At 33.9% G+C, this 120,806-nt stretch overlaps 11 protein-coding genes, 1 non-coding gene and 1 pseudogene across 17 annotated transcripts; 5 read left to right on the top strand and 8 right to left on the bottom strand.

Moving 5' to 3' along the window:
- Positions 1 to 6,492: 6,492 nt before the first annotated feature.
- On the bottom strand, positions 6,493 to 9,914 carry LOC130733372 (ETHYLENE INSENSITIVE 3-like 1 protein). The gene is made up of 2 exons (XM_057585526.1): positions 9,756 to 9,914; positions 6,493 to 8,743 (listed from the first exon to the last, which is right to left on the bottom strand). The coding sequence occupies exon 2, from the start codon at positions 8,594 to 8,596 to the stop codon at positions 6,764 to 6,766; it is 1,833 nt and encodes a 610-aa protein (XP_057441509.1). The 5' UTR covers positions 8,597 to 8,743; positions 9,756 to 9,914; the 3' UTR covers positions 6,493 to 6,763.
- A 6,714-nt stretch (positions 9,915 to 16,628) lies between these two features.
- Positions 16,629 to 20,428, top strand: LOC130733370 (AP-1 complex subunit sigma-1-like). 2 transcript variants are annotated; one of them, XM_057585525.1, is made up of 7 exons: positions 16,629 to 16,891; positions 17,550 to 17,636; positions 18,567 to 18,658; positions 18,963 to 19,071; positions 19,154 to 19,189; positions 20,072 to 20,158; positions 20,258 to 20,428. In XM_057585525.1, exons 1-7 carry the CDS (start codon positions 16,889 to 16,891, stop codon positions 20,327 to 20,329), a joined length of 486 nt encoding a protein of 161 aa, XP_057441508.1. In that variant the 5' UTR covers positions 16,629 to 16,888; the 3' UTR covers positions 20,330 to 20,428. The 2 variants fall into 2 exon arrangements, with proteins under 2 accessions (XP_057441508.1, XP_057441507.1); XM_057585524.1 differs by lacking the exon at positions 16,629 to 16,891 and adding an exon at positions 16,957 to 17,360.
- Positions 20,429 to 24,567: 4,139 nt separating this feature from the next.
- TRNAL-CAA (transfer RNA leucine (anticodon CAA)) lies at positions 24,568 to 24,651 on the bottom strand. The gene has a single exon. It is a non-coding gene; the product is annotated as a tRNA-Leu (tRNA).
- Positions 24,652 to 25,873: 1,222 nt separating this feature from the next.
- LOC130733369 (leucine-rich repeat protein 1-like) lies at positions 25,874 to 29,299 on the bottom strand. The gene is made up of 6 exons (XM_057585523.1): positions 28,907 to 29,299; positions 28,497 to 28,568; positions 27,868 to 28,011; positions 26,825 to 26,896; positions 26,654 to 26,725; positions 25,874 to 26,181 (listed from the first exon to the last, which is right to left on the bottom strand). Exons 1-6 carry the CDS (start codon positions 29,122 to 29,124, stop codon positions 26,109 to 26,111), a joined length of 651 nt encoding a protein of 216 aa, XP_057441506.1. The 5' UTR covers positions 29,125 to 29,299; the 3' UTR covers positions 25,874 to 26,108.
- A 2,704-nt stretch (positions 29,300 to 32,003) lies between these two features.
- LOC130714426 (leucine-rich repeat protein 1-like) lies at positions 32,004 to 34,730 on the bottom strand. Its single transcript, XM_057564352.1, has 6 exons — positions 34,516 to 34,730; positions 33,912 to 33,983; positions 33,213 to 33,356; positions 32,377 to 32,448; positions 32,222 to 32,287; positions 32,004 to 32,097 (listed from the first exon to the last, which is right to left on the bottom strand). Exons 1-6 carry the CDS (start codon positions 34,728 to 34,730, stop codon positions 32,004 to 32,006), a joined length of 663 nt encoding a protein of 220 aa, XP_057420335.1.
- A 4,192-nt stretch (positions 34,731 to 38,922) lies between these two features.
- Positions 38,923 to 46,418, bottom strand: LOC130714326 (leucine-rich repeat protein 2-like; annotated as a pseudogene).
- Positions 46,419 to 55,320: 8,902 nt separating this feature from the next.
- LOC130733359 (protein argonaute 4-like) lies at positions 55,321 to 63,492 on the top strand. Its single transcript, XM_057585508.1, has 23 exons — positions 55,321 to 55,478; positions 56,647 to 56,925; positions 57,014 to 57,219; positions 57,312 to 57,533; positions 57,637 to 57,773; positions 57,858 to 57,955; positions 58,037 to 58,134; positions 58,282 to 58,453; positions 58,560 to 58,676; positions 58,763 to 58,870; positions 59,572 to 59,634; positions 59,728 to 59,841; positions 59,922 to 60,090; positions 60,178 to 60,290; positions 60,418 to 60,555; positions 60,677 to 60,807; positions 61,073 to 61,138; positions 61,723 to 61,786; positions 61,869 to 61,980; positions 62,060 to 62,133; positions 62,755 to 62,849; positions 62,951 to 62,982; positions 63,092 to 63,492. The coding sequence occupies exons 2-23, from the start codon at positions 56,650 to 56,652 to the stop codon at positions 63,268 to 63,270; spliced, it is 2,784 nt and encodes a 927-aa protein (XP_057441491.1). The 5' UTR covers positions 55,321 to 55,478; positions 56,647 to 56,649; the 3' UTR covers positions 63,271 to 63,492.
- Positions 63,493 to 65,131: 1,639 nt separating this feature from the next.
- LOC130733364 (adenylate kinase isoenzyme 6 homolog) lies at positions 65,132 to 66,889 on the top strand. 2 transcript variants are annotated; one of them, XM_057585516.1, is made up of 4 exons: positions 65,132 to 65,289; positions 65,597 to 65,812; positions 66,273 to 66,418; positions 66,509 to 66,889. In XM_057585516.1, exons 2-4 carry the CDS (start codon positions 65,612 to 65,614, stop codon positions 66,699 to 66,701), a joined length of 540 nt encoding a protein of 179 aa, XP_057441499.1. In that variant the 5' UTR covers positions 65,132 to 65,289; positions 65,597 to 65,611; the 3' UTR covers positions 66,702 to 66,889. The 2 variants fall into 2 exon arrangements, with proteins under 2 accessions (XP_057441499.1, XP_057441500.1); XM_057585517.1 differs by having other exon boundaries at positions 65,134 to 65,289; positions 65,610 to 65,812.
- A 2,796-nt stretch (positions 66,890 to 69,685) lies between these two features.
- Positions 69,686 to 71,712, top strand: LOC130733366 (3-hydroxyacyl-[acyl-carrier-protein] dehydratase, mitochondrial). 2 transcript variants are annotated; one of them, XM_057585520.1, is made up of 4 exons: positions 69,686 to 69,955; positions 70,327 to 70,655; positions 71,087 to 71,202; positions 71,295 to 71,712. In XM_057585520.1, the coding sequence occupies exons 2-4, from the start codon at positions 70,380 to 70,382 to the stop codon at positions 71,407 to 71,409; spliced, it is 507 nt and encodes a 168-aa protein (XP_057441503.1). In that variant the 5' UTR covers positions 69,686 to 69,955; positions 70,327 to 70,379; the 3' UTR covers positions 71,410 to 71,712. The 2 variants fall into 2 exon arrangements, with proteins under 2 accessions (XP_057441503.1, XP_057441502.1); XM_057585519.1 differs by having other exon boundaries at positions 69,687 to 69,865.
- Positions 71,713 to 72,914: 1,202 nt separating this feature from the next.
- On the bottom strand, positions 72,915 to 74,872 carry LOC130733365 (early nodulin-like protein 20). The gene is made up of 2 exons (XM_057585518.1): positions 74,695 to 74,872; positions 72,915 to 73,348 (listed from the first exon to the last, which is right to left on the bottom strand). Exons 1-2 carry the CDS (start codon positions 74,870 to 74,872, stop codon positions 73,014 to 73,016), a joined length of 513 nt encoding a protein of 170 aa, XP_057441501.1. The 3' UTR covers positions 72,915 to 73,013.
- Positions 74,873 to 79,789: 4,917 nt separating this feature from the next.
- LOC130733360 (la-related protein 1A) lies at positions 79,790 to 87,936 on the bottom strand. Of its 2 annotated transcripts, none has more exons than XM_057585509.1 (14): positions 87,282 to 87,936; positions 86,270 to 86,801; positions 85,937 to 86,102; positions 85,325 to 85,415; positions 85,113 to 85,184; positions 84,080 to 84,612; positions 83,504 to 83,573; positions 83,078 to 83,182; positions 82,642 to 82,973; positions 82,307 to 82,450; positions 82,134 to 82,197; positions 81,557 to 81,702; positions 81,243 to 81,347; positions 79,790 to 80,462 (listed from the first exon to the last, which is right to left on the bottom strand). In XM_057585509.1, the coding sequence occupies exons 1-14, from the start codon at positions 87,543 to 87,545 to the stop codon at positions 80,306 to 80,308; spliced, it is 2,781 nt and encodes a 926-aa protein (XP_057441492.1). In that variant the 5' UTR covers positions 87,546 to 87,936; the 3' UTR covers positions 79,790 to 80,305. The 2 variants fall into 2 exon arrangements, with proteins under 2 accessions (XP_057441492.1, XP_057441493.1); XM_057585510.1 differs by having other exon boundaries at positions 86,270 to 86,798.
- A 3,584-nt stretch (positions 87,937 to 91,520) lies between these two features.
- On the bottom strand, positions 91,521 to 95,855 carry LOC130733361 (UBP1-associated protein 2B-like). Of its 2 annotated transcripts, none has more exons than XM_057585512.1 (2): positions 94,232 to 95,855; positions 91,521 to 92,508 (listed from the first exon to the last, which is right to left on the bottom strand). In XM_057585512.1, exon 1 carries the CDS (start codon positions 95,780 to 95,782, stop codon positions 94,232 to 94,234), a length of 1,551 nt encoding a protein of 516 aa, XP_057441495.1. In that variant the 5' UTR covers positions 95,783 to 95,855; the 3' UTR covers positions 91,521 to 92,508. The 2 variants fall into 2 exon arrangements, with proteins under 2 accessions (XP_057441495.1, XP_057441494.1); XM_057585511.1 differs by lacking the exon at positions 91,521 to 92,508 and adding an exon at positions 93,119 to 93,403.
- Positions 95,856 to 105,378: 9,523 nt separating this feature from the next.
- Positions 105,379 to 110,112, top strand: LOC130733363 (ABSCISIC ACID-INSENSITIVE 5-like protein 3). The gene is made up of 4 exons (XM_057585515.1): positions 105,379 to 105,723; positions 106,063 to 106,742; positions 106,873 to 106,944; positions 109,467 to 110,112. Exons 2-4 carry the CDS (start codon positions 106,086 to 106,088, stop codon positions 109,545 to 109,547), a joined length of 810 nt encoding a protein of 269 aa, XP_057441498.1. The 5' UTR covers positions 105,379 to 105,723; positions 106,063 to 106,085; the 3' UTR covers positions 109,548 to 110,112.
- The last annotated feature ends 10,694 nt before the right edge of the window (positions 110,113 to 120,806 follow it).

Below are 120,806 nucleotides of genomic sequence, written 5' to 3'. Positions count from 1 at the left end.
TTCCTTGCAGACATAGCCGGAAACTCTCCCTGAACCTTGTCGTCGTCCTCTGTTGCCCAGCCCCTGAGCTCCACCGCGGTCACAATCACTACAAACGCTGCAACAATCGTCGTCCTCCCCGATCTCCCCATCGAAGGTCTATGTCAAGTCCGACTGTTGTGAAGCTTCCTTCGTTGATGCCGCTGCGCCAGGGAAACCGCCGCTCCATCTCCACTGCGCCGCCGCTCCTTGCCGCCTCAATCGCTGTCGCGGAAACCGCCGCGAGCACCAGGAGGAGCCGCCTTGCCAATCCTCTTCGTCATCATCTCCAATCTTCCCTTCCCTTCCATGATATTCGGTTCTCTCTCTCTTGAGTTCTATTTTTCTTTTCCTCATCAGAAATAGTTAATGTGGATTTTGTGGATGTGGGTTTTGTTATGGAGAGGAGCAGGTTCAGATATGAGGGAGAAGAAGACAGTGGGTTGACAAGAAAGTGGTGGTGGTTTGGCGTTGACTGTGTATGGTAGAGCTTGGTGGTTGTGGCTATGGCTATGGTGAAGGGATGCAGAATGCAGAACGTTGGGGAAGAAGTTTTTTTTTTTTTTTTAAACCAAGGAAGAAGATGAATTGATTTGGACTTTTTTTAAGTTATATTTTGTTCTATTCTGATTTTAATTTGGTTTTTTAATTAAGTTGTTTTATTTGTTTTCATTTTTATTTACTAATGTGTTATTTTTTTTTTGAAAGAATTTACTGATGTGTTATTAAAGTGGTGTAATTAGCAAAGATAGGTTAAGATGGTGTAAATAGTAATGAGTCAGCAATTTCCGTTTAATTTTGGATGTCAACTTGACGGAGGGGCCCAATTTTCACAAAATGGGAGATGGGGGATTAAAATCGCTCGTTTAGAACATAAGGGACCCAAATCGCACAATGACAATACATCAGGGATCAAAACTGCAATTAAGCCAAAATCATATTCCTTGTTTTTCTCTCTGCTTTGCAGTTTCCAGGAACCTAACTTCATCAAAGGTTACTACCAATTAAATATGCCAGGTTAGAAAACTATGTGACCAAGATGCATCTATTTTTTTGGTTTTTCTTCAACATTATTTTTACTCACTTCTTTTCCATTCTTAGCATGATATGGACATATTACCTTGTTAAATACTAATAAAAAAAAAGCATGTTCTCAAAATTTGATTTTTTTTTGAAATGCTCAAAATTTGAATGTAAAACAAACAATTTGAATTGTCATTTTTAGTATTTTATTATTGAAAATGATGGGCCAATATATGGATTTGTCAAACACTCTTTCAACATACACATTGACATACAATGGTTTTTAACTGCCACAAATATTTATAAATATTAAAAATCATTATTAATGTGTATGTTGAAAGCGGTTTTGAAGAATTCTGTTTTATTAAAGTATTAGTACCCAAATAACTAGGGCATTGTTGGTAATATGCCATCTGTAAATGAAGTGATGATAGAGACGTGACTAAATGTGCTGGTATTGACTTTTTTGTTTCTAGAATTATATGTTTATATTGCACGAGATCAAGAATTAAATAAAATTGCGTATGATTCTACATATACTATACAACAAGTTATATACTACATATGTTTATATTTGACCAGCTTTGTTGGCAGCATGATTTAATTTTGCAGCATCACAAAAATTCTTGGTTTTCGGTTTCTGGTAATAATGTAATATTCTGCTGCACTTTCCCCCTCTTTAATTATCTTATTCTCTTTTGATACTCTTATAAATTATAATTCAACAATATACCTAACAATCTTTTCAATTTTTTAATAAAAAATTCTCCTTGAACTTCTTTATTACTCTATGCTAGATACCTTTCAGTTGTGAGAGAATAATTGAAAAAACTAGGCAACCTTAGAAGGTGTTGGTGGGTTACATCTTGTGGTGATATTTTATTTTTTTCTCAAGAAAAATTTAAAGTAAGAGGATGGTATCACAGTTTAAAATAGAGAAGTAGCTGAGCTAAAAAGACAAACTTATAAAAGGCTAAATATGTTTGTAAAAGTTCTCTGAATTTATCTTATAATAATGAATTTATTTTATAATATAACTGTTTTATATATACATATATTTGAGATTGAGTAAATAGTTTATGACTTATAAGTTGTTTTGAGTATAAATTAATAAGTTATTAAAATTAACTTATGAACGCTATACTCATTCAAAACCTATTTTGAGTTTATTTCAATAAACTTCTCAAATTAACTTATTAATATAAGCGCTTAATTAAGTTATTTATCTATACACACTCTTACAAAATATTTAGCAACAAGTTATTGGTTGATGTAGCGGTAGGCAAGTTAGACTCAAAACAGTAATTTATTAGAAGGAATTATCACAGTTTCTAAACACAGTTAAAAAAAACTTCTTGTGGAGTTATGAAGTAAATATGACATTATTATCTTTATTTTCCTAACCTTTTCTAGAAGGGTTTTAGGAAAGTGTTTCTTTTTATTATTATTATTAGTGTTATTCTAATTCTCCCATTATTTTGAAATTGCCCCCCCCCCCCAATAATGCAATTTGGATTGTAAGTATATGCATCCCACTCCTATATATGCTAACAAGACACATATCAAACTAATTAGTTGGCACTAATTTTCTTATCCAGCAAAGAGAAAATACTGTACAGTTGGTGGCATGAGCTTACAAGTTCTTATTATATAAAGCAAGAAAATAATGGATAACTGAAAAAGATTCTTAACTATTGAAAGATGTTCAAAACAGGACCTTACTAAAAGAAAAACATGAAAATTACATGGAACCTATCAAACTAGGCAACTTTTTATCTCCTTTCACTTTTGCTAGCCAATCGTGGGAATTAATCTAGAAGCAACCCCTGTTGATAATGTGATCCCTCAAGATAACTGACATATTTGACACTTTTGGAATCTCTAATATAATATTTTGATGCCTGGCTGAAATTATTTTTAGGAGATAGTTTAAGTGAACTAAAAACATGAGGTTCGCCCATTGAGTAACTCAAAAGGTTAAGAGGAAAAAAGAATTGTATTGGTGAATCTGAATTTGATTTGATAGATTTGCTATCCACACCTAGGATAAAATTTAATGAAATTGGTAGATATATGCATAGTGCAAACATTCAATAAATATAATACATGAAAAATGTGATTAAAAGAGAGAAATGAAAAGAAAAAAAGTGTTCATATAGTGTCTATTTTGTTTAGATGTCTAAGTATTATGTAGAATTTAACATGAGATGCTGGCATGCTGCCAAGCTAGGGAGCCATTATTTTGGGAAAGTTGGGCTGCATGAGGGCTTGTTTGCAATGTGATATGTTAAAGTTGCTATTGTTTGTCACAATGTGCAGAATAGTAGATATGGTAATAGGATAAATGACCCCACTTCAACTTGTCTATGTTAAATTTAGATGGAGTCATGTGTGTACAATTCTGCTAAGTGGCTTCAATAATTGTGTAAAAAGCTTTGTCATTGAAAGTTTGCTTTCTTTTATCTTTTCTCTTATCCTCTTCTTTTCTTATTCAATCAATTTTTGTTCACCGGCAACTAGTATGACTGTATGAGAGTTACAATTGTGTATGTTTGGAAAATAATGGCACACAATCCTATGTATGATAGGCCAGAAGATAAGTTAAGAGAGGGAGCTTTAAATTGGAATTACTTCTGAAGTGAAAAAACAGAGGTCCAAACATACATCATGTGCATGTTTATTGTAACTTTGTTAAACATGCATCATTATTGTAACTTTGTTGTATATTCAAGCATGCACTATAAGAATATTTGGATATCCATTTGTAAACATTAAAATTGATTCTTCATTCTCAATCAATTTTTCATTGTTGAGATGTCTTCTTTCACAATTGATTTTAGCTGTCAAAACAGTCATGAGACCAAGGTACAAAATCTAGTGAATATAATTAACTATATGATTTCATAACTGAATTACACAACATTATCATATAAAAAACACTGAAATTGATTCTCACAAAGCTGATATACAAACATGTACCATAGCCATGAGGTTCCAAATTTAAAGAGAAAAGGAATTAAAAGATAGACATTATCGGTTTGTTAGGTGGTAAATAACTTAATTAAGCATTTATTTATAAGATTTGAGAAACATATTGAAACAAGTTGAAAATAGTTTATGGATAAGCATAAGCCTTTATTCACATGCTAATCTAAACAACTTATGAAAATAAGCTTAAAATAATTTTTAAGTAGCCCAAAGGATAAGCCAATTTCATAAGTTCTTCACTTGCATACGTGTATATGCTATAAAATAAGCTCAAATAACTGTTGTTAAAGTTGGAAGAAACTGTGGCGCTTTCTACTCTTTTCGAAAAGATAAGGTATCACAATTCACACACATACAATTCTGCTGCAATTCTGTTTTCTGGTTTTGTAGGCTAATGCAGCTACACCACCATAATGGCCAGCTATGCTGCTGTATTTCTTTATATTCAAGACAAAGCAAAAGCTGCGAGATCCTATAGGGTACACTTTTCTTGCTTAGTGTGATAACTAACTGCCACAACATGTATCAGATTCAGATCGTTAAGTACCAGCCAGAATTTAGTTTATGTGTTTAGTCAGCGACCCCCTTCATTGTTTCATCACATGTGTATAAAAATATATACCATGAAGTCAACCACTCCTCTAAACTATTGTGAGCCAAGTCTTAAGACTTCAATGAATTGTTACCACTTTTTTAATCTTTTAGCTACGTGGAGCTATAATAAGCTAGCTAGCAAACCCTCACAAGAAGAAAGGGATGCATGTTTCTTCACTTGTTTGTTACTTTATTGTTTTCAATTTTGATTTTCCACTTTGGACTATAGATTTATTTATATGTCAGCTTTGGTGAGGTGTCTAAACATGTTAAAATAAGTGTATGTTTGAAAACCGTTAAGTTTCCATATCTTAAAAAAATGATTCTGAAATAAGCTACTCATAATAACTTTAGTGAGAGGTAAAGTGATTTTGGAAGAATTAATGACATGTTTGAATCCCCTTTCAATCCTTATTTTCAGTGTGTTTGGATTAGCATTGTCATAATTGAGTCCAGATAAAATTGAATTTTTTAAAATTGATTACGGTAAAAGTGAGTTAGAATAAGCTGAGAATGAAGTGATTTACATTTGAATACATTCATAGAGAAATCGTTTTATAAAAACCCGCAATTGATTATGTTCAAATGCATAAGTTACTCTCTCTAGCTCCGAGATGACTGCAAAACATCTATATTGTCATCCATAAGTGAGTTTAGTAAGTGAGAAGTGAGAACTGATTCTGAAGTTCCCAACAACAAACCAAACATATAATTAGGAGCTTTTTTCCAGAATCAATTCTCCGGGACACACTCAAATTGGATACAATCATCTGTCATTTTGTTGAACTTATCCATATGCATGTTAGTGGGTTTTTTGTGTCTGTTAGTAGTGAAAATGGATGAATATGTTGCATATTGTCTAGTTGCTTGGAGTTACACATGCTCAAAACCCGCTTAATGAAGCCAAGCATGTTCTCTTGTCAGATATGCTGCTTTCAAGTGTAGGGGTGCTCATTCCTCCGGGTTACACGCTGCAAAGAAGGCTGTCCCCGCAACACTATGTAAAAGAAGGACCAAAAGTGATGGCACTATGATAAAAAGAATGTTGTAGTACTTGATTTACCATCATCAAAGTTAAGATGGTTTTGATCACAGATTCATGCAAGTTTTCCAATGCAGGGAAAAAATGAACTTCCAGCTTTAATTTGAATAGTACTTAAAATTTCAATCAACTTGTACAAAATTGAATTCAGATTCACTTAGCTTCTGGAACCTCTATAGTCACCAAATCACCATAAATGCTATTACTGTGTAGGAGGGAGTCGTAGAGAACCTCTGGTGCAAATGATCCAAATTCATAAATGTAAGCATTTGAGCAAGGAGTAAACAAAATACTAGGCAACTTAAACCATATTTGGTTTCATGATTTACACTTTAAGACGTAAGATTTGTAGCGTTTAATAAGAAGCGATTCTAGAGTATTTTACCGTGAAACTAAATATGTTAATGCTTATAAGTGCAAGTTCAGCCGCCTAATACTTTCAAGAGATAATGACCATTTCCTTGTCTTATGAACAGGCACTTTCACTTTCAATAAAGACTGAAGAGGAACAATTACAAAGCAAGCTTGAATTTGACTTCAAAAAGATCAGAGACTTAGACATCGTGACCCTTGAAAAGACCCCACCACACACTAGCATCCACACAAGTTGGTCACGCAATTGAATGGCATGTAATTTGGCATCTGCCAAACTGTGATGGGGTCCATTATCACATGAACAAGATAAGCATAGTAGAGACTAGAGAGAGAAAAAGATGCAGAAAAAGACAAACCACAAACTCTAATCTAATACCAAACCAATTTTCCCATAACAGGGTTACATATTCAGTTTCCTTAATCATGAATGTGGTTAAAGAAAGGAACCACAATTTATGAGAGAACTACCATCTTATTTATTTCACAGTAGTACATATAATATAGTGACAACAATAGGGCTAATTAACAATGATAAAAGCACAAAAGGGTTACATTATAGGAACATGATCACCATATAACTTATTAACCCATAATAACAGAACAGACCAAGCACAACAAAATATCTAAACCTACACCATTACATGTGAAGAAAAATGCAGTCACCACCTTTGACTCAAGGGAGTTTCACATGATCAGAGTGGCAACCCTTCTAAAAAGTCATTTTCACTGGTACCATATTGAAACATCTGGTTGTTTGTGAAGTGTGTCCATCCCTACTCCGTGTAGATCCTCCTTGAAATCAAAAGATGCCAAATCACATGCAGAGCCAAATATCATGTGGATATTATTGTTGTTGTTGTTGTGGTTGGTTTCAAAGGGAGAGTTCATAGCCTTGAACCGGTCAAATTGACCGTCCTCTCGCGCAAAGAAGTTGCCATCCATCACCATTCCTTGACCAGAAAAGAAATTGTCCTGTTGTCGCTGAATGCTGGGCTGAGAAAGGTTTTGGTTTTCTGCAGCTACAGAGTTGTTATTGGAACTTAAGTTCCTGTTTCCTAAAACATTTGTATCGTAGATCGACATAAGGTCGCTGATCATTTTCTGGCCATCCTCTGGAACTCCAAGCCCAGTTAGATCGAATGAAGGTGGAACCAAATTAGCAGACTGAACTGAAGTGTTGGGTTGAACCAATGACTGGGGGAATATAACTGGCTTAATCTCAGTAGCATGAAAATTAGGACCACCATAGTCGGCAGCACCACTTCTATACGGACAACTCAATTGATGATTGTCTCTAGCAGACCTGTCTTGAAAGGCGAGGCGAACTTCATTATAAGGGCACTGAGGATGTTCACATGTGTAAATTTTCTGATCCATGATCATGTTAAAGTCACTAGAGACCTTCCTCTTGCGAATGAAGTCCAAGTTTGTGACAACCTCTCCCTTGATTGGATGAGAAGGTTGCTGAACTGGCAGCATTCCCCTCATTCTCTCCATCCCGTGATTGGATGGATGGATATTCTCAGGTTTTCGTTCCACCACATCAAAGTTCGGCTCATCATCAGCACCATCAACGTCATACTCGCTGCAATCATTGATGACCAAAGACCCACTACCTCCAGCAGAGGATAATGGAGGGCAATAATTAGGATAAAGCTCTCGAGCCAAAGACTCCTCTTGATTGATGATGGAGAGCCAGGTTGCACTTTCCTTGGCTGTCATTTTATCTTGAAGGCATTTGGACTGCCTCACAAGCTTGCGAATCTTGGCGATATCAGGAGACATGTGCTTGATAACTGCAGTTAGAACACCAACCTTCCACGCCTTCTTCAGGTCGTGAGGTTTCTTGTAAGGTGGAGGGCCTTGATCTTTAGGCAAACCAATTTGGGGCCACCATTCTTCATTCCCTGTGGGCCACCATGGTGGAGGAACACCCTTCTCCAAGGGGAACCGCCTCTGAGGGGGATCACAGTGCTGCATCAGTGCTGACAAGAGGGAACCCAAGGTGGTGTCCTGTAACTCTTGCAAGGTATGCGGAGTTGGACCAACAGAATTGCATCCATCGTTCCTTCCTGGGATCGCGTGGTCCGCTTGATACTTGGCTATGGCAGCTGGACCGTTCCGATCAAAACGAACCTTATCCTTCCACCATTCACGAAGATTGTCAGATGCGCCAGTCACCGGTTTCCCCTTCTCAGGAATTATCCCATACACAAATCCTTGCGCCTTACAAACTTCCATCATTTTCAGCATGTACTTCAGTATTCCATCTTGTGCTCTTGACATCTTTTTCCTCCTTGCCTGTTCTTGAGACTGCCTTTGCTTTGCTGCATCGATTCCTTCCTTAGCCTTAGTTTGCTCTTTCAGTCTCTTGAGACGCAGTTTATCCCTCCACATCCTCCTCTCAAGCTCATCCACATCCATTTCTTCATCACTATAATCATCATCAACTACAGCTTCTGACTCAGTTTGCTTGACAGCAATATCCCCTTCTCCAAGGGAACCACAAAACAGATCCAAATCGCCACAAAACCCCATTTCATCAAACATCATCATCTTTTCTCAGGCAAAACAAACCCAAAGGTGGTGTAAATATTCAGAAAACTTGGGTTAACAGCTTCAGATGGAGTGAGTAGCAAGATTTCAAATTTCACACTGCAAACCAAGTCACCAAATTCTCAAGCTTTTAAAGGCCCTTTACACCTGTCAAAAGCAAAAAACAGAGAAAAATTTAGAGGAGCAAAGATCAAATGATACTTTCAAGATGAAGTGAATATCAAAAGCATCAAATCTATGCCAATATCTTATATGAGATTCACTAGCCACCCGATTTCACTAGTAAAAACGTGAACTACAAAAAAGAAAAGAAACAACTTAATTTGATCAACAAATAAATGAAATCAGACAATTTTTGCTCGTATCTGAAAACCTTAATCCATCAATAAGCAAGGATATCCAATTGGAACAGATCTAAATCACCCACAGACCAAACATGAAAATACAAGAACCATAGTTTTAAATCAAGGTTTTAGAGGTTTCTGAAACCGCAACGCGACCGTGAATTCAGCCTCAACAACCATGTTTATTCACAATTTTCCGCAATACGAAGGACTTTAACGCAACCGGGAAACCGGCCACGTTAAAACCTTGGCAAGAACAGTAAGGATATAGCATACTTCAATGATTCATAAATCTAGAAAAGATTCGCTCATAAACCTATCATCAAACAGGTGGCGGCTGAGAAAAAGAAAACATGTTTAAGAACAAATTTCACAAGAATATCAACAAAACCTTCAATAAAACAAATCAAACCAATAATGAACAGAGGATCTGAAACCAAACCAATCACTCAGAGACCCCAAAAAGCCATCAATATCATCACAAAGCTAAGAACATATTGAAAATAATTCAACTGAAGACAAAACACCAATCTAAAAAACATCAAAGCTTCACAAATTAACAGGGTAGAAAGCTAAGAACATATTAAAAAAACAAACTTCAACTGAAAATCAGCAAGCTAAGAAAATATCAAAGCTTCATAGATTAACAAGGTAATGAAACCAACACCAACATCAACACAGACAACAACACAACTTGCAGAGACACAAACAGAGAAAAAAAAACAGATGCCCACAAATTGTATTGAGCAAACAGATAGCAAGGAGGAAGTGAATAGACAAAAAGAATATATTTTTATCATCAGGGGGAGGCTTACCAGAAGATCCAGAAATGGGTCTAAACAGGTCAATAAGGGGAGAAGAAGTGGGTTGTTTTAGAGAGTTTGAGCAGAGAAAGAGATGGAGGAAAGAAACAGAGGAAGGTGTGAAGAAAGAGAGAAGAGAGGGTTAGAAAAAGGACAGGGTGTTGAGCATTATCCTGGTTTTATTATATTGCTTTTGATTGAATATAGAAAGTGGTGGTGCTCTTGGTGAATGTGAGTGAACATTATTGGTGGTGTGAAAAATATAAATTCATATAAAATCCTGAATTTCAGGAGAGTAATTGAAGTGACATAATACATATTTATAATTTTTAATACATTACCTTATTTTTCGGCGCAGAATATATTTTATGCCACGAGCAGTGACTAATCTTCTCGCAGCAGATATTGGCCCTGAGTGGGTAAAACAGAAGGTAGGTCACGAAATGTGCTTCATTTCCGTGGGGGTGTCTAATACATTTATTTATAATACTTTACTTGTAACGTTGGCTAGGTGAATCCCTTCTTAACCTCGGTTTAATCAGTTTTTGATATTAATTAGTATATTTATGATCATATGATGTATACATTGGTTAAAATTAAATAAAGTTTGCTGTTTTTTTTTTTTCTCTTTCATGTGTGTTTGTTTGTGTGTGGGGTCCGTGTGTGTCTCGTAGTGTGCTGATATTGATAAGGTCACCTGACTGACCAATTACAAAGTCCACTCACACAAACGCAGAGTATTTTAGTCTCTACCCAAAATGCCTTAATAACATGTGACAAAGGTTAGGTTTTTTTTTACTATTGTAGTCATTGTCCTGTGATCCTTCTACTTTTGTAAATGACTTTTTTTAGTACAAGTGGTTTAGCTTTAAAGGAGTTTTTTTTCATCTTGAACAAGTGTCGACGATACAACTGACTATTTTCACTTATGGTCAGCGCATTAAGTCGTACGTGTCTGATCAATGTGTTTTTTCAATCATAAGAGTTAGAATTCGAATTTTCAACTACTTGTTTAATGTATGAAATATTGAACAACTACGTCAACTCATTTAGTTAAAGGAAAAAAAAATATCTAAGTTTGTGTTTTGAACTGCGTTTGTCACAATCAATTTTGGTCAAACTTACAACAGTAATAGTGATCAGTTTAAATAGAAATGAATTATGTTTGGATGCAATTATAAAAAATAATTTTTGTTGGTAATATTATGAAATCTAGTTATAAAATCTCACAAATACTCAACACGAAAATTACTCTCTCTCTCTAGCTCAATCATAATTGAAAGTTTCTCGTTTAGTCGTGATGATAAAGATAGTGTAATCATATCATATTGTAATTTATTGTTTGTTACGTCATTAAGATATGATAATGTAATCATGTCTCTTATCTTATCATGGTGATCATATGTGTAAATTTTATCCTAAGGAAGAATATAATTATAAACCAACTTGATAGGATATCAATTAATATGTATTTATGTACTTACATAATTATTTATAATTTAGATATAGACAAATTTTTAAAAAGTAAATATATTAATAATATTTTTAAATTTAAACATTTTTATTATTTATCACTTTCTACTATTAAATTAAAATCAATTGGTTACTTATATATTTTTAATTTAGGTAGACTAATTAATAAAAATAATTAAATTCTAATTTTAAAACATATATAGACTCATTCACAAAAAAACATATAGTGATTATTTCTTAAATAATTTATAAAAATTATTAATTTGGAAAAATTGTTAATTTAGAAAAATTATTAATTTAAAAAAATTAAATTTATAAAATATCATATACTTTCATTATTTATATCATATCCTATCATCTCAAACCCATATTTTATTCTTATCATATAAAAAAAAGATTAATTTTTCATTTTCTATTTAAATATTTTACCGGAGTAATCTTGTTTGAACTGGGAATTACATCTCTTATTAAAGGACTTTTTTATATACAAGACTCAAATTTGAAATATTATGGGAAATCAAGTATGTACAACATGAATCAATTAGTGTATTTTGTTAGAGCGAGTAAATAAGACATCATTACTCCAGTATATTACTACTCCCTCCGTTCCTAATCTTTTGTTGTTTAAGGTTATGCACATTGTTTAAGAGTGCAATCATCAATATATTTGTTGACATAAACACCCCTATTTAATGTTGAAAAAAAGTGAAGAGAGAGACTAATAGTTATTGGTTAAGAAATTTGCTATGATTTTGATTGGTGAAGATAAGAGGTGGTATGTGAGAGGTGTAATATTAAATGAGGGTATATATGGAATAAATTGAGAAAAAATGCATTGAGTGTGTAAAACAACAAAAGTTTTGGAATTTAGGCCAAAAGTTAAAACAACAAAAGATCCGGAACGGAGGGAGTATTTTTTTTTCTTTTCTGGAATACTAAAAATGTTAGTAAAACGTAGTGAGTTGATGAACGGGTTTAGTTTGTGGAAGGCACTGTGGGAAAACATTAATGGGGAAATTCATTCAATTCAATTTAACTTGCCACTTTTTGCCTTCTTCCAATGCGCCAGTAACCGCAAACTCAGCAACAGTAATATGAACATATACTAATTATACTCTTCTGTGAATAATTGAATTTAACTTGCCACTTTATTAGTGCAAGTCAATGACATTCCTTTTCACACGCACCCATTTTTTCTTTCTATTTTAGCTCTTCTGTGAATAATTTACCAGACCTAAACGAAAGTCATGCAGAGTTAAGATTACAAAAATCAAAAAATAAAAATGCATTATTCTTCTAATTATATGACAATTTCTGAATTTCCTTTATTTGAGAGTAGTTTCCAAAAAAGAGATAAATCTGAACAATACAATCATATTGTTCTGGCCGGTTCTTAAGCTCAAATGCTTATTAATATCGTTAGTCAGCCCCAAAATTAAAGAACTATTCTTAAGTATGTGTCATAATTAAGGGAGGATTAGATTACTTAGTGAAGGATCATTTCATCTCAATACGTATTTGAGTGGTCATGTAAAGGTTGAGATACAACAAGCAAAGCACGTCGGTCATAAATCAATTATGCGCTCAAAAGCTCTCTTATAAGGACTTTCCTTGAATTTGCAGAGGTAACAGTGACGTGTCTCGAGCCTATAAATACAGGTGTAGTCGATCATTTACTTAACACATATCCATTCTAGCACATACTTGAGAGCTTATGACCCATAGATTCTCTCATTGCTCTCACTTTGACTTGAATGTCATAGAATCCTTTACATGTACCCTCACGCCAAGGTACAAGGAGCTTCACCGTGCACCTCAAGCCAGTGCAGATCGTGCCCAGCCATAAAGATGAGGAGAACCTCATAGTGATTTCGGGAAGAACACATACATTGATGGTTATGATTAAAAGTTAGTACATCAGGTCCTTTTTTTATGGACCAAGTAAACTACTTCAGGTCAATTAAAGAATACAATTATTTTAGTTAACATAAAAAAAATTAAATTCATTATTTATTTACATCAATTTTAAAATTATTCTTAACTAGTTTATTCATTCATATCAACGATGACCTTTTTTTCTTTTACTTTTTTAGGGCTCCGTCCTGAACCCAGACAAGGAGATACCACTCCCACTATCTGCGAAAACTGTATTAAGGATCAAACTGCTCGTGATATTATCTTAAGAGAAACAATGAAAAAAAAGGAAAATGAAGAAGAGAGAATGAAAGAGAAGAGGAAGAAGTGCATTGGGTTTATATTGTGAATCAAATGTTCCAATAGAATAAATAGATAAATATAAGTAGGCAATAAGTAAAAGGCTAAAAAACTATATATTACCCTTAAGACAAATAATAAAATAAAGTTATACAATCTTTTTTTTACAAAGTTATACAATCTAACCATACATATAAATATAATTCAAAAAGCATTTAATTAAAATATAAATTGACCAAAATACCATCATTTGTATCCACCAACGAAGTAGTGAATTTAAGAATTTGGGCTTGAAAAGTGTGTAATGCAATCCTAAAGTAGGAGACTCATTTAGTTCCAAAAATACAAGGAGTAGTGGGTCTGACTCTTCTAAATTGTTATCCAGTAAAATTAGTTATCATAACTATTGATTGAGTTGACCAAAAAAATAACTATTGATTGAGTTACATTATTAACTTATTAATGTAGGTAGTCGTTATAAATAGTCGTAGTAACTTATTTTATTCTATAAAGTGAGTCTCATCACTTTATATGAACCAAATCTTATATCACGAATAGGTAGAAGAAATTTATGAGAATCCCATCCATTAAATGAAGCTATATGCAGACACATTGTTAAATGAAAGTTGGGGTAAGGCTTTCTTATGTATGTTTTTGTTTTTTATTTTCTAGAATTTTCCATATGTAGTAGAATGAAAGGACATGATATTATTTGGATTCATGCCATGGTCTTCCATCTTTATCTATTCTGGTTTCTTCCCTTTCCCCTTCATCATTTTAGATTGTTTGCTCTAAATTTAAAGACATGTGTGATGTGTGTATTAGAGTGACTTGGATATATATATATTTTTTCTTATCAAAAAAAGAGTGAATTTTGCAGCTTTACCACAAGTCAAGTTGGTTGTCTTTTTTTTAAAGTATACATTATCATGAAACTTTATTTGATTATTTATTAACATTTTAGTGAGGTGTAAATTTGTCTTTAACTTTCTCTTTTATCTCATATTTACCTTTTTTAAAATTAATATCGGTGTGGTTAAACTGCTGCCAAAAATTAATTTGTTTTCACTGGAACTTTGTGGCAGTTCAAACTACCGCGGAATGACATGTAATTTTACCTTGAACTTATAATTGGCGGCAATACTAACCGCCGTTAATGCTAATTACTTCGCGCAGCGGCAAAACCAGCGATTCACTAAACCGCCGCGAGAGGCACTGTGCAGCGGTTGAAACCGCCGCAGGACGTCCCAGAAACCGCCGCAAAACGTATTTTTTCCTTGTAGTGATTTTCTGCTCTCCTTAGTTTTCATTCTCAACCAAGTAAGGAAAAACAATAATTTTACCAACTTATTCCCTCGGTCCCTCCCTCATTTTCCTTTCTTCCATTTTCATGTCATCCAAACACATTGTGATGGAGTGGATGTTTAAAAAAAAATCTTTAGGGTCGCTAATAAATTTAGTCCTACAGATTTTTATACTTTTGTAGTTCTAACAATGTTTAAAAAATGAATATTACTGAAAAAATATTCATTTTTTCTGTTAGATTTTAAAATTAAAAAACATAAACATAAAAAATTTGGTGAATTGAAGAGGATCTAAGATATTTTTCCGTACAAAGTCGTTACCAATATTGTTGTCCAAACGTTTGGTAGCGAGTTTGGCCCAAGTGTCCTTTAGTCCTTCTATATTTAAATATGCAAAATTTTGGTCTTTCAATTTTTTTCGATGAAATTAACTCCCTCATTGGTGTTTCTAGTTTTATTTTTCTAGTTAAAACACTCAAATTTCATTTTCTATAAATATTTAGAGAGTTTTTTTTTGGTAAGTAGGAAAAATAAATATTTAGAGAGTTTGAGATGTAGTTTGTTTTAAAACTAGTTTGAGATGTAGTTGAAACATTAAACAATTTTAAATGTCTAGAAATTATAAAAGATATATAAAATTTTGAAGAAATTTCCAGGATGTGGGGTTATAATTAGAAAGAGCTGAAATATGGGATTTTTGACTACTTCAAATTAAATTTGTATTATTTAATTGATAAGTTTTGAAAAGAAGAAAATTTTAAATGATTTCATCAATTTAAATTATGAAGGTCTTGAGTACTATTCAGGATTCAGGCCCTAAACAATGAAAGGATATGTCGTCTCGACTCAACTACGATGGAGTTTGTTTGTCGTCCTCCATCATCAGAGAGTGGAACGTCTGTCATCAAGTTGGGAGCGTTGTAAAGGTGCTTGTAAAGAGACTTTGACGCTCAAGTCAGGTATAATTTTGGCCGAATAATGATGGGTATGCATACCTAATGAATAGGCTCATGCACCTTTTTATAGTGTGATGTTGCTAGTAAGTCATCGTCACGTAGCAGTAACATACTATGACGGCCTCGGCATTGGACGTAGGGGGTTGTTAGATCATACCAGAGGATGCCATTTCTCAAACCTCGATGGATGACTCAGATGGACTCTCGGGTTGATGTTTATATGTTTCTTCTATCATGTCCAATATTCTAGACCCTTCTCATAAGAATATCTCCAATGACCTGGATGATTGGTTCAAGATCCTTCCATAAAAATATCCATTGGGAGTACTCTTCATGTTTGCAATTCCATATTCAATTGTAACCTTTGGATTAACTTTCAAGAAGTCCGTGTATAATTCTAGCGGATCAAATAGATTTGCTCTCCGTATCTGACATGTCTTAGGTTCAAATCCCCGCTAATCCTTTTGGGTGAGGTAAATGCAAGTCTTTTGTAAGTGTTTTTTGAGTTCAAGTCTTTATCTGCCTTAGATTGATGAATCATCTCTCATCCTAAATTTGTTGTAATAAAAATAATAGATTTGCTCTTTTTTTTATACATCGAAAAATAATAGATTTGCTCTTTGTTATAGAACAGAAGCTATAAAATATAAATAATAAGGGGCTTGATTATTTTTTTTTATTAAAATCATGTGTTTTATTTTGTTTTGTTTTTTGAAATGAAAATTATGTGTATTAAAGTTCATACTAATTATAAATTTTCAAAAGTTATCAAACGCTTTTATTTAAATTAAAAATATATAAAAACATTGCATCATGAAGTATACCCTATAAAATATCTTAAGACAAAGAAACACTAGTTAGGACGATTAGGAATGTGTCCTTAACTTGTAACTAACAACTTCTCAATGAACCATATATATCATAAAAAAATCCTGCATATTTGGAAATTGGAAATTTTATTTTTCTTTTGAAAAGGTAGTAGTCATATGCACAATTTATGGCCTTATGCGAAAACTAATGAAACAAGAGCGTTCAATTTTGACCCTCAACTTTAGCTAGAATGTTAGGATCTGATAGATCATAACACAATTTTGATATGTAACGCATCACAAAGCAGAACACCATTGTCCCTTGCAGAGAAGTAGAAAACAACAGAGTTTTCTTGTATTCCTCTCAAACTCCATTATTATAATCAGCCATGGTAACTTTCTCCCTTCTCATTGTCGCCACTTTCTCGTGATTTCATTTCATTTCCTTTTTTTCTTTTTCTTTCAAAGATTGAAATTCAGGTTACATGTTAGGAAACAATCATGAGATTCTTTCCATTGAACCTAACCTCATTCAAGTAGTGTGTGAGGTCACAATTTGTGGTATTGGTTTAATACACTTCCATCCCATTTCTGAGAAGATGAGTTTGGTTTGAAAGGACATATAATATAGATTTTTTAGTCATAGATCATATGTATGGGTATGTATCTATTATACATGGATTTTTTATCCGGTATAGGCTTGATTTTCCCTAAAATCTTGTTATTGTCAAGTATTGTGGTTGAAAAAGATTCTTGATCTAACTTCACTTGGTGATGATTTCTACTTGAACAAAGTTTATCTCATGGATGATACCTGTATAAGGGCAAATTTGATGTTATAAAGCTCCTAATATGTGCAAGGTACATAAAAAAATAAATCTAAAGTACGAAGTCTTACCTTACATTTTTATAAGTGATTGATACCACATATGACTAACAACAACCTTAATGATGCAATGAGGCTGGCGCTCCATGAATGATAACTATATTAGACCAGAAAATGAAACTTGTGATTTTTTGTTTGATAAAATATAATTCTTTTTGTTGTAGATTCACTTTGTGCTTCTCTTCAGTAGACAAGGAAAAGTGAGGCTCACAAAATGGTATTCACCCTATTCTCAAAAGGAAAGATCCAAGGTACCTATCTCTAATTGAAATATCTTATATAAATTGTCACATTTCAATCCAATGTATATGATCATGGTAATTTGAATTGCACGAATTGTTGGGTGAGAGTTCCATCCAATCGGTACATATCACATGGAGAGTATAGTTTGGTCACAAAAAATGCAAGTTGAATCACCAAAATAGGCACTTATCTCGATTTTGGTGATATAATCAGAGGACCAAGCCAAACAATAGAAAAATTGTGGAGCTTGTTAAGGTTATTTACTAGCTTTTACCATATTTTAGTTTTTAGAGTAATTAATTCATAATTTTCTGTCAGAACCTTTCATAATTGAAGGTTATATTTGGATATTAGTTGACAAAAGTGCAAATGCATATTACATTCATTTTGAGATAAAAAGTAAATAAGACTTTTCTTATGAATTGAGTTAATTTGAACAATTTATGAAAATAAACTCTGCTTATAGGTAAGTTAAAAGTTATTTACATAAATCTTCCAAAAACTTACATAAGTGATTATGCTGTAAGATAGGTAATCTCTTTCAGGGGCATAAATAGATTAGAGATTTACAACAAAAAGGTTGAAGGATTAGGTTGTCCATCTTTTCTCCTGTGTGAGCATAACTGGATATGTTAGGTGTTTTTGGATGTTCTTGTGTGTAAACACTTTCACCAAATTATTTGATAGTTTGTAAACCTATCACAAGACTACAATGGTTATTCACATGCCACTTGTTTGATATATAAAATATATTTTCCCTGTTATCAAGAATGTAAATTATTTTATACTGAACAAATTATACTAGTATTTTATACTGATCCAAACATGTTTAGGCTTATATCATGTGCTTGCTGATATTTTTTATATTTAATGCTTATGTTTATGTACCAACAAATGTTGTTAAGCCGTTTCTTCTTCTGTTTTTTCCCCTTTTGGAGGTAATTAGAGAGTTAAGTGGCCTAATTACCTCTCGTGGCCCTAAGCTCTGTAACTTCGTGGAGTGGAGGGGATTCAAAGTTGTTTACAAAAGGTGGGTCAATAAGGTTCACTTTTTTATTGCTAGGATGTCAATTAATTCTGAAACTGAAAAAATTACTCACATATGTATGTTTGGGAATCCTACAATTGATACTATAGTCAAAATCAAATAGACTCTGGAGAGAAGCTACTCTTATGAGCTTCCGGATGCTCTAAGGAAAAAATAAACTGATCCAAACATACATCATGCTTCTTCTCGAAATTTATTCTAACTTAAAAATTAATTGTAGAAGGATACACGTAACAAAAAGACATTGAATTATGATTGATTCTCTTGGTGTTGTTTCTTGTTTCAGATATGCTAGCCTTTACTTTTGCATCTGCAATGATGAGGAAGATAATGAATTGGAGACCCTTGCCTTTATTCATCACTATGTTGAGACACTAGATCGCTACTTTGGCAGTGTTAGTATCACAAATTGTTAAAGTACTTCATAAATTGTCTACATATTCAAAAGCCTGATTTTGTTTGTGTTCTACTTATCAGGTTTGTGAGCTGGATTTGATCTTTAATTTCCATAAGGTAATACACCTCCCCTGAATCACCATCATCTCTAGTTATTTTGGAAAGCTATTTACAGCACACATTGTTCAACTATGTGTGGAAAGCTATTTTGGAGAAATGATTTTGATACCCAAATCAATTTTGCTGGAATCTTGGGATAGTAGCTTATATATTGAACATAATCAATTCAGAGATTTTACTACTAATTTCACAACATTATCTGACAAAATTCACTTTTCTCAAGAATGTATTATCATTTTAAGTCACATTTATCATAATTAATTTTACAAAAATTAATTCTATCAAAACCAAATTTAGACAAAGCTGGTCCAAAACACATACTATATTTTTGGGTATCCCCTAAAAGATATTAAATCTTATAATCTGTCATGTTAAAATAGTGAAGCTTCTGTGCAAATGAGATTAGATTTGAGAGTGAAGTCTACTTTATGATCAACTATATTGTCTTTGTTTATATATAAATGCTAATAGTGTAATGGAAGAAAAATTACGCTAAGCCCAAATCAATTAAGGTCTGAAGCTCATGTGCCAGAAACTATGAGGAAAAATAAGTTGATTCATCATACTAAATGTACTGGATTGTTTGGATTAACGGTGGACACACGATACAAAGCATGATAACTCAATTGTAGCTTCTCCCAAAATTTGATTATGACTTATGGGGCTTCCTATTACAAAACCAGATACACTATTAGACTTCTAGCATGTTTAAATTTACTTTTAGATCTTCCAGAATAAATTATGCTACCACAAAAGCTACTTTGAGTAGCTTCCCCTAGAATTAATTCTCCTTCCAACTTGAAAATCTACTGGGTATCCAAATATGTACTTCCATGTTTATCATGTATCAATGGTTAATGTTGAGCTTGATCTTATCAGGCATATTTTATATTGGATGAAGTTTTGCTTGCTGGAGCTATGCAGGAGACTAGCAAGAGAACAACTCTAAGACTGATAGCTGCTCAAGTATGATTGCAAAAAAGCCCTTATAGTCTTCAACAATTGGCATATATTGTCACATTTTGATCAATCAAAAAATTCTGATCTGTGTGTTATGGATTGCAGGAGGATTTAGTGGAAGCTGCCAAAGAGGAGGAAAGTTCATTGAGTAATATAATTGCACAGGCTACCAAATAAGAGTGTCATTGAGGACTGAATTTTGTTACATAGGTTGCAAATAAAGAAACTCATTATGCGATAATTTATTCTCTATAAACCATTAGAAGAGACTTCACAGTAAATGGTTTTAGTAGAAATTTTACTCTTACTAGAATAATAAGATTCAAGTCTCACTCGTCTTCTTGAAGTGAATTAAGCTTACTGTACCACCCTCTCGCCCTAATTTTCTTTTTAAAAAAGTAAGGTGCAGATTAATTCATTTTGCACTTGTTGACTTAAGATTTTATTATGATTGAGATCCACATCTTGAAAAAGTTATATGCATTGATGGTTTTTACTTTTTAATTTTAAGTGATATATTGGGCCATCTTGCAATATGGATTGTGGCCCATTTTATTTTATTTTATTTTCTTTTTCATACTAGTGTTCTTTACCCGTGCGTTGCACGGTGATTAAGTTTATTGTAAAGATGAATCAGTAGTAATGTGTTTTAACTTAGTTTAGGCTCTTTTCAATAAGTATAAAAGATATGGAACCGAACATATGTTACAAACATGTAGATGAATATAGCACAGTAAATAGATTAATTTGATGAGGTTGTAGATACCGGACTATGTCAACACTTGAATAGTAATAAAAAATAACTTTTTAAGTAATGCATTACATTGAAATTAAAATAAGATAAACATAACAATGACAGCAACATGAACCCTTATTCAAAATTGTAGTCCATGATTAATGATATAAACTTCATAATCGAGCTTGTTGTCAATAAGCATATTTGAGCTATAGAACCTAGAAAGGAAAAAAAATTATAAGTGTAATAATCAGTAACCAATACAAATATAAACAATGTATAGTTTCAAGTTGCTTGATATATTTTTATGCTGCCAACAATAAAGAGAATAACCATATCAGTTTTCCTATTTCTAAAATTTAAATTCAAATTAATTGTAAGATAAATCAGCACTTACATGTCAAATATTATCTAAGACTTCTTGATACACTACGTTGCGTGTAGTGTTAGATACAACTCATTCGTCATCAATGATGAGCATCTTCAACATTTTTCTAGATTTAACTCTATAAAGTGCAACATATGGCTGCCCGTGAGTAAAGACAGGCCTTGGCAAATACAGTCCAACATGAGATAAAGATTGTCCCTGACTTTTATTTATAGTCATCACAAAACATAAAGTAACAGAGAATTGTCTGCGCTGGAATTTGAATGGAATGTCAGAATTAGATGGAGTTAAGCTCATCCTTGGAATAAATGTTGTTTCACCCATCTTGTTTTCATTTAAAACAGTAACAACAATTATATATTTAGTCAATGCGTTGACTATCATTCGAGTGCCATTACACAACCCTGCAGCTTGGTCTATGTTTCGAATGAGCATGATAGGGACACCAGCTTTCAATTTAATTGCATGGTTTGGTATTTCAGAGCATTTGAAATCATTTAAGACTTCAGATGTAAATCATTCCGCATTGTCACCTGAATCTTCGTCTGACTTGCACGGAGTATCACAGCTCAAATATTCTGTTTCATCACCAGGAATCATTGCTAACATAAAGTTGTTGATTTCCTCTAAACTTTCAAGTGTTGGTGCAAGGATCGCTCTTTCTTGAAAGAATGAACTTTTTTGCAAATTATGTGCAAGTTTCGGATATGCAAAATTAACTAATTCAAGCAACGGTTCCTTACACTGTTCAATAAGAAGATCTGGAGGAATCTCAATAAGTGTTTCTTCCTCATCAATCGTTTTAACTGTACCATCTCCCACTTGAAGCAACCAATCTACAAACTCTTTTATTTCTGTTGCTGAAGAAGTTGATGTAGCATTTTGCAAGCTCATATTAACAGTCAACTTCATTACCTTGCAATGCTTCCACAAATATGAAGAATTGATAGCTGAACCGACAATTTCAGAACGGCTTCCTTTGGAAATAACTGGAAGTATTTGTCCAAAGTCGTCTCCCAGTACCACAACTTTACCTCCGAATGGAATGTCATAACCATGGGTAGACTGAGTCTTCATAATGTCATTTAGAGATCTGTCTAAAGCTTCAATGCAATGTTTGTTTAACATAGGTGCCTCATCCCAAATAATTAGGCTTGCTTTTTTCAATAATTCAGCTTTTGGGGAACCTTGACGAAGATTACAGGTTGATATCTCATTTATTGAAATAGGAATAGAAAACCTTGAATGAGCAGTTCTATCTCCAGGTAACAATAGCGATGCAATTCCGCTAGATGCGACATTTAAGACGATAAGGCCCCTTGAACGCAAAGCAGCATATAATATATTCCAAACAAATGTTTTTCCAGTTCCTCCAAAACCATATAGAAAAAAGAATCAACTGTTATCAGACAAAACATCGTCCAAAACATTCTTATAAAAAATCTCTTGCTCTGAAGTAAGAGAACTGACAAATTCATCATGAATCTTTACCATTTCAGCCCTATTATAATTCAACTCATCTGCAACAAATATAACTTCAAAATTATGAATTTCTGAAAACTTAGGGTATGGTAAACATGGAAATTCCTTGAGTGACCTTTCATTGCCTTGCAATATTTTTTCAATCTCAATCATACATAAGTTCTGTAATTCTTCATCCTCTATACGAAGATCTGAAGGAAATTAAATGAAATAAGGAAAATAAATTAAATAAGAAAATTAAATTAAATGAGAAATATTGAGTTTTAATTTTTCCATTTTGAGAAAGAAAATGCATTTACACAACTTAAATTTTTCCTTCTAATAAGACTCGCCATATTTACACTATTTTTTTGCAATTTGAGTTAAACCTTTTTAATGAATGGCCTGACTTTTTTTCCTTAATTAAACACCAATTTTCGTGGTTTTATATTTTATAAAAAAATCTGAATTAATACATTTTTTTTTTCAAATTCTGATCTTTGCTTGATTTATTTCAAATTAAAAAAAAAAACGGAAAAATTGTTAAAAATAGAGCTAATTGAATTAATTCCTCCATTTCTTTTAAAAATCCATAACCGCAAAATTGTTGGAGATTTTAAATAAGGAATGTTTTAAAAACCTATAATGGAATTTTTTGCTCCTAATAAATGGTTTATACAAAAAAAATATCGTTTTAAAAACATAATGAAAATTCAGTTTCAAAAACTTGAATGGCTTTGAATAATGGGCCTCCATACAAAAACTGAAATCAAAATGAGCTTATACTATATTGGTCCAAAACAATAAGACAGTGATACTTGTCAAGTAAAGAGTGGAGGTGGGTGAGAGTCATTCTTGAAGTGCCAAATCATGGAGGTGGGGCTGACAACCTTCCTCTTTTTTAAAGTATATAGATTTACACGATCCAAGTTGAAACCCAATATTTATTTATTTTTTTTAAATCAAATAAAAAATGAGGAAATAGTTAAAAAAAAAAAAGTGAAAATCCATCGATGTGGGACTAACTTGGTCGTGCAAGTAAATACTTTGCTCATGTTGGTACATGTGTGAGTGATCAAACTGTCCGTGGTCCCAAAAAGCTGAACCAGAGAAAAACAAACCACTCTCATCAGCATTTACCCCCTCATAAATTTCCTAAACCAAACAAAACAAAATGAAGAATGCACAGGAATGGAAACTTAACTAACTTTCCAAACCATCAATTAATTGGGAAAATGTTATTTACTATGCATAATGCACAGGATGGAAATCCTTCTACAATTTTAAAGTCAAAATCAATTTTGGGGAAAAATGTATAATTTCTAAGTGATAGAATTGATTCTGAAGACAGTTGAAACAAATATGCTACATGTAGAAAGGTTTATCTATCTTCTAGGAGCTTGGTGTACTTGGCTTGTTGTGCAGTTCATGAATCTCCCAGTTCTAGGAGCTTTATCTATCTTCTTCATTGTTTGATTAGAATCCATCAAGATGATTCTGAACTAATGATATTTCACAAAAGTAGTACATGATGACAGTAAAACACAAAACATAAAGACAAAACTATCTCCTATATGCTGCTTGCCATGCAGTGGTGATTGTTTAAATTTCTTGGGATATGTAAATTGAAAAAGTGTGGTATCTTAGGAATGTTTGAGAGAAAAATGTTGCAACAATCATTATAAGTGTGGTATCTTAGGAATGTTTAAATTAAAATCTAAATCTAAAAGTTTGAGTTAACAGTAGAATAAACAATGACAGTATCATGGCTAAACTGACAGAATATAATTGATTTTGGTGAAAAAAAGTGATTTAAATTAAAAAAAAAATTGTCAGAAGTGGGATTTGAACCCACGCCCTCTCACGAGGACCAGAACTTGAGTCTGGCGCCTTAGACCACTCGGCCATCCTGACAGATGTTAATATTGTTAATACGTTTTGTATTAATACTAATACTTCAGTAACAACAAACAACACATTAAATTCAAGCGACACGATCATTGACAATTCTGTTACATGACAAAGAAAGAAGTAAATTCTCATTGAATACATTCAAACTTGCCTAACTCTACTAGTCAATTATCTTCAGAAATTGCTAACAGTTATGACAGGGGAAATGATTATTGACATGACTCATTTGTCCACGACCACGCACGATTAAGTGTGCATCGTTGATTTACATATTAAATAATTATTTTCTCATCCGTACATCCAATGATGATTGCCGCCAATAACTACATACAATAGGTCGTGGTGATCGTGCTATAAAAGTGTCGTGTCATATGACATATAGCAATAGTTATGACAATAACACAAGAAGCGAAAGTTAACTTCATAAATCGCCATAGATTTGATTCCTTACAAATACTAACAATCTTAGTTTTTTGAAGCCACCATTTCCTACATTTTTTCCATTGGCAGTATATAGCATTGTTGGTTTTCTTTTAACTTCTTGACATAGATATGACCATGTGTAATTGTGGAAGAAGAATAATATGCGTTACTATGTCCGATAATTGTTTGATTCTGAACCAAATTCTGAATGTAATGTCCAATATGTGTTTAAAAAAACAGAAAACAAAACCAACCCTGATATTGTAAACTAGTTTACAACTGAAACTGAACAGTGGAGGGTATGCTTGTCTAGAGTTGAATGCCGCATACATTCAGAGCTCGTTTGGGTACCAGTTAAAAAGTACGAAAACGAAAAAAAATAATGCATCGCAAACACTTTCGATATTCAAACGAACTCGAATCAATGTTACATCCTTTGAGAAGCACATAATTAGTGGCAATACAAAACAACTTACTATGTTATCTAATATTTTACCAATCTATGACAAAATAATATCATGTACTGATGTACTTTTTCTTCATTTAAGAGGGTAACCTCCCTCAACATCAAGCAACAAAACACTTGACTCGAAGAACAAAAAGCAACAAAGAAGAGCAAATCCACTTTTCAAAAAGCCATACAAAACACAAGGTTTCAGTAACCATTTTCATGCATCCTTTGCTTCATAATTGCCACCACCTAAGGAGGGGTAACACACCTCATATCTTAAAATTATTTATACCCACCAATTCTAAGAGGGCGTGCAATAGGAACTAACAAACAGTGTTAGTAGATGAGATAGAGAGCAAAGCATCACAAATATTTTATCAGTGACCAAGTTTTTTTTTAGTATTATATCGATACATACTCATGTCTGCAACACCATTGGAAGATCACAATAGCCAATGCTCATCAGTATGTAAATTTACATATACCAGATATTACATATACCACCGCCCATTACATTATGAGGTAATACACTTCAATTTTATATATCATTCAACACAGATTGAGATCCTACGGCATCACATGTTATTCACGAGCAGTTCGTGTCATAATTTACAAGCCCCAGCAACTCTGGACCTTCCAATCGAGGGTTATTCTCAAAGCTACAGCATTGAAACAGAAGACACTTCACATAAGTAAAAGGAAGATACCATGCTAGCAGAAAATATATTCTAGCTAGATTCTAAAAGGCAAACTTGTAAAGATTTCAGAATCAAGGTACCAGAAAATTGCAGGAACACCAATTATGACTAACTTATAACACAACAAAATGCAATCTAACAACCATCATTGCAAGTGCATGCACCAGAGCATCCTATCAAACAGAATGTAGCATCACACACATGCAATAAGAGTACTAGCTACACCAGTGTATGGCAGACAAGGGTAAGCCGAAAAAGCAAACAGATAGGAAATACAAGATGCCAGAAGCCCAAAACCCAAATTAAAAATAGATGCAAGAAAGAAGGGAGTAGTAAGCATAAACCAACGCGAATAGCACCACATGGAGACTAAGAAAAAAGCCACATGCTAAGAGTTAAATAGATAGGAAATACGAGATATTCTGGGACCTACTTATCCAATGGAATATGCTCAAATGGCCCAGAGGTAGGAATTGGACCGCATAAGTTATTGTTGGAGACATCCCTGAAAATAAAGTGAATGTTTAGACTTACTAAAACGGCACATCTTTGTGATACCTTCGCATAATTTCATTAATCACATATAGACCACAATATGACTTACAAAACTTTAAGATTTGGAAGAGTACTGAGTGACTTGGGGATCTGACCGGTTAGATGATTGTTGTTAAGTCGTCTGCAAAGAAAATACTGATAAGAAACAAGCAAGTACTGAATAATTTATGTCAAAAAATAATAACCAAAGCCATAGCAGTTACCAATGTGGTAAGTAACACCATATAATATATGGTTTTTATTATGTCATTCACTAAATATTAGGTCACACTTTAAATGGAAGCCTTGGAACAACTGTTGTAATTGTTGCTATGTGGCTAGTGGGGAATCTGCCTAGAATAGACCCAAGATGAGACGAACCCTTCCGTAGACCCTGCCATAGTGGGAACTTCATAGCCCCATGTTGCCTTTTATTCAGTAACTAGAGGTTTAATTTAGGGGTTTTGCGTGTCGCTTAACCATGTTTATACCAACCATTTCCTTTTGTGTGAATCATCAAGTTGAATTCTCAAACTTAGCCTTGAGCATAAGAGTCGAGGGTTTTCAATAATGTTTTAGGTCTTCAGATCTAGTTGATGAAGCATGTATCCTAATATGGTTGAAACAATTTCTTCTTGAGTATTTGCCATGTCACTGTTCATGCAGTACCGCACCCAGAAATAAATAAATTGATCTTTAAACTCACATGGTATTGGTCTAATTAGTATTCACCTTACCCTTGAAACTCACTTTTCCTTCTTTGAGCAAGTTTGTATGTTGGGCGTGAGTGAGTGTGTGAATATTTGAAGCAATTCATTTAACATCTACTCCAGTGATTAAGCTGTCTTATATCACATATATGCCCTATAGCTCATAATGAAAGAGCCATATACTAAACCAACAAGGCCATAATTCACCATGCCTCAAATTTATATAAAATGTACAGCTCAAAAACATCATAGTACACAATAAGTATTAGTACGAATGCCCTTGAATTTTCCCCTGAATCATCCACAGACTTTTAAGTCATTCAAATAAAGGGGAAGAAAAAGGATATGCAAAGCACAATCTAATCATGAATAAAGAGTGTAACACCATATTAATCTTACTTACAAAAAGCGAAGATTCTTCAAGTTCCCCAACGAAGATGGGATGCTGCCTGATACATTGTTGTGGTACAAGTCCAAGCTAATTAGGCTCTGCAGGTTTCCAAGCTCTTCAGGAATAGTTCCTTGAATGTTGTTTTCATACAGCTCACTACATCCAACAAGAGAAACACAGTTAACATCAATAAATATGGAAGTATGGAACACTGCAATTCACAAGAAGATAGCCACAGCAAATACAAAATGGTGCATTTGAAAGAGCTAATTTGAGTTTATCTTAATCTTATAGCACCGCTAATGGTTTAATTGGGTAACCTTATAGCTAACGACCTAGCAGTAAACTATTTTGAGCTTATTTTCATAAGCTACTCAGCTTAGTGTTAACTTATGGATAAGCATGTATGCCTACCTATAAACTATTTTGAGCTTATCTCAACAAACTTCTCAAATTAGCTTATGAATAACCACTTATTAGTTACCATAAGTTTAATTAAGTTCTTTTACCCAAATGCACCCTAACACTAATATGTCAATTGTTTCTATAATAACATGACTACATGAGCACATTTAACATGCTTGGAATCACAACATCAGCACATACAGAATATTAAGTAAAGCCAAGGTTAGAGAGCATACAGATACTGTAGAGAGTGCAGATTCCCAAGGTCAGGTACCAAATGTCCAGACAGGTTCAAATTTCCAAGATCCCTGAAAAAAACACCATAATTAAACTCGCAGCAAGAAAATTCTCATACCCAGAAAATAACACATCAAAGAAACACTAGCTAAAGCATTGAAACAGGTAAGGGAACTATCAAAGTACACAAAATTCATGAAAACAAAGACAAGTTAAAGTTTTTATTACAAAAAAAAGTGAAAAATTAAACCAATTCCCAATTGAACTAGTTAACCTAAACCCCGAAAACAAAAGCTCGATCAATCGCTGTTAACGATCCAAGTAAACATCAAACACAACAAGAAGAAGGTGAATTGACAACTAATTTGGATAATTAAGCACAGAAGAAAAATCAGAATGAGAGAGATACACTCGTGTGACACTGTTGTCCTGGCAGGTGACATGGAACCAGGTACAGGGGCTGACAAGCGTGGCATCCCAGCTCTGAAGCACGTTATCGGGGTCGGAGAGGCTCTGCTTGAAGGCGTAGAGAGCGTCGCCTTCGGAATTCGCGACGGCGAAGGGAACGAGGGTTAGGTATATGGAAACGACGCAGCAGAAGAAGAAGGAGAAGAAGGTTGGTGCCATGGTGCTGAAACCGAGCACAGAGAGAAGAGTAATTTGGTTGCTAAATTGGGATTGTGATGGTTAGGGTTTGGAGCGAGAGGAGAGAGAAAGGGAAATGAGCAGGAAGAAGAAGAAGAAGAAGAACCCAAGAAGGAATCTTCACTCAACTCGAGTCTTGAAATGGACTCTTATTCATTGTTCATGGATGGATGGGCATTTTGTTTTTGGGTCCACCGATGAACCATTGATTAGAACCGTTGGATGTGAAATTGGAGGAATGTTTTTTAATTGAGCGGTTAGGATCGAAAGTGTGACAAAAGAGTAATAAGGTAAATATTCATGTAACATATTTCTCTCACTTGAGGCTCCATCGCGTTCTCTCTGTCGTTCGTGAACGCTCGTCGTTGCCCCTCTTAGTTGATGGCGGTTGAGAGGAGTGTTGAGCAAGGCAAAGAAAGACAGAGAGAATGATTATTTGGAGAAGTGAGTTTCGGCTCACGAGACCTGTTGTTGTAGTTGTTGTTGGTGTTGGTGGTTTAATTATTAGGAATTTGAAAATTTAAGGGGTGTTGATTGTTGGGGAGAGAAGAGTTGTTGTTGTTACTGTCGATGACAACATCGTGAAATGATTTCTATGTGAGTTGCAAGCTGAGTGAGTCAGTACCCAATCCGAAATTAAAATAAAATAAAAAAACATATTATCTTCTTCTTGCTCGGGTTCTTAGTGTTGGCAGCTGAGGGAATCAGAGTGGTGGCAATTGAGTCATAAACCATGGCTGAAAATCGAATTCCTGATAAAATGTAAAATATGGTGTAAGAGGTGAGAATGTGGAAGTTGGGTAGTTTTGAAATTTAAAAAAGAATGCGGGTGTGAATAAGATAAAAAAAAAATAAGCCAAACAAAAATATAACACATCTTAAACAAATGAAATAATAATTAACATCTAGTATCAATAATTATTTATTAAGTTGAATGAAAGATTAAATATCATATGTTTTGGGTTGTTTGTAATGAAAAGAAATACACCTTTTTAATTTATCCATATAGAAACCCGGAAGTTTATTGTTAGCTTACCATTTGCAGTGGCGATTTTGTGTGGGGGTGCGACAACCCCTTTTAATTAGACGTGGTTCTGTTCATGGGTGTGAATTGGATTGTTGGGATGATAATATCAACATCAACTCTCATTAAAGTAATTTATCTCAACACATTAGTTGAATTTCGTTCACTTTTTACTTCAAAGTGAATGTTAATTTAATTAGCACTAGGTTCAACTGGTATACAGACATACCAGAAATTATCAAATTTTGTTTTGCGTCTTCCAACTGAACCCTTAATTTAAATTATGAAACTTAGAGTTCATCTCGTAGTTGTTGCTTCAACAAAAGTGTCTTTGAAATATATCATTTTTCTCCTTTTTATATTACATCCTCTTAATTATTTATTGTAAAATACTTAAAAAAATTAAACCACACTATAAATTAATAAATGGAAAATTACAATTAAATTTTCAATATACCCACAAAAGTTCATGCAATGAGTCTATACTTCTATCATAATTTAAACATGAGATTAATTTTTATGCACTGACAGTGTAAATAAGTTTTACACGGTCATTTAATCACATCTCTCCATTTTGCTAGTCCATGATTAATGTCAAATTTAATAATATTTAAAATAAGAAATGGAAGGTTGTCATTGAATGACTGTATAAAACTTTTTACACTATCGGTGCATACAAATTTATCTCAACATATTAATTGGTTTGTTGTGCATCAAATTAATTGCTCGTTGTTTTTATCTTAATTCATACATTGGTTAGAAAACACATAATTGTTTTTACTTGACCAAGGTATCCCCCAACTGATAGTCATGAAATTAATTTCTTGCTTCACGGTAAGCATACTAAGTGGCAGGGGATGATCAATGTGTTTTTTTAATTCATTAGAATTGGAATTCAAACTCACACCAACGCTTAAAGGACAAAGTTTTAATTCATTAGTATAGTGTTGACAATTGGGTTATAAGTGAAAATTAATAATTGGCTATCTGAAACTCCAAATCTTGCATACATGTTTTATTTAACTATTCATAGTTTTTGGAAAGTAGGCAAACAAGTCTCCCATCGAAGAAAAATTAGAATAATTTAATACATAAAGGTAAATTAAAATACTAATCATATTGTTAGTTTTTTTCCTTGAGAACACCCTTCTAAAGAAAGCTACACTATGGTAACCCAATTGAGATTCTCCTTATGATAGTCTTTCTTGATCAAATAATTCTTAATTGAGTTTGATTCTATAAAAGTAGACACTACTTCAATTCAGGAAAATTAACTTCAGGCTTGATAAGATCTAACATATTTAAATCATTTAATAGCTTTCAAGGATGATTCTCCTTGAAGCAAGTCAATCCAACCACACAAATCACTCAATATGTAGTCTATATTCAGTTGCACACACAAAATAAGACCTAAGTAAAGGAAAATGATTTAGTTCAACCATTGAGATTCTGAGTTACATATACGTAAGATGATAATCACCATTGCCCATTACATTATGAGCTAATACATTTTAATTTATTATATTACTTGACGCAGATTGAGATTCTAAAGCATCACTTTATTCAAAAACACTCTGTCCTGACAAGCTCCACCTACTATGAACCTCCCAAGCCAGGGTTATTTGTAAAGCTACGACATTAAAACAAAATATTTCTTATTCAGTAAGTAACACAAAGACACCCAATAGCAAAAATATATCTTATATTCTAGATCCTATAAGGTAAAATTTTAAGAAAGAATGACATTAAAATTAGGGAACAAAATGCTTTGCAGTGTCTCATTCATAGTCCTACTAATTAAGTTATATCATGTCATTTAAAAATCATCATTGTAAGATTATAAATTTATAATTGACATATCGGTGCCTACACGATATAATTTTATTAGTGAGACAGAATAATCCACCAAATTGGGACATAAGACCTTGATCCTAAAAACATATGCAAAGAAAGAAGAAAATGACTATAAAGCAAAACCAACATAAATAGTACTAGACAATAAAAACGAAGCAACAAAGAAAGAGATAGGAAATACAACATGTTTATGAGACATACTTTGTTATTGGAATATTTTGGAATATGGCCGAAATTGGGCCAGATAAGTTATTGTTGGAGACATCCCTGAAGAAAGATAAAGAAAATAATTAGGCTTTGTGAAATAACACATCTTTGTAATACCACCACCATATAAAGACAATAATATGACTTACAGAATCCTAAGCTTTTGAAGAGTACCAAGTGACTCCGGGAGACCACCGGCTAGATGATTGTTATTGATTCTTCTGCAAATAAAATATTAACAAGAAGCATATATAAAATGTACAAATGAAAACATACAAATGTTTAATTGAATTTTTGGTCCCTCTAATTGGTTGATTATGATTTTGACTAAAAATATTTCTCAAAATAGAATAAACCCCTTATAATTAAGCCCACTTTCATTTTTATTTCACTCAAAATTCTAAATTTTCACTTTCTGTTTTTTTTTTCAAATTTGAATCTAGCTAATCATTGCAATTTTTTTCAAGTGTGAAAAAAAAAAACCAAAACTTGTAGTCATCCCTTACTAAACAAAACATTAATTTGAACATAAAAAAATTCATTGTGTTTATCTCGTTATACCTAAATATTATATCTTACAAAACTGTTATTTTTTTCAAACTTTTGAAATCATTTTATGAATTATCCATTATAAACCCTAAAATATTTGAAATAGATGAAGATTTAAGGATTTTATGCATATTAAAATTGACAGACTGACCGACTTAGTTTTTAAAATATAGGGACTTAATTAACTCAAGAGAAACTAGAGGGATTTAATTTATACATAGTGCAAACTAGATGACTAAATGTGCAATTAAACATGACATGAAAGTACACAACAGTAGCTAGTAGTTCAAATGCCCTTGAGTTTTCTCCTAAATCAATCAAAGCCTTGTATGTCATTCAAATGAAGGTAAGAAAAGAAAAAGCAAAGCACAACTTTCATGTTTAACGAGTGTAACACCTGTACCGAAAAAAAAAGAGTGCAACACCATATACTTACATGAATATAACATTGTTCAAGTACCCAAGTGAAGGTGGGATCTCGCCTGATAAGTTGTTTTTGTACAAGTCTAAGCTAACTAGACTCTTTAGGCTTCCAAGCTCTGGAGGAATGGTTCCTTGAATGTTGTTTCCGTACAACTCACTACATCCAACAATAATTAAACCATAATCAACACCAATAACTGTAGAACACTGAAATTCACAAGAAGAAAAGAGCCACAACAATTACTAAGGTATTGTTTGTTTGCAGTTTTTAAAAATTGTTTTTTATTTTTTAAATTTGAATAATTTAAAAACTTGTTTGTCATAACTTGTTTTAAAAAGTTGTTGTTCAAAACAATTTTTTTTTCAAAACTAAAATCTTAAAAAAGCTTAAAGATATTTTTTGTTTTTGTTTTTAGTTTTCAAATTACAATTTTTTAATGTTGTAAAACACCTCACTCACACAATTTTTTTCTTTTTTTTTTGAAAAATATGCTTTGAGAATTGTTTTGGAAAATGTATTTTAATTGCAAAAAAGCAAAATCAGGATTCAAACAAGTCTTAACTCTAAAAGACCAATTATTTCAACAATAACCTGAACACATTTAACTCTTGGAGTCACAAAATCAACATAAACAGAGTGTTTAATAACATGTTCAGATTGTATGCAAATCTTGAAATCAAACATGTTATAGAAAAATATTATATAACATACAGGTATTGTAGAGCATGCAGATTTGCAAGGTCAGGTACCAAATGTCCAGTTAGGTTCTGATTTGAAAGATCCCTGAAAAAGTACCAAAATTGAGCTGGTTGCAAGAATACTCGAATGTCCAAAAAGTAAACATAAAAGAGATAGTAGTGCGCTAAAGCATTGAAATGCTATATGAAAGTATAAAATGATTGATTATAATCTCATCTGAAAATCCTCTCTTGTTCCCTTATATATGTTGAAATTATGTGTGTATTTCTTTCTTCATAAATATTAAATAGACGCACTTATATCTATTTAATGCATACATGTGAAGAGAAAGATGGACACAAATATTCAGCATGAGAGAACATGAAAAAAAATTCATGTGAGAGGATTCTAATCAATAAAAGGATATCATTTCATGTATAGCGAAGCCGAGTTTTTGGTTTTATTTTGAAACATAAAAATTAAATCAATCCCATCATGGATGATTTAATCTCTAATCCACAAATACGAGCTTGATCAATTGTTAACGATCAAATTAATAAAACATAAAACACAACAAGAATCAGGATTAAATTGAGAGATAAAGAAGAACGTAAAAAGGGGAGAAATAGATACACACACTCGAATAACACTACCACTTTGGTCTCCATCACAAGTGATATGGAACCAAGTACAAGGATCAACAAGGGAATTATCCCAAGACTCAAGAGCGTTATTGGGGTCAGAAAGGCTTTGCTTAAAGGCATAGAGAGCATCACTTTCGACATTAGCAATGGAGAAGGGAATTAGGGTTAGGGAAATGCATAAGAAGAAGAAGGAAAATGTTGGTGCCATATTTTTCTATCTGAATTGAACACAAGGAAGAAGTTGTTATATGATGATGTTCAAGGTTTGCTATTAAATAAGATCGGAAGGAGAGAGAGAAAATGAAATAAAAAGAAGGAAGAAGAATATCAACTATAGTCATAAGAGAGAGAGGAATAAGAGAAATGCTAAATTGCACAATATGAATGAAGGTCTACCTACATAACCTCTTTTCATTGGATTGGATAAGAATGAAATGATGGATTACGATAAATCACAACATCCGCTGAATCTGTTCAAATATACCATTTCATCATTTTCGTGTATTGTTTTTGTCATGTCATTAAGCACTACTATAGAAAGAGATAGAAGGCTTGCACTGAAATTCAGTCATTATTAATTATTATTTATTTCATAGAAAGTATACATATAGGTTTAATAACTATCTTAGGAATAATTTTGGGTATTCAAATTTCTTGATACTTTAATATAGAATGTCCTCTTAATTATTTATTATGAAATACTAGAAATATTTATTATAATATATATTATACTTATGTTATTAATAACCAATTTAGGAATTTTTTAATCAAATTTCATAATACTTTAATACCATTTCCTCTTAATTATTATTTTTTGTTACATTCCTCTTAAATATTTATTAATAAATACTATAAATAGTTTTTGTAATTTATATTTCATATATAACATATAATATTAAAGCTTAAATATGTTTTTGGTCCCTCCAAAATTAGGGTATTTTGGTTTAGGCCCCTCTATATATTTTTTCTTTGTATACACCCTTATTTTAAAAATAATATGGAGGGATAAGCCTCTGTCGTTACCTTTACCTAACGGATACTGAAGAAGCGTGTTTTAGAGGGACCTAAATCAAGGCACTATGATTTTAGAGGACCTAAACCAAAGAACCATGATTTTAGAGGGACCTAAAACTCATTTTTTATCATGTCTTTGGTCCGTCCCTCTAAACAACGTAAGGTGAAGGCAGTGGCTGAAACATCAATATTATTTTGCACATAGGGGTGTATACCAACAAAAAATATTTAGAGGGGCATAAACCAAAAGACCCTAATTTTAGAGGGACTAAAAACATATTTAAGCCTAATATCAATGACTACTTACAAAATTATTTTTTGTCAAATTCCACTATACTTTAATCTTTTTTATTTATTTCAACAAGTATATCATTTATGTTGTTGATCCTTACATGATGAGATTTCTCTAAAACCACATGAATTTCATTTCAAAGTTTTGATTTTTAACTTCTAGAATTTTTTTTTGAAACAAACTTTAGAGGTTAAAAACATATATTTTAAATTTTTTGTGGTGCTTATAAGTCATAATTTAATGGAATAATTGAAACATATATATGATCAAAATATTAACTGTTTAAAAAAAGTAAAAAAGTAAATCAATTCTCAAATAGATGTGTTAACCTCAAACCCCAAAACAAGAGCTCGATCAATCGCTATTAACGATCCAAGTAAACACCAAATGCAACAAGAAGAGGGGTGAAGTGACTATTGAAATGGATTATTGAGCGCAGAAGATGAATCAGAATGAGAGAGAAACAAACGGGAAGAGAAAGAGATAGATTATTTTTTAAATTGGTTGTTAGGATTGAAAGAGTGATAAAAGAGTATTGAGGTAAATATCCATGTAACCTATCTCTGTCGAATTGTCACTCTCACATGAGGCTCCATCACCTTCTACCACTGTTTGTGAAGCCTCGTAGTCGGCCCTCTCTGCCGATGATGGTCTAGAGGAGTCTTGAACAAAGCAAAGAAAAAGGGAGAGAGGGGGGTATCCAGGGAAGTAGGTTTAAGCTCTCAAGAGCTGCTACATGTTATTGGTGGTTTCACTGTTCGGAAATTGAAAATCTAAGGGGTGTTGATTGGGGGAAAGAGAAGAGTTGTTCCTGTTGTTATCGATGACAACATTGTGAAATGATTTTTCTATGAGTTGCAAGCTAAGCGAGTCAATACCCAATCTGAAATTAAAATAAAATAAAGACATACCTTCTTGTTCTTGCCCGTGCTCTTAGTGTTGGCAGCTGAAGGAATCAGAGCAGTGACAATTGAGTCATAAGACATGGTTGGAAATTAAATTCAAATCGAATTCCTGATAAAGTGTAATATATGGCGTAACGGGTGAGAATGTGGAAGTTGGTCAGTTTTGAAATTTTAAAAAGAATGCAGGGTTTGAACAAGATCCAAGAAAAATAAATAATAAATAAGTCAAACCAAAATATAACACTTCTTAAACAAAAGAAATAATAACTAACTTCTATTGTTAAAAATTATTTATTCAGTAGAATGTAATATTAAATATTATATGTTTTGGGTTCCTGATAATGAAAAGAAACACATCTTTAGATATGCATATAGAAACCCGAGAGTTTATTATTAGCTTATCATTTACGGTAGTGATTTTGTGTGGGGGTGCAAAAACCCCTTCGTTCATGGGTGTGAATTGGATTGTTGGTATGATAATATCAACATCAACATCAACTCTCATGAAAGTAATTCATCTCAACACATTAGTTAAATTTCATTCGCTTTTTACTTCAAAGTGAATGTTAATTCAATTAGCACTATCTCCAACAGATATCTAGATTCTAGACATACCTGAAATCATCAAATTTTGTTTTGTATCTTCAAACTAAGCCTTTAATTTGAAAATAATCTAAATAAAAAATTAGAATTAACATATTAAGTAAAATATAAATTATAAAACTTAGAGTCTATTTGGTAGTTTTTGCTTCAACAAAAGTGTCTTTAAAATATATCATTTTTCTCCTTCAACAAAAGTGTCTTTAAAATATATCATTTGTCTCCTTTTTATATAAATGTAAAGCCATGTAATGAAACTATATTTCTATCATTTGTGCATCCAATTAATTTCTCATTATTTGTATCTTAACTTACACATTGATGAGAAGAAGCATAGTTTTTTACTTGACCAAGATATCCCACAACTGGTAGTCGTGGGACTAGTATCTTGACCCACGGTTAACATACTAAGCGGTAGGGGGTGATCAATGAGTTTTTTTAATTCACAAGAGTTGTGGTTCGAACCCACAACAACGCTCAAAGGATGAACTGAAGAACTATTACATGAACATACTTGGTTAGAAAAAACATAGTGTTGACAAGTAGGTTAAAAAGGAAAATTATAACCTGGTTCCAAATCTTTCATACATGTTTTTTATAAGAGAACTATTCATAATTTTTAAAAAGTACGCAAACAAGTCTCTCCTTTTTAGAATAATTCAATATCCAAAAGTAAATTAAAATAATAATCATATTGTTAGTATTTTTCAAAAATAAATACTAATCATATTGCGCCTTCCTAGGGGTTTTCTATTTTATGGAGGTTTTGTTGTGTTTTGTGGTTTGACTTTTTCTCTCCCTCTATCGGTGTTTCGACGGTAGGATGGTTTTTGTAGGGGTGTCATTGGACTTGTTGGTTTTTGTTCCCTTTTGGGTTGGGTTGTATCTCTTTTCATAGTCATCATATATATAAATCAATTTGCTTTCGAAAAAAATGATGTTTTAGTGAGAGAACGTGAGAATAAATCACAACCATTAGATATAATCATCATTCTCATATGTGTGTGTGTGTCTGCGCACGTGTGTGTGTGAATTAAAAAAACTTGACAACACCCTTCTCAAAATAGGAGAAACATCATCCAAGAAGGCTTCATATGTTAACACAATTGGGATTTTCCCCATGATAGTCTTTCTTGATCAAATAATTTTTAATTTTATTTTTGATAAGCATCAAATAATTTTTAATAGAATTTGATTCTCTAAAAATATACATTACACCACACCATGGCAATTTACTTCAACTTTAATAAGATCTATCAGATTTAAATACTTTAAAAGCTTCCAAGGATGATGCTCCTTGCAGCAAGCCCATCCAACCGCAAGAATCACTCTCAATAAGTTATACTTAAATATATGAGAAAATATGATTTAGTTCAACCATTGAAATTTTGAATTACATATACAAGAAAGATAGTCAGCATTGCCCATTACATTGAAATTTTGAATTACATATTTCTTGTTGATTATACATTCTCTTTTGTCTACTCACTTTGGAGAATTTTGTTCCCTTGCTTAACTTTTCTATATAAATCTCTATTTAAAAATAATAATTAATTATATCACTTGACGCAGATTGAGATCCTAAAGCATCACTTTATTTCTAAACACTTTGTGTCATGATTTACAAGCCCCACCTACTCTTGACCTCCCAAGCTTGGGTTATTTGTAAAGCTACATCATTAAAACAAAACAATACTTATTCAGTAAGTAACACAAAAACACCCAAATAGCACAAAATAAATCATATATTCTAGATTCCATAAGGTCAACTTTTAAAAAAGAATGACATTAAAAAATACGTAATGAAATGCTTTGTTTAGTCTCTCATTTATAGTTCTACCAATTAAATTATATCATGTCATTTAAAAATCACAAAGGATAAGATTATAATTGTCATATTGGTGCATGCATGACACAATTTTTTATTAGTAAGACAATGACTAAGACATCAAAGTGGGACATAAGACCTTGATCCTTGAAACATATGCAAAGAAAAAAGAAAATGGATATAAAGCAAAATCAACATAAATAGTACTAGAGAGTAAGAACAAAGAAACAAACTAAGAGATAAGAAATACAACATGTTTATGGGACTTACTTAAAGAAACAAACTAAGATAAGAAATACAACATGTTTATGTGACTTACTTTTTATATGGGATATGTTGGAATGAGGCCGGAATTGGACCAGATAACTTATTATTAGAGACATCCCTGAAGAAAGATAAAGAAAATGTTTAAGATTTGTGAAACAACACATCTTTGTCATACCACCATATAATTTCATCAACATATTAATACTAGAATATGACTTACAAAATCCTAAGATTTTGAAGAGTACCAAGTGACTCTGGGAGACGACCGATTAGATGATTGTTATTAATTCTTCTGCAAATAAAATATTAACAAGAAACATATAAAAAATGTACAAATGAAAACATATGAATGCTAAATTGCACTTTTGATCCCTCTAAAATGGTTGATTGTGATTTTGGTTAAAAGTTATTATTTTTAATAGAATAAGCCCCTCTACTTTTAAATTATTACAATTAAGCCTACTTTCATTTTTATTTCACTTAAAACTCTAATTATCATTTTCTAATATTGTTTTTTTATTTGCAAATTGAATCTAGCTAATCATTGCAGATTTTTTCAAGTCATCCACCAGTGTCACCACCGCCATCACCACCACCACCGCCACCATCTCCACGTGCATCTCTACTCGTACCACTACCGCCACCACCACCCTTCACCACCACTACCACCTCCACCACCCTTCACCATTGTCACGCGCGTCACTACCACCCCCACCATCACCACCACTATAATTGTTGCCATTACCACCATCATACTGCAACACCACCACTTCCACCTCCACCACCATCGCCGACTCCACTACAACCATCTCTGCCACAACTGCCACGTCGCTGCCATCACCATCATCATCACGAACTCAGATATCACCCCATCCACCACCACACCTTCATTGCCACTACAATCATCACCACTGCCTTCAACGTTGGCACCACCACCTGCACTACTACTTCCACTGGCATCGCCACCCCCAACACGGCAACTGCCACCACCTCCACCATTACTGTCGCTTCTATCACCACCGCCCTCCACCACTATAACTGCCATTGTCACCGTCGTTAGCTAACATCAAAACTCTACCACCGCCGCTATCCGGCCCCTCTATTCTCGTGTCACCGCTACCACGTACCCATTATCGTGAATTCACAAAGTTAATAATTGTTGTGACTATTGTGGTTTTACAGAGTTAACACCAAGTTTTTTAAAACCCAAAACCACAAAAAAAAATTATAAAACTGAAAACCAGTTTTGGTTTTTAAAAATTTCAAAACATAAAATCAAACACCACCCTGAACGGGGCCTTAGTTTTGAAAATATAGGGACTTAATTAGCGTGAGAAAAATTAGAGGGATTTAATTCATACATAGTCCAAACTAGAGGACCAAATGTGCAATCAAATAGGACATGAAAGTACACAACAACTGTAAGGCCCAAGTTTAAAGCTTTGGATAAGTGAATAAAATAAAAGAGTTTATTTGATTAAGATAAATTTGTGAAGGAAAAAGGTTCAGGAAAAGTCCAAGAATTTATCGAAAAACCGATAAGAGTTATCGCACGACTAACATACGCCTAATCCTAGGTCAAAGGTATTAGTGAATAGTTAATTTACACTTTAGGACACGATGGAAACTAATTCCAAAAATCTTCAGAGAAATGTTAGAATTTCTCTTTTTCATCCTTAAACAAGTGGTTCGACGCGGAAACCTGGAAAGTACGAACGTCAAATTCCAATTCTCGGAAGTTTGCCGAAACGGAATCCCTGATAGTTCGAGAAACCTAAGATCGACAGACGATGAAGACTTTTTCTATTCGGAGCTTCAAATGAAGATTCCACCCGCGGTCTCCTATTTTTCTCGTTATTCCTAATCTTTCTTCAGAAGGAAGTTTTCTCATCCGACGATCACTGCAAAAAGTAGTTTTTCGGGATAAACCGACTTAAACCGACTCACACCGACTTTGTATCGTTTGATTTAATTCCAAGAATCCTGTTTTGAGTTCTGGAATTCTGTCGCCAGAACCTATCTTAGAATTCGCAGAGGAACACGCAGGAAAAATCGGAATCGCGAAAAAATCATTTTTCCGCATTTTCCAAAACCTATAAATAGCTTGAAAAATTAGATTTTTTGCAAAAACTACCCATTTCCCTCCCCAAACCCGCGAGCACCAAGAGAGAGAGAGGGGATCCGGATCTTCGTCGTTTCTTGCCCGTTTGCTTCACCGATCGTTGCTAATCGAAGACCTTGAGGTAGGTAAACTATATTCCCCTTCGGATCGTCGTTTCTGTCGACTTCTCCTACGTCTTTCTGAGTCCAAAATTTTGAGGTTTTTGCAAAACTGTTCAAATACGCTGATTTCAGTGTCTAAACTTATTCCCTGCATGCTCCTGAGCGTGTTCTGCGGATTAGATTTTTGTCAAATGTCGACGAAATGCCGCCGGGATCAATTTCTACCTTAAATACCCATTTTTCGGCAAAGTCGCAACCTTTAAGCTGAAAACTATCGACCTGGCTTAGTGCTAGTAGGATTTGTCGTCATAAACGTCGTTGTGGACGTCTCCATCCAATTTGTTTTTCAAAAATCCAGTTTTGAAATTCTGAGCTAAAAATAATGACCAAACTACCCCTATATCAGTTTTCGATCCGAAAATTTTTCCGAGCTTAGAACCGTCTTAGTTACGGCTTATGTTAACCTAGGAACCAAGTTTGATCGAAGAAAAATCGACCCTCCCAATTAAGGGAAGTGGCCGAGAGCTATATCAAGGGGGGGAGAATCCGACTTTTCGAAAACTTGTCTTAACGCGTTAGATTGTCGTACCACGGAGTTTGTAGCGTACCGTGTAACCCTAGGGCTCTTTGATTGCTGAGTTTCTGACTCTTGGTGTTGATTTCTGTGATTTTTGCTTAAGGTTCTTTTGAGGAGATTCCTGGAGATCAAGGAGAAGAGCGTGAAGGACACTGTGAGGAGGAAGCTGGAAGACCCACCGGTGAGGGCTACTCTCTGAATTACTAGATAATGCTTTAGGTGTCGACGAATTCGACTTGATTTATGTGTTATGCACTTAATTGCTAAATGTCTGAAATGTTCTCTGAGGCTTCGGCCGATCTTGTTGAGTAATTGATGCCATGACATTGTGTGCTAAATGATTCACATGCTACGTGCTACATGGTTAATTTAGGATGTGTTGGAATATGCTGTTTATGCTTATTGATTGAGCTGTTTTATTTATGCTATTCCACTTGTACCTGTGATTCTGAGGAGTGAGGATTACGGGCAAGTCATGCCGAATTTTTATGAGATTTTGAGAGAGTTTGAAAGGACGAACGGAGTTCGGACCTTGTTATGTTTTAATGGATCGAGACCTTCTCAGGGAATTAGTTGGGATTATGGGATCTCTGAAAACTCATAGGAAGTATTATAAGATTAAATGAAATCTATTTTATCACGGGAAATTCATAAGACATTAATCAACCTCTAAATCCTTTAAACAATAATAACATCCTTAGATAAGAGCTTAGAGCCTGAGTATTAGTTTGGAAATACGAGAAGTGTCGTCGAGTCCAAGTTTTGAGGAACTTACAAGTTTTCGAGTATGTTGATACTCTTTCGCTCGATGAGAAGTTTATTGTTTGGCTATCTAAAGTTAAGCCGGAAACTATAAGTTTCCAAGTACTTCGGTACCCTTTCGCTCGATGAGCAGTTTATTGATTGACTATCTAAAGTTTAGCCGGGAACCATGAGTTCCAAAGTACATTCTTTCCTCTTTGATTAATTCATTTTGTCGCAGAATCGACATTTACCTTAGGGTATTCTTTTAGAGACATTAAGTTATTTAGAACACGTGGCGACGTGTCGAGTGAGGTCGGAGACGTTGTTTGGCTAATCACTTGCATTCATGCACTCATTTTGAGGTTAATACACGGCGTGATACCGGACCTCGGTGGATTCCAAAATGGTCATAAGACCCGGATTTCCATATTTAGGACACTACGGTGGTCCTTAGTAGCAGACGGAATGGCAGACCTACGGGTTCACTGCTGATCTGACTACTTTTGTGTGGTGTAAGAGACACGCGAGCAGGAAGGTACCCACCGTGGCTGGTGTTAGGGTCGTCTCGTTGATGTCCATCCTTCTTCCGGAATGCATTTTGTTACCCAGCATTGCATTGCATGCAACATACATGCTGACTTAGTTGCTGAGTGTGATTGGTACCTGTTTATCCTATTTGAGGCATGCTACTTGTTATTATGATTCCTTATATTCATTATGATACATGCAACCCTAGGATGTTATCCCTGAACTTATAAGCCTGAGAGGCAAATATATATTATCCTATATTTATATCTGGTTTTATTATTTATATAATTCTTTGGAGTTGACCCTCGCGTCTGCTGTGTGTGTTTGGGCGGACTACGCCATTTGTCAGATGAGTATGGCGGATTGGTTTACGATGGTCAGCCCCTCGGGGGGGACCAGGTACGAGATGCTTGATCAGGACGACCCAGGTGCATGGGTGGTCGACCCCATAGGCCACCGTGCGACCTACACCGGTCGGATCATGGAGGACCGTGTTGACCGATTCGGACGCTTGACGGAGGGGGTGATGAGGAGACACATAGTGAGCTTCAACTTGCCTCCTGGTGTGCATTGTGGACCCGGCTTGGGAGGACCACCACCACCACCATCATCTTCGGATGATGAGGACCCCTCTGAGGAGGTGCCAGTGGGTGGGACTTCGACGGAGTCCAGTCCGTCTGCTGCTGCTGTCATCGAGGATCTTGTTCTGGGCCCCGAGCCCGATAGGCCAGTGCAGGAGCGCATCAGGGCGGACAGAGAGGGTAGTGTTGTGTATGTCGACCTAGTCGTCCTGGATGCAGATTCGGACGACGACCGCGCTAGCATGTAGGATCGAGTGTTAGTGTGGGCTCCTCGAGTTAGGATTAGTGTAGGAGTAGTGTCGATGCTCTGACAGTCATGCTTTCAGTTTTGGGACAGGGTAATTTCCTGCCGGTAGCTTTTTGTGTGGTTTTCTTATGAAGATCACAGAGAGCTGGTTGGACTTAGGAGGTCTTTCCTTAGGCCACTGGGCCAATTTGTTCTCAGTTTTGAGGTATGGTGTTGCGGACACAGGTTTACCTTGGTTTGTACATATTGCCTTCGGACGTTACTTTCTTCTGTCACCCGTCGCTTGAGGTTACTCGCGATGTGGTTGGTACTAGCTGGGCATGTATATATATATGTAGATGTATATTAGTTTTCTTTTATCTTTTGTCGAGGAGTTTATTTTCTTTCAGTCTTCCATTTTATTATCGAAAAAAATAATTCACGTTTTTCCGCTTAAGTTATTCTTTTTGTTACTAAAGTGACGCCACCGAAACCGGGGTGTTACAACAACTAGCTAGTAGTTTAAATGCCCTTAAATTTTCTCCTAAATCATTCAAAGCCTTATATATTTTTTCAAACGAAGGGAAAAAGAAAAAGCAAAGCACAACTTATATTAATCATATATACTTACAAGAATTTTAGATTGTTCAAGTGTCCAAGTGAAAGTGGGATGTTGCCGGATAAGATGTTTTCATACAAGTCCAAGCTAACTAGACTCTTTAGGCTTCCAAGCTCAGGAGGAATTGTTCTGTGAATGTTGTTTCCGCACAACTCACTACATCCAAAAAAACATGGGACCGTAATTTACACCAACAAATGTAGAACATTGAAATTTATAAATAACAAAAGAGCCACAATAGTATTAAGGTATAACATGTTTGAAGTTTTTATAAACATTTTTCTATTTTCAAAATCTGAATAATTTAAAAACTTGTTTTAAAAACAATTATTATTTTTAGTTTTTAAAACTAAAATCTTAAAAACAACTTAAAGATGTTTTTTTAGTTTTCAAATTATGACTTTTATATGTTGTAAACTAGCTCACTAAAAAAAATATCATTTTCTTTTGAAAAAGATATATTTATTTATTTTTCTGAATTTTTTTAATTATAGAAAACAAAAACAAAAACATAAATCAAACAAGGCCTAACTCCAAAATGTCAATTCTTTCAACAATGACATGAGCACATTTAACTCATGGAGTCTCAACATTAACATAGACATGGCGTTAAATAGCATGTCTAGATTGTATGCAAATCATGTATTCAAACATGTTATAGAAAATTTTTATATCACATACAGATAATGTAGATTCTGCAGATTCGCAAGGTCAGGTACCAAATGTCCAGTTAGTCTTTCATGTGAAAGATCCCTGAAAAAAAGTATCAAAATTGAATTAGTTGTAAGAATACTCTCACATCCAAAAAGTATACATAAAATAGATAATAGTGCACTAAAACATGAAAACAATATATGAAAATATAAAGGGATTGATCAGGATGATCTCGTCTGGAAATTCTCTCATGTTCCCTTATGTTGAAATTATGTGTGTATAGCTTTCTTCATAAATGTATAAATAGACACACATATATCTATTTTATGCATACATGTGATGAGAGATAGAAACCAATATTCAACATGAGAAAACCTGAACGAATTTTCATATGAGAGGATCCTGATCCATAAAAGGATATCATTTCATGTAGAGTGAAGTTGAGTTTTTGGTTTTATTTTGAAAAATAAAAAAAAATAAAAAAATCTCATCATTGATGATTTAACCTATAATCCAAAAAATAGGCTCGATCAAATTAACAAAACATAAGACACAACAAGAGCCATGATTAAATTGAGAGATGGAGAAGAACATAAAAAGTGTGAGAGATAGATACACACACTCGAATGACACTACCAGTATGGTCGCCATCACAAGTGACATGAAACCAAATACAAGGATGATCAAGGGAGTTATCCCAAGATGCAAGAACGTTATTGGGGTCGGATAGACTTTGTTTAAAGGCATAGAGAGCATCACTTTCAACATTAGAAGTGGAGAAGGGAATTAGGGTTAGGGAAATGCATAAGAAGAAGACAAAAGGCAATGTTGGTTCCATATTGACATATTCTTGTATGAATAGAACACAAGTATTGAAGTTGATGTTATGTGATGATGGTCAAGGTTCAATCTTAAATAAGAGCTGGAAGATATAGAAAATGAAAAAAAAAAGGAAGAAGAATCTCAACCATAGTCATAAGAGAGAGAAATTGGAGAAATGCTGAATTGCATAGTATTAATGAACTACTCCCAACATAACATATTTTCATTGGATACGAATGAAATAGAGATTACAAAAAACCACAATATCCTCTGAATCTGTTCAAATATATTGTTTCATCATTTTCGTTCATTATTTTTGTCATGTCATTAAGCGCTACTCGATAAATAGATAAAAAGGTTTGGATTGGAATTCTATCATTATTATTTATTCTTTATTTCATAAAAAGTATACATATAATATTAATAAATATCGTATGAAAGTTGTTTTAGTCAAAATTTATGTTACTTTAATATAGCATATCCCCTTAATTATTTACTATGAAATACTAAAAATATTTATGATAATATATATTATAACTAATTTAGGAAAGTTTTTGAATCAAATTTGATGATACTTTAATATATAATTTCTTCTTAATTATTTTTTTACTCCTCTTAATTATTTATTAATAAAAAATTGCTATTATAATATATATTTCACATATAATAGACATATAATATTAATGACTATTTTAGAAAATTATTTTTGGTCGAATTCCATTCTACTTTAATTTTTTTTTGGTTTTTGGAATTTTCTCACAATTTTAAGCAGGGTAAAACATGTATGGACGGTAAAATTCTCTCTACCATGTACCATTATACTTTAATCTGCCATGTCCTCTTAATTATTTTTTTATAAAAATCATCATTTTTATTTTCAACTAAAATTTAATTTATTCAATAAAAAAGTATCAACTAACTTTAAATCTATCAACTAATCTAAATTAAAAATTGATATTAAAAATTGAAAGTACATGCGTATTTCTTGCAAAACTTGCTAGTATCAATATCAATCAATTAAATCACACATGTAAAACTCAATTGGAAATTTTTATTAAATCCATTAAAAAATATAAAATACCTTGTATTGAATACTTTAAATATCAAAATTAAAAATTGAGCAACTACCTACTAAACTTAATAAACAACATTATTGAATTATATGGCAATACAACAACCTTTGAAAAATAAAGTTTCAAAAAGAAAACAACCTTTGAAAAATAAAGAAATTGAAAATGTTTAAAGGAAGTTATAGTACTTATACTTAAAAAAATATACATTATTAAATCATGTGACAATACTCGTGCTTAGTACTTATATTTAAAAAATTATACATTATGAAATCATGTGACAATACTGGTACTTTAAAAACTAAATAAAATATTCAATTACTAGAGACCATTAAATTGCCTACATGAAATGATCAAATTATACACTCGAATTTGAAAATTAGTTTTGGTGTTACTCATTTATTTATTTGAGGAAAAATCATCAATAGAAAAAATAACAATATACGATCGGATAGTACTCTATACTAAATAATAAAAAACTACAACCTATTCAAATTCCTATGTCAAATAATAAAATATAAATTTATTAACATACATTAAATCGCACAATTCTACTATTCTGAATAAATTGCAAATGTATATAGACTATTCATATCTACCTACATTAAATAATAAAAATTATAAGGTGTCACATTAAAATGATTAAACCATGCATTTATTTTGTATGTCTATATAAACAAATCAATCACACACTCAAGTCACTCATATCTTACTCTATCAACTTGGGAGAAAAAAATGTAAAAAGGCGCGGCGACGATGGTTCCTTCTTCATCCCACCGTCGTGTTGTCGTCCCTATAGCCGGTCCTCTCTCGTTTCCCCTGGTCTTTTCTCAGACTTCATCTTTCTTGCCGGTCTAGTTCTCTTTCGTTTCATCTCTCATTTGCACAGAGTTGTAGTTCTCTCTCCTCCGGCGCCACCGTTTGATGTCCCCTTCGCCACCGCCTCTGGCTGCCATTTGTCGCTGCTTAAGGGAGGCTTTTCACGGTGGTTAGCGGAGTCTTTGGTTTTTTTTTTAGGTATTTTGGGTGGTGTTTTGCTTGAAGCTTTTGTTGGTAGAGTTTTTGGTTGTTGGGGTCTTGTATGATGTTTGATGGGTCTTTTTGGGGCTTTTTGGTTCTTTAGGTTTTTATCTTCGTGGTTGGTCTTTGTTCAATCTATGTTGTAGATTACGACTTGGTGGGACTTTGTACTCTACAATCTTCATCAAAATTGTGCCTTTATCTATATATATAATTTTGCTTTCTAAAAAATATTATTTCAACAATATGCCATTTATGTTTTTGCCTCTTCTCTTTCCATTTCCACCATTTGAACCCGGATCATCATGACATTTTTACAATACAATAACCATGTTGACCAGGGATAACAACAAAATCAGAAACAAAAACGAGGTCGTAAAGGGAGAGGGATCCCTAGCTTTGGGGTCGTAAATGTTGGGGTTGATTGTCAAGTCCCACATTGCCCAAGTTTCTAAAATAAAGAAGGAGGTTAAAAATTAGCTATTGGAGAAGTCCCACATCGCTTAGTGTGGTGAAACAAGGGGGAGACCAAGGCTATATATTGGACCTAGGTTCTTTGTTTTTAGATGCACCAGTCAGTAGCACTTTAAGCTTATATCTGACTTAGTTTAATGTTTGCTTTGTGAGGGTGTGGTTGTACTGGGGCATTGGGGTGAGAGTGAGAGAAGTCTATGTGTTGTAACAATTTTCACATAGTGATATTTCTCTGGTTGTCGGTTTAGACAACGGTCGTGGTTTTTTCTCCGGTTTTGGAGTTTCCACATAATTTTCTTGTGTTGTGATTGTGTTTTATTTTTCTTCAGCTCTGTTGTTTCCCAACAGTAAAGGCAGACAATACAGGACAAGGGCAAGCATGAGAGGCCTAAGGGAAGTAAAAATAAGCCAAAAGGCAACATAGTGGAGAAAGTGCCATGGTTAGATGTCGAGGTTGGCGTTTATTTTAACAATATGTCATTTATGTTTTTGCTTCTTCTCTTTCCATTGCTAGCATTTGAACCCGATTCATCATGACATTGTTACAATACAATAAACATGTTGACCTTGGATGCTAGCAAAAATCAAAACAAAAACGAGGTTGTAAAGGGAGAGGGATCCTTAGCTTTGGGGTCGTAAAGGCAGACTGTTGAGTATGGCTCATAGGCAGTGTCATTGAGGCAATGGGCCAGGGTCTGCGTAGCAGTGTCATTAGGGGTGTTATTGTAAGCTGGATCGTTAGTATCCCTATATAAGCTTGTAACACTGTAACCCTAATTATTGTATTCAGAAGAGAATCAATAAACGGAACTATAGCTGCTCTATAGTCGCAGAGGTAGGCAATTTGGTCGAACTGCGTGAACAAAGCTTTCATGTGTTTCTCTCTACTCTTGATATGTATTCGTGTTGCTGTTCCAACACAGACAATACAGGCTAAGGGCAAGCGTGGGAGGCCTAAGGGGAGTAAAAATAAGTCAAAAGGCAAGATAGTGGAGAAAGTGCCCTGGTCAGATAACGAGGTTGGCATCGTAGAAGACAACACACATACACGAGAAACTTGGTGGGTGGGAGAAGAGTTGGGTCTGATTTATAAGGGAGAGGACGAGGTGATGATTAGAGGCTTGGAACATCAAATACATTAAAGCATAAAACTCTCGTACCTTTGTAATAATGTATTAAAAAACAATTAAAAACTGGAAAAAAATTGTATTGTCAAAAAATATTCCACTACTTACATTAAATAACAAGATTCATCAACTTAAAATTAATTTTTAAAATAAAAACATTGAAATTATATTAAGTTTGCATTTGACAAATATTAAAAAAGAATTATTTAATAATAAATAATATGGATAAAATATTTTAAAATTGAAAAATGCCGCTAAAAGGTATTTAATATTAACTATGACATATATGTGCATTGTTGAAAAAATGTTTAAAAATATTTTTTATCTATGATATATTAGTAAAAATTACTCGAGGAAGCATAATAGAGAAAAAATAATAATGCCAAAGTTGACTAAATGTTTGCTGTGAGAGGTCTGACCTATCCACTTAACGTGATTGTAGAACCTCAGGGGATTAGTCTCATGGCTATCAGTTATGAGAAAACATTCGCAAACCAAAAAAGTTGAAATCAAATTAAATTTCACAAGATAATAGTTTAAGCATTTTTTTGTCAAAAAATTATTTAAGTTATCACTTATTTTAATTCAAAAAGTTAAAATTAATTTATTTTTCTTGGTCTTGAAAAGTCACAGCAAATGACTTTCCAGGTAAAAAAATAAAAAAAATGATATTAAAATTATTTCATGACATTAAACACTTATTACATAACATTTTTTACGTAATTTAAATATTTCAAATTAACTTAATCATTTTTCGTTATGTTAAATAAATAAAATATTTAATTGTTAACATTATTTCTATGTTAATAATTTAATTTGAATAATATTAGTTATTTATACAAAAAGAACTATAATAATATTTATTGAAATGTCTTAACACAAATTTTTATATATATAATAAAAATATTTTTAATTTTAATTAGTTAAATTATGATAATTTTTATATAATTTTTAAAGCTGAATATATATTATTAATAAAGTGCTACAAAAAGTACAGCAAAAAGAGATTTTTTTTTATATAATGTTATAAAATATTGTAAGTAAACTCGTGCAACACACGTGTATAATATTTATTTTATATGTCAAGGCGACTTGAGTTTTAAATTAAATACATTGAACAATTAAACTTTCATACCTTTGTAATAATATATTAAAAATAATTAAAAACTGAAAAAAAAATTGTATTGTCAAAAAAAATCAATCACATACATTGCACAAGTGGTGAATGTGCATTTCCTTAAGGAATTTCGCCTAGGCTTTTGGCTCGGGTTCGATCCCCTCTGAGGTAAAAAATAATACATTTGTGTCCATGGACATCACTACCGTATCTCGATCCATATTAGTCACGTGGGGCCCCTTTTCCCCGTGGAGACGGGTGACCAAAGGTCCAAAAAAATATATAACAACATCATCAACTTAAAATTGACTTAAAAAAAAAAACACTGAAATTATCTTAAATTTTGCATTTGACAAATATTAAAAATAAAATTATTTAATCATAAATAATAGGGATAAAATATTTCGTTGAAAGGTGTTTAATATTAAATATAACATATATGTGCATTATTGATAAAAATGTTTGAATATATTTTTTATCTATGATATATTAGCAAAAATTACTCGAGTAAGCATAATAGAGAAAAATAATAATGACCAAAGTTGAATAAATGTTTGTTGTGAGAAGTCTGGCTTATCCACTTAACGTGATCATAGAGCCTCAAGGGATTAGTCTCATGGCTATCGGCTGTGAGAAAACATTCGCAAATTAAATAAGTTGAAAATAAATAAATTCACAACATAATATTTTAGGCTATTTTTTTGTCACAAGGCTATTTTAGTTATCACTTGTTATAATTCAAAAAGTTAAAGTTAAATTATTCTTCTTGGTCTTGACATGTCACAATAAATTACTTTCCAAGTAAAAAGTAAAAAATAATGGTATTAAAACTTTTTTCATGACATTAAACACTTATTACTTAACATTTTTACGTAATTTAAATATTTCAAATTAACTTAATAATTATTCATATAATTAAATAAATAGAATTTTTAATTCTTAAAATTATTTCCATGCTAATAATTAAATTTGAGTAATATTAATTATTTATACAAAGAGAGCCATAATAATATTTATTGAAATGGTTGTAGTAAAAAAATAATTTTTATTTAGTTAATTGATAATAATTTTATATAATGTTAAAAAAATATTGTAAGTAAATCCGTGTAACGTACGTGTATAATATATAGTACAATGTATAATAAACACTTTCCAACCTATGCGACTTCCTATATTAAATAAGAAAAAATATAAATGGATTAACGTACAGTAAATCACGCGGTCTTATTGTGGCTTCAAAAACTGAATAAATTATAAATGCGCAATGACTATTTATCTACCTACATAAACAATAACAATAATAGTGTATTACAATAAATAATACATCTATTGTGCATCTTTATATAAACAAACTACTCACCCACTCAAATCATTCATATCTTAGACTCTATTAACTTGTGAGAAAAATGTCAACAATTATTTTAACAAGTATGTCAATTTTATTATTTTTCAAAAGTTACTTGTTTATCTTTGTTTCAGAAAGAAGATCATCATCAACAACAAAAAGCACACATTTGATTTATCATTTGTTATAAATAATTGGAAAATAAAAATGTGAGTGTCACAGATATGAAACGGTACTCTTAATTAATATATGTAGAAGTGTGCTCCTCTAAGTAGTTCTGATATTTAGTGCTCCCTTAACCATGTGAAGAGTGACTCTATTCCAACAAACATGGGCAAAAGGATTAAAAAAAATGCATGAGTCACGACACATAAAGGTAGCGTTTGGTAGACAGGTGAGAAGGGAACAGAACAAGACATATGGGTTCTGTTATGTGTTTCTCATGCTTTTAAGATGGAACGGAACAGGACAAAATGCTTCAGGAACGAGACATTTTGGTTCCCTGTAAAAGGGTAGAACGGAAGGGAACAGAACGAAACTCTCTCTTTTTTTCGAGAGCAAAGAGATTTATTCAAAGATAAAAAGAAGGATACAACCCAACGAGGTGGGGAAACCCAAAAGTTTTAAACGGTAAAAAATACCCCTAATTTATATTTGAAATCTTTTGTATCTAAACAGTTTAAAATCACTTCTTAAAGTGAAAATCACTTATTATATTTGTAGACAAAGTTAAATAATTTCAGTTTTTCAAAAAAATCACTTAAAATAAAATCAATTATTTTTTGTCAAAAGCAAAATCACTTTTTTTAAGCGGTGACAAACGAGCCAATTAGAGTGCGTTTGATTCAACTTATTTTAGAAAAATCACTTTTTTATAAAATAAAATCACTTATTTTAAACAAAAATCACTTTTTAAATCAAAAATATCATATTATGTTTGTTTCGTCTTTTTTTAAAAGTTGAAAATAAATTATTTGAAAAAACTACTTTTAACTTATCATAAAAATCTATTATGATAGACAAGAGGAGATTAAAAAAAATGATTTTAATTAGAGTACTCAAACGCGAATCAACCGATGCTTTTCTCAAAATCTCTAAGAACTAACCTAAACAAACGTACTTAAAACAGCTTAAAGAAATAATCAAACTTGTATTTTTTTAAAAGCACATTGAAACAAGTTAAATAATATATAAATGATTATTTTAAAGAAATAAGTGATTATTTCATGAAATAAGCAATAACAGACGGTTTCTATGCATGTTCAATTTTTTATCCTCAATCAAATATTAAACATGCAGGGTTATATGTGTAATTAAAATTATGGTTTTGTTCTAATGACTTGGAGTTACCAAATACAACACAGAGAATATTATTGTCCTGTTCCATCATGTTCTGTCCTGTCTCATTCTGTTATGTCCTGTTTCGTTCCGTCACCAAACGCTACCAAAGAGTTAGGGGTTGGTTGTGGGCGTTTGTTACAAGTTTCACAAAAATATTCGCAGGAATGTTGTTTCCCAACATTATACAATTGAAATAAAGTGGTTATTATACAATTACAAAGTTTTAGGATTGACCAATAAGTCCCAACATTTACTTCAACTTTCAAACAATCTATATGAAGAAAAACCTATTTGGAGAATTTCTACACACTTAATGCAATCTTTAAAATTTGGAATGATTAGACTCATGATTGTTGGTTGTGAGACACCTTAGTAACAACAAAAATTTTCAGGATTGAAACATTGTTAATTGATGAGTGTTACTCACTTTAACATTATCTTTTCAATACTTTCTAATTTATTGGTTGACATTTATGAAGATCCCAATAAAATAAAAATGAGACCCATACTTTTAATACTTCATCTATTCCTTAATAACTGTCACTTTAAAGTTGTGACACATGTATTATGGAATAATTTTTAATGTTCTTGTTTTATTAAAAATGTTACTCTACTATCTAACTTACTAGTTACTACCATACCATTTATCTTTTTTATTAAATATGACCCTTCAATGTTCCTAATACCATTAAATTAATGGTATTATTGGTAAAACGCAATTAATGTTCTCTTGAAATTATAAAAATAAACAAGAAAAAGAAAATGAAGAAAATAATAACAATTATATAGGAACAAAAAGAGTAGATCACACATGAATTTCAACTAAACAATGATGATAAATTATTGAAAAAAAAAGTACATAAGTCAGTACTACCAAGTATTTTTCTCGTTCATTTTGAACTCTATATAATAGTTCAGTCGTACCAAAGGTCTTATCCACGCCTAGTGTTTTGTCAGCAACATATATCCATGTAAAAATGGATCAAATATTATATTATATCCATTTAAAAGAACCAAGGTTTCCAATATCATATTTTATTCTCCTAACAGAAAATAAAAAGGTAGTGATTAGGAGAGAAAAAGATCACCTACGTTAAGGTCAACCTACATCATGTAGTCAGAAAATAAATAAATCTTAACCGTTATCATGATCAAGTGGCTCTTATATTCCATCAACATTGGTTCGCAGAGATGATCTTAACATCCAACGACTCAGATTCATTCGGTGCACGGCTTTAAGAATTCACAGACTACAGCGAGCACAAAACTCTAGCGAAAGTAGCCTCCAGCTTTTCTAACTGAATCAAAACCGTCATCACGGTGCGTGCGGTGCGCTCCATTACAGTACAAACCCCTGATGAAATCTCATCCGTCCATCACACACACACACGAACCGTACTCGATCATGACCATTCATTTCCCTTCCGTGCAGTGAGTCACACTTTCATCACTCACACTCACACACACTGCGCTTTTATAAGAGAGTGACGAGTGAAGGTTCACATTTCCATTCTCTCTCACACCACCGTTTTCTCTCTGGTTAGGGTTTCTCGTTCGTACTCTCTCTGCGTTCTCTTCTTCGGTGAGCGAAAATCGTACTTCACCATGCGTGATTCTTCTGTTTCTCTGCTTCGCTCTTTCTGTACTTGTAGTGAAAATGGTTTTGGATTTTTTATTTATTTTTTGCTTTTTTTTCACTATTTTTTCGCTCGTTTGTTTCATGATCTGACCTGCATTCTGTGTTTTACGCTTCATCTTCTTCAATTTTGACTGTGTTTTCGCTTTTGATTCGTTGCTTGCTCTGTGTTTTCGTTCCGGTAGGGTTTTGTGATTTTCTTCTCGTTTTTTGGTGGTTTCTGTGATAATCGGAGCTGCATTTTCTGTTATTTTGTTAATTTTTGAGTTTCTGGTATATTTTTGTTCGTTTCTCTGGATTTTGTGGTTGTTATTTCCTTTGCATGCGTTTGAAGCTTGATCTTCCGTTTTTTCTAAATCCGTGTTTTGAAAGGGAAAAAAGAAAAAAAGTGTTCGAAGCGTCGCTACTGTAAATTTCTCATCGTGTTCGTTGTTTACTGTTTTTTTTTTAACTCTTTACTAGTTCTGATTTCGCACTTGTTAGTTTTTCTTTTATGGAATGAATTTGTATTTAGCGCAATGCTTGTTTGTGCTTCTACTTTTTGGAAACTAGATTTTTTCCTTGTGGGTCACTAATTTTGCTGATATAGAAGCTTTTTTTGACTTTTTTGGGTTACGTTTTTCCTCACGTCGTTTACTTCCTTTTACTTGCATTGCATGTTGGTTTTTCTGATGAAGTTTACTTGTACGGATTGGGTTACCTTTTGCTAATTACTTGTTTTATTTCACCGATTCCTGCATTTGGGGTCATGGATTTATTTACCTCTAGATTAGCTGCTTTTTGACCCTGTAAAATTGATATGGATTTTCTGTAGTTTGATTTGTATAAAGGCTTCTTTCTGTTGCTAGTTGGTTTTACCCTCATTATCTTTTAATAAACATTGCTTTATGCGTAACTTGAAGCTTTGATATTATAATGCTGACTGCTTGCATTTTTGGAAGAGATGGTATTTGTAGTTGTTTGTACTTCTCATATTGTGTTATATCTGGGAAATTGTTATGTTGTCATGTTATTTTTACCAGTTTTCTGCATAGCTGACTGATAATGCTTTTATTTGGATTGGGTAGTAATAGTATGATGATAAATGTACCTAATAATTTTGTGTTCTATGTAGGACATGGATCCAAATGAACATGAAAATGGAAATGGGAATGGGAATGGGAATGAGGATTTGATGCCTCCGCCACCACCACCCCCCATTGTCCCAGCTGATGTGGAACCGGTCAAGGTTGACCTCCTTGACCTACCCCCTGAGCCGGTGAAGAAAAAACTACCTACCCGGCTTCCCATTGCCAGGAAAGGTTTGGGTTCCAAAGGGACCAAGCTGCCCCTTCTCACAAATCACTTTAAAGTCACTGTTGCTAACAGTGATGGACATTTCTTCCAGTACAGTGTATGTTTTTCATTTTCTGTTCCGGTTTTTTACTGTCATACTTGTGTTTTTCTTGTAACGTATCACTCATACATTTGTATTTGAACAGGTGGCTCTTTCTTACGAGGATGGGCGCCCTGTAGAAGGAAAGGGGGTTGGGCGAAAAGTGATTGACAAGGTGCAGGAGACATATGGTTCTGAGTTGAATGGGAAAGACTTTGCCTATGATGGGGAGAAGACTTTGTTTACCATTGGTTCTCTTGCTCGGAACAAGCTTGAGTTTACAGTTGTTCTAGAGGATGTTATATCTAACAGGTTAGGATAAATGTGATTGTCAATTCCCGAAGTGTGCTTATATTCATATTAATGTTTCTCCAATGTAACTTTTTTCTTCTTTCATGTTATAGAAACAATGGAAACTGCAGCCCTGATGGTGCTAGTACAAATGATAGTGACAAGAAGAGAATGAGACGGCCTTATCATTCCAAAACTTTCAAAGTTGAGATTAGTTTTGCTGCGAAGATTCCCCTGCAGGCAATTGTCAATGCCCTTCGTGGTCAGGAATCTGAGAATTATCAGGAAGCTATAAGAGTGCTTGATATTATCCTGAGACAACATGCTGCTAAGCAGTGCGTTTCCTTTTTTTTTTTTCACTTTTTTCAATGTTGATGTTTTATGGCATTTTTTCTTTTCATGTTACACAATAACAATACTGCACATTATCTGTTGCAGAGGCTGCTTGCTTGTGCGCCAGTCATTCTTCCACAATGATCCAAAGAATTATGCAGATGTTGGAGGTGGTGTCCTGGGATGCAGAGGGTTCCATTCCAGCTTTAGAACCACCCAAAGTGGTCTCTCCCTGAACATAGGTTTGATCTGGTGCCCGATGCCTCCATATTCCATAATGTCATCAGATTAGTTTGTTAATTTTTTTCATTTTCAAACTTGAATAGATGTCTCAACAACCATGATAATTCAACCTGGGCCTGTGGTGGACTTCTTAATTGCCAATCAGAATGTTAGAGATCCTTTTTCACTTGACTGGGCAAAGGTAATCATGTTCTTCAACATTTGTTTATTTGCTTACTTGATTTTTAACTACCCCCATCTAATACTTTATTCTACTGAACAGGCCAAAAGGACTCTAAAAAATCTGAGGATTAAAGCCAGTCCATCCAATCAAGAGTACAAAATCACAGGGCTTAGCGAACTACCATGCAAAGAGCAGACGTAGTTTATTTTTCTTTTTCTATGCTGCTTAAAATTGATTCATTTGAATTGACAGTTTAATCATTAACTTCCTACAGTTTGAGATTGGTTCTGTGTAGTTTTTTACATCTTGGATGAGGCTTTCATTTAAGATATGTTGTTTTGTAGTTTTACTATGAAGAAAAAAGGTGGAAACAATGGGGAGGAGGATGCTACTGAGGAGGAGATCACTGTTTATGAGTATTTTGTTAATTATCGAAAGATAGATCTCCGGTACTCTGCTGATCTTCCATGTATAAATGTGGGCAAGCCAAAACGCCCTACATATGTCCCTGTTGAGGTAAGTTAGATTAGATGGCTTTGTGTTTGTTTAGTTCTGAAATTCAGAATGGACAAATTTATGTTCACTTATTAACTATGGGTTTCCATTCTCGTTTTGTGCTTAGCTTTGCTCTTTGGTGTCCTTGCAACGTTATACCAAAGCTTTAACCACACTTCAAAGGTCTTCACTAGTAGAGAAGTCCAGGCAGAAGCCCCTAGAGCGGATGAATGTATTGAATCAAGTGAGTATTAAGCATCTCAGATAAAATTGTGTCGTGTGATTCTCACTAAAATGTCTTGTTTACCTGATGTTGCTTTATTTTTGCAGGCTCTTAAAACCAGCAATTATGGCAATGAACCCATGCTTAAAAACTGTGGAATTACAATAGCTTCTGGTTTCACTCAAGTTGAGGGTCGAGTGCTGCAAGCTCCAAGGGTAAATTTTTTAATCATTGTGATCGTCAAAGTGCTTATTTCTTTTTGTTCTGCATCGTCATATTTTTCATTTGCATGTCACTGAACTTCTGTCAAGGTTTGAAAAACAACTTGTTCGTAGCTTGGTTTTGGTGAAAAGATTTTGTTCCCCTTTATTAGTTATATTGTGCTGACAATTGCTCTGAATAAGAATTTGCATGTTTGATGTCAGGAGATTCTGTAGCAATTAATTGTTTTCTTTTGTATGCTGTAACACCATCTGTTCATCGAATGGTTGCTTTCTATTTAGCTGTTTTGTTTGCCTTGTTTTTCCTTTGCATTTTACTGGAATTCTGTCTAGTTTTGGAAAAACTACTCTTCCTAGGCCTGGTTTTGCGGAAATGTTTTCTCTTGTATTTTGTAACACCATCTGAATGCAAATTTGCATGTTTGATGTCAGTAAATTCCGTAGCAATTGGTTGTTTTCTCTTGTATTTTGTAACACCATCTGTGTATCAAATGCTAGCTTTCTATTTAGTTGTATTGTTTGCCTTGTTTTAAAATAAGCGCTTTTGTTCGAATTTCTTGAGAAGCGATGGTCAACTTAATTCAGAAAATTACTTTATTTTCCTTGGTAGTGAAGGTATCTCATTCTTTAATGCTCAATATGTGTTCTGTGATGTGAATGTGATTCAAAACTGTTGACTAAATTTTCATCTGCAGTTGAAATTTGGCAATGGAGAGGATTTCAACCCGAGAAATGGAAGATGGAACTTAAACAACAAAGTACCAATTTCGATTCCCTCTGCTAAATTCTGATATTGTTGATCAAATACCAATTTGACTTGATTTGGTTTGCTGATGACTTATTTTTAACAGAAAGTAGTCAGGCCGGCGAAGATAGAACACTGGGCTGTGGTTAACTTTTCTGCTCGCTGTGATGTACGAGGGCTTGTGAGGGATTTGATCAAATGTGCACGATTGAAAGGAATTGTAAGTCCCAGATCTGGTTATTTATGTACAAGTATTATAGAGATCATGACTCCATATCTTATCTTATTTGCCTCTGGCAGCCTATAGATGAACCTTATGAAGAAATATTTGAAGAAAATGGTCAGTTTAGGCGTGCCCCACCATTGGTCAGAGTGGAGAAAATGTTTGAGAGAATCCAGAAGGAACTTCCTGGGGCACCTTCATTCCTTCTTTGTCTTCTTCCTGAGCGGAAAAACTCGGATCTTTATGGTTAGTTATTTGATATAGTTGCTGTCTTATATTTACTATTTTTCCATTCAAACTTTTATCAATGAAAATATATTGGGCATCTTTAAGGTCCATGGAAGAAGAAGAATCTAGCTGAGTATGGAATTGTTACTCAGTGCATATCTCCTACCAGGGTCAACGATCAATATCTCACAAATGTTTTGATGAAGATAAATGCTAAGGTATATAGTTTATTTGGTTGGTATCATAGTAATACTCTGTTTACATCCAATTGCTACTTTTTTGCTGTGATTTGTCAACACGCATTTCCTGCTCTAATTCTTTGTTAATTTTTTTATTCTGTTGTAGCTCGGTGGGTTGAATTCAGTGTTAGGTGTTGAAATGAATCCTTCCATTCCTATTGTTTCCAAAGTTCCTACCATCATTCTTGGTATGGATGTGTCTCATGGCTCGCCAGGGCAATCAGATATTCCTTCTATTGCTGCAGTAAGTGATAAATGCTATTTACATTCATTCTGGTCCTCTTGTATATATTGGTTAAATGCTGGCGTTATCAAAACAAATTCTTGCAAGTGTTGACCTTTGTGTTTAATTCCTAAATATGCAGGTTGTCAGCTCCAGAGAATGGCCTCTAATCTCGAAGTATAGGGCTTGTGTCCGTACCCAGTCTCCTAAGGTTGAGATGATTGATAATTTGTTCAAGCAAGTGTCTGAAAAGGAAGATGAAGGAATTATAAGGTTGATTTATTTCTGTAGCAAATACCTAACTTGATCCTCCAAATATGTCTTGGACATCAAGTTGCTCCTGCTAATATTTTGGATGTCAATGTGGTCTTTCATCATGTAAAATAAGCCGAAATTTCCGTGCCCTTGATATCCTATATTTGGAGGACTGACTTGATATCTTATGTTTCTATTTATAAGATGAGAGTATTTTTTTAATTTTCATTTCCATTCCTTAGATGGCCTTTGTGTTCTATAAATTGTTTTGTTATATATGCAGGGAACTTCTGATTGATTTTTATTCAAGTTCTGGGAAGAGAAAACCCGATAACATAATTATCTTCAGGTTAAATTTCTTTCTGTTATTTGCTGACATGAATTATGTTTCTCTTTTGTTGTTACGGTAAATTATGTTTTAATGGTTTCTTTTGTTATCATTGCTTCATCATAATATCTTCTTCAAAGCAATTTTAAAATAATTATGTGCATTTTTGCTTCTTTAAAGCAATTTTAAAATAATAATGTGCACTCCCAAAGTGTTGAATCTTAAATATCCTTGAAATCTGTTGTTTAAGATTGTTTCAACGGATGGGGCTTGTGGTGAACATGTTTGTCAGTAAAAGGGAATTTCAAGAGCTTAAATTTTGTTTTGCTAGTTTAATTAATCGTTGCAGCCTTCTAATGAAAATGCATACCTTAAATTTTTGATATCTGGTTTTGTTGTTGTATTGATAAAATGCATTTATAATATTATTATTATTGTATGTTAAGTTTATTTGTAGGCCTTCAATTGATGTGATGATATTTTGCATTTTTTGTGAAATATGATTACTTTTGTTTGTGTATTTTAAGTATTGTTCTTTGTTGCTTTTGATTATGTTCTTGCCGTCTAATGATACTAAACATAGTTTCTTTTGCTTATGACTGTAGGGATGGGGTTAGCGAGTCCCAGTTCAATCAAGTTTTGAACATTGAACTAAATCAAATCATTGAGGTTCTTCAGCTGACCAACTATGTCTCTTACATATGATATGATTTTTTTCTATGGGCATAATCTTAATTGTGTAAATTTTTAGGCCTGCAAGTTTCTGGATGAAACTTGGAACCCCAAATTCTTGGTGATTGTTGCTCAGAAGAACCACCATACAAAATTCTTCCAGCCTGGTTCTCCCGACAATGTGCCTCCTGGTGAGCAGCCTGTTTGAATTTTGTCACTGTTTTGTTATTTTAATTTAAATTTTCACTCTTAACCTCATCGATTTTGCAGGAACTGTTATTGATAATAAAATTTGTCATCCTCGAAATAATGACTTCTATATGTGCGCACATGCTGGAATGATTGTAAGTATCTTCTGTTGAATTTGCAACATTGTGGCTTGATCTAATGAATATAGGTTTTGCAATTTTTTGAAGATGGATTACATATGTTGTCTTTAGGATGCATGTTTCATTTTACCGTGGATTTAATATCTATTTTGTGCTCAGTTCAGTATGAAATTTTCCCATCAGGAAGTCCAGAATTCTTGATAGTCTTATTTATTAGATATTATTCTCTAAATTTATTAATTATGTTTGTTCACCTTGATATCTTTTTCCTTTAATAGATATTTTTCTCTACATCTATACAGTGTGTGTTTTAGCACGAATATTTGTAGCAACTGCTTCCATCTGGAAGTACAGAATTAAATTATAGCCTTGATATCTTCTTCTGTGGTTTTGGGAAGCTTCCTATGCAAAGGCTTTGTTCATCCTTCCCACTCTTGTCTGCCCCATTGTGTAGTGTTTCTTTCTGTTGAATTTGATTCATTGACTTACAATTTCTTCAGATTCCATACTTCGATCCCTTTTCTGTTTTATATTATTATTATCATTATTATTTGAGGAGTAGGAGTGATTCATTTAATAGGATGCTTTGCATCAAGAAATTCTTTTTTACAACTTGTATTCAAATTTGCCACTCAGGGTACAAGCAGACCCACTCACTACCATGTTCTGCTTGATGATATTGGTTTTTCTCCTGATGAGCTGCAAGAGCTGGTCCATTCTCTGTCTTATGTGTAAGTTGGTAGATGTTTAGATCTATTTGGTTGCTTTATAGTAATGTTTCAAAGTATAAACCATTTGATACATCTTACTAAAAACATTTTGTTTTTTCCAGTTATCAGAGGAGCACCACTGCCATTTCTGTGGGTATGTTGTTGCGCATGCATTTATATCCAAGTTTTGTTTATTTGTTTGTTGACTTATATTCATTTACATGGGTGCTAATCTGTGAAAACCTATTGTTTTGTCCATGCAGTTGCTCCAATCTGCTATGCTCATCTTGCTGCAACACAGATTGGGCAGTTTATGAAGTTCGAGGACAAGTCTGATACGTCTTCGAGCCATGGGGGGCTTACTGCTGCTGGTGTTGCTCCTGTCGTCCCTCAGTTGCCTAAGTTGCAGGATAGCGTCAGCAGTTCTATGTTTTTCTGTTGAGGCTTCTCTGCTTCCTTTCTGTTGAGGCCTGTTTATAAAACTGTTTGGAACTCTAGTTTGGTCATGTATCTAAACTGGACCTTGTTGGCCCTAGGTTGTTTATTTTGGTTTGTTGAACTTGTTGCCATAGCTTTTGCTCATGCCACAGGCCATTTTGCACATGTCTTGGACCTATCGAATGTTAATATTTAAGATGGTTTGCCTGCGGCTTTTCGATGATTATCATTATGGATTTTCTTTGTGCTTGCGGGTGACTGACTTTTTTAATCCAGCCCTTATATTGTCTTGGGTAGTCCTTATTGGTCATGTCTAAGCTTTTGTTTCAAGTAGAATGTCGTGTGAGATTTAATGATTTATCCTCCATAGAATTGCTTTTTGAAATTCATGTTTAAATTTTTGATAAAGTGAGGTTAGAACTGGTTTTCCAATGACAACTTGTTTTTATAAAATCCTAGTGTGTTTTATAAACTAATGGTTCTAAGGTCTTTGATACTAGAAAAATTTACTGTTTTAAAATTGATTTTACTCTTCCAACATTTGATCCTATAACTATTTATATAGGCCACCAAATTATTCCCCGAGCAAATGTGCCTTTCATACCCTCGCAAAGACATTTGGTGAATGTAATAATTGATGAATATGAAGGAGAATTTCTTGATAATTTGCAAAGTTGTTTTGGTGAATTATTCCCCTAACAACATCAAAGACTAATAAATAAAAATGCACAATACGACGTTAAATGAGGACCAAGTAGCATAGTCGTGAAAAAAACCACTAGCAAATCAAGCCCATCAGATGAAATCTAACGAGAAGTTCGATGTTTAGTGTTTTATATGTCAAGAGGTATAGGTACGCAAAACCAATCTAGTTCGAGATCATTGTATGTATGGAACTAATGTATAAAAATGAGATGGGAGTGTTTCTCTAGGTGACACAAAGTGGAGCAAATTCACGTACACTTATATATTTAGACACTAGCTACACCAAATATATATGTGGAGGTATGTAATTGTTTTCAGACTTGGGTTAATCATTCTAGTATACTAGCAGAATAATTATATCTTTACACCTCATTTTTGAGGTGTGGAGAAATGGAGGAAGAGAGAGAGAGAGTTAGGACGAAAGAAAAGATAGAGAAAGTGAAGATGTGATATATGATTTGATTGATAAAGAAAAAAAAATAGATAAAAATGAAGGTGGAAAAAGAGTGGAGATGTGTATATATCATAACTCATACTAGCAGACTTACCATGCATGTGATAAGTTCTTGTGAAGTAGTAAACTGGTAATGTTTTTTATCCTTGACTTGAAATAATCTTCTTAGTGTGGGACAACTCCAGAAGAAAGGGTTTGAGATTATTGTCAAAGATGGAGTGTGATGCATTAGAAATTAATAGAAGGCCCTGATATGTGAATCAAATTGTATGTTTCCACTGCATTTTATCAACACGTCTGATACAGAGTTGTTGCACAATCATAGAGAAGTCACGTCCTAGAGATGAAGTGATATTGATAACAATGTTGAGCAGCAAATCCAAGTTGACTTTGATGGAAGAAGAAGGAAGAAAAAAAAAAGCAAGCACAATCAAGTAATCAATTTAATAATTAAATCAAAGGGATCAAATATCAAACGAGCACAATCAAGTATTTTATCTATTTTTTAGATTTTTACTTTTAATCCTACTATCTTACTATCTATATTTTTTTTAGTATGGGCCGAAAAAAATCTCTGTTTTTTTAGTTATATTTCCTAGATATCTCAAACTGGGTTTTGGTATTAAAAAAAAAAGAATAACGAAATGACTTTTGCACCCCTCTAAAATTTAAGAAATTTACACTTGTATCCCTTTCAAAACGTTCTTTCTCTTCTCCGAAGAACCCTATAGAAAGAAGAAGAAACAGTGTTAATCGATTCTTATCATTGGAAGCTCGAAGCGGCCACAACCCTAGCTTCAAAGCGTTCTCCTTTCGGTCTCGATTTTGCTTCCTTCGCTTTTCGCAGCTCGTTCTGATCCATTGGTGAGTATTTTTCATCTGTGCTCAGTGCCCTTTTGATGTTTGAATATCTGAGAAACAATGGTTACTTTGAAATACCCAATTCACCATTTGAAATTGTAATCTTCACTATTTTTCATGTGGGTCTCTGGAAAAGTTAGCAGTTATGGAGGAAACATGTTTAGGAATATATATTGTTCCTGAAATATGTTTTTTTTTTTTTTTTTTTCTGTTTATAGATTTGTTTTATGTGTAATGTGAATTGAATGAAGCAATATTTTACTATACGGCGATCTTTGAAGATTTGTTTTTCACTGACTTCAATTCACAGTGTTGTTCTGTAGTCATGGTGGAAGGAAGTGGCAAGAGGACCAGGCCAAACATTCTGGTGACTGGGACACCGGGGACAGGGAAGACAACGCTGTCAAGTTCTCTAGCAGAAGCCACTCAGCTCCGCCACATCAATGTTGGAGATTTAGTCAAAGAGAAAAACTTGCATGATGGCTGGGATGATGAGCTTGATTGTTTTGTTCTTAATGAAGACTTGGTGAGCTATCTATTTATATGTTCAAGAACATTACTGTATGATTTTTTTTAGGTATAGTTAGTACCAGGGTTGTTAATGGTGGATAGCGTAGCGGCAAGCCCAAAAAACGCTATTTCGAGAACTAGCGGCATGTAGCGGTGAATAGTGGTGGAGTAGTGGTGAACCCCAGGGCGCTACGCTATAGCGCTATCGCACTGCTATGGTGCGCTATTAACAAGCCTGGTTTGTACCTTAGTGGTGCCTTAGGTGTATAAGAATTGAGTTCAAATGTTAACAGTGTTGGGGTCTGTTTTATGTAAGTTGCTATGAAATACCCTGCCCTCTAGCTCCTTAATGGCATATTTTGATGGAGATCTCAATTTTATTTTGTTTTGCGGATGTGTGGATAGTAGGGTGATAGATTCAGTAAAGACTATGACTAAATGATGATGGTTGTTATCAATGCCTGAGGTTTTTGTAGGTCTGTGATGAACTTGAGGATGTTATGGAAGAGGGAGGGAACATTGTGGATTATCATGGTTGTGATTTCTTTCCTGAGCGATGGTTTGATTGTGTGGTTGTACTTCAGACCGGTAACACTGTTTTGTATGATCGTTTGAGCAGGAGGTATGGAAGCATTTGTTGTAGCTGAATGTTGATTTTTGCGATTCTATTACCGGTTTTATCATAAACTTACTTTCTCCATTTTTGTGGCAGAGGATACAACGAAGCAAAACTTTCCAACAATGTTGAATGTGAAATCTTTCAAGTTCTGCTTGAGGAGGCTAAAGAAAGTTATCCGGAGGACAGAGTGGTTGCAATGAAGAGTGATACTATTGAAGACATTAGTAGAAATATTGCAACTTTGACTGATTGGGTCAGAAATTGGTCTTCTCCAGCTCAGTCATAACAAGGAAGATGAGAAATTTTTGTTTATACCTTGTAAGAGTATAGTCAATTTTTTTGTGGGGTTTCATGATGAATTGCAATCTGAATTTTGGAGTGTTGTTGAATTACCTCTTGCTACATTAGGTGCGCCATGTACTCTAGATATTTATGTTATGGCTTTTAAATAAAACAGCAAAAAATATTGTTCAACTTTTACACTGAACAAGTTTAGGTGTGGCATGATGTACTGTGAGATATTTATGTTATGGCTTTTTAAATTAGACAACTAAAAGAGTTCTCAACTTGTACCAAGTTTTGTAAAACTGAATTGCAAAAGAAAGCACTGCTTGAGTATCACACACCTATTGGTGGAAAACTATGACATGAACAAAATACAAAGTACGTACAAACAGAGACTTATGGCACATATATTTTGAGTTTCCTTGGTATGTATGTGAAGGAACCCATATACTTCAACTTGACCTCTATGGCATTGGATTTGACATTTGGATGGTCAAAGCTCTTAGAGATAACAACAATGGTTCGCCCCACAGATGATAGCACAACGCACACAACTATGGCGCACACCATTATCTGAGAGCAGTGACACATCTATCATATGCATGGGTACTCCATTTTGGCTGCGTACCCGTACTTGTTGGGCACTCATTGAGTACTAGTAAACCGGATAGTGTACGTACCAAAATAAAATTTTCAGACCAAAAAATTGGTTACTGCTTAGATACATTTTATGTACTCGTTTGTATTCCGACAGCATTAGAACTAATTAAATGGAGGCCTTGGCAATGGGTGAAGGCACTTATTTAGAGTTTTACTTATTCCATGGCTGAGTGGTATGCGGAACCTTTACTATGCATTCAACATGTCTGATGTGCTAGTCGATTTGTATTTGGCATATGTGGAATTTTATCTGATATGCTGTGGTGCTGGATTAATTATTTGTAGCTGGTCATGCCTTGGGTTGCTGTTTTGTTTTATTGGTTGGTTTGGGTACTCTCATACAATTGACTGGATTAGTGTGGTGCGGTTGGGTTTCAAAGGGGATTATTCTTATCTTTTTAGATATCTGTTTGGGATAGCTTCTTTGTTTTTATTTTGTTTTTTACTCTACTATGTATTAAGGGTTACCCCTTGTACTCCCATTAATGCAAACTTTGCTTAAAAAAATGTAATGCTTGGATATTTTTTTGGTGCTCATTAACTAAAATTATATTTTTTTACCAACTTTAACTTTTATTCCTTTTATGTATACAAAAATAAAACCTCTGTTTGTATCACACATATAATCTTGATACGCTAACCTTATCATCGAATCCCATCAATTGATTATTTGGTTCTTTTTTGGCCGATGCTCGTTTGCATTAGTTGATGGCAGACAAGATACTAAAATCACGTTTTCTTTCTTGCATCATGCAGAAATTTCAATTTCTCCTATATGCATAGTTAGTTTTTGACAATAATTTGTATCTTAATCTTTTATTGTAAACTTTTGTCAACTTGTTTGATATATAATTTCCTTAATATATATATAAGAAAATATATATGCAACGAGACAATTACGCTTATTAAGGTATTGTAAGATAATTACACTTATTAAGAAAATATGCAATGAGACTAATTATTGTCTTAGTTTTAATAGGTACGAGGTTTTTAGTGATAACCAACTATCTGCCTTTTGAAGCATCATGATGCTCAAATTTCCAGTATTTCTCTTCCACGACATGACTCTAATTATCTATTCTCTTAAAGGGCATGAGCCGCAGTTCTTTACTCTTTCAGTGCAAGACTTGCTGTTAATTTTTTCTCTTCCAGGGCATGGCCTGCAGACTAACATCTCTTCCAAGGCACGACACGCAACCTAACTTCTCTTCCATGGCATGGCCCGTTAGACTGACATCTCTTCCGGGGCATGACCCGCAGACTGACATTTCTCCCAGGCATGACCCCTGCTCTGTTTGAATGTAGAAGGGAAAATGAAAGGAAGGAATATAAGAGGAAAGACTATAAATGGAAAATGAGGTGATTTTGAAGTTGTTTGGATTAAGAAAAAGAGAAAGGAAAAGTAATGGAAAAGTGATAAAAAATAAATAAGAGTAATTGACCATTTACTACTTACCCTTATATATTATATAGATATTTTTAGAAGAGTATTAGAAATGATAATTTAGCAAATTTTTGTTGTTGAATAATTTAGCATATTTTGTGAATATTAAGTAGATTAAAAACGGTAGTCAAATTTCTGCAAAAGAAAAAAACGGTATTCAAATTTTTATCACTATTACATTCCTCATTTGGAAGAGCTTATTTGAGCTTATTTGATAGCATAAACTTTTATGTCAGTGTTTGGGAGAGCTTATGCAAATAGCTTATGACCTACCATAAGCTGTTTTGAGCTTATTTTCATAAGCTATTCATGATAGCTTATGAAAAAAGAGTTTATGCTTATATATAGCTTATTTTCGATTCATTTCAATAAAAAAATTAAAATAGCTTATGAATAAGCATTTATGCGCTTATGACCATAAGCGCTTAATTAAGCTGTGTTTCCAAACGGGGCCTAAATGATATTGTGTTTTACGAAAAACATGAACTGAGATTAAAAAAAAAGGGGCATGTTAAGAGAATAGCACAGTAATAGCAGCAAGGTAGTCAGAAGCGAGATTTAGCAATAAAGCGTGGAGGGTCCAAAAGCGTAAAGCGCTACGCTTTAGCCGCTTTTGCCAGTTATATATATTTACACCTATAAATATTTATATGCATATAAATGATGTAATTGATAAAAAATCTTAAGAATATCATACCTAAAACATAAAATATCATAACTCATAATTGATTATTCTTTTGCCAGAGATTTATAGCCATTTTACATAACTCATTATTTTGCATAATAATATATATAAATGCTGTAGCCTGTGAGCATCATTATTTTGCCTAATAAAAAAATGAAAGAAAACAACGAATAGAATATATCATTCCAAGTTTGAACAGTGAGAGAAGTGAGAGTGAGAGAGAGGGTCGAAGAGGAACGACCCTTCAGACTTCAGCAAGTTTATTTTTCTAAAAGTAGTTACAAAAGAAAGGACAATAGTGCCATTATATATTTATTGCTTCTCCCAAGTCATTTATATTACTCAGAAAAGGCAAGACCCTTAACTCACAGAACACGTAAGACTGTATCTCCGATCTTTCTGATTGAACTGAACATTCTACGTTATTAGTTCTGATGTTATTCAATCAAATTGGAATGAGGACCATGTATTTCATTTTCCACTGTTTTTTATTCATTCATTTTTGCATTCATGTGCCTTCACCTATTCACATGCAACTATGCTGTTTGCTAAAATGTCACAAACAATAACCAACAGAATTTCCCTACCACTGCATATTCTTTTTTTTTATAGGCAAATGTTAGTTGTCAGTAATGTTAGTAAATTAGTTTCTCATCAGGGTTCGAACCCTCGGCATTTCACCCTTCATCACCTTGCAACATTAAACGAATCAAATTGGTTTGCCTTTATTCAAAACTAGTAAATGAGTTTATTTATTTATTTCATCTTCTTACTTTTAACAATTTTAGTTGTTCTTCAATTGTGGGAATATTAAGCTGCAATTTGCTTCATTTTCAGTTAGTGGGGGATAACACTTGGGCTTTGTTCTGTTGGATTGAACACTTGTAAGAATGCTCATCAGGAGTTTAGTCTCTAGCAAACTCCAGTCTCTGAGTCTGAGGTGCTTTTCATCTGCTGCAACTCCGCAAGTACTTAAGCCTGGGGATGTCTTGAGAAAAGCAAGGGCTTTTACTGAGGAAGATGTCCTTCACTACTCCAAGGTGACTCATGATTTGAATCCTTTGCATACTGATTCTGCTGCTGCCCAAAATGTTGGATTTGAGGGTCCCCTCGTACATGGGATGCTCGTTGCTTCTCTCTTTCCACACATCATCTCGTCACATTTTGTAAGTCTCACTCTAACCCTCTCTTTAAATTTTGATATCCCTCCTATGAAGATTAAATAACCAACAAATTAGAGGCTTCTCAAATTAGCTTATGAATAAGCGCTTATGGCCATAGGCACTTAATTAACCTGTTTAGCGCACCCTTTGATTTACATGACCAGGAGGAAACTGAAACAGACTCGTTTCATGGCCTGTTAGGAGATTGAGCTATATGGCATGCTATTGTTGAGCTATATAAAACTGAACCATTTTACAAGTAAAGTAACTAGATTTAGCCAACTTGAACAAAAGACTTAATTTTAAAGTACTTGAATAATAGTGTGAATTGAGGTAATATCATAAGGTCCTCCACTCTTGTTCTTTGATGACAATTGTCCAAAAGTTTCTTCCTTTTCTTCACTGACCCGTTTTAATACTATGGATAATTGTAGCCTGGAGCTGTGTATGTTTCTCAAAGCTTGAACTTTAAGTTCCCCGTCTATATTGGAGATCAGGTTATTGGTGAAGTACAAGCAACTAATCTGAGAGCAAATAAAAATCGATATCTGTAAGTCAAGTCTTTGGATTACAATCATGCATGTTTTGGAACAGGTAACAATTTTGTTCCTAATTGTTTGTTTGTTTGTTAATATTATTCAGTGTAAAGTTTAAGACAAGGTGCATCAAGAGCGATGAACTTGTTGCCATTGAAGGTGAGGCTGTGGCTATGTTACCAACCCTGACTGTGGAACAATTGCTGCATAAGGAGCAGTAGAAGCTATTCACAATTCTAGTCAATAATAAGGTTATTGGATTTGGAGGTTGAACTTGTGATCCCCAACCCCGAACTCAAAAGAATAAATTAAAACAGCATGTGCAAAAAGGTTTTTTCTCTCTTTCTGGTTCTGCTGTAGTTGACGAAGACTCGTGCTTGATCGTTTCATGTCTGTGACTGTGTTTTGGTAATTTTTTCACAAAAGCTCACTTCTTTGCATAGAGCTCCAAATTTGTACCCTCCAACAGAAATGGTTTTGGTAGTTGCTTGGTATGATGCTCACTATTTAGTATTTACACAAAAGCTAGTGCAAAGTTCTTTGTTGGTAACTTTGTAATTTCACGAGGTACAAAATTGTCGGAATTGACTGGATAAAATTGATTATGTTAAAAGTGAATTGAAATTGAATGATTTATGTTTGAGTATAAATATAAGAAAATTGGCTTATGCAGGTCATAGGAAGGGAAATTTAGTTGTGAAGTTATAAGAAAAGGTCCAACCACCCTCTCAAATTTGTACCTTTTGTAAATATGCACTCTGAATTTTTACTTTATCTCAATTGATTGTTAAACTTCTACTATTGTTGTAATAGATCATTATTTTCATTGTTAGGGAGGGTTTGAGCATCGATTACTATTAAGTGAGAGAGTTCAATATGTATATCTATAAAAAAAAATACAAATATTAAGGTGGTTGGTTGTATACTCTTTCTAAGGGGAAAAAAGGAAGTATGTTTACTAATCATTATTAATTTAATCTTAAGTTAAGAGCAGGTAACCAACAAGGTGTTAATCTAGAGGTAAATAAGCTACTCCGTAATGGTGAGAACACAATTTTTTTTTTTGTCAAAAGTGGTTCATTCAAGGCTCGAAGCCACTCAAATGGCACTTACATTAGAAGAAAAGTACCATATATATGCTATATCATCATCATCAACAAAAACTAATATAAGTCAGCCAAAAAGAGGTGTTGGATTGCAAAAAACACATGACCGAAGAGAGACAAGACAGGGGATGGGCGGAGGTCGAAGAAGACCAGAGAAGGGGAGAGTGGATCCAGATGATTGGAGTCAAAGAAAAGACGAGATGAAGGTGCCAAGGGTGGGACCTCGTAGGGAGAGAGAAACACACACCTGATGTGAGTATAAAACCTCCCATTAGGAGGAGAGAACCCCTGCACAAAGAAGGGAAAAATCATTTTTGGGTACAACAACAGTTTTCTGAATGGGCGGAGACATTCGGGTTATATAACAAAAAAAGTTAACAACAATGTCTATTAAAACAATTATTGAGTTAACGATTAATTGAGATGAAATAAAAGTTTTAAGTATCTATTAACAATAACACAAAGTTCAGGATATGATTACACACTATTTTCGGTTGATCTGCATAAGCTAAAAATTCATTGTTTCAATTTTAGAGTTATAATCAATTATAAGAAATATCTAAACATCCTAAAATTGTTTATGACTATAGAGAATTAGTTCTAATACTTATAAATGCAGAACCAAACATGCTCTAGGAAAAGTAAGAAAATTAACACAATGTATATAGTTGATGATATTGTAAATCTAGTTTATGTTCTGCTATTTCTAGTAGCTGATGTTAGTTGAATGGGATGATCGACATCAAGACTAAGATGAGCAGTACAAGTGTGTGGTAGACATGAATGCCAGAAGCATCTGAATCAGAACCTCCTTTTGATGGAACAGGTTGAGGAGCTGGTGCAACATAATCAGTAACATCAATTGCAACCTTCATACCTCCCCAACAAAACCCTCCTCCACTTAAGAAGTAATAGGTTTTTTCCTCTGTCAGCTGAAACACATCTTTTCCTCCACCCCTTGATATGTTCTTGATGAAATCTGTGTCCCTGCAGTTTTCATAGCTTGTCTTGTTCACTTCCAGAACATTGAACATATGCCTATCATATCCAAAGTCTTGCAAGCATAATAAAATCAGTGAATCATTGTGAACAGCTATAAAGCAAATAATCTACAATATTATGTGCAGTTTTCAATGATGGCGTGAGACTGTTTCACATCTCCATTCATCATAATATGATTACACTAATCAAAAGAAGAAAAAAAAATTGAGGGAAGAGATGCATATATCTCAATCATTGTATTTGGAAAATGATTAGCAGACATTTGGACATGCATCTAGAGTCCAATGGAAGAGAAAAAGAGAAAAGTAATGGATGTAATTTGTCGTTTGTTATGTATTTATTGGGGATAATTTTACTTGAACTTTCAGCTCCCTTAATCATATGAGGGTGTATTTGAGTATATCCATTGTAAATGAACATTGTACTTCAAGATAAAGAAAGTGTGAGGGTTAAAATTACTCAAATGGTATCTAAACACAGTTGTTTGACAATTTATAAGAGTTTGTGTTAAGAACAGTTTATCTGGATATAATCATAAGTTATAAACAATCATTCATAGTGTGTGCAAATGTATAATTTTCATTGAACGTTTGCAAGGGTTCAGCATAGGAAATTGGAAATTTTGGAAACAAGTAAAAAACAATGCAAGAGAAATAATTGAAAGTAGTTTGGAAATTTTAGTGTGTTGAGTGTCAGAATGGTGTGATTAATTCTGGAATAATATATGCACAAACACAAACCCCTAAATTTGATGATGTAAAAATTGAAGAGTTTGAGTGTTTAGGGAGCAATTTGGGTTCTCATGCTGCTAATAGTGTGTTCCCTTTGTATACATTTTTACAGAATTACTTTTTCTTCAACAAAAGCTATTAGGAGTTGTTTCTTTCAGAATGATTGTATGTTTGCTAACTCTTCTACAACAACGAATTCTTAAGCCAAAATTAATTCTAACGAAAACTTTATGTGAGTCATTTTTGGGTGCTAAAAAAATTCCAAGTGACAAAATTGGTTCTGCCAAACTGAAGTTACTAATTAATCTACTAACATGAATTTGGGGGTTTGTAGAGTAATTAGGGTTCCTATGCTAATAGCATGTTCAGTTTGTTTCAATTTTCCAAAATCACCTTCTTTTTGCTTACAGGTTATTAGGTGTAAGTCTTTTTTTTTTCAGAATCAATGTATGTTTGATATTTCTTCTACAATTGATTCTAAGACTAAAATTAATCCAGGAAAGAAGTTTTGCCGACTAGTCTCTAGATATCAGAATTGATTTTGACGAAAGAGAAATTACCATCAGTTCTACTCCTAACATGAAAATCTACAGAGATTTCAAACATACACTAACTATTTCACTCAAATTTTATTAAAATAGAATAAAAGAGAGAAAAGAAAGCTTACATAGCCAATCCTTCAGATGAAAGTGCTCATGAGATGCCCATTCAGTCATGTTAACATTAGGTGCCCAACTTATCTTGCTCCCTCCAACATAGTGAGGCTCACCTTTTGCCATGTTTGCCAACATCATCAACATCACCATCACCATCAACCCCATTTTTGTGAAGCTCAAAACATCCATTTTTTTCTCACTTTTTTTTACTGTGATGTCAAAGTCTATATGACTACTTAAATATGATCCTCTGAGTCAATAAGTGATGTGTATATATGCGTTTTTCAAGGGGTCAAAAAATTGCATCGGTAAGCGAAATTGTAGCAACGTTTGAGGATGTAACGTTTCAGACTTTCAGGAATAAAATCAAATTGATCCAAATTCTAATTAACTGGCATTGTGCTTTTTGGAAATTGGAATAGCTAAAGTCAAATTCCAAAAAACAAAATCCAGGATTTCCTTTTTACATAGGCATTATATATTTTGTTTGAAATATATGAATGCATTATATAGAAAAACATGAATTAATGATCCTTTAAAATTCTAAGAATATTTTTTACTCGTAGGAGTCAAATATGATTTTTTTTAATTTAATGATTGTATATTACTATCTTTCTTTTTTTGTTACATCTGCAAAATTAATGATTGCGTATTGTCTTATGTCAAAAAAAAAGAGATTGTGTATTGTGTAAGTTACTAGCTCTATTCTAAAATCAAAAAAATGTTGCTAATATTTTAATTCTAATAAAAAGGAATGAACATTTTAACTAATAATGACACAAATACACACAAATACTCTTTTCTAAAAAAAAACAATGCATTTTTTTTTTTGAAATTAATCAAATTATACATGCACACTAATGTTTAGGATATGGTACAGCTCTGACTTTTTTTAATGAAAAACCAAAATAATTTTCTTAAATTATTACTTTCTTTTTAAATATTACCTTTTTCTTATTTGATAATATGCTTAATTATTATTTGTAGGAAACGATGCACAACTTGTGTATTTATGAATTAAATACCCATACCAAACTTTTTATTATTATTATTTTTTTGAAAAGAATATTTTTATTATTAAATAAAAGTATTAAACAAATGGTAAGTAAATTAATATTAAATTCAATAAAGTGTCGTATCCTTGGTTTTCCGATGTAGCAAAAAAAAAATCAATAAAGTGTTAATTCAAGAGGAAGGGAGTCGTGTCTCTTAAGCATGTGGTTTAAGGTTCAACTGATGAATCTTGGGATAGAAATAGGTCACACCGTTCACAGGGTTTAGGGTCTAACCTACATCAGATCCATGTCATGTTAGGTCAAATTCATAAATGAACAAGCAAAGCTTTTTCAAAAGCCTATTTGTGTTTGGGTAAACAACATTGAGCACTTATTGCATATGCGATTACCACGTAAGTGTTAATTCATAAACTAGTTTGAGAAACCAATTGAAAAAATATGATAATACATTATGAATATATAAGCTTTAATTCGTAAGCTAATATGACCATTTTATGGGGGGGGGAAAAGCTCAAAACATTTGATATGTAGGTCATAAGCTATTTAGATAAAAAAAAAATTAAACACTTGTCTATGAGCTTATGCAATAAGATAAACACAAATAAGTTCTTCTAAACAAGGTTAGTTAAAAATGCTAGGTTTATATCATCCGAAAAGTCTTACAAGCCCAAGAGACCCACCTACCTAAATAAATATAATTAATTTAATTTTTTATCATTGTTACAATAGATTTATATTATAATATCTTAAAATTGTATTACTTAATATTTCTAGATTAGACATGCTGTCATACATAGATGTAAGTTTTTTTTTTCTTTAACAAGGGTAAACCTATTTAGGAAATTGTGGCACCCAACTAATTAAATTAATCTCTTTTCGGAATTCAAACCTAAATCTTCACCCTTACAAGAATATAGTTTATCTATAACTAGACAATAATTTTTAGGCTATTTACAAACGGACTTAGACCCTATTTAAATACCTCACTATAAAGTAGAATTTTAAATAAATTAGGAAGCACAACATAACTCTACATATTTTACAACTACTTTTTGATGTATATTGTATAATACAAATATGCACCGGTACGGATAACCTAAATGGTACTTGGTGGATTAGAATTCTCTAAGTTCAGGGTTCAAATCTTACCGGTACCTAGATACCAAACAAAAATAATACAAATGTGCCTTTAAATTGGCTAGGACTACAACCGAGGCTTTTAAGATTTTCTTTTGATAAGCCCGAGGCATTTAAGATGAAGGCCAAGCCTAAAAAAAGACTACATGCAAGATGCAAGACTTTTAACTTTTAAGTTTGATAGAATAAAATTTATGTTCGGCAATGATGTGTAAATATTAAGTTGTAAAAAATGAATTTTATATGGATGAAAATAAAAGGCTTAAATACTCTGGAGGTCCCTGAAATTGTTCCCTGTACGAAAATAAGTCCTTGGAATTTTTTTTTCCGATTCTGAATCCCTGGAATTTTTTTTTAATCATAATAGGTCCCTACTCGTATTACCAGCTTAGGTGGCTCAATTTTTGCTGAGTCATTGATTCCACGTGACTTTTAGATTTTTTTTAAATACACATGGATTAAAAAAATAAAATTAAACATTTAAATTTAAAATTAAACCCTTAATCTAATTAACCTAAATCCTTAATTAGATTTAAAATTTAAATTTAAATTTAAGGCTTAATACATCAGAAGACCCCTGGAATTGTAAAGGGAATCAATTCCAGGGCCTGAAAAATTTTCGCATCAAATTGGGTCCCTAAATTTTTTTTTTTTAATTCAATTAAGGACAAAGTGGTCCAGCAGATGATGTGGCTCGAACTTTAGCCTACTCAGCTTTTCCACGTGGCATTTCTAATTTTTTTTAATTGAAAATTTTGAAAACTTAAATTTTTTATTCCAAATCATAAATTAACAAAAAAAAACCCAACCCCCACCCCACCAGGAAACTCAACCCGACACCACCCTCAACCCTAACCCTCCAACCCGCAGCTTCAACCCAACCACCACCCCAACCAAGAGAAAATTTTGTACAATCGATGGGTTAAAACACAGAGACATTCAGGAGAAGGTTTCTGATTTCTTTTTCCCTTTTTTCTCTCCGTCTTCTTCCCTTTCTCCTCCGCGATGATAAACCCGCATCTGATTCACACATTTCTTCCTGGTCTCTCAATCTGGGTTGGGGTGGCTCGATCTAGATGTGGTTGAGGGTTGCTGTAGGGTGGGGTTGTGGTGTGTGGCTCGTGAGTGGATTGGTAGCCAGGAGAGGTTGTGTGTCATGTGGTGCTGGGGGTGGGGATGGGGTTTCGGTTGCAGGTGGAGTTGGGGGTTGGGTGGAGTTTTGGTTTGGCCGTTTGGGGGTGGGGGTTAGAGGTTGAGGTTGAGGTTTGGGGATGGTGTTGGAGGTGGATGTTGAGGTTGCAGGTGGGGTGGATGTTGCTGGGTTTAGAAGATGAAGGTGTTGGGTGTTGAAGATGAGAAGGATGAAGGTGATGGTGTTGAAGATTAGATTTTTAAATTAGGTTTATTAGATTATTAGGTTGTTTAGTTTAGGAATATTAGATTAGGTTTTTATTAAGTTTTTAAATTTTTTTTCTGATTATTTTGTTGACTTGGAATTAAAAATTATTATTTTTAATATTTTTTAATTAAAAAAAATTATAAAAGCCAGGTGTCACTGATGACTAGGACAAAATTGAGATTTGGCCTTAATTGAATTAAAAAAAATTTCTTAGGGACCCAATTTGATGCGAAAATTTTACAGGCCCTGGAACTGATTCCCTTTACAATTTCAGGGGCCTTCTGATGTATTAAGCCTAAATTTAAAATTTAAAATTTAGATTTAGGGATTTAGGGTTAATTAGGTTAATAAGATTTTAATTTTAAATTTAAATGTTTAATTTTATTTTTTTAATCCATGTGTATTTAAAAAAAAAATATAAAAGCCACGTGGAATATTTGACTCAGCTAAAATTAAGCCACATAAGCTGGAAACACGAGCAGGGACCTATTCTGATTAAAAAAGAAATTCTAGGGATTCGGAAAAAAAATTCCAAGGACTTATTTTCGTACGGGGAACAATTTCAAGGACCTCCAGAGTATTTAAACCAAAATAAAATGAAATCATTTTTAGGAATAAAGTTATTAAAATGGACATAGATGATAAATATAATATATTAGAATTTAGGAGGGTTAATTCTACCTCAAAAGTTAGCTTAGATGTGAGTACTGTTTTCCTATATAAAAGAGTTATCTTGGTCACATCTCTAGTCAATGTTAAACTTCTCAACACACTCTTACACTTAGGGTGAGCATTTGGAACATGAAATATACATGAATGAACAGTTACATATGACTCATATGCAGGTAGTCTCCACTTAACAGATCTAACATACTTGGATACCATAATTGAATTTGAGAGGCTTAAATCTGCTCTAAAAGCTAGCTTAGGGTCGAGGATTGTGTTCTCATATATATGGTTATCTTTGTCGTATGGCTAACCAATGTGAGACTTCACAACATAATATAAAGGCAAAGTCAAAATAACACTTAACAAACTTTTACTTAAGGAAGAAATATCAATAACCATTGTTTTTTTAACACGTCTCAAAGTATGAAAAGAAAACACACTTTTACTCAATGGAAAATACACAAACATGATGGCACATTATGGTACATGCTAACACTTAGTTTGAAGTGAAATAAAAAATAGAGGAGAACAAACAAGCTCAATATGTATAGGGTTTGGCTTCACTAAAGTAAAGTGAGAGAGTCACTTTAGAGGTAAAATAAGACATCCCAACCACCAATGGTGATTATCTATTTTAAAAAGTCAATAAAGTCACGCGGTCAATAGTATAGTATGATGACTTACTTTACTTTTGTAAGTGAATTCCTTCCTATAGAGGTATCAGTCCGCATGTAAAGATTAGTTTGCTCCTCCTTTGAGAAGCCACAATGGAAAGCTACTCACTCTGAGCTACCATTAAGGAGTATGCTTTACTACTTTTTGGACTTTTTGCCATTTCATAGTATGGTCACAGTTTACGTTTACTCAGTTGACAAGATGTGAATCTAATAACAATTTGCTATCAAAATCCAATAGTTGCTAATAGTTTTCAAACCATAGCAATTTGGCGTGACAACAATGATTAACAAATTACAGTAAAAAGATATCACTCTTATTGTTCACATTTGGCAACATATAATAAGTACAACTTTTTCCCTTCTTTGTTCACCCCCTTACAAAGAAGTAAAGCTAAAGAACCTCTTCATCTTATGTTGAAGTAAGGTTCACAACTTCTAGTCTATCATTCTATGTACAACATTTGGAGACAAGAAAATGTGCTTCCCCAAGTCTATAAGATCCACCAAAGTAACTTGAAAAAGACTTGGCAATCAGCAATGTAGAGGCATGACATGATCAATAAACCAATATAGAACAAACAAAACAATCTCCTCTTTCCATTCAAATAAAAAACCACGCCTCTACTCGATCTCTCATGAGTTAAAGTTGTTAGTTTTCCTTTCAAAATTGGGGGACACCATCAAAACTCTTGTGTCACATGTATTTTGCCATCTAGGCATATAATCACTCAACCTTTTTGGTATCCTCTTTTACAAGGTTCTTTTCTTTGGCGCGGAAATCCTCCAAGCTACGATATTCTTCTCTGAGCAACTTCTCCAGTTCAGGGTGTTTATGCAAAGGTTCTTTCTGGTTGCGTAACTTGCGATAATGGTGGAACGCCCTGTCAATGCCATGAATATGAACAAAGCATAAGTCCGAAAAATGGGTGACAGTGTCAAGACAAGAACCAAATCAATATCGATTATTTCTCTTTATCCTACAGAATCTAACTGAAGCAGAAACAACAGTGTTTTCTTGAAATGTGGGAATGGGGCAAACTCTCCTCTTCCTTTTAGGATTTGACTCCTCTAAGGTGAAGACTGAAGAGTCACTTCCATTGATTGAAAAACTAACAGTTAGAAATTCTACAAATTAGTCTGTTATACATTGTCCATGCATATATTCACAATCTCAGCATTGATTTTTCAAAGAATGGTGGTAACTTTTCATTTTTCACCTCTAAACTGAATCTCACTTGAGAGAAGTAAAATCCAAACTTACAAGTAACCCAAAAATATAGAAATGCCATGACAATATTAATAGCATGCTACCATTAGGGGTGATCTGTTTTGAATTAGCTTAGTTAACCTCCTACCAATGTTTTTTTCTTCTTAAAACACAAAGAAATTGTTCCACAAATCCACCCTAAACAAAATGCTTGATCGCAGTTCAAGCATCAGATATAAATAAAGTGCAGCACAATCAAATTTCGTAGATAAATATGGATAACATTTTTTTTCTATCTAGAACAAACTTAGGTTATGAACTGGCCTTTAACCAATCAATATAATTTACTTCTTTCACCAAGACAAATGTCACATGATATCAGCAAAAAGATTGAATAAAACTAGAGAACACAAACGTGGAGTAAAAATAATAAGCAAAAGTAAATTGGGCTTACCAATATTTTTCCAGGCCATACAGATTGCCCTTATGGTAGAAATCCAGAGAAAGCTGCTCAAAATCCTTGTACAAATCATCTCTAAATTCTTTCTCCAAACCGTAACTGAACAAGGAATTATTCAACCATCATAAGAACTTGTTTATTAAGGGGAAAGATAGCCTAAAAACAATTTGTTCTGCTTCTCTTAAGAGACAACAAATGAATATGTAGAAAAATAAAAATTTGCTCCACAAAGTGGACCAGAAGATGAAATCTAAATGGTGGTTCTAGCTTTTTAAGCACATGATAAAAACAAATTTTGAAATTGATACCTGAAGAACCTGAAAAGGCACTCCATGCCATAATGGTAATTAGCAGCCGCATCTTCCATGGCTAATTTCTTAAATTCATTGTACATAGAAGGAACAAACAGGTCTCGAAGAAAATATGACCAGAACCTGTATAATGTATTCATTTCCTGCATACACACAAAAGCAGGGGAAAAACCTACCAGAGTAAGTGTATGATATTAAATTTGCAAATAATATAAAAAATACAATCTACATAAAAAATACACGCCTAATCCAACAAAAAAACAAAGCTAATGAATATCACAGAATTGCATCCGGGTTTTTTATTGTTGTAAACTAGTATTGACAATACCGAGTGAAGGAACTTCTCTGCAATTTCCACAAGAATTATTATAGCACATACATACAAGTTTTTCAGAAGACAACTGAAAACAATTCAAGCAATAATATCAAAGACAATAGATGCAAAAAAAGTACCATGAACAGAAAGAAGCAGTAGAGTTGAGGGAATGATTTATGAGTTCAATATAGACTAACAAAGTGGACATAACCAAATTCTATTTAGTTCAGCAGTCAAAAGTTAAGAAACGAAGTTCACCTCACTGCAGCCAACTCCAAGTTTCTTTCTTTCATTCAAGCAGCGTTTCTGATACTTCAGGTACCTGAAAGGGAGAATAATTACATGAGGAATTTGAAAAATGTAGCATACCCTATGTCCTAATAGGCTAATAGTTGCTCATATACATAAAGTACGTATGCATTGTCACTTACTTTTGTTGTTTGAAACCATTTTCTTCTAAGAGTTGGTGACTCGGATGCTGAAAAGGTGGAAAAGACTTTGGTGTTGAACCTACAGGTGGACTACTTCCGGAAAGAACCCCATGTGGTGAACTACTCAATATTGAAGGCTTCAGACTGCAAAATTAAGAAAATTGTTGGAAATAGCTTTTCAGTCATCACTCATCAAACAAAATCATCAAATAGTTAGGATGCTCAAAGACAAGCTCTCTAAACCAACAATTACTTCATGTTCTTTTCTGATAGAAAAATTCATCGATATTCTTCCTGTAAACGAAAAAAAGTGAAAACAGTCAATCTGAACTGACCCATGATTTTCAGGAGGCGTAGAAGCAAAGAAAAACCCAACAGAATTACTAGGTGGGCTTTCAGATATGACTCCATGAGAGTTACGACCAGTTCCATGATTTCTAAAATTGCTTGAGAAAAACCGCTGCTTAATGGAAGACTGTTGTTTGGGAAAGACTTTTTGTTTCCTTCGAGAGTTATTGCTTCCAACCTCTTCAGGGACACTGCTTCCGCCGGTGTTCTCACCCACCTTCATATTCAATACTCCTGAAGTTTGGCTTGGGGATTTTAAGTTTCGACCTCTATTATCACAGTTATTCTTTCTACGGTTAGACCGCCTATGTTTCAGTTCCTGTTGATAATTAAGTGGGGCAACTAGAAATTTAATAAAAAGAAACCCATGATGTACAAGATAAATTATAACTGGTAAAAAAATGAGAAGAACAGTGTCTGAACCTGCTCATAGAAGTATAGCCCATCATTTATTGCAGAAGCAAGCTCATTGGAAATGGATTTCGATTCTTTACCACCATCTCCAGATCCTTGTTTAGGATCACCATTCTGTACATTGAAATAAAAAAATGATGTATTGAATGCAAGCAACACTGTACTTATTAGTTATTATGGTTAAATCAGTTTTCATTCAACTAAAAAAATAGGCATCATATTGCATATTATCCTGTAGTAGACAGAGTAATATAGTTATGTAGTTCCAGCCTCAGAATAGGCATCAAAATACCCTAAATTTATTTTAACTTTCACCCGTGTTGCAGTTTGAGCATTGTAGTAATGTAAAATTAAAACTTAATTTGAATGAAAACCACTTTTGGGGATAAATTAATCTTGACCTAAACTTTGATAAGATATGATAGGCAGGAATACCTGGGTAACAATTACAAGTCTCTGAACATCCTGTTCAATGACAGCCATCTCATCGTCTTCATCATCAATCCTATTAGGCAAAAATTTCCCTCAGATGAATGTTCAAACAAGACATGAATACATGCTTAATGACAATGACATCAAAATCACCGAATACCATACCATATAGGATACCCAAAAATTATGAAATGTATTCAAACATCTCAACAGAAGATATTAACATGGCTTTAACAAAGGGGGAATAAATAGGAATACAAAGAAATCAAGAGAATTGTCAATATTATGCAAATTATATAAAGAAACACAAACAAGCAAAGTGCCAGAATCTACAAGATAAAAACAACCACCATGCATAAAAAAAGTTCAGAAAATCATAAACTAGGCATTCAAAATGTACTATATTTATCAACAACTCAGTTATTCATATAGTACAAATACAATGAGGGACTGCATGGTGTAAAACAACAATAACCTATCTAGAAAAGAAATCCACTTAAGTGCAAATTTTGAAAGAAAGAAATTGCCTTATATTAGGCTTATTCAAGATGAACTTTATAAGCCAGAAGCATTCAGTACCTTGTAGGAGAAGACACCTCAGACTTCTTTAACATCTTCTGCTCAAGTTCTATCTCTTCATCAAGCATAAACGTATTGCCAAAATCATTGGAATGATCTCCGATTTCCATATCAGCTAAAACATCCATGTTTTCAGTTTCATCATAATCAAATATTTTGGGCTCAGTTTCTTGTGAGTGGCAGCTATTATTAGTTCTGTCAAAACTAGAGAATGTGACACTTTCACCAGTTACTGCATGTGATACATCATTGGAATGATGACTTTCAGTATCTTGTTCTCGCTTCAAATGTGAAATTTGTGATGCATCTTTGTTTGACTGATTATGCTCCATCGAAACAGAATTATGAGCAGCATCTCTATGATCTTCATTAGAAGACTCCATTGTCTTATCTCCAAGAGCATCAATATTTTGAGAATTGTCAGCACCCTTTACTAGTCGGCTCTGTTGAATCTGTGCCGTTGATGATCCTGAATTTCCTGAAGAAACTTGAATCCATTTTGACCAATCATTGCTTTTCCTTATCTTGTCACCCTATAAGAATATATAAAAACGTTATAGATGTGTCGAATTTAAGAGATACTTGACAACGAAACTTAATGTTTACAAAATATTTCATTGCTGAATTTCTTTTGAAAGTTGATGAAACAGTCTCTAAGGAAATTCTAGGGAGTAAGGTAGGGAGAGATGGAAAGAAAAAAAAGGTTTAATAAATTTGATGTTACACAAAAAGACAGAACATTGTGCAATGTTAATTTAGAAGACGTCTTGATTTAAGCTCTAATGTGACAAAAAGAAATCTAAGTTGTGGAAAGAATAAAACACAATAAAAAAACTGAAATTTCGTTAAATTAATATCCAATTCAAAAGATTAATATAAGAGACACACAAGAACAGTAGTAGAAACACTACCATACAAAAATCAACTTCGGAGAAAAGTAATTAAAGCGATGAGAAGCTTAAGCCTGTTTACAACAGAAGACAGGAAGTAAAGACCAAACTTAGAAAAGAAAAATAAACCATGTGAATATAACCTGCACTTCCACAGTGTTGGAGCTCTGAAGTGCATCAATGATGAAAGCTATGTCTGAGCTCATCCTCTTGACCTACAAGACAATTCACAATTCACATCATACAAGGCAAGTGGGGAATCGAAACATCATGTTTTACAGAAAATGCAGCTCCATATAACATACACCCATAAAATTATCACACAATTGGGAGGCAAAATATGTTTAGGACATACCCTTTTAAAACCCGCAACAGTAGATATGGGAACCCATCCTTGCTCATCCATCAAGGAAATAAGATAACGGTCATTCTGCAGATTTTCATCACTGCCAAGAGAAGGCTCTGAAGTCAGCAGTTTGATGTATGAGTAGTCTTTATCATATGAATTAAATATGTTTATTCTCACAGAGCATGGATATGATTACAGTAGTTCCTAAGCAATTTTTTACGTTAATTAGTTCGTTGTGTTCCCATTTAGAACTTTATGGCTTTAACTGTCTGATGTGAAAACTCTACAAATCAGTTCCACTTCATTATCTAAGGCAATAATCCACAGACATCCCCATCTAAGGATTTAAACTTTGCAATCATCCAGTTCTAGTAGATGCAGGTTTGACGTCCAATCATCCATGAGTCAATAAATGTGATATTTCTCAATTAAAAACTACATAACAATATTTTGACATCAAGGGAAACTTCATTCTCACATTGTAGATAATCTATCATAGCCGAGAAACATTTAATCATGTTAGGTATTTCGGATTCGGACAGATAATCTATCATAGCAAACAGTTAAAGATCAAGAAAGAAAAAGATAAAAGAAGACTTCAACAATTAAATTACGTACCTAAAATAATATTCTATCTGTTTAATAATGCTAGTCCTCAAAGCTAGAGTTTCTGGTGGCATTGGCTGTGGTGTTGGGTTGACTGGATATGAAACAAAGTGCCGAGGATGGGGACCCCTAATTGAGCCAGGAGGTGGCATGGGGACACACCACATGGGAGCAGGTCCTATTCAGAACATAAAAATTAGATCAGAGAACTAACTAGTGGCAACATTAAACCATAAAAAAAAAGCTGAAAAAAATCCACCCACCACATTGAAGATCCCTGAATACATGCCACAGAACAGAATGATGCATAGTACAAGATAGACAAGGACTGAAAATAAATTTTACCTGGGAAGCTTGGACCAACCATGTATCCTGGAGGTGGGCCAAAAAATGGAGGTCTCATAAAGGGCCTTGGCCCCAAACCGTGTTGCATAGACATGTTTCCTCTGGAAGGTCTTTGATGATGCCAAGCAGGATTCAGATGGTCACCTTGCTCTTGGACATTAGGTCTTCCATTAGAAAAATTAACAGCATAGCCATTTGGATCCCCTTGCACAGGAGGCTTAACATTTTTGCCTTCAACCGCATGAGCAGGTGGAGTAAAAGCTTGTCCCGGTGCCTGAGATCCAGGCTTTGCTAAAGGGTTTTCAACACTGGGAAAAGGTCCTGGACCAGGTGGGAAAGCATACCCAGGAACAGCAATGTGAGGTGGAGGCACCATAGGATGAAAAAACGGAGGAACCGGTGGTTGATGATAAGGCATCACTACAGGAAAGGGAGGTGCACCATTTCCGTTGCGCTTAGGTCCTGGCTTTTGATAGCGCGATGGTGGCCCCTTATGTGACGGGTTAAGGTTTCCAGGACCATTTGACTTCTGCTGAATAAGACAATCAAGTAAAAAAGAAAAAACATTCAATCCAAGAGTTAAGAATCTTGTAGCACACAACTTTTATTTCTACCACAACAACAAGACAAACATTATCTCACTAAGTGAGATCGGCTATATCGATCATACTACGTCATTCAGCTCGATCAAAAACCAAATTTTGTGTGATTGTATTGACATTTCTATTACAACAATAGCAGAATTAATGTGCAAAAACCAATATATACCTAAGGAATTGCTAAACTGTAAAACAGCAATGTTATTTATTAGAATCCGATGCTAACCAATAACCAAAATTTTGCCGTTTAAAATTTTCGAACTTAAATCATGAAAATCAGAATAAGACACTGATGTCTGTGACCTAAACAAGCAAATTCAGTTAAAACATAAGACAACATAAACATAGAGATAAAGTGATAAACTCAAACTTAAGCATTTTACTTTCCATGACACAATGAAGAAAAGTCAAACCTGCACAGAAGGAGGTCTTGCAGCAATCACACCAGCACCTGGCACAGAAGGTGCTGCTGCATCCACAGGCTTTGCAGCAGCAGCAGCAGTTTCAACATTCTTGGGTTTTTGTGCATCAGAAAGAGCTGGCCAAGACTCAGTCCCCATCATCACAGGCACATCAGCACCTCTCCCATCAACAACAGCAGGAGTCTTCCATGGAGACTTAGGAGCACTAAACTCCTTATGATCCTCACCACCAATCTCATTTTCAGCAGACACCATAACTCCTTCCCAATACCAAGATTCCCTCACCCTATAAACCTCAAGTACCAAATTCCAAAAAAAAAAAAAAATTGACTTTGATCAATCAAACAAACAAACACTCAAATGGGTACTCAGAAGTTGACAAGAAACACTAGGGAATATGAAAAAGATTGAAACTTTCAGCAGGTAGTTGAAGCAATGGTATTGAGCACGTGAATCATGAGCTGAAAAAGTGAAAAATTCATGTGGGTATGCGTCAAAATGGTTCCTTTAGGCAAGTTTTGGTGAAAGAAAGAGTTGGGTCAGTCTGTGTGAGTGTTGCAGAAGAAGGATGAGTATTTAGGGTTTGTGAGGACAGAGAGTGAGAGTGAAGGTGATGTAATTTGTGTCAGTGTGTTTGAGACAGTAGCACACCAAACAAACAAAGTGAGAGGGTAAAACTAAAACAAGGTTTTTTTTTTTTGGTACATCGGAAAGAAAAACTAAAACAAGGTTTTAAGTGTTTGCTTGTAATTATAATTATAATTTTTTTTATTGGTTAACAATAATAATAATAATAATAAAGTAGTAATCTTTATCTTTATTATTTCAAAACTCTATTCTATAACCTTTATCACCAAATCCGCAAGTCAATAGGTTTAGAAAAAATATTTTTTATTTAATTTTATTTAATATCTATATATTGAGTTAAAGTTAATTGATATGCATTTACGTTAACACCAACATTCAAGCTCTTGTCCAAATTGCGAAATAGAATTAACACAACTGACTACATGTTCTGAATTTATCTCCTTATAGATTGAGAGTTCAAACTCCGACATTCAGTAACAAAGTCCGTCAACTGTAAAATAGTAAATAATAAGAGGTGCTTTAAAAGAGCTTTCTGTAAGAATTAACTCATGCATGCCCAAGAAAAATGTATGTAACTCAAGCCCACTAATAAACATTTATAAAACAAAGTATGATGGAAAATTTTAGCGGGTAACCATGTTAGGAAGATTCTCATAGTGCTCCTACTTAGTAGTGAGTCTATGTTGGCATCTCCGGTCGGAGTGTATTCTTTTCATTCTATCATTTTTTAATAAAAAAAAAGTTCTTGTACGGATTGCATGGCGTCTCTTAATGTTGAAGTGTATGTTTATTTTTCAATTACAAACATCACCGACAACATTAATAATCGAGATTTCACATTCCAAAATCCGAAACATGAAAGATACTCCTAAGCACAATTTACTTTGAGTTTGAGTTAAGTACAAACATAGCTTAAATTGTTCCACTCTGATGTAGCGCGATTGACTGCAAGCTTCGACGACAGATGAGCCTAGTCGGATTTCCGGATTTAGCCCATCTGAATCTATCTCGGACCCACAAAATATCATTTATGTATTTTATTTATTTTCAATTAGGATATTATTTATTTCAATTAGGATCTTTTATTTTTAATTAGGATCTTATTTGTTTTTGTTAGAATTTTCTTTCTTTTCCTATTTAAGCAATTTTAACTTGTAAGGCATATTCATTGATCAATTTATTATTGATAGTAAAATTTGAGAATTATTTGTTTTTGTTAGAATTTTCTTTCTTTTCCTATTTAAGCAATTTTAACTTGTAAGGCATATTCATTGATCAATTTATTATTGATAGTAAAATTTGAGAATTGTCTTTTTTACTGGTGGATTCCAAGATTTCTTGTGGACTCAAAGTTATCCTTTTAGGGCTCAGTACCTGCTAACCCTTGTGTGCTTCTGACTGCATCACTCTCCAAGCTTCATATAGGACTTATAGTGTGTACTTTGTTTTCTTTTCTTTTCTTATTTGTGTTTTTTAATTCTGTTTCACCAAAAAATAACTGTCTCTTCATTTTCCATTTTTTTTATTTCAATTTAATTATCACATAGCAAGATGATTGATTCTTTTTTTGGTACATAGCAAGATGATTGATTCTAATTAAATAAGGCTTTATTATTAAACTAAAAAAGATTAATGGTCTTATTGGTGCATGATTTTAGATTTTTGAAAATTTTCAAAAATAAGAATAGAGTATTAGTGAGCAGGAGGGGGTCAAACTAGGTGTATATAAAATCGAATCGTTATAAGATAACTCGTTTAATTTTTAGAGATTTCAAAGCATGATTCTCGAATCAGTAATAACGTATTTTCTTGTTAAAAATATTCTCAACTTCTTCATATATAATGAGTGTAAAAAATGTTCTAAAACGAAAAATAAAAAAAGATGTCAGGAGATCCTCAAAAGAACATACGTTATTAACACTGAAATCAAGATTTAAGAATCAATCATGCCCTTACGATTTTTTGCCAAAAATAAAGTTTTCATGTTTAATGGAAACATGACTGATTTAGTAAACAAAATGAAATATTAAAACTAATGACCACTAAAAACACACAAGTGTTCTAAACATTAACAAAATAGGCGATGAAAAATTAGGTTGATTTAGTACGTCGTATTAAGTTTAATAGTGTACATTATGTATTTATAATTAATTGCTAGTAGTAGTGGGTCAATGCCCGACACTCAACCACCGAAGGATTCATTGACACCAATGCTAAGAATACATCTTGTAGAGGTGAGAACAACTCACTTTGAAAAATAATAAGGAACCGAAGAAGACCTCACAAGAGAACAGAGACAAAAAAGGCAGAACAAATAAGGAGATATCTTCTCTCCTCATTTCTTCACAAATTAGGGGAACACAAAAAGTGGTAGGCTTACATAATTTAATCACCTCTCTCCACTCTTTCCTAACCAAATGAAGGTGACATGGGTCACTCTTCTCTCTGTATTTTCTCTCTTCTTTATTTCTTCACTACCAAACAATGTGTTACCCTTTAATGTGACAAAGATGGTGTTAGCGGATTAGGCGTGTGGTTGTGGCGTGTGTTCATTGGAAGTTAGTTTCATTAGAAGACTATAGTAAATTATGCATATACATTTCACGCTCCTCAATCCTCACACGAGTTTAATTAAATACCCCTCTATAAGGTTGATAACATGATTCGCTTTAAACTACAAGTTTTGGTAATGCTTTGCCACCATTTCTTTTTTTCTTTTTTTGTTGCTTTAAAACTATCTTTGAAATATGTTTCCTTAGCAACCCCTTATTCTTAAGTCCTATTTTCCACTTATAAATAAACTCCTAGTAATCATACGGAAAACAAAGTTAGAACATGTTTTAATATTGTTATCAAGAACAAAAGAAAAATCCTTTATTTGATATCAATGTTAAGTTTTGTTACTAGTTATTAACGAATTTAATTATTTTTATCACTCACAAATAAAGTTTTTTAATCTCCTTTAACATTGTTAATTCTTTATAAATCCCCTTATTTTGCACATATGTTAAAAGATTGTACCGTTCATTCCTGGTAATGATTATCTTTCAATTAAAGTTTCTTTTAAAGACTTCAATCTGATACATCAATAAATGTTAGAAATATAATTCATAACACATTTGATTTCTCCAATACTTGAAACATCCTCTCTAATTTAGTTTTACGGGACTTTTAGATGGCATGTATAATATCTTCAACTTGTAAATCACTCCTATTTCACTTTAAGATTAGCGCAATTTCAGAGTGTAACTTAAGGACTGTTAGGAATACAAATGGTATGAACCATCGCATACTTAATACCTCCAACCCAACAAAACGGGAAAGGAAAACAAAATTAGGATCTAAGGAATTGGTGGTGGTGTCTATAGGTCACAAAAGGCTTAAGTTGGAGTTATGAAGACAACCCATCTCATATACTTCCCAAACAGTTGCTGGCAGAGTAGAAGATATTGCTCTCTATACTCATCATTGTACCATTTAGCAACCTATGCCTTAACAATAACTAAGAGAAAAGCGTTTCAACCTGCCCACCACCTCTATTGTGGTTATGCACGCAAACAAAGTGGGCTAATCATGCTTCACCCATACTCGGGTAAATCCTTCCCGGGTTACTATCAGAATATTAAAAAAAAAAACAGAAAATGAATAAGCATCTAATCCCAATGGCAATATATAATCCAATTCCTATTCACATGATGTGACGTACAGAAATGCAAAATTATAGGTTGTATAAACAACCTCAACATGTTAAAGATTGTGTGCCAATCATCCAAGAATGTTGAGCAACTATGCATCAACCTCTCCAACTTCATTGCAGCTCTAACAAACATATGACAAACTACGCATCCTCTTCAAATATCGTCTTAGGCATCATCAGTACAATTTCCCAATATAAGGCCCTGGGTTAATCACATCACAAGTCCATAATACCTTGTGGATGTTTAAGGTCCATGCATGCAGCCATCATATAGAGATCTTTCTCAAGCTGTGGATCAATATCTCAAAAGCATGCTATCATTTGGCATTCTTGAACTTACGCACAGAAAAACTTAGCGGAAATGTTAGAAGTTTCTTTAAAATACACCTTATGCCCAGTTCAGTTCTGCTTTCATATGCACTTCATCTTGGCAACAAGAAAAAGCAATTGTTCATGACCAGATTTGAATGAAAATTTTGGCAAAAACAACTTAGTTTAGAGTTCAATTTTACCAAAAAAGGAAACTGCCATCTTAGAGCTTTACAAGGTATTATTAGCTTCATCAAGGCCAAAACAAAATATCAAATTGGGCAGTTTTCCAAGAAGTTATACGTAAAAAAGCAATAAATTTGAAATTCAAAAGCTGAACTCTTGAGAGAATCATTTTCAAAAATCAATTAAAAGCTTCCTTGAGTCAAAAGAAGGCAAGTTGCCGAACTTAACTTTACCACAATACACACAGTCAATAGCAAAAGAAAAGATCATACCAATTGTGAGAGAGCACAGGGCACACTTGTACACAGTGAGAGCAACGCACCCACCAAGTGTGGCCACTTCTAGCCTTGGCAGTGAATGGAAGGATCCAAGCTCCAAATGCAAATCTCAGAAGTTATGATGAAGTGGCAAGGACTTACGTGTCAGGCAAGCCAACCCCTTAAGCAAATAAAATATGGTGTGACGTGTAATATCTAGATCAGTCCTCAGATAAAACAACTTCACTTATTATAAGAGAACAAAGATAACAAGTAGACAGCCTGGAAAACAAGCTATTGAACACTCAAAAAAAACTGAGGGGAGGCAAACTTTGTCTTTGAGAAGGGTGAGAAAAAAAGGATGACAGAATGACGAATATTGATTCAGTCAAAAAACTGTTCAATACTTCTTCATCGAGGGTTGAGAAAAAAGTTGCTTATATCAACCGTCCAAATAGAGAAAAAAGATTGAACGTGTATGTTCTCTGTTTGTGAAGATATGAAAGTGTTTTGACTTTGAGGCTTTTTTCTCACACTTGATAAGTTTTTCAAATCTGACTAAGTTCGCTAGTTGTCTCCAACAGTTCAATACAATAAAAAGAAGTTCGCAAAAAATAATTCCGGAGAAATAAATGGCATACTAAGTACAGAGACATTAAAAATGTAAATACACCAATTTTCTATGATATTTCTATTTTTGCGGATAAGAACATTATACTTCTACAAATGTGGTAATAGACTGAATGCCAGAGACACAGGTAAAACATAACGATAAAGCAGAGCATTGAAAGTTCAGGAAAGAAACACTTCAAAATAATAGTCATAAAGTTTTCTGAACCCCAAAATTCAACATGTTCCTCAAATTCCAAAAAGGAACAAGAGGTACTACATAGTTTTAAAAAGATTTCAGGGGATAATATGGCAAGACAGAAAGAAATACAGGTTTCAGAATCTGGTTCTTTAGTAATAAAAAAGTAACTAAAATTACATATTAAAAGATGCATTTGAATAGTGCTTGATACTTCAGAGGAATCGGCAGAGTCCAAAACAAAATGATTGATGCATCTATGAGGTATCTGCACAATGAATACATAGATTATAAAAAGACTAATTTCAAAAACCAGTTATCGCAAGAAGAAACAGAGTTATAATATGAAACAAAGGTCATACCTTCAGCACTGCAAAAAAGATTTTCAACATTTTTAATAGTTTCAAACAACAATGCCAAGCATGGTATTAGAAGTGAAACTCAAAAAAAAAAAAAAAATAGGTACATGCAACAGACACTAAAAGAGTTGAATGAAAGCTTCATAATGTTCTCATGCAGAAAATGATAAGGATTAAGAAGCTTAATGGATAGAACACAGAAGAAAGAGAATGGATAATTACTTGAATTAAAACTTACTTCTTTTATAGAATATTAAAGTTATTGTTCAATTTGGAATAGATTATGTGCATACAGTTTAATTAGATGAAACGAATAAATGGCTGAGCATATTGTAGCAGCACTATCAAGCAAGAAAACCAATGCAAACGAGAAACAATGTTCCCTACTCCCATGATAACTGCAAAACAAAAAGTCATTATCATAAAACACAAAAGCATCCTAACACAGTTCACATCCACCTTCTGAGATGGAATGCACAATAACATCAAATGCAAGCAAAAGACTTTAGTTCCTTCACTTATCGTCATGGATTTTAAGACCTACTCATCCAGTATAAATTAATGCCCTAAATGATGACATGCCTTGATTATTTTCAGACAAGTGACACTTACACCACCCCAACTCCTTACAACAGATTATAATCTTAAAAATCACATCACATGAATTGTCATAGTCATAGGTTCATCAGTGTCAGCATACGAATTAAGAAAAAGCAAAAGATATTAGCCATTCTCACCTAATGACCCATATAGGGAGCTCCAGAACCAGGGTGAGGTCTAACACCACTGTTCTGTCCCATCTGAGGATTCTGGTATCCCGGTTGCATCCCTGGCTGGTTCCCATAGTTCATGGGAGCCTGATTACCATAAGGAGCAGCAGCAGGTGGTCCAGCCTGGTTCACTGGTGCACCACTAAAAGTTCCAAGCAGGTTCCCAAGCCCCAACCCAGCTCCTTGATTAGCAAGCAAAGCTAAAGCCTGCCCTAGAGCAGGGTTCAACCCCTGACCCTGCACACCAGGGTTATAACCTCCCATGCCGGGATTCGATGGCGCCATCAGGTGACCACCACCACCATGTGATGGCCCACCACCAGAGTTGTACTTGTGCTTCTTATGCGGCTGATAGTGAGGCTGATGATGGTGAGAATGGTGTTGGTGCTGGTGCTGGTGCTGGTTCTGATGATACCCTTTGCTCCCCTTAGGACCATCCACAGCCTTCTGACAATACAGAGTGTGCCCTTCATATTCCTTGTTTGGCTCTTCTAAAGCCTTCTTGGCACTCTCCACCGACCTGTAAACAAAAAGCGCAAACCCCTTCGGCCTCCCGGTGTTCTTATCAAGCCCCAAGGGACCATCTTCAACCTCCCCAAACTGCTTGAAGAACTCAAGCAGCTTCAATGGTTCAATATCCGAGCTCACATTGCTCACAAAGATCTTCCTCTGGGTGTACTCAGAAACCGGAGGAGCATTCGGCGGCGTTGCCGGCACCGGTCCAGCGGATGCCAACTGAGACGAGGTCGTTCGGTTCCCAATCTTCTTCTGAGGATTCTTCAGAGCCCTGCGACAACCGTCCCTATGCTTGAACAAGATGAATGCATATCCCTTCGATTTCCCAGTAACCTTGTCGGTAACCGCCTTGCAATCCTCGATCTCACCGTACTTGCTGAAGACGCTGGTTAGCGTTTCAGCGGTGGTGTCCCAGCCGAGGCCATGAACAAAGATCTTCCGGTGAGCGGGGTCCACATCGGCGAGCTGGCGAACATTCTCGACGAAATCAGGGTACTTCTCCGCCGCTTGCTTGACCAGAGAGTGCAGCTGCTCCCTCGTGAATGGCTCCAGAAGCCTCTCGACGGGTTCCTCCTCCAATTCGAGATCCTCTTCCTCTTCTTCCTCCTCGTTGTTGTTGCTCCCATTCGCAACCGATTCCGAAGCGGCGGCGGCGGCGGCGGCGGCAGCGGAAGATTCGTTTGGAGCATCAGCGTTATCTTCTAGGGTTTCTTGTTGTTGTTGTGGTTCAGACTCTGTTGTTGCTGGTGCTTCTGGGTCTTGTTCCTCTTCCACGGCGTCGTCGATTTGAGGCTGATCTTCGGTTTCCTGATCTTGTTCTTCTGGTTCTTCATCGACGGCCATGGTGTTGTTGGATTGGTCTAGGTCAGTGGTTGGTTCAGGGTTAGGGGGTTGTTGGTGGTCGAGTTCCACCGAGTCTTGGTCTTGGGGTTCGACGTCGACGGGCTTGGCGGCGGGTTCGACGGCGGGTGAACGTTGCGGTTGCTTTCGCTTCTTGGCCATGGCGGTGAAGCTAGGGTTAGGGTTTGCACGGAAAGAGAGAAAGGGGAATTTGTCTGAAGAGATAGAAGATGCAAATGATAACCAACTGTGCTGGGTGTGATATTTTATTGACATAGTTGTTGGGCCGGGCCGGGCCGGGCCAAAAGTTGCATACCTATATTATAGTATTTTCTTTTTGGTTTATTTAATTTAATTGTTTTCACTATCTTTCGACCAAAAAAAAATTGTTTTCACTATCAGATTTCAGCGGGCATGATCATTAGGGCATTTCAAATGTAATGTTCTTAGTTCTTATTTTTTAGTTAAGAACTAAGAACTGAGTTCTTAACCACTGAAGGGGATGACGTGAAATTCTTAGTTTTTAAAAATAAGAACTAGGTTCTTATATAAGAAGTTTTACTTTTTGAGTTCTTAGCATAAAAAATTAATTTTTTTTCTCTCATTCATTTAATTTAAGTATTGAATTAATATTTAAATTTAAATTAAAATTATATGAAAATAAAAAATATTAATATAATGGTATTGTGAGACCGGATGAATAGTGCTAAGAACTCAAGGCGGGAGCAAAATCTGCAAAGAGTTGATTAAGCACATGTGGCAGTACAGGTCTACATAAATAGTGCTAAGAACTAATAACTAGCATTGGAGATGCTCTTAGGTGCGATAAAGTTCTATATATCAAGTATTTAACGTAGTTTCATTTATAAGAATTTGGTCCATGGACATTTACTTATGCTAAAATATTCCATGTTAGATGAAAATATAAATGATATAGAGCCTGTTTGGTTTTCAGTTGGGTGAATGTGAAAGCACATTCACTCAACCCAACAAGTGCATTCCGTTAGCTGAATGTGCATTGGAAATCGTGATCTCGAATTTCAATGCTTCAAACGGACTTCCTAACTGAAAACCAAACAGACACATAAATTAGAATGTAAAAAATTCCAAAGTCTCAATGAGATACATTTCATTGTAAAAACATAAATGATATAAATTAGAGAACATACCAGGGTTGATCGTTGGACCTCCCCTCCTTAACTCATATGTCTATCAACTTTTACCATTTAAGTTATCTTTAGAGACATGTAATGTCCCTTAAAAAAAGATGAATACAAATATAGGATACTAATGTGGATTCGACACAACACAAATAACATAGAGATTCAAAATTAAAATACATAGTAAATCCTTAATATGATATTTAAAAGATTAGGATATTTTATGATTAGTCAAATTAACAAAGAAATTGTTATCAATGTGGCTTATCAACTATCAACTTGTCACCGTATAGTCTTGAAAATTACTAAATTAATACCTTGTGATTAAGTTAATGTCTTATATAAGAACCCAGTTCTTATTAAAATTTGGTCCATGGACATTTTGGAAGTAAATAAGGAAAGTAAAAAATTCGTTGGATGAACTGCAACTATAAGTGCACGACAAAGAAAAGTGAAGGTGTGTGTTTTATGATGTTTAAAGCGTTTAATGACGCAAAGTTGGCTAAATAGGGTTGTTGCATTATAAAAATCCAAACTCGCTCTTGGCTAAATATCTTAAAGCAAGGTATTTTCCTATAACAAATTTGATGAGAGCAACAATTGGGTCTCTAGCCCGCTATACTTGGAGAAGTATTCAGCAGACCGCTTTGGTGCTACAAAAGGGATGCTTTTGGAGGATTGTAAATGGATGTGAATTGTGATGCTATTGCTATTGCCTATGCAAAACGGTTTCAAATTGTGGTCCCTGAACATTTGAAATGCAATGTGGCCTCAATTTTTGATTTTTGATCTGGTTGATAGAGATAATAGCTACTGATAATCTTAGTTAATGAACCATCTATTTCTACCGTTTGAAGCCAACCAAATTCCAAAATTAGTGATTTTTTTTTATAGGCAAATGTTACTTGTTATAAATGTTAGTAAATTAATTCTTCTTCCGGGTTTGAATCTGGGACCCTTCACCCTTCATCTCACCCAACTCTTATGTCTCTAACTCTTACCACTTGAGCTATCATTCGGGGACCTAAAATTAGTGATTCCGAATGTGGGAGAGAGTAATAGGTTGGTGTGAGCAGCGACTAAGGACAATTTCTTTAGCGTGAAGTCCCCATATAATTGCATTTGTTAATGGGAGAACAACAGATCTCTATCGCCAAAGATTAAAGTGCAACTGGTGTGTTTTTGGCTAAAGCACGAGGAGTATTGGAAGGATTGCATGTGTGTTTACAGTGATTTTTGGTAAACAAATAGAATCCAAAAGCAATTTAAGGACCGGATTCGGAGTCCTCTTCGGATTTTTTAGTGAAGACGTTTTAAATGTCAAGGCTGGGTTTTTGTGAAGAACGGTATGAACAAAAGGGAAAAAAGAGTAGAAAATTGAAAGGAAAAAAGAAGAACAGAAAGTAAAAGGAAATCAAAATGGCAAAGGAAATAACATTGCATTGAAAATTAAAGATGAGAATCACAGCACACTCTTAGTCTCTTTGTAGTCATATGTCACATGAGACTTGGAGGCATCCATGGAGAGTTTTGAGTAATTGTGTGAGTCTGAGTAATTTTACAATCAGATGTGCTACTTATAGAACTTCAAATGGAACTGTCATTTTAATCCTACGATTACAAATGAACTAGAAAATAACTTCCTAGATCAAAGCCTTACACTTGGCATAACTACTAACTACATGGAGAAAATAACTACCATCTTCAGTTTGTCTTCTCTCTCGTGCACCATATAATTTCAATCCCTGAACTTCTCTTCCACTTTGCCAACCACGATCCATTACTTAATAAGTGCCACCTTCAATTCTGCTTGACATGGTGCAGTTCCTATCTAACTTTCCCTGTACGTGGCACATGTCTTTGGATATGGTAACTGCCTTTGAAACATTGATGGCGTTGATGAGATCCTTTGCGGTTGCCATTTGGATAATTTAAAATTAAAGTAAAGCTCTTGGCCATAAGCCATTTTACTTTTGAACCAAAATTTATAATCTCGACTCCAAGACCAGTGTCATATTTCGACTATGCCATATTTCGACTAGGAAAATAATTGGCATATGATTTCAACCAATATATGTAATAATAATTTGGTAGAAAGTAGAGATTATGCTAAAATATGCCATGCATTTACATACCCAATATCTCATTGATAAATTTCCAAAGCTAGAAATTTTGGTGTTAACAGAGGCCCCCCAAAATGTTGTTTCTCGAATGAAATGAGAGGAATAACATTTTGAGTTATATCACCAAAATTTTGAGCAAACTCCTATGGCCTTTTGCAATCACTTAGCCATTTTTTCTTTTGAAATTGTAACTCTCCATTTTGATTGCTACCTGCCACCTTCAGCATATAAAATTCGACTAAACCATTTAATGGCTAAGCCAAAGATTAGTGGAAAAATTAGAAAATTGGAAGAGTTCAAGAGTAAGCCATTATTCATTTTCTTTGGTCGAAATGATATCATTTTCTAACGTGGTCGAGATACGTCCAGTACCATCATGCAATTTCAACATTTCGACATTGGCATTTGGATATTACCATGGCAATATGTTTCATCAACATATAATATCAATCCAAAACCAGTATTAAATCTCAACCATGACCCCAATACTTAGCAACACAAACTTCGACCAATTCATTGTTTCTTACCAAGTTGGCATATCATTTTGCCACGAAGAACATTTCTCTTTTATTTTCGGCAACGTGTGCCGAATTTCGGCAATGTATGCTGAATTTCAAACAAAAATATTTATATTTCAGCCAACCCCTTTTGGGCTTGAGGTCCTTGGCAAATTCTGGCTCCTTTTCACCATAACCTTCTGATAGTCACTTGTAGTCTTCAATCCTTTATAGGATTTTGCTGGAAATTTTCTCTTGTTCTCACCCTCATAAGTATAAGAAGACTTAGGCTTGAATTCAGCCATATTCACTTCATTCTCATCACTATCACTATCCTCATCAGAATGATCAATTTCATCTTGACCAATTTCAGGATTTTGAGTGGCTCTTATGCAAGAACTTTCTTCTCCTTGAAAAACTTCTTCAGGCTTGTATTTCTCAAGTCTTAGTTTCTCTACCCTTTTAACCTTATGAGTCAATTGAGTCATATCTATGAACTCATCATTAACCAAATTCTTTTTAATCGAATAGTCTAGGCCCCCAATAACCATTTTTACTAATTCGAATTCAGGCACATGAGTAGAACATCTAGCTTTCATATGCCTAAATCGAATTAAGTAGTCATCTATTGACTCATTCGATTGTCTCTTAACATTAACCAAGTCCATTAATGTCACTTTGGTTTCTCCTCTAAAGAATTGCTCATGAAAAGCCATCTCCAATTCATTCCAATTATGGATCGAATTAGGAGGTAGAGTAGTAAACCATGTGAAAGCATTTTTCGTCAAGGAACTTGGAAAATATTTCATTTTCAACTGTTCATTGTTAGCAAGATCACCAATTTCAAGCCGGTACCTTGCAATATGCTCAACAGTTGATTCACCTGTGTCTCCTGAAAATTTTGTAACTTTTGGAACCTTCCATCCCCTTGGGAGTTCTGCTTGAAGAACTACTTCAGAAAACGGAGACGTGAAACTTGGACGATTGGCATATCCAACATTGAAACCATGATGATTTAGAACTTGTTCGACAGCATTAGCCACATTTTGTGGCCCCCAAATATCATTTTGGTTTTGATTAACTAAGACATTGTTGTCTAAATTCTGATCAAAATTCTGTGGTTGATTTTGGACTGAATTTTCTTGTCCATTTAGAACTTCATTTGTACCAAAATTCTGATCTTGAGTCAAATTTTGAGGCTCATTTTGACTAAAATTCTGAACTTCACGTTGAGTAAAACTTAGAGGCACACTTTGATCATAATCAGGAACTTGCTGGAACGTTTGGTTCAAAGGCGGTGCTCCAAGAACATCAGCAATTCGACACAATTGTCGAGTCAAGTGTTGAGTATTTTGAATGAGAGGATTAAGCATAGTTGACATCTGTTGTGTCAACATGTTCACCATGTTGTACTTACTCTCATCAATTTGTTGCCTAATTGATTGTAAATCAATATCAGTGGTTGAATTTGAAGGAAATAAATTCAATGAACCACTTTGAATAAAAGGCATGGTCATTCCCAATGTGCTGAACTGTGTATGTTCTTGACCATTTTGATTTTCTCTCCGCCCAGAATTTTCAGAAATGGCATCATTTATTATTCTGCCATAAGACATTTTCTAAAAAATCTTTGCTTCCCAAATTGAAATCAAAAGGACCAGTACGTTGAATCCAAATTTCAATTCAAAGGCTAAATATATAACTCCACTGGTAATACGTATTGTATATCCAATTGGAAGTAATATATGCACGAACAAAATCTAGTCACAGTCACTATGGTCTTGATATTTGAATCCACCTCCAATAGACTCAAGACCAAATTTAAATGACACTTTAAAACTTAGTTTTCACTAAAACGGTCCCACCAGGTGTGCCAATTTGTTTACGGTGATTTTTGGTAAACAAATAGAATCCAAAAGCAATTTAAGGACCGGATTCGGAGTCCTCTTCGGGTTCTTTAGTGAAGACGTTTTAAATGTCAAGGCTGGGTTTTTGTGAAGAACGGTATGAACAAAAGGGAAAAAAGAGTAGAAAATTGAAAGGAAAAAAGAAGAACAGAAAGTAAAAGGAAATCAAAATGGCAAAGGAAATAACATTGCATTGAAAATTAAAGGTGAGAATCACAGCACACTCTTAGTCTCTTTGTAGCCATATGTCACATGAGACTTGGAGGCATCCATGGAGAGTTTTGAGTAATTGTGTGAGTCTGAGTAATTTTACAATCAGATGTGCTACTTATAGAACTTCAAATGGAACTGTCATTTTAATCCTACGATTACAAATGAACTAGAAAATAACTTCCTAGATCAAAGCCTTACACTTGGCATAACTACTAACTACATGGAGAAAATAACTACCATCTTCAGTTTGTCTTCTCTCTCGTGCACCATATAATTTCAATCCCTGAACTTCTCTTCCACTTTGCCAACCACGATCCATTACTTAATACGTGCCACCTTCAATTCTGCTTGAAATGGTGCAGTTCCTATCTAACTTTCCCTGTACGTGGCACATGTCTTTGGATATGGTAACTGCCTTTGAAACATTGATGGCGTTGATGAGATCCTTTGCGGTTGCCATTTGGATAATTTAAAATTAAAGTAAAGCTCTTGGCCATAAGCCATTTTACTTTTGAACCAAAATTTATAATCTCGACTCCAAGACCAGTGTCATATTTCGACTATGCCATATTTCGACTAGGAAAATAATTGGCATATGATTTCAACCAATATATGTAATAATAATTTGGTAGAAAGTAGAGATTATGCTAAAATATGCCATGCATTTACATACCCAATATCTCATTGATAAATTTCCAAAGTTAGAAATTTTGGTGTTAACAATGTGGCTATTCGAATCCAAGCCATGAATGTCATCGTTGACTCAAATTGCAAAAAGGTGATAAAAGAGATGTGAAAAGTTTTTAGATTAATGCAAGGTTTTTAGTTCTTATTTTTGAGTTAAAAACTAAGATATGAATTCTTAAATTAAGAACTGAGTTCTTAACCACCGGAGGGGATGACGTGAAGTTCTTAATTCTTAAAAATAAGAATTAGGTTCTTATATAATAAGTTTTACTTTTTGAGTTCTTAACATAAAAATTTAATTTTTTTCTCTCATTCATTTAATTTAAGTATTGAATTAGCATTTAAATTTAAATCAAAATTATATAGAAATAAAAAATTTTAATATAATGATATTGTGGGACCGGATGAATAGTGCTAAGAACTAAGAATTAAGAATTCATGGTTGGAGCAAAATTTGCAAAGAGTTGCTTAAACACATATGGCAATACGAGCCCACATAAATAGTGCTAAGAAGTAAGAATTAAGAACTAGTATTAGAGATGCTCTAAGTTGTTAGGGAAATGAAGGACATCATTCCTCAATTTACCTCAATTGCACTTGTGCATGTTTATAGTGAAGCAAATAATGTGCTCACATTCTTGCCAAGTATTCCTTGACTCATGAAGATGAAACATGGTTTAATCGTGTTTCATCTTGCATTCAATGTTGTGTTGTTTTGGATATTCTTTTGAACATTTTTTAATGAAACAATATTTTTCCGCAAAAAAATGATTTCTATGTGAGAATGGTAAAAATAAATACTTGTTATGAAATGAAGGTCGTACAAGTGAGAGGGTGGAATATGAGAAGAGAGAAGCAAATAATTATGTGGAATGAGGGTCTGAGTGCTTGATGCACCTCGTTTATTTATAACATTAGAACTATATTAATTACATGGAGAGGAGATACATAGACCAAACACATATGATCGCATGCTTGGGTGCCCATAAATTCATGTGACTGTAGACTACATAAGTGAGGTGTACCAATAAAATATGAACACTTAATATGACAAGTGTTGATTAGATATTTTTTACACTATTTACATTATGGCCCCAACTGAATTTTAGCTTACTAAATATGCCCTCACACTTTTTAATAATTATGTTTGTAAATGTCCGTTTGGATTTATGTTAGAAACATGGTGTTTGAATTAACATGATTTTGAAATATGATTTTGAGTAAAATTGTGTTCGAATAAACGCGATTTGTAACTAACGTGATTTAAAAAAAAATATTTTTTTGCATGATTTGTAACTAACTTGATTTTGGATAATAAGTTTGGGATTATAATTAAGAAAAGTCATTATCTTAATCAAAACCAAAATTAACAGAAAAAACTCAAAATTAACAAGCTTTTTAAAAAAACTTAAAATAACAATGGCCAAGAACATAGCACCCAATCCCTTCCAAACGTGAACCTAGCTTAAACAGAGCACACTTTCTCTTCACTTTTTTTCCTTGAATTTGCTTTAATCCCCAAATTGTCTGAAACTGAACACCAAGCAACGGCAAAAACACGACACTTGATCGCTAGATTTTGAGATTTCCTGCAACGATGAAATTGGTGAGGGAGAAGAGGAAAGAAATTTGAAAAAAGATACATAAATTCCAGATCTGATGTGGAGAGAAGTGACCCATATTCTCCACCCCCAATCCATCATCAACAACAACCCCAAACCACAACCACCACCAATTTTGGTTTGTGTTTTGTTTTGAAGAAGGGGAAGAGTGGATCGGAGGAGATTGGCTTCTCAGATCTGGTGTTTCTGCATTATTTTTAACGTTCTAACCCTCCGTCGCCACGGTGGTCGGACGGAGATGAAGACGTGCGTGGACGGTGGATGTTGGTCGGTGGCCGGAGTTCAAAGGGAGGTGCTAGGAGGAGAAGAGAGTGGAAGAGGCGTACAAGTGAAGGGGATACAGTAACATAAAGATTGAATTCGAATTAGAAGGTTATGGTATTAGTTTATAATTATAATAAACATACAGGGTTGATTGAGAGTTTCAAGAAGTTCATTATATTATTAATAAATAATCTAAGTGTAATTTTCCTACTGGTACATGTCACCCCTATATTTGACCTAGAAACTTTTTGCTTGTACCAGAGGAAATGTCATCCTATTCACAACAATACTAACTATTTATAATTAAATTCAATTGTCATAATTTATTAATTTTATTCCCACTAAAAAACTATTTTCATTCTTTTATAATAATTATAATATATAGAGCACAATTTAAACCTACGTTATATTAAAAAATATATATGTGTACGCTTCCGTCCACCAAGAGCTATGATTAAATCAACGACGTATGGAATTTGGTATAATTTTGAAAGATTGTGCTGGTGTGTGGATCTGTGGTGTGTGTGCGAAAGCTTCGATCATGGCAACACCTTCCTTACATATTCGTTAGCCGTGGAATTGGGCTTGAAGTATGCATGGGAGCTTGGCTTTAGGGATGTTTCTTGCTTGTCATATTGTCTGCAAGCAGTGCAAGTCCTTCAAGGGAATGTCTTAAACCTACGTTATATTAAAAAATATATATGTGTACGCTTCCGTCCACCAAGAGCTATGATTAAATCAACGACGTATGGAATTTGGTATAATTTTGAAAGATTGTGCTGGTGTGTGGATCTGTGGTGTGTGTGCGAAAGCTTCGATCATGGCAACACCTTCCTTACATATTCGTTAGCCGTGGAATTGGGCTTGAAGTATGCATGGGAGCTTGGCTTTAGGGATGTTTCTTGCTTGTCATATTGTCTGCAAGCAGTGCAAGTCCTTCAAGGGAATGTCGACGTCTCGGCCTTTTTGGGAGCGAGTTAGGAACCTTCTCAATTAAGATTGGCGTGTTCCGATGGCGCATATCCAGCGAGAGAGAAATAATGCAGTTAATTGCTTAACCCGTCTTGCTTCTAGAGAAGTCTCATTGAGCCGTGTTTAGCGGCTCCCTCCATCGTCCATCCTAGCTCTGTTGTTCTTGCACATGGCGTCGTAGTTTCTTGTTTCCGTTTAGCTTTCCTCTTGTAATAATTAAAAAATAAAAATTTGTGTACACATTTAAAAAGTTGAAACAACTTATACCAAAATTAAATAAAAAAGCTTCAACTATTATTATGGTCTTATTAGGAAGTGAAATGAAACCCCATCATCACAAAGAGCCATCGCTATCAAAATTATACAAATAATCTTCCAATATATTTTCCCCCATAATCTGAATTCTGATCGAACACGACGAACAACACAAGCAACAAAATCCAATCTTTCTGTCTAAATTCAATATACTACAACCTTGCAACTTGTCCCTGTTCTGTGTCTTGTTTCCCTTTCACTTTGATTTGGTCAAATTGTTCCATTCAAGTTTGATTGAGGACACCCCACCTAAAAAAAATGCATACTTGGACAGGTTTCTTCGTGTAGCTTCTGCAGATTCCTTGGTTTCGTTGCAGATCCTATTCTCTTTTCATTCCTTCAGGTAATTTATTCACCCCTCTTTTGTTTTCTGTGGATGGATTTGTGTTTGTAATGAATGGGGTTAGCCATGAATTGGGTATTCAAAAAGGATGAAACTTGATGAACAAAGTGGGAAAAAAATGGAAAATTTGAATTCAAATGTTAATGTCAATGTCATGCTTTTATGCCCCAGCTGATTTGCATAACATGGGGCATGCCATGTCACTTTCAGGAATCCACCAAGGATGTAGTGTTAGATTTCTTGAGAAGCATGTGAATTTGTTTCAATTTTGAAGATGATCCATGATTTGGTTTGGTTCAGTGATATTGATTTTTATAAGGCCACTTATTGTGATGACAGGTTTGGGGTTGAAAGTGTGTTGAATGGGAATTCAGATGATGGGTTCTCAAAGTAATGGGCAGCAGTCTCATTTACAATCTTCTCAATTAGCTAAGCAAAACTCGTGGTATAATCTCACTCTTGATGAGGTTAAAAGCCTCCTTGGAGATATGGGGAAGCCGTTGGGGAGCATGAACCTCGACGAGCTTCTTCATAATGTATGGACTGCTGAAGCAACTAAGGGTGTAGGGATAGAGGATGAGCATGTGTCGTCATCGTCTTCTCTCCAACACCAGGCTAGTATGACCTTGGCCCGTGCTTTAAGTGGGAAGACGGTTGACGATGTATGGAGAGAAATCCAACAGGGCCAGAAGAAACGATACGGGGGTGATGTGAAAATTGAGGATAGAGATATGAATCTCGGGGATACAACCTTAGAAGACTTTTTAGTGCAAGCAGGGCTTTTCGCTGAAGCTTCTATTAGTCCAAATGTGGGGTTGGATACAATGTATGCCACCACCCCTCAAAGTTTTCAACAAAATTCAGGCTTGTCACCCTCTCCTTCAATTGGCAGCTTATCAGACTCAAAACCAGGTCGAAAAAGGGATGGTCCGGATGCATATGAGAAGGCTCTGGAAAGGAGGCTGAGGAGGAAAATCAAGAACCGGGAATCAGCTGCGCGCTCACGTGCTAGAAAACAGGTTTAACCTTTATGTGTTATTTAAGCTAATAAACTGTGGAAAATTTATTGTATTGGTCCCCCACCCCCTATCACTTGCCTAGTGGGAATATAATTTTTTAATTGTCAGTTTTAAATGTCTGATGGTACAGGCTTACCATAATGAACTGGTTAGCAAGGTCACTCGACTGGAACAAGACAATATAAAGCTCAAGAAAGAGAAGGTGCAGGATTTAATTCATGTTTTGTTTTACTCTTACTGTTTGCTGTTTGTTTAGTTTATGGTCGTTATAGGTAGAGACAAAAAAATTCCTTTTCCTTATGCGTTTTGCAACTCAAGCCAGTTTGTCTGACTTGATGTTCTTCCATGTTCTTCTGAACACAGACCAATGTTGTTAATTGCGGATGGCGGGTCATGGCGGAAAGCCGAAATCCCGCCATACATGACAAATAATGGCGGAATATAGCGGGATATGTTAGAATATCTGCCACTGCGGAAAGCCAAAAAACCGCCATGGCGGATATTTGATAACACTGACACAGACAATTTGAATACCTAAAATTTATTGGAATCCTAAGTCCTAATATATGATCTGTGTAGAAAGACATTTAGGGTATTAATAATGTTTACAATTATAGCTTTCATACCTGTTTTGGGGGATCAGCTCCCGTATAAAGAAAATCATTCCTTTTAAGAAATCAGAACTACTGGTGTTAGTTTTTTTTGTTGTTGATAGAAAATGGGCTACTGTTGAAGAGAAGTGAAGTGATTTCATTGAGGGCGAGCATAGTCTTTTAAAAAAGGAAATCAAATTAAAATCAAGGTCTCATTTTTGTAATAAAGGTGAAATCAAGGAATGAAGATAAAAAAGTGAAACAGAAACTAAACGGCCCTTATCTTTTTTCACTTGTTTTTATATATGATATGTTGATAAAAATTTCTGAAGTTATGTTTAATTTATGCAAGCATTTTGCGCAATATGCTTCAATCCACTCTGACTCTTGTGTTCTGTAAAGAACTAATTAGTTAAAGCCTAGGCATGCTTGTCTTGACCAGTTTTATTTGGCAACATTGTCTTGACCAGTTTTATTAAATATTTAGTTTTCTTGATCGATGTACTGCTGAGATTTGAGTTCCATAGTATCAAGTTATGATTTGTATCCTTAATTTATAGTTTCCGTTCCAAAATGTATGTGTTGTATGGCTTGTTAATAGCGCGCTATAGCGGCGCAATAGCCTATAGCGTAGCGCCCTAGGGGTTCACCGCTACTCCACTATTCACCGCTATTTGCCGCTATAGCGCTCGAAATAACATTTTTTGGGCTTGCCGCTATACTACGCTATCCGCCATTAACAACCCACTTTTATTTGTAAAATTAATAACAAGACTCTGAAGACTTCTATAACACTTCTACATGCATCTTGGATATTGCTATCTCCTAGATAAAATGCAGATAAAGAATGGTGTTAAGAAAAATATGTATTTAACTTATGATCTAACAAACATCTATGACGTAGCTTCAGATGTATATTGTTGGTTCTAATCTTGGTGATTTTTTATCTTTGTTACATGTCTTTTTCCTAGCATTACGTTGCTTTCAGTTATCAACAGTATCCCTCATAATTAGTTTTTTGTTGAGCTCAATGGTGTAGTATGGTCCATATAGCCAACCTCACTTAGTGGGATAAGGCTTGTTGTTGTTGATGTACGTTGCTTTCAGTTGCTTGAAAAATATCAATCCATTGCCCTGTGATTAATTCTGTTAACAACTGAACTTAATAATTTTACATACTTTTCACTTTCAGTTGCAAAACTTGTGGTGTTAGAAATAATGGACTGTTGTGGAATTATCTGACATTTTCTCTTTATATCTTTAATCTAAACATTTCGACCTCACTGTATTGTTACTAATAAATGTGAATATCAAGGTGTTTCATTGGCTTGCCATTGTTGCTTGTAGGAATTACTTCTGACTTACAGTTAAAATGAATGTGCTTTGTGTACTAGTGAGATGTCGGTCGTGTTAGTTGCTTGTGGAAATTATTGCAGAGTGAGTAGGTGTCGATTTGACCGGGAGTGTTGCTTGAATTATTGGAGCTTTAGTTTCTATCCACATGTATTGAAAACTTAATAGTTAGATAGTGTTTGTGAATTGGATTATTTAATTTTTCTCTTTCCCCTTGTTATTATTTTTTATGAATGTGTATATTTTGAATTAAGCAGATAAAGGTTTGCAATATCATTCTTCTGCTTTTTGGATAAGTACAATGACCGATTTCAGTGTTGTATTTGTGTTGGAGTGGAACATAGAAATTCCTGTAAAATTATGTTTTTTTGCAGATAAATGTTATCTTAGGAAAAATTACTCATGTGATGGTATTTCTTTTGTAATATATTTACACCCTTGCGTTGAGGATGATCTCAGTAGATTGTTCCATGTGCATTCCCTCCTTTGCTATATTTTGTACTACTATGATTTTTCCTTTCATTTTACATCTGTATCCCTGTGATTAGCTGCATTCAAATTAGTATTACTATCCTTCTGCTCTTATTTATTTTATGACAAACTCATTGGGATAATGATTGGTGCATCATTTTAATTATTTTTCAAAGGCAGAAAAATAACAAGTGACAATAATTTAAGCGCAATTCGTGCTTTGTTAATCATTGCAATATTTTCTAGAGCCATGTCATACTGCAACTGCATATTCCTGATTATATTGTGGATTCTTTCCCTTATGTAGGACTTTGAGCAGAGTCTACCACCTGAACCATCACGTGGACCAAGATATCAGCTTAGAAGAATAAGTTCTGCCCTTTTCTGACATATGACCTCCATTGAATTTCCTCTGTTCTTGGATATGTGGAAGTGTCATGGATCAAAATTGCATTACTTCATTATGCAGTGTTGCTGCCCCTGGTGTGCTTTTGCTCCCGTAGAAGCTCCTTTAATCTATCTCTTATAGTTTACTAACTAAAGGGTACATATTAGAAGGTTTGATTTTTATAAGCTTCAACTTTTCTTTGTTGGGAGACGATATCAGAAAAGATTTGAGTATTGTGGTTAAAGGGTTGCCTTTTTTTGTTGGAGAATTAAGATTATCCTTGTTGTGCAATCAATTTCTTGAAAGGTGACTAACTTCCAAAGCAACTAGCATGTTTGGGTTCACGCTCATATCTTCCAGAATCAATTCTAGTACTACAAAAGCTACTAGGGGTAGCTTCCCTTAGAATCAGTTCTCATTCCAATGTGAAAATTCACCGTGTATCCAAACATGCACACTCAAACTAGGTAGGTCTTATTTATTAGCATTCTGAAACTGCAGGATTGTAATAGACTTGGACTTAACTACTATAATTCAGTAATGGAAAATTGGTGTGCTTTGTAGAGAGATTTTCCAGAAAAAGCTAATAGCAAAAAAAAAAAAGTTTATAAATATGATTTATATTGAATTTTGCCACCATTAAGACATGAGTTTTATGGTTCTTCTATTCATCTTTGTTTGGTTCTTCTATTCATGGTGATCTTTGTGTGGCTGCTGAAGAAGTCTAAGAGCTTGCTTTGATTTATATTTCTGTTGAGAAACTAATTTAAATTATCTTTGTAAAAAAATATTTAAATATGAAGATTATTTTTTATTGTAATAAGATAAGTTCAATTTATTTGTCTTAAAAAAATATTAAAATTAATTTAAAATTAAAGAGACCAACCTTTATGGCTTTATCCATCAGCTTTTGTACGTCTAGGACTCGTGACAAACTTGACAATCATAGCACTTCGATCAAAACCAAATTGGAGGGTACCCCTTACACGTGTGTCCTCTGCCACATACGATCATCTCATCATAACGCGTCACCTGCACGCGCTCACACTGCGTCTCTCCTATTCTATTCTTTTTTGAAAGGAACATGATTCTATTAAAATCAAAATCAAAGTGGCATAGAAGCCAAACAATCTCCTATTCTATTCTTTTCGAAAGGAAATGTTAATACTACCTTTGATTTTTTTTTGTTATTCAACAAAAATCAACACTTTTTTTTTTTCATCGGAGAGAAGAATAAGACACATTTGATTGAATGAATATATACATCTCATTTTGTCCCCGTCGGATAATTCAAGTGGTAGGAGCTAAGGGACATATGGATTGGGTAGGGGGAGATCCAAGGAACGATTCCTGATGGGTGCAATTTATCTTTCTGATGTAAAAAAAAAATCTCATTTTAAAACTTTTCATATTTTAATCAGAGGATGAAAATGCATATGATTGGAAATTGGAATGCATATAAAAAATAACAATGTCATATGTATAATTAATTACCAATACATATGATTCAGTTAATAAAAACAAACCAGTTTCATTGAGAATGTTGTGCGTTCAATTTTCGCTGCTGTCGATGAGAGAATTATGTTGGTGAGCAATTTGACATGTGGTCACATAGGCACTGTAAGACCCTATGTTTTAGTAATTATTATTATTTATAATAATTAGAAGAATGTTGACTTTTGTGTTATGTTGACTTGTTTGGTTGACTTTGACTCATGGTTGTCTTGAATGTTGTTTTGATTTTGAAATAATAATGCATGATCATAATATCAAGGTTATTAAAACCGGACCGGTGATCAAACCGGTGAGGGCACTGGTTTAAGGTTCATTGGTTCAACCGTAGTTGAACCGAGGTCCAACCGGTATTACCGCTATAAATTAAAAAATATTATTTTAAAATAAATGTATAACATATAAAGTAATTTGAATAGAAAAATAATATTCATAACTCTATACTACAAATAAAAAATACACAACATATTCAAAATTAGGTAAGATTGAAATACATGAAGATATCAAAATACAGGGATATAATTCCATTTAAAAAAAAGTGTATAGATATTAATCAATCAATTAGAAACTCTGAACATTGAATTCAAAGTCTACAACAAAATAAGAAATGGAATGAAAAGACCAAAAACGTATTTTTTTGGATAAGCAACAGGGGGGGTGTCGGCCCAATAAAATTACAAGAAGCTATCACAGCAAAAACAGAAGAAGAAAGGAAACGCAAACAGTACAGATGGGGAAACAAAGCAAGAAACGAACAGAACATCACCAGGAAAAACGGCGCGGCGGTAGCAGATCGTGGAGACTTTCCACCGCCCCAACAAAAGCCAAGGAAAACGCCACCCGAACCAAAATTGAGACCAGAAGTCAAGCACACCAGCCCAACATAACAGAAGAGGAAGAATAGGACCGCACCAGAAAAAACGGCGCGGCGACGTTGACGATGACAGGCGGAGCGCGGCGGCGAACGAAGAGCAGCGACGGACGCGGTGGTGGGCAGAGATTGGCGGAGGGGGAAAGCTAGGGTTGGATTTGCTGGTGGAAGGAAACACGTAGTTTCTGTACAATTTTTTTTTTGAATCCTCTTGCTTGGCATGGGCCAGGCCCAATTTTTCCAAAAAAATTAAAAAAAAAACAAAAGAAACCTTAAACCGTCCAAAACCGCCAACCGGCCGGTTTTCACCGGTTCGCTCGGTTTGAGGCCGGTTCGCTCGGTTTGAGGCCGGTTCTTTTCCAAGACGGTTATGTAGGTGTTTTGGACCGGACTGGAGTCCGGTTCCCGGTTCCAACGGTCGAACCGGCCGGTCCGGTCCGGTTTTGATAACCATGCATAATATTATTAGATGAGTGTATTTGATAAAAATTAGTGTTATTTTCGTGATTATGGAGATAAAATTTATGAATTGAATTATTTTGGATTTTATTAATTAAAAATATATTTGTCCTTATTTTATAGAGAGAGAAAATAGGATAAAATTATTTTTGGTTAAGATAATTTTAAAATCCGAAATTATTATTTTGAAAAGTGATCTAGAGGTTATTTTGAAACTTTGGAATTAATTTTGGAATTTTTTGAAATTTGTTATGAGATGTCAGTTTATAATTTAGTTTTGCAGATAAAATTGTTTTATTGAAAAATTGGGAAATAAATGTGGAAAATTTGATGAGAGATTAATTTTGGATTACATTCAGAGATAATAGCTGTAGATATTCTTTATAATATAATTATATATTATTTATTTATTTAGAAAAAAATGGATTTCACTCATTTTAATTGAGAGATAAGATAGAGATAAATTGGTTTTAAATTCAAATTAATTTAATTTCGAAATTGAATTTGAAATATGGTTTTAGAGTTTTTTTTGAGTTTTAGAAATTAATCTAGAATTATTTGAATTAATTTTAAATGTGTCGGTTTCAAGTTCAGACTTTAACTAAAATATGATTTTGAATTAAGTGATATTGATAGAAAATTTAAAATAGATAAATCTTGAATAAGATTTTAAGTTGAAACCTGGGCATAATCACTATTGATTAGGTTGTTGATAAAAACCAATGTATGTGATTTATTTAAAAATTGTTAGATATTAAGTATATAAAAAAATAAAAAAAATAAACTAATTTATATATACACATATACGTACATATATATAAGTATAAAAAAATTTAATATATACACGTAGTACAGTACGTGTGTATATATATAATTATGTTTATTTATATATATATATTTATATATATATATTTATATATATATATTAATTGAGTTGGGTTTTAATTAATTTAGTCACATGTGTTTAAGGAGACTCGGAGCCCAAGTCCAGGGATAAAGTTTTTGGGGACGTTCTGGGTATTTTGAGGGCATCCCGAGTAGTATATAAGGAGGTTTGGTCATTTGTTCTTTTCATCCATAACTCTCTACTCACTCTCAAATTCTCTCTTTGAGTTTTCTTCTTTCTTTGGATGACTTAAATTTTGTCTTCTTTCCTTGGGAGTGCGAGTTCATCATCTCTATTGGTGGTGAAGGGAAAGCTTGGAGCAAAAGGATTGAAGTTCCTTGTGTTCATCTTTTATTCATAAAAAAAAAGGGACTCCGTTGGAAGAACTGTGCTATTACTTTGTTTCTTATTTTAGGCCAAGGTAAGGGTAGCTTCTTAATTAGTGCGTGAGTTTGCATGGTTTTTATTTTCTTGCATGATATGTGAAGTGAAGGTGTTCAAGGCGTTGAATCGATTGATTAATTGTTTTGGTTGTTGTTGTTTCTTTGTATTAATATCATGCATACTTTTGTTGAATTATTGTTGGGCGAAAAATTGAATATGTTGTTTCATTAAGAAATTATGGAGGTTAATTGCGTGTTTGGGGGGAGTGGAAGTTATGTATTAATAATGAAATTAACTTGCGGGTTGTTTGTTAGATTGAGGGGATGGACCTTAATCTTGTTGTTGGTTGTTTGATTAAGGGGATAGACCTTAAACTTGTTGTTGGTTGTTGTTTGATGAAGGGGATAGACCTTATTCTTATAGGTTGTATTCTGATATCTTATTTTAAAGTAGAAGATATGCTATTGTTTTGTTTTAAATTGAAGATAATGTTTTAATTTGATAAGGTTGTTACTCATTTAAATTTTGAACTTATGTGAAGTTTGTTACTAAGTGATGGAGATAGAAATTTTAATGTTGTTATCTTCTTGTTGTTATCTTAAGACGAATTTTAAAGTTGTTATCTTGTGTTGAGATTAGAATTCAAAATTGGATATCTTATCTTGATTTTGAATTCGAGTCTTGGTTATATATTTTTTTTTCCGGAGCTAACCCTTAATGTTTGCTACTTGTCTATGTGGGCGCTTAACGCTTTAGTGGACGAGTCGTTAAGTGGTGAGGTCTAATTTTCTTGACGACAAGAAGAGTTGGGCGACGAGGCTTAGGAGCAGCGAAGAAGGAAGGCTTGCAAATCAACGTTTTGAAATAGTTGTTATCTTTAAACCGTGAATTTTATATCGTCAAGTGTCGTTTTTTTCTGAATATTACATTAGCAGTTTTTATCTTAGCTATTATTTGGGGTATTGTTATTACGCGATAAATGATGAATTATTTTTGAAATATTATTAATCATAAGAGTTTTGAAAATCAAACAATTAAATTGATTTAAATTTTGAAAGTTGATAAAGATAAAAGTAATCAACGGATTTTGAACTTAACGGATAAATGAATCGTTTGGAAAAGATTTGAAAATGTTATCGAAAAACCTCATTTGAGTTCAAGTAAGAACTCGAGTCGTTCTGTCTTTCAATGAGGCATATGCGACTCGAGCTCTTATTTGAAAGCACTCCTTACCCATATGGGAGTCGTTCTGTCTGGGTAAGGAGTGCTTTCAAATAAGAGCTCGAGTCGCATATGCCTCATTGAAAGACAGAACGACTCGAGTTCTTACTTGAACTGAAATGAGGTTTTTCGATAACATTTTAAAATCTTTTCCAAACGATTCAATTATCCGTTAAGTTCAAAATCCGTTGATTACTTTATCTTTATCAACTTTCAAAATTTAAATCCATTTAATCGTTTGATTTTCAAAACTCTTATAATTAATAATATTTCAAAAATAATTCATCATTTATCGCGTAATAACAATACCCTAAATAATAGCTAAGATAAAAACCGCTAGCGCAATATTAAAAAAAAACCGACACTTGACGATATAAAATTCACGGTTTAAAGATAACAACTATTTCAAAATGTTGATTTGCAAGCCTTCCTTTTTCGCCACTCCTAAGCCTCGTCGCCCAACTCTTCTTGTCGTCAAGAAAATCATACCTCACCACTTAACGACTCGTCCACTAAAACATTAAGCGTCCACATAGACAAGTAGCAAACATTAATGGTTAGCTCCGAAAAAAAAAAAACCAAGACTCGAATTCAAAATCAAGATAAGATATCCAATTTTGAATTCGAATCTCAAGACAAGATAACAACTTTAAAATTCGTCTTATAATAAAAACAAGAAGATAAAAACATTACAAATTCTATCTCTATCACTTAGTAACAAACTTCACATAAGTTCAAAATTTAAATGAGTAACAACCTTATCAAATTAAAACCTTATCTTCAAAATTTAAGATACTAACAACATATCTTCAATTTAAAACAAATTACAACAACATAGCTTCTACTTTAAAATAAGATATCAGAATACAACAAATAAGAATAAGGTATTTCCCCTTAATCAAACAACAACCAACAACAAGATTAAGGTATATCCCCTTAATCAAACAACCAACAACGAGATTAAGGTCCATCCCCTCAATCTAACAAACAACCCGCAAGTTAATTCCATAATTAATACATAACTTTCACTCCCGAAACACGCAATTAACCTCCATAATTTCTCAACGAAACAACATATTCAATTTTTCGCCCAACAATAATTCAACAAAAGTACGTATGATATTAATACAAAGAAACAACAACAAGCAAAACAATTAATCAATCAATTCAATGCCTTGAACACCTTCACTTCACATATCATGCAAGAAAATAAAAACCATGCAAACTCACGCACTAATTAAGAAGCTACCCCTTACCTTGGCCTAAAATTAGAAGCAAAGTAATAGCACGGTTCTTCCAACAAAGTCCCTTTTTTTGATGAATAAAAGATGAACACAAGGAACTTCAATACTCTTGCTCCAAGTTTTCCTTTCACAGCCAATAGAGATGATGAACTCGCACCCCCAAGGAAAGAAGACAAAATTTGAGTCTTCCAAATAAAGAAGAAAAGTCAAAGAGGGAAGAGAAAGAAAGCTTTGAGGGCAATGCTTCCTCAAAGAGAGAATTTGAAAGTGAGTAGAGAGTTATGGATGAAAAGAACAAAGGACCAAGCCTCCTTATATACTACTCGCGATGCCCTCAAAATACTCAGAACTTCCCCAAAAACTTTACCCCTAGACTTGGACTCCAAATCTCCTTAAACACATGTGACTAAATTAATTAAAACCCAACTCAATTAATATATATATATAAACATAATTATATATATACACACGTATTGTACTACGTGTATGAGGATGTATCTTATGAGAAAGGTAATCTTATGTGAGAAAATGAGAATAAATCACGACCGTTAGATCTAACAATCAACGGTTAAGATTAAAAGAATTGAATGGTCATGTGATTGTCACATGATCACTTAAAAAAGTCATATGATTTAATGTTTTAATCTTGACCGTTGATGGTTAGATCTAACGGTCGTGATTTATTCTCATTTTCTCACATAAGATTACCTTTCTCATAAGATACATCCTCCTACGTGTATATATTAACTTTTTATACTTATATATATATGTACGTATATGTGTATATATAAATTAGTTTATTTTTTTATATACTTAATATCTAACAATTTTTAAATAAATCACATACATTGATTTTTATCAACAACCTAATCAATAGTGATTATGTCCAGGTTTCAACTTAAAACCTTATTCAAGATTTATCTATTTTTAATTTTCTATCAATATCACTTAATTCAAAATCATATTTTAGTTAAAGTCTTAACTTGAAACCGACACATCTAAAATTAATTCAAATAATTCTAGATTAATTTCTTGATTGTGGAGTCTTACATTACTTTATTCAAAGGGTGTTGCTACGACCACCCGTCACCCCCTTTCTTTTGACTCTCGAACCCAATTGTTATTGTTTGTGAACATGTGTTTCATCACCTTAATACCCTCGCTTGGGTTACAGGCAAGCGCAACCTTGCTCGGTATTCTAGATTAATTTCTAAAACTAAAAAAAAATACTCTAAAACAATATTTCAAAAAATCAATTTCGAAATTAAATTAATTTGAATTAAAGACCAATTTATCTCTATCTTATCTCTCAATTAAAATGAGAGAAATCCATTTTTTTTCTAAATAAATAAAAAAATATAATTATATTATAAAGAATATCTACAGCTATTATCTCTGAATTTAATCCGAAATTAATCTCTCATCAAATTTTCCACCTTTATTTCCCATTTTTTCAATAAAACAATTTTATCTGCAAAACTAAATTGTAAACTAACATCTGGTAACAAATTTCAAAAATTCCAAAATTAATTCCAAAGTTTCAAAATAACCTCTAGATCACTTTTCAAAATAATAATTTCGGATTTTAAAATTATCTTAACCAAAAATAATTTTTTATCCTATTTTCTCTCTCTATAAAATAAGGAAAAATATATTTTTAATTAATAAAATTCAAAATAATTCAATTCATAATTTTTATCTCCATAATCACGAAAATAACACTAATTATAATTATTTTTATCAAATACACTCATATAATAATATTATGATCATGCATTATTATTTCAAAATCAAAACAACACTCAAGACAACCATGAGTCAAAGTCAACATAACACAAATGTCAACATTCTTCTAATTATTTTAAATAATAATTAACTACTAAAATATAGGGTCTTACAGCCACCTGACACATAGTGGTGACGGAAGCCGAACTCACCTAAAATTTTTAACCATTTTTTTTTACAATGATTTGGAAATTTTGAATGTCCTTTGAAACGGAGACAAAAAATACAAAACTAGCTAAAACGTCTTCAAAATCTGTCTCCATTCATCTGAATCTGGTTCTTATGTGGTTAGAATTTATGAGGAAGTTTTTTCATGAAGGCATGCGTGTATTTATTCAATAATGAAGACATTTTGGTAAGTAGTCAATTTTGGCTCACTCATTGCAAAGCTATAAATGGTGTAATGGTCCATTATAATGTGATCGATTTGAAATCATCATCTCCCAGTCCCACACTTGCTGATTGAATATGCACGCTCGCTCTCCACCCTCATGTCCCATGGAAATGAGATCTGTCGTCTCTTGTGGATACAACAACATGACCACATCAAGAAGAAGTATGATCTAATGCAGCATAATGGTGAATTATTGATTCCATAATTATGTGGGCACTCCCTTAAAAGATTCAAAATTTAATATATACATATTTGTGTCCTATTGTGGGATTGTGCTACTGGGCCATGAGGGTATGAATATAGAAGGAAAATAAAACCAATAAGCATAACATTTTCACGTAAAATTTTAAGATATTATGTTTGTGGTTCTTATCTCTTATATAATATTTTACTAGCTCATTCTTAAATAGCGTGAAACTCTAATTTTGCGCACACGTGATTTCTCAACCTTTCACCTTTGTCAAGTGTTGGTTATCAGGTCGTACTCAACACTTGAATTATTGTAAATTGTCACGTTTTACGTACTAAACAGTTGTGTTACCAACACCTGCCCCTTACACTTGGGCCAACCTTCGACTTAGACATGCATACACCTGAGATGAGATTCGACTTAGAGGTGCCAACCGACCCCACATCTTTGAACTAGCCCATTCCCTTGTGTTTTGGTGTAGCGTTTTGATCCGTACACCTAGGTCGAGTTACGGCTTAAGCTCACAACGAGGACAACATTCGAAGCAGACAAACCAACTCATACGAGTTAACAACTATACTCTTGAACCAACTCAATGTCTTCCAAGCAACCCAATACCTCAACTCAACTCGAATCTTGCTTTTTCCTTTAGATTTTCCGCTAACCCTTCACGTAAATGATCTAATGCCTAATGACCAAAGTTCGTGCTAGGGGATAGATAAAGCAGGTTACAAAGTTAAGATCCACAATCCTTGTATGAGGAAAAGGACAATTGACCGATCTGAAAACCCATTTAGATCACATTATGTATAATAACTCAAATGTCATTTATCAAATCTAAGACTTTTCACCTCACTTGTTATATGACCAAGCATGAAACGAACAAACTAAGGTAGACATAATCTAAAATCTATACATACACATCATTTTCTTTTAATGACTTGAGTGTCGGGATGTTTTTATATATACTACCACCAATGGATAATGAAAAAACACATATTGTAAGAGCACATACCCTTGGCGGAGCACCATCACCACCACCACCACCACCATCGTAGAACGGTTGCACTTAACCTAGGTGATTGATTGGATGTTTTCCAATTTATATATATGTGTGTGGGGGAACCCCATGAGATATGTTAGGAAGTTTTTTACCTTATCCTCCGGGTTGCATCAAAAAAGTGCAAGGCTACAAATAAAGAAATTCTCATGCGAATATCTTTTGTATGAGAGTGCTGAATTGCATCTTGGGCTGTGCATTGCAAATCTTCAACCTGCAATATAAAATTTACATTGTCAGCTCTTTCTCTAGAGGAATCTGACACTTTGTCTAACACCATTTGAAAATTTGATAAATAGTATTTCAATTGTTTCTCATCAAAGTATGTGACAACCATATATACTCACTAAATAACCCACTTGCAATTTTAACAATTGACAATGTTATCTCGCATCCACTATTCAAAACAATGAATATTGCACCTTTATAGAAGTAGAATTATTTTAGAGTATACAAATTGAGCTTAATAGTGATTTTTATATAAATGTTAAATTTGTTTCTTTACAATGATCGATCATATAGAAAATTGAGCTACTTATTAATATATATAGCTTTTCTAAAATGAAATTGTGTATAGGGTTAGCAGATCATTTACTCACTAGCAAACTTCCGGTATATAAATCTATCGTCTCAAAGAAGAGAAACAATCTCCAGACAATCCGTCTCACAAAACGTTTGCATGATGTCTATACACGCTCTATAATAACAGAACGCCATGGAAGAGTAGCACAGTCACCCAACGAGCCAATACAAAAACCCCATCGCCAAGTTGCGGAAGCCCGTGCTAGGATGACTGAACCAAGAAAGACAAGAACCATACCATAATAGAGAAAGTTTAGAAAAAAGTAACGAAACACAACTAAATTCGCAATAACTTCTGAACTTCATCACCCAAATTCCAACTAACTTTCATAATTGATTATGATCAAATAAAAGTGATTCATTCTCTGATATTCATAGTTTGATATTTTTAATATAATATATAAATAAAAAACGTGAATAGATTTTATTACAAGAATTAAATTCCAAAAATAGATTTTAGGCTTAATTCCACTTTGGGCCCCTGATCTTTCACAAATGAGCGATCGGGGCCCCCCGTGTTTAAACGTAGCGGTCAGACACCCAAACGTTTCAAAAAAGTGCGATCGGGGCCCTTCTGTTATGTTCCGTTAGTTTGACCAAACGGAGCAGTGATGTGGATTTTCTTTTTCATTTTAAGATTAAATTTTTCACCCAAAAATTCCCCTTAATTC

This window comes from Lotus japonicus, chromosome 1 (genome assembly GCF_012489685.1).
Source record: "Lotus japonicus ecotype B-129 chromosome 1, LjGifu_v1.2".
Classification (NCBI taxonomy): Eukaryota; Viridiplantae; Streptophyta; class Magnoliopsida; order Fabales; family Fabaceae; genus Lotus; species Lotus japonicus.
This window is presented reverse-complemented; position numbering and strand designations above follow the sequence as displayed.

Coding starts and splice junctions, on each gene's coding strand:
- LOC130733364 (XM_057585516.1), top strand. CDS start 65,612: ATGGTGGAAGGAAGTGGCAAGAGGACCAGGCCAAACATTCTGGTGACT. Junction 65,813..66,272: donor TTGTTCTTAATGAAGACTTG/GTGAGCTATCTA, acceptor AGGTTTTTGTAG/GTCTGTGATGAACTTGAGGA. Junction 66,419..66,508: donor TATGATCGTTTGAGCAGGAG/GTATGGAAGCAT, acceptor TTTTTGTGGCAG/AGGATACAACGAAGCAAAAC.
- LOC130733360 (XM_057585509.1), bottom strand. CDS start 87,545: ATGGTGTCTGCTGAAAATGAGATTGGTGGTGAGGATCATAAGGAGTTT. Junction 84,613..85,112: donor CCAACACTGTGGAAGTGCAG/GTTATATTCACA, acceptor ATATTCTTATAG/GGTGACAAGATAAGGAAAAG. Junction 83,574..84,079: donor GAGGTGTCTTCTCCTACAAG/GTACTGAATGCT, acceptor TTTGCCTAATAG/GATTGATGATGAAGACGATG.
- LOC130733369 (XM_057585523.1), bottom strand. CDS start 29,124: ATGGCACCAACCTTCTTCTCCTTCTTCTTCTGCTGCGTCGTTTCCATA. Junction 28,012..28,496: donor CTGCACTCTCTACAGTATCT/GTATGCTCTCTA, acceptor TGTTGGATGTAG/TGAGCTGTATGAAAACAACA. Junction 26,726..26,824: donor CTTCCAAATCTTAAAGTTTT/GTAAGTCATATT, acceptor CTTTATTTTCAG/GGATGTCTCCAACAATAACT.
- LOC130714426 (XM_057564352.1), bottom strand. CDS start 34,730: ATGGCACCAACATTTTCCTTCTTCTTCTTATGCATTTCCCTAACCCTA. Junction 33,984..34,515: donor AGTGGTAGTGTTATTCGAGT/GTGTGTATCTAT, acceptor GTACTTTTTCAG/GGATCTTTCAAATCAGAACC. Junction 33,357..33,911: donor CTGCATGCTCTACAATACCT/GTATGTTATATA, acceptor TGTTGGATGTAG/TGAGTTGTACGGAAACAACA.
- LOC130733365 (XM_057585518.1), bottom strand. CDS start 74,872: ATGGATGTTTTGAGCTTCACAAAAATGGGGTTGATGGTGATGGTGATG. Junction 73,349..74,694: donor TCATCTGAAGGATTGGCTAT/GTAAGCTTTCTT, acceptor TATGCTTGCAAG/ACTTTGGATATGATAGGCAT.
- LOC130733363 (XM_057585515.1), top strand. CDS start 106,086: ATGGGAATTCAGATGATGGGTTCTCAAAGTAATGGGCAGCAGTCTCAT. Junction 106,743..106,872: donor GCTCACGTGCTAGAAAACAG/GTTTAACCTTTA, acceptor CTGATGGTACAG/GCTTACCATAATGAACTGGT. Junction 106,945..109,466: donor TAAAGCTCAAGAAAGAGAAG/GTGCAGGATTTA, acceptor TCCCTTATGTAG/GACTTTGAGCAGAGTCTACC.
- LOC130733372 (XM_057585526.1), bottom strand. CDS start 8,596: ATGATGATGTTTGATGAAATGGGGTTTTGTGGCGATTTGGATCTGTTT.
- LOC130733366 (XM_057585520.1), top strand. CDS start 70,380: ATGCTCATCAGGAGTTTAGTCTCTAGCAAACTCCAGTCTCTGAGTCTG. Junction 70,656..71,086: donor ACATCATCTCGTCACATTTT/GTAAGTCTCACT, acceptor GGATAATTGTAG/CCTGGAGCTGTGTATGTTTC. Junction 71,203..71,294: donor GCAAATAAAAATCGATATCT/GTAAGTCAAGTC, acceptor AATATTATTCAG/TGTAAAGTTTAAGACAAGGT.
- LOC130733361 (XM_057585512.1), bottom strand. CDS start 95,782: ATGGCCAAGAAGCGAAAGCAACCGCAACGTTCACCCGCCGTCGAACCC.
- LOC130733359 (XM_057585508.1), top strand. CDS start 56,650: ATGGATCCAAATGAACATGAAAATGGAAATGGGAATGGGAATGGGAAT. Junction 57,220..57,311: donor GAGGATGTTATATCTAACAG/GTTAGGATAAAT, acceptor TTCATGTTATAG/AAACAATGGAAACTGCAGCC. Junction 60,808..61,072: donor GAAGATGAAGGAATTATAAG/GTTGATTTATTT, acceptor TTATATATGCAG/GGAACTTCTGATTGATTTTT.
- LOC130733370 (XM_057585524.1), top strand. Junction 19,190..20,071: donor TGATCTTTAATTTCCATAAG/GTAATACACCTC, acceptor TGATCTTATCAG/GCATATTTTATATTGGATGA. Junction 20,159..20,257: donor TAAGACTGATAGCTGCTCAA/GTATGATTGCAA, acceptor TATGGATTGCAG/GAGGATTTAGTGGAAGCTGC.